This window comes from Pholis gunnellus, assembly GCF_910591455.1.
Source record: "Pholis gunnellus genome assembly, chromosome: 24".
Lineage (NCBI taxonomy): Eukaryota > Metazoa > Chordata > Actinopteri > Perciformes > Pholidae > Pholis > Pholis gunnellus.
Genome location: NC_136551.1, coordinates 9,027,049 through 9,141,830, shown reverse-complemented (window position 1 = coordinate 9,141,830; position 114,782 = coordinate 9,027,049). Strand labels below are relative to the sequence as shown.

At 43.6% G+C, this 114,782-nt stretch overlaps 3 protein-coding genes across 3 annotated transcripts in view; 2 read left to right on the top strand and 1 right to left on the bottom strand.

Annotated features, from left to right (window-relative positions):
* Positions 1-18,619: 18,619 nt before the first annotated feature.
* On the bottom strand, positions 18,620-73,666 carry LOC306715118 (rho GTPase-activating protein 6-like). The gene is made up of 14 exons (XM_079185361.1): positions 73,189-73,666; positions 30,835-30,994; positions 27,808-27,879; positions 25,134-25,282; positions 24,855-24,983; positions 24,554-24,749; positions 24,376-24,431; positions 23,668-23,818; positions 23,392-23,540; positions 21,763-21,942; positions 20,662-20,753; positions 20,356-20,573; positions 20,152-20,235; positions 18,620-19,537 (listed from the first exon to the last, which is right to left on the bottom strand). Exons 1-14 carry the CDS (start codon positions 73,657-73,659, stop codon positions 18,951-18,953), a joined length of 2,694 nt encoding a protein of 897 aa, XP_079041487.1. The 5' UTR covers positions 73,660-73,666; the 3' UTR covers positions 18,620-18,950.
* A 3,344-nt stretch (positions 73,667-77,010) lies between these two features.
* Positions 77,011-86,168, top strand: LOC306715546 (MSL complex subunit 3-like). The gene is made up of 14 exons (XM_079185944.1): positions 77,011-77,169; positions 78,240-78,322; positions 78,498-78,593; positions 78,948-79,042; positions 79,128-79,225; positions 79,585-79,713; positions 79,836-79,993; positions 80,248-80,406; positions 80,525-80,760; positions 80,942-81,031; positions 81,310-81,419; positions 81,624-81,723; positions 81,863-81,947; positions 84,669-86,168. The coding sequence occupies exons 1-14, from the start codon at positions 77,071-77,073 to the stop codon at positions 84,766-84,768; spliced, it is 1,638 nt and encodes a 545-aa protein (XP_079042070.1). The 5' UTR covers positions 77,011-77,070; the 3' UTR covers positions 84,769-86,168.
* Positions 86,169-107,607: 21,439 nt separating this feature from the next.
* The window catches only part of LOC306715596 (FERM and PDZ domain-containing protein 4-like), a gene marked incomplete at its 5' end in the record, with an annotated part of 34,510 nt that continues 27,335 nt past the window's right edge, over positions 107,608-114,782 (top strand). The window contains one exon of the mRNA XM_079186017.1: positions 107,608-107,648. Coding sequence (XP_079042143.1) covers positions 107,608-107,648 — 41 coding nt within the window. The remainder of the gene's footprint in view (positions 107,649-114,782) is intronic.

The window sequence follows — 114,782 nt, the reverse complement described above, 5'->3', positions numbered from 1 at the left end:
ATTGTTGCTCTCTACTCGTGTTCCACTGCATTTTGCTTCCCTAGCACTGCAATGCAACACCACAACAGGATCTGGCATTTGCACTGTGTGCGTCCATGCCCGGACCTCTGTGGCTTCACCACATGCCGGTTTACTCTGCATGCATCTGCCTCCTCCCTGAGCCTTCAGGACTGCGGGCGATGCCTCGGGGCTTTGGAACATGTGTAGGGGGGCGGGGACGGGCAAACATGTCATGACCGCTTAGTCCACTGTGCCAGCTTCTCGTGTGCCCAACTCCCTTTACCCATGGGCCGTCTGCAATCATCCTATATGTGCCAAGCTAACAGGCAGCGAGACTCAGCTGTGAGAGGCAAACAAGCGAGCTGACCTGGAAAAAGAATGCCTTTACTCTGAAGGGCCCAGAGGGTTTAAAGGACACTATATAGCAGGGCGGCTGGCGGGGCTGAAAGCATCGGCAGTATCTCTCCCATCAGCCCCGGTTGTGTTTGTTCACCATGTACTGCTGTTTTGACTCCGATGTGCAGGAACACAGATGCTAGCCCTCACAATATAACACAGTAGCTGTGCTGCGGTTTTGCAAAAGGACTTTGCTTTCCTCTATTCTAAATCCAGATATTATAATAGTAAGTGAAGGACTCGGTGGACACTTAAAGACCTATGAGCGTCCCCATGGCTCTCATTCTCATTAGATAAGGGATTGAACGCTTGCAAGGCTCTGTTTTAAAGGGCTGTATCCTACTGCTTCCTCCTCAGAGCGTGCGTGGTAATTTAATTAAGTCCACTGGCTTTTCTAAAGGGCAACTGCTAGAACCAACACAATTAATAAAAAGGGTGACTCCTCTGCTCTCTGTTGCTCTTTGTTCCCCTTTCCTCATTTGAGTGGCTCGGCACAGTACCCTCACGGCCCCCGACTGGATTTGCATTTAGAAAAGTCAAATCTGGCTTCCCTCCTGTAATTATTCATAAACTTTAAGAACAAAGTGAACAGAACAAGAAGAATGGCGAAAAGTGGAGTTCTGACAAAACGTCTCTTTTAGGAATTTAGTGCAAGAATAATTTGTATGCAGGAGGCGGCACATGTACACAATTCTTTTACCATGCAACACAAGTCATTATTTGCTCGTGTGTGGCTCTACAGCACGATCTAGATTTTCTGGCTCAATGACAAGGGATGGTGTAAATGCCGATGTGTCTGAATGTGTCTCCAGCACAGCCACGTTCCTCCGGGAGTCTACTTATCCTTCTCAAATGTCAGTGTTTGACTGATGATGTCGCTTCCAAAATGGTCGCCCCTCTTTGGGATTTCTCTCAAACTGAGGGTTATTAGCAGGCTGGCTGTGGATCATAGATGGCTCGGGGGTCCCATAGGACAGTTCAAAGTGTAACGAGGTTAATTAGCAAGAACACGACCTAGACTAAAGAAAACCGCTCATAATATACAGTCTAAAATGTGTGGGTAAGTCATGACTTGTTAATTTATGAGCATGACTGAGATTACAAGCCATTCTCTCTGACAAATGTGTCGTTTTTGATATAAATATGCATTTAGTCTCTTTGTAATCCATCATATTGGACATGAATTATTGCACTTTTCTTTCTTTACACTGAAAAACCAGAGGTTGATGCAAAAAAGGGCAACAAATTATGAGTGAGGAAAATCTGGATCTCCATGAAAAAGCAAAGCAGACGGTCAGACAGATACATCAGCAAGGGTATACAATCTAGGCTGTTCATTTATACAACAAAATCCAGCGCCACACACACACACACAGGGTGTTTTGAGGCTACACTGGTCATGCAGTCACCAGTAGAAGGTCAGTGTATAGAGGACTGTTCCCCACGGCGGTAGAGAGAGAGGTTCTAAGGTCAAACAGAACAAGCACCCACACAGAGACAGGAACAGAAAATACGCTGTGTGTGTGTGTGTGGTCAGTTATTAATACAAACACACATTATTTTATTTGTGGTCTTGTGGTTTGTTGCTGTACATTTCATCATCTTGCTTTTCCTGCCTGCCTGAGTTCATACGCGGCACATGTGTGGCACTGTTGACACCCACGCCGAGAGGATTACTGGTCTCCCAACCTCGCAGTATACCGACATCTGTTTTCCGTTTTGTACCTCCTCTCACCTGCTTTTAGCGTGCAGTCAGTCGGAGCGCTTTGCAAGCATGTACAGTCCATATGCCTGTGTGTGTGTGTGTGTGTGTGTGTGTGTGTGTCTGTGTGTGTGTGTCTCTCTCTGCAGGTCAGTGAATCTTTTATGTTGTAGTGCATGAGTTCGCTTGTGTACTTCATTTGAATTGAAATTCATTATTTAAAATGACTGCAGTCCTTTTTATTTGAAGCTCGTTAATCAGTCCTTGAGAGGTTTATAAATCTGAGCTGCAGGATTAGTTCAGACATTTCTGTTTAATAAACAATCGCTGCCACCTTCGCTTCGTGCCTGGCAGCCGCTTCTCTTCCTACGGCCATGAGCAGAGCTTTGCCGGTGCATGCTGGGAGCCAACATCGACACCACGCTGCTGGAGGCCCAGGCCGTAATGCTGGACCCACTGGAGGGAAGGGAGGCACTGGAGAACCAGAACCAGGATAAACCGGGTAGACTGTCAGACATTGCTGCAGTAAAATGAGAGGTTTTGTAAAGGGACTCTGGTTCTCATAAACACTACCGCTTTTGTCCACAGGGACAGCCAAAGTCAACACAACTACAGTAGTAGCTTTAATACTCCTCATAATATACATAATATACATCGTATGATTTCAACTGCATCCAACATTCATCCCTTTGTTTCTGTAGAAAGTCAAAAAAACATGAAGCTGTTCTGTTGCCACAGTATAAAATAGCATTTCTATATTTGCTTTATCGTCCACCTCTAAATTCCCAAATGAGATCATGTTGAGAGCTTCTCAAATAAAAAGCCAACCACAGCATCCACTTCCCTCCATGTATATTTCATGTTCTCTGATTCTTGTACTGTATTTCTACATCTGTATAAGTCTATATTTTTACCTTCACCAAGCAGGTCCTCCGAACAATGCAGCCTCTGGCTCTTAGGAAGCATTAAGGTCTGTCAGATGAATCGGAAAAATCACGCTTGGAGAGGGAATGAAAAGCTCTCAAAAGCCACATGAAATCTTAAACACTTTTTCAGACCTTTTCTTTTTTTTCTCTATTCATTCTGCGAGCGGTGCTAGCATTGAACAAACGTGAAGGTCACGCTCGGTGTACAACACTCGAGTTCTGTTTGTTGCTTGTTTGACTTCACATCGGTGAGAAGCGTTGGGTGTCGCCCTGTTGACAGTGAAAAGTGTAAACACAGTTTAGAAGTTAGTGTTGGATGAAAGTGTGTGTTTTGTCGCTTAGAAAGTGTGAAACCAGTGAATGTGCATGTTTTTATGAATAACTTAGACAACTGTTTTTTTCCCCTTTTTAGAAGGCACTTCAACAAAATTTTGGTCCAAATCTACTCATGTGCAAACCTTGCACTTATACAGAGATGAATAATGAGCGTCACTGTCACATTATTCTCTACCTAGATGTTCCTCCAGTGCTTGAAACTATAACGTTAGTTTGGATGGTGTCTTACCTACTTTGTTCTGACTCAGTGGACGTTTATGATGTGGTTAATCTTCTTCGGCCCTGTGCGGTTTAGGTTCTTTAATTTGGTATTTGACCTGTTAAAGTTAGTGCTGCCCAATTCTGAGTAAACCACAACTTGTAAAAAGTAACGTGAGCACAGTTGGAAGAGAAAACAAGGTAATTTACAGACTCTGATACTTATAGTAGTAGAACACATGAGACTGAAGAAAGTATACAATGAAACTGATCCAAACATGACTTTCTTGAAGTCAACCTTCACACCATCAGCTGTAAGATGTTGGATTCTAAAGCCTTTGAAATACTGAAATTATCCTAAACTTGTCTGGCAGGTCATTCAAAGTGCAATTTATTCAAACCTGTCCTAAAATTAGTTCCACCACTAAGTTTTCTGGAAATCCTCTTGCGAGTGTTGATTTAATGAGCTTATATTTTGTGCTGTTGCCTCCGTTATGGAAATGTTTTTGGCAGATGGTAAACCCAAGCGTGCTACACTTTCTTCAGGCATGCAGGTCCTGTACAACGGTGCAATATGCTGATCCCCAAGCTAATGAGGGTGACACACACATGCAAGGGCACTTTTGCATGTGTACATGCCACAGGACGGAGAGGCGGCCTGTTTGAAGTAAATGCACAACTTAAGTAAATGTGGAACTGATGTTCAGATCTGTTTGTAAAGAGGCAAAACATCTGTTTGTTCCGCTATTGGCCTTCTGCTCCTCTGAAGCATGTGGACCCACGGCGTGGAGGATGTCATGCGAAGCTTTATCCCTCAAACACTTCCGATCTGTGAAACATGAAGGAACAAAAACATTACAAAACAATTACAAAACAAAGTTAAAATCTTTGAATGAAACCTTCCATCAGTGATTAGACACACTTTTATGCTCATAAAGACAGAGGCTAATCCTTTTGATTGAGGATTGAGATCTTTGGTTCTTCGGGCAAGACTCAAACACACACACACACACACCATGTTAGTCACTTTTTCCACTGGATTTCCAGGAGCCTCTGGCTTTGTCGGTAAACTCTTTAAGATAGCCAAACAATCTGCATGTGCTCCAACTTTCCTGGAGTCATCTTCTGTCTTAAGCATGAGGGGAATATCCAACCCGTCACATACGAACACTTGGTCAGGACCCCTTGGCATCACTTCTTAATGCAGTAGTCACTGGCAGCAGTTAGGTTAGACACAACACAAGTCAACGCTAAATGTTACGACAGGCTTTAGGGCAATGTTGCATTGGTGAATGGTTAGTCGTGAAATTTGTGAAAAAACAAAAAGCAAAGTACATAAATAAGGGCAAATTACATAAATTATAAAATAATAACGTCCGTAAACAAAGTCAGGGGCAGTATCGCCCCGACCACTGGCAGCAAACCACGACCCAAAAATCAATAATAATAATACTAAATACATGAAAATATATATATACACATTTTATATTAATAGGATAGGTGGTGTCACGTTTGTAAAAACGTAGTGATGGATGACCAGATGGAGTGGTGTTCTGTTGTATTGTATATGATGGAGGAGGTTAGATTTTCCATTGAGATATACTATCATTACATTTCTCCAGTGTGTGTGTGTGTGTGTGTACGCACAGTGAAGGGGACAGTGGGACGAGGCAGCCCAGGAAGACAGACAGTGACTCACTTATTTCCTTCCAAAAGTGATTAACTGGTGTGCAGTGCCAGGTGGCGTGAACATCGCTATCCGGGGTATTTTGAGTGCAATGTGGACAGATGTCTGACGTGAATCCCATTTTAAACATGTTTTGCCCAGTGTAATGAATTCTGTGAAGTATTTTGTACTGTATTAATTGTAAATTGGCATTTTTAGTCATGAAGGAAATATTATTGCAAATGTGGTTCCAGAAGTCTGCATCAGGAGTGATGGACAGGTCTGATTCACATGTTCCTGATGGTATGGATGATGTTTTGTCAGACTGTGATATTACTCTACATATTGTAGAGATTAACTTTTTTGAAGAGGGTATATTAATTCATTCTGAAGTTGAGGGGGGTCGTTCTAGGTTAGTGGCCTTAGTGTTAATTTTGGATTGAACGGATGATTTGAGTTGCAGATATTCCAAAAATGGATTGCTCCTGATGCCGTACTTCTGAACCAGGTGGGGGAACGAAACCATGGTGTTATTATTGAAGATGTGTTTCAGATGAGTGATGCCTTTGGCGGACCATGTGTGGAGATTTAGAGGTGTCTTGTGACTTAGAAAATCAGGATTGTTCCATATGGGAGTACAATTTGAAGGTGGTCTGATGTATTCTATCAGAACTCAAAGTAAGCAGAAAAATAAGTCAGCTTCATGACCTGGAAAATAGGAAAACTTTCACGGTAATTCTATCCAACAACGTTTTTCTCAGCACGTATAATTTAGAAAAGCTTGAACTATCACAGGAAAAATACAAATTTGCATGAAATTGCAGCCTGTGTGGGAGCCCACAAAGACTGTATCCCATTCATTGTTCGCACTTCAAAGAGATGCAGAATGACACAGCAAACTGAGGTCCTGGGAAAAAGCACGTCAGACACAAATTGTTGGCAGATGTGACTTGAAATCGGCCGGTTCACCCTCTTAAACTCTGACCAAATGATCACCTTGGATTTCCATCAGCAATTGACAGACTGATTGTTTGACATATTCAGAGCTACAGCAACATATGATCGCGGCCGTGGTAAACAATAAGACGTTTGAGCTCTGTCAGGGAAATGGAAAGGTCTGGATGCTGATGCAGTCGTTTCTGACTTGGTGAAAGACCACAGATGTGGACCGACACACCCTGTTCAAACCACACACTGGATATTTCCACTCACTGAGGACATGAAGATTTTCAACTGGACCACTTTAGGTGAAACTGAAAAAGTAAAGGAGCAGGATTTTATCTAACATTGATCGTACATCTTTTGCTTTGATGCCTGAGGGGAATAAATAATGCAGTAGTGTTCTTGTAATGCTCTTAAGGTATTACAAGCTAGGTTTTTCTAAAAGCAACCTGGTGCAAAGAGAAAAGTATCTCGGCTGAATGTGCCTTTTGCAAGCAGGGTTTTTATACAGGAGCACAACATTCATAAATCGGATCTGCTTTACTGTCATTCATCATCCGGGGACCAAACGCTTTCCTCAGGAACGTGGCAACAAATATTTAAAAAGTGTGACTATAAACACTGTCTCCCTCCATCAGCCATGAACACTAATTCCTTTTAAGCTGCATAACTCAGGTATGACTGCAGACTTTACCCTGCACCCTGAAGAAGGCTGTGCCGGTTTGAGTGGGTTATTACCCAGCTATCTTATCTGTATATTAACATATACAGACATTATTCATGTTTTTTGGAATTCCACCATGAAATAGCCATCTGATGAAAGGCGTAACTATTTGCAGGAAGAGAGCCTTGGACCTTTCGTATTTATTGAACTTTTGTGCTCTCTACCAAGGACCACCTCCTTCACACTTGTTGGAATTTCCGAGCATTTGTACTTATCCTGCAGGTTCTTTGAGCGCTATCTATCCAAGGACAGACGGGTCTTTTTTATAAAGCTGTAAAAGAGAATACAAGAAGAGGTGTGAGGTTAGCTTCTTTTTGAAGATATAAAAAAGGTGAGATCAAGAAACAGGATGTATTTGATGATGACTTTAAAATGATTTTATCTGAATTTACACTGTATGATGCTTCCGTGCTGTTGGAGTCCTCAGCTCCTGCTGCTCACTCCTGCTACAAGCTTGTCTCGTTAACACAGAAGAGATGTCCATGAGAGCTGTAACTTGTCATTTATATGGTGCTGTGCAGATCATTTTAATGTCGAGACATTAATTCTGAGACATTTGTAAAATAGCGGTCAACAAATAACGCTAACAACGCAAATAACTGGCAGAGAAGATCAGCATACATTAGTCATCCAGCTGAAATCTGCCTGGTTTATTGACTGCTTAAATGAACATTGCTTGCTCTAGCTGCAGAGTTTCAGCCTTGCATTAGCTGACCTTGTCGTTGCAAATCTACTGCCAAAGGCTCTTGTCATTTATAGACCTTGTTCTTGCTCCTTGACCATAAAGCAGGGTATGGATATCTCAATCTTTGTGCATGAGAAGAGCATTAATGGAAATTGCGGTTTTATTTTCAGAGAGAAACATAAAACAAAAACCTTTTTGTCTTGATAGCTTGATTATTTAAAGAGGATCTGCATTCCAGTATGGTACGTCTGCTTACCAGAGACAACTGAAAGTGGTTAGTAATGTGCACTGAATGTTGTTATTGGACATAAATCATGCCCTGCAGGTTCATCCAATAGGTTTCACCTGCTGATTGTGCAATATGCAGAGTCATAGGATCACCAAAGTGTTTAGGGTTCATCTTCTGGTGACAATGAATGCCTGCAGCAAATTCCATGCGAATGCATCCAATAGTTATTGAACTATTCCACCCTTGGCCAAAGTGTTGGACTGACCGACTTCGCTGCCTCTGCCAGCCTCACCACTATCTGGCTAAAAATAGCAGCAAAGGATCGTATAAGAGATCATGTCTCGGAGGGGAAAAGCCCACGTAAAGCGAGACGTGCCATAACCAAAAGAGCTCTACTGTAGATTACAAGCTGCTATGCCTTACAGTTAAGTAATTCATGAGGAATCCTTTTCTTCTCTTCAGTGAGGACCTGGAGGAAGACACAAATTAAAAGGAAAAGTGGAGGTTGAGAAAGAAGGAAAAAGTGGAGAACAGACGACACACAGTTCGACAATGAAATATTAATATGCCCACTGTGTATGGCATGGGCATTTCTTCACTTTTCTTTTGGACTCATTTCCTGTTGTAAAAAATGGAAGCATGCTTATATTGCCCTCTATATGAATCCGTTAAATACATTGTCACAAACGCAATTTATTTTACTGCAGGCGCGTACATTTTTGTGCAATTTCCTCAGGCTTCATAAACACAAGGCCGGCAGGCTGTGGGACAATGAAAATGTCAGTAAGTTTCCCCTTCCAAAGAAAAGCAAAGGCAGACACTTCCCCCTGGAAACCGCCAGTGAATTCAGCAGCCATGTGCTGGAATGTCTTGTGATGCTTGATTTTTCTGATATGCTCGGCACAGAGAGCGGGAGGAATGGGAAGATATGGAGGAGGAAGGTATTGAGTAGCAGATGATAAGCACAAGCCATATGCATTATGAAATTACTATTTCGGAACAGCTTTACAGTCTGATAACAGCAGAATATGTTAAAGTTCCATCACTCTGAAACCAAGAAAATGAAGGGGTAAGAGAGGAGAGGCAACTAAGTGTATCCTTAAAAATGACAGAGGTGGCTCTGGAGGAGGAGGAGGAGGAGGAGGTGTGGAGGAGCGAGGTAGCACTGTACTCAAAGAGCATCAGAAGTGACAGCCAGGTTCTCATATCCTATAATTATAGCTCTCCCCTCACACCGTTTCTCTCCCTTTCCCTCCACTCGTGCATTGTCATCTGTAATTTCCATACCACTCTTCCCCTCGCCTTCCCATGCGCCTCCTGGAGGGATCTGGGCCGCTTGACGTTTGTGCTCACCCATGGGGAAGGCTCGGCGGGTCAAGTCTATCTCCAGACTGCAGGAGGGCCGCTGTTTTGTCACACACAACCGCTCTTGCAACTGAATTCAGGCTGAGAGACGTTGGTTGGTCAGGGATTGTAAGCGCTCTGTTGGGACATCTTATTTTGTAGTTTTTAAGATGCTGTGTGGCACATTTTGATGCAGATGTACAACATTTTATTGCAGAGAATGAAAAGTCAAGCTCGTCTTTTGTTTACCCAAGTACATATGTACACGCATTATGTACAATCATCATCATTGCCCCATTTACTGTCGAAGCCTAATATCTTTCCCCTCTTTCTTGACTGTTCGTATAAAGCTATACTGCCAAGTTCTGAAAACCAGTCTTGACACTAAGGACCCCTTGTGACTTGACTACGTCCAATAATATCACCATGTGCCATAATATTGCAACAAATCAAATCTGATGCACCAGTCTGGGTTACCTCCTTAGAGTCTTCCAAGTATGTGCAACTTGATACACAAACCAAACAGTGGGTCTGTAGTGGTGGTGAAAATGAATGTCAACATTGAAAACCGAATAACGCACGATTATCCGGGTCTAGCCCTGAATTCCAGGCTTTTGTGCCATTTCACGTTTCCAATGTGTCAGCGCTGGTTTATCTTCTTTTGAAATGTTTTGGAACCAGAATCCCACCTGAAGCTTTCTCACCTAACCTGAGGTGTGTCAGTCTATCCAGGAAACAAAGAGTGAAATCTCTATTCACATCCTACAAGCCAGCCAACATCCACACAACATCTTTTAAGTGGTGAATCAATATTTCACAAAGTCTCCTGTGCTGCGCCCTGGGCTTCAGAGGGCCTTCACCAAACAATAGGATCCTGACCTGCATTATTTATCCCTCACTCATTCACTCCTCTCTGACTCTGACTCACCGGGGAATTCAACTTCCCCAAACTAAACTTCAGAAAAGAAAACCTTTCGATGCCCCTCCATCCTCCGATCTCTGTGGTATTTTGAGTCTCCTCGGACCGTCCCTAATAATGTTAACCACGTTGAATAATGCATCGCTGATTCATTTCTCACAGTCGGGCCATGACCGAAGCCCCTCGGTTCAACCAAAGTCGACGTGTAAAGCAAACCAAATTGAATGTGAATTTTTACAATCTATTGTGATTCATTTACAATTGGTGATAAAAACAAACACATCAGTAAGAGATACAGATCTATATGTAGAGGTACTCCAATCATCATGAAATCTAACTTTGGGGATCCAATCAGTGTAACTCGGTTATTACAAAACGGCTGAAATTCTGGCAGCAGATTTTTAATGAACTTGACATTAAATGCTTCATGGCTTTTAGTTGGTTTCCTCTAATGTCTTTTCATAACGTGTAATTAGGCACAGACTTTAAATAATGTGCACGTGCAAAGGTTCCTAACAGGAGATGAGGATAACAGCCTCAATCAGTGTGTTATCTCTGCTCCAGACCATTACCAAAGCTGGCGATCTAATAGCCTCTGAATTAGATGTGGAGCTGATTGCACATTGATTATAAGTGAATGAGGGCAATGGGATGTCGATCGCAAACATCCAAAGTGACTTTAGAGAGCACAGGGAGAGACGGCAGAAGATTTTGTTAGAATGCAAAGATTCCCCCTTCAACTCTGTTTCGTTAACTTAACCTAATCGTTCAAAGTTTATTGTAAAAGTGAGGTCCTTTGTGTACGGACATTCATGGTCCCCAGAGGATCCTACTGACTTTGGTGATCCACTGACTTTTCATCCAGCACCATCAGCATACCAAAAGTTACACTTATCCAGGGAAATATCTCAACATCAACTAAATGGATTAGCACCAAAAGTGTCCATTCATGGTTTCCAGACATTGGACCCTGATGATCCCTTAACTTCCCTCTATTGCCACGATGAGGTTGACATTTGTAGTTTCAACATTTTTCCTCTTTCTCTGTCCTGACCTCAATGCAAACCCACTACAGCATGAGCAACACCTGCTGGTGAAAGTTCAACACAGCTGCCGTGAGAACTCCTCCAGTGCCACACAACCACGGGGAGGCCGAGAGGAAACAGTGATACTGTTCCATCAACACAGAATACGTCCCTGCTTCCTGCTTTAGAAGCCAGCAGCTGGAAGAGAGGGGACGGGACCCCAGCGGAGCTCTCTTTGGACGGCGGTATCGCAGGACTCGGCACGAATCGGAAACCCAAATTGTCAGCTGTGATGATGTGCCAGAGACGAACTACAGACAGGATCTTCTCACTATCACAGCTCTGCACACAGCACAGCGGAGGATTCAACAGAAACCAGCTGGCAACCACGCTCGGAGGCTCATCCGTTAAAAGCTCCACTTGGATGCTCAGTTCATCGAGATTTTCAAAAGGCCCTTTCGGAGACTCCAAAAAAAACCTGCCTGGCAACGTTTCTGCGACAGAGCTAAAAGAAATGTTTGTAGAAATTCACCCCTTGCAAACATTCACACGGCAGCTGGAGATCCGTTAAAAGTGCAATTTAATGTTCATAAATGATGATGCTCCTGTTCATTTACACCACTACACATTTTAAGCTGTGCTGAATTGGCTGACTAATTTAAAAGCCCCAAAAGTGAACTCCTCATCTGCAATTTATAATCCAAATGTTTTATTCAGCTACTATAATTTATTCAAGTAGATTTATGAATGACTAACAACGATCTCCCAGTTTCTCTCTCCCACACGCATAGCTACAGTGTGAATCACCAAGCACACAGATTTTACAGGATAAGGAGTGAAATTACAGTCTTCATGGACAGCAGTGTGATGTCCTTAACATCTGGCTTTAAGTATGCTCTGCATGCATCCGTATGCTATGTATGGAGGTACTACACGTATGTCTAAAAGCAGCTTGCACTGTGCAGTTTCGAATGGTGGTCTAAGATCTCACAGTGAGGCACAGCCACTGACGGACGATTAATATCTTTGACAACCAAAGAAGGCCCGTATCACAGTTGTGATTGCACCTGGGCCTGGTATATTTAAATCCTCTTGAATCACGAGTCTGTAAGCACGGAGGGAGGTTTGTCCGCCTGCCGTACTGGAATGTTTTGCAACATGTTTGCGTTGCACAAAAGCGAGCTCAGAATCAACGGCAAAGAAATCCGTTGCATGACGAGATCAACACGGGAAACGTTGAGGCATGACCTCGTTCGGAATCCAGTTGAGTGGAACTAACAAATTGACTGTGGATATGTCCGTATTTCTTTTTATAGAACGGGCCCATGTGGGTAATTGATTGGTCAATTACTTTCTATAAGTCTGAGCTGCTGGGTGTTGGTGTGTATGTGAACATGTGTACAGCATGCCGGAATGCTCCTGAGGACAGATCAACCATGGTTGGTCGGACAGTGTCCTCCAGTCACATGGCTGCAGTAACATACATGAATATACAAACACTGGGGATAATAAAGCCTCTTCTAGCTGCTTGCACTCATTACCTCCACCAATGAGCTTGTAGGGTAGGTCCTATTTGCTATTTTGGTTTGTTTTAGTTATTGTGTTAGCTACAGTAGATCAGATTTTCATGAAATCTAGTTAAAAATGAGGCTGCAGGCCAAGGACAAGGTGTTGAGTATTGAAGTGGTTTAAAGGGATTCTTCAGGTTTGGTAACATATCTCTTTAGGAGAGATGCCCCAAGTGAATGAGGAAGTACCCAATGCTAACATTTGGTGAATTTAGGAAAAATCTACAGACGCAAATAGACAAAGTAGTAAAATAAACACCTAAATGTTTATTGTGGATGTTTTCTATCCACTAGTCTAAATGAGGACATGTAATGGAAACAAAACAACCCAAATTCTCAAAATTGAATGGTGCAGAACAACGCTTTTGCCTAAAATGTCTCGCCCATTAACAAATGACATGAAAAGACCATAACCAACAATGAATTTAACCTTCTAGCATGTATTCTGGGATGGGATTGGGGCTGAGTGTTGAAGACAGTGTGTGGAAGTAAAAGTTTTGCGAGATGGTTTTGGTTTTTGTTGGCATTAAGAACATTTCAGAACAATGTGATGGGGCATTCTTTAACATTTGTGTTACTTTCTCATGAACTACACTTGATTGAATGACAGTAAACTGTCATATTTCCCACAGTGTTCTATCACTAAGAGCAGACCACATTTTGTTTCCTGTCATGCGTGGGTTCTTAGCCCTCCAGGAGTGGGGCTGAACTATTGTGCTGGCAATTACAAGTGTCTCTCTGTGGATGAGTTCATGCATACCTATTTGTGCATCTGCCTTTTTCTGGCAAATTGTCTTTTTAGCTCGGCCAACTGGATTACGTTACTCCGGGCCAAGTCATTAGCCGCTGAAATAAGGAGGCTTTGTTTTGTTGTCATGGTCCACAAAATTCTATTTAAAATCCAGGCTCCCGTCCAGAAACCGACAAAAGGAAACAGAAGAAGCGCACTCAGAGTACAGTATCTTAAACAAAGTGCCTCTACGCTTTCACTGATCACAATTAATCAGAACCTCCTTGAGCAGAACATGACATGCTGGTTTCAAACATCACTGGCACACAGTGCACAGCAAAAGTTTTAATTGGTGTTGTGAGGGACGGACCCGGGAACGAAAAGGGAAGAAAAATGCAACTAATACAAAAGTCCTGGGTTTTCTGTGTGCTGCCTGTATCTCATTGTGAGATCCAAGAAAAGATTCTAATTACTTTCCAAAGTTTCCAGACCAGATCAGAACTCTGATAAGCTGCTCGGAGAGGACTAAATTGACTTTATTCTCATTATTCCCCCGAGTCCATCACGAGAAACGAGAGAAAGCAAGTGTTCATACTGCGCACCGTCTCTATTTCAATTATTAGCTCGCTCCCGTCTGCCACTCTCACACTCTCAGTCCGTGTCCCCTTACCGTCAGAGTTAAACGGCCAAATGCTCATCCATTACCTTTCCCAGTGTGTCTAATGGTCCACTAATTCCACTTCTCTGGGGGGTCTGTAAGGTGATTTGAATATGCTATCAGGCAGGGCTGAGGAGAATTGAAACCAAAAGCCATGACATCTTTTTAATCTTCCTTGTTTTATCCCCCCCCCCTTTCCCGTTTCCTTTCATCTCTCCTTCACCAAACCATCACCGAACATATTGCTTTGTTTTGGACTCACCTGTATTTGTCGCTCCCATAACTAGTTTTGTTTAATTCATTCTTCGTAAGTTGTGGTTTTGGTGATATGAAAGGCAAAAGATGAGGCCTTGATCTCAAGCTTTGTATCTGCTTCTAAAAGCTATCCAAGGCTCTCGACTGACCTCTAGTGGTATAACTGGGAAGTCACAACCAACCCATCACACGTTATCTGAGCTGTAAAATATTCCTGCATTTTTTTTTTCAGCACTACAGACACATTTGATTAAGGTTATAGGCTCATGGACTGAAAAAGATTCTCCATTTAGCTGCCAAAAAATCAACACATCCTGTTCAGGACCGCCTCAACAGCTACAGGAGGCCTCGGCTTAGCAGTTTTCTTGAGTATCCCCTGCAGGACTGTGACATCATTTTTCCACGGGAAGCTCTATTATTAGGTTTTGTAATTCTGAGCTGGCTTGAAATCTGTTAACTTATGGCCGGATTAGGTGGAGAGTGGCGTCTCCATCCTGGGCGATGCCCACATCAAATGATCCACATGTGTACAACATATTACAGTGTTGTTTATTTGCATGGTAAGGAGTTAAGAAGAACAGTCCGAGACTTGTTGACTTGCTTTGGCCCGAGACCCGCATGTACTTTTGTGACTCATCTGACAATCTTGATATTTTCGCAGTGCTCACTAGACCACCGCCTCTGTCCTTTGCACCACTTCCCTCGCACGCGTCTATTTTTCAGGTATAATAAAGGGCTTTGTGCAGTCTGCCAGATTTCTGAAGGTGAGACTCTGAAACTGTCTGCTCACGCCTCACTTTGACATTTCCAGTCGAGTGACTCAGATATTTCTTGTTCCGTTTGTCCTTGCAGCTGAAGCTGGAGGCACCGCCGGCAGGGCTTAGGGCTGAGACTGACATCCGTCTCTCACACACCCATCAGGCTTACGTTGCTTTTGTCACTGATCCTAAGTAGCCTTCTATCTCCTCTTCTATCTCCTACCTCCTAACTATCAGCAGTCTCTATACACCGCTTTGATCTCGTCTTAAAGCCAGACGCTGCCAAAATAATGGAGCCAAGACACACACGCACAGAAGCAAATAATGAGCAGCTCTTTGAAATTCATGAGGTTGCAAATTGAATTGCACGCAAAATATATGAATTTTTCAAAATGAAAGAAATACCTCTTTATTTCATAATGTAAACGAAAAGTAGTCTTCCATTTATCTTTTATGAGAGCAAACTCTGATTAGTCAGTGCGGTGTGTGTGAGTAACGGAGTAGGCGAGGGAGCTCTGTGATTCCTCGGGTGGACGACTGAGGGAAAGATCACACGACTGTAACCACACACCACATAAACAATAATGGTATGCCACCCACCAGCGAAGAAATCTCCCAGCTATCCCCAAACCCACTCACGACTGCAGGCAGACACACTCAGGACTCATGGTCGTTATGGATCCTAAAATGTACTTAAGGACAAGACTCATAGAACCAGAAAGCTCAGCTCCAGGACAAATAATGATGCATACGTGTAACATACTGTGTATAAGAAAAGAAACCGTACTATAATACTATGGCATATTACCAGCCATGTGTCCGAAAAACACGTTCCCATACACCAAACAGTTCTGAGGGAAACGTGTTTTATTGGTGATTACGTTTGCTTTTGATGGATCACAAATACGTTAGAAAGGAGTCTACGGAAGTCTGCATTGGGACGAGGTCTAGCTTGTGGCTTTAAACCCAGAAGACTGCTGTTTGTGCCCCCTGTCAAACAAGTATTTCTCCCCCAAAAATGATGAATTATTATCAGTATGTAATATTTGACTGTATTGTTTTGCTTCTGTATGCCTTTAACTAATATCTGGTCCTAGTATTATAGCTCTGCTTATGTTCTTTGTGTGTTACTGCGTTCACGTAGCTGTTTTGTGTTAACTACTCTACGTATTATTTTGTTAACAACGTATTTAATTAGTTTAAAACTGCCACCGTTGTCAGGTGGAAACAAATTTCCCTTCAATCGTAATTGAGAGCGTAGTTTAGTTGTTGGGCAACGTGATTTTGGAGACAGGGTTGCATATTACATACTGCACAATAACAATATAATAGGATGTAGTATTATGCAATAGTTTTCACAAAGCATTGACTTCAACAGCTCGTGTAAACTTTATCATATTTAATTCCATTGTAGCATATTGATGATGACACGCAGTACAAAAGCAATTACCAGACATTCCATTACAACTTGGACCCAATAAATCCCACCGGAAATCTCCACAAAAAGCCCCACTGCACTAAGGTTCTCTTAGCTTCATAGTGAAGTCAACGAGACACACATGGGCTTGGTTTGGGGAGACGTAGCTCGGACCATTAGGATTATTCCCCCCTCTTTTTTTACTCCTTGAATATAAATTGTTATACTGTATTATATTACAACACTCAACTGCAAAAACAAAGTAATACAAAAAAATTCACAAAATATGAACCTTGAGCAATGCATGGAGGAACAACTTTTAAGAGCAAGACCTGTAGCACGTTTAATTCCTCACACGGATTTACAGATTTTCACAAAACAAAAGGTGCTTATAATGTGGAGCTAATCGTTTCTAAACCGGGTTTAGATGGATCCCATGGAAACAGTGAACTGTGGGACGCAGCAACACGCTAGTACACATGGTCTGACAATAGATGGCGCCGCAAGTCTTACCACAATCCTTCCACTTCTCTCACTTGTGAAGCTCTCACACATTACAAGGACAAAGAAGACGTCAAATTCTACATAATGCTGACGTGGCTTCAAATATTACACCATAACTTGAGAAAATGTGAAATATTTGCCAGCAAATACCCACTTGACTGACATTTTGAGAGGATTTGGACTGGTCGGTTGTGGGTCGATTAAAAAAAGTGTTTTTTTTCCCCCCAATCTCATTTTGCAACAATACTGGAATTGAAATGAGAAAATATGTGAGCACACTTTATTTTCTTTAGTAGCACCACAGTTGGACCACAGAATCAATACTTCTTTTTGAAATGTATTGATTCCTAGAAAATAACTCAAACCTTGTATACAGGCTCAAGTGGAACATTCAGTCTACCATGAGCGGTATAATAACACGGGTCAGTCAGAATGTAGTATTGTTGATATCATCATAGTGTATTGGGTTGGTAACAACCACAGTCAGGCTTTTTTTTTATCTTTGACAATTCATAGCGGTGAACTCTGAACTTGTTAAATGTAGTTCCAGACTGTCGTTCATATACTTTGCTCTGATGTAACCAGATGTAGGTCAAATAATACATTTGCTATATAGAATTGTTGCAATGTGAAGAAACATTTTATAAATCGAAAGAAGGTACATTTACCAGATTCTCTAAATTCTTCACCTCTGTCCTTTCAGAAAGGATTTCTACAGGCTGAGAGTTGTTTAAAAGAACTATTTGGCATATATCCAACCCTAACATTGGTTCTTATTTATACACTACATTGTAGTATTTGTATGCACATGCTGACGTTTACAGAATATTTTAGATGTGTATCACGTGGACTATTAAGGCTTCATCTTGTTGGAAATATGATCCCGATGATGAAGTCATGTTTGTGTCTTTAAAATGAGTCTTGTGACTCTTGTACTTTGAAATTCCATACAAACATTCTGCAAATGTCACCAGCTCTTGAGCCTTTTTTTTTTTCCCCAAAATGAATGACTGGATGAAATGACCACAACTGTACGATAAATATCCTGAAGTAACAAAAGAAACTTTGGCACATTGTTCCTGCCGTGCAGCAGGTGGCTCGAGCACATATCAGCAAACTTACAGCCAAGTGCTTTATAATTAGGTCGAAGCATTTTTTGCTAAAAGCGAAATATTCTACATTCAATATTAAAGACAATTCAGCAGTCTGACAAACACCAACATTTAGACTGGCAGTTAAAGGGCTGACTGACTTTTAGCAGATTGGCAATTTATATATTTTACACGTCAAAATACATATATATATATATATTGTTGAGTATGTTTGTATATATACATCAAACGTAATCTGACGGTAAAGTAATCCAACATTTGATCTTTTTAGACTGGAGTGGCTGAACTGCAATACCAGTACGAACACAGAAATTCTACACTTAGCAGCAATTACTAATGGGTACATGTTGGTGTCTGTACGGTGAAAAAGAGTTTTTAAAAAAAATCTATGTATGTAAAAGTATGAATTGAAAATATAACAAACTAAAGAAACAAATGGTTTCCTATTGTTCTCCATTGAGATATGAAGACTGAAGTCAATGTGAATAGAAAATAAGAGCGTGGGAACATTCTGAGTTGGGAAAGGATAGTTTCATGAGGTATTTCTGGTGGGCATCAAATCAAAACATAATGGGCAAAGAACAGAAGCAACATCCATTTAAAACAAGAAATACTAGTGGCTCTTGGATGTAAAAGTCTGTATAAGGCAGCAGCTGCACACGTAAACAACAACTCCATGGCGCTGGGATGCAGGAGAAGCACAGGGGGGTTCATGGAAAGGATGACATCCATGGATGGATGAAAAGGCGAGCTGACAGGAAACATGAAATGGAGGGAGGGGTGAGGAGCGATTGTCATTGGAGGGGTTTGATCATGCAATCAGAATCTCCACAGAGATTAAGTCCATGGTCTCGGATCACACCAGCGTTTCAGGCAGTGCGTCGGCGCTGTCCGAGGACAGCAGCTGCCAGATCTGCCACCGGTCCCTCTGCCAGTCCTGCCACTCTGGGCTCTCCGGCACCATTTGGCTCTCTGTCGTTGAGGCCGAGTTCCTCGACGCCGTACTCTGCCTCCCGTGCTGCAGAGCGGGCCGCTGAGCCGTCGCGAGCTGAGGTGAACTGTGCGAACTAGCCAGTCGCAGATGGCGGCCGCTGTAAGGGGGTGGGGTGCGTCTGTCGTTGAGCACAGCAGGGCCGGTGCTCAACCCACCTTGAGGTCTGGAGGTCGGGTTAAGCGCGTGTCCACTGGCTCGATGGGGCCCTTGCGTGCTGTTGAGGTGGGACATCACCGAGGGTTTGGCGTTGAGCTGCAGGCGTGGTGGTCCCGGCTCCACGTGGGGGCTGGTACACACTCTGGTGACCGGGGGGTGGGGCCTGCACTCGCCGATGCCAGGCGCCGTCTGAGTCCGTTGCAGCATTGCTTGCTGCCTGCCGTCGCCATGGAGTCCGTCGAGGCCTTCCTGTGAGCTGCGGGAGCTTCCCTCTGACATGTTGCCATGGGAACCTAGAAACAGAACATCAACTACATCAGCGGATTTAATTATAGTTTGGTGAATAACGAGGGATACACGCGGCACTAGTTTGTGCTTGACATAAAAAAATGTGCAAAGAAATGCTTTGATTGACGGAGCTTTCCGCAGGCCTTATTGAATGGAAGATAAAACCAAAATTCCTAATTTGTTCTTTTGTTTTTACTGTTGTTAAAAGGTCAATTTAGCTACAAACTCTTTGGAATTATTTGGGCTGAATAGAATACTTTTTCTGCAGAATTTTGCATATAATCTAACACTAGGTTTTAATTCAGACAGTGTTGCACGATGACTGAACAATTGCAACTGTATCAAAATACTGATTTAGTTTCTACTCTTTCAGCGAGGTAATCGGTTGAACGCATTCACCCGGCATCACATGTGGGAATAAAAAAAAAGCTGCTTTTTGTTCCCCCCTGATAGTTAAAGTTGTGATGAAATGGAAAATGTCTTGTTTTTTATTCTAAAAATACGTCTCAGTAGAGAAGCTAAAGAAGCTCTAACTTCCGTTTCACTGGGACTTTAACAACCAGCACCCGGTGTCGGGCACTCACTGCTCTGGCTCTTCAACCCCGTTGAAGCGGTTTACCTGTGTATGCGTGGTCCTTGAGTGCTGGTTTCAGCGTAGTGTGCCACGTCCCCCAAATGTTAGCGTGCTCCTCTGATAAAGCGTCTGAGGACAGAAAAAAGAGGTCAAATTCCTCTTGCATGTCAGGCAAAAAACTTGACAATTTTAAAGAAACGTGAGATCAGATATGAAAAATCCAATCATCCACGACTGGGAGTCATTCACCTTTGCTGCCCCAAGTGTCGGCCCCGTGCCCCACCAGAGTGTACTGTTCCGGGACACAGAAGAGCGTCTCGCTCCCCGGTTCCCCTCTCCGCTCACTCAGGATCGGGGAGTTGTTGTCGTACGGGGACACCTCACCGCTGGACACCTTGTTGGAGTCGCTGGAGGAATGGCGCTCGCTCAGGGAGAAGGACTCCTCTGACTGCAACAGGTCGGGACTCCTGCGGTTAATTACAGACGGTTGAAAGGAGGCGAACAGCAGACCGCATGCATGTGAACACCTCGTGTGTTTATGGGTGTGGAACTCACTGTGAGGCTTTTCTTCTCAGAAGGTAGTCAACTACATCTGGATCCGTCTCCAACAGATTCATCAAAACCTCGTTCTGCAGATCAGGAGGCACCTAAAAAGACGTTAACTATTAACAAAACAATTTGAGTGAAATGAATGAATCAAAAGGCTGTTTTTCTGTTCTACTCCTATGCCTGTTTTAGATCATACACACAGTTCATCTGCTGAAGACAACTTTACAGTTACAACACCAATTTCTTTTTTCCCCAATAACATAAATTGCATTAGCCTGTACTTGATTTCTAGTCAATACAACTCCACCTGTTCCATGTACTAAAATGCAAATCCAGCCTCATCGAACATGAATCTCTTTTGCCTTCATTTCCAGTGCACTTCTTAATCTGACCCTTAGGTAATAACCTTTGTTTCATGCTCATTAAAGACGTGAATTATAATGAAGAACGCGGCCCAAAGCACACAATGTCTACGAACGATTCTCATCCTCAAACGCTTTGAAAATATGACATAAGCGAGTTACGAAACAACATTCAGATGCCATTCACAGAACTCGAGCTGCCTGCAAATCTGTTTTTACTCACCAACACTGAGCAAGTCGGTTCCAATTCACTATAGGCGATTATTAGCTCTTCATCGGTTTACTGCAGGAATGTAAGCCTCGGGGGGGAACGGCAGTGTTACAAAACATTACGGTTTCAGGTTTCGGACCTGAAATAACCTGCAGTGTTTGAGAAAACTGTCACCTCTTCAAGCCAGAATGTTCTGCTTTTATTTTGGAAAGAATAAGTTCAAGTATCACAATGAAAAGTTCTCGGTTATTGTCGGCTGACTGGCACGAGTTTACTTTCTTCTTACGTTTACTCACAAGAATTCAGGTATGACTTGGACCAAAAACACACCTCATCCATCTGTCATCTTGCACTCTATTTGTATTTTCTTGCTTCCTTTATTGTCTTCTTTCTCTCCACTAAGATGTTTTCATAACCAAAGACACACATGCATTGTTGCTTAGCCAGGAGGGATTGTGTGTGTGTTCAGCGGAGGAGCAGAAGAATGAAATCAGGAAGTGAGGATGGGTGTCAGAAACCTGCTCAATGACTGACCATGAAGAGGGTGTGGTAGCTGGCGATCATCCTCTGCAGCACGGCGATGACGGCCGTGCTCTCCTCGGCCCTGGCCGAGCTCTGGACGCTGAACTCCTTGTCCGAGCTCTTTTGCTTGTGGAGCAGGTTAGGGCCAAAGATGGTGGCCAGGTTCAGAGATGTCATCTTGTTCCCGGTGATCTGTCATCGGAGATACAAACAGTTTGTGCAGCCATGTGAATGCTGGATCAGGTACTTTCTGTAAACCATTGAGGAGACCTTAAATACTTAATCCCCCTAGCAAAGAAGAAAAAAGAAAGAAGAGGGGGCATTTTGAGGTGAATCTTCCTGGTAATACTTCTGACCAATGACAGAACAGCTTGCTCGTGTACAGCATTCGCGTAGAACTTTTACAGCTTTTGAATGAACCAAGGGACAAATGCAACGATTGTATCAAATAAGTCCCTGCGGAACAAAGCAAACAAGCTATAGGTCTGAAAACGCTCTGAGGCTGTAGAACCTGAGAAGTGCTGCAGAAATGCAATCACGCGGTCCTTTGAGACATTCCATCTCCTCCCTCCTGACTCTTCTTCTCGCCCTTTCCTCCTCCTCCAGTTCCCACTTACATCTCCAGCCTCCATCCACCCGTTCATGTTAATTTTCTCATCTCTCCCTCCAACGTTCTGTCTCTCTTGGCACATTCCCCCCTCTCTTTTTTTGTCACTTTGAGCAAAAGATGGATGAAGAGTGGCACATGGGGATTGTTAACACTAAAAGTGATGAGTGCATGACAGCTGAATCTGTTTGTACCAGGGTTGGGTGATGGTGCGCATCCTGTGACACAATTAGCATCTAAAGTTACAAGCCCTTCGAAGCTTAAACAACTTTTTTTAGAGAGATAAATTCATAATTCTGCATCTCTCCCCGGTTTCCTCCCTTTCTCCCCCGGGGCTGGGAGTGGAGACGGGAGCCACAAGCGGCTAAAAAGTCTAGAAGTGTTGTTCCAGGGCCCCGAGTGTGAAACGCTCCGACTTCCTGTCACGATCTCAGATACAGAGGAGCCGTGGAGTTGTGAAGGGAAAAAACACACGCGTCAATGTTCGAGTCAGTTCTCCTGCATACACACAGAGAAAAAACACACTTCCATCTGCGCACAAACATGCCGAAACAGACTTCTACCTCACACTTGAACAACACACACACACAAAGTGGTGAGATTGATAGGGACACATGCATGAGTCCATGGTGTGGGAATTAAAGACTGCTAAAGGGAGTGCGGGTGAGGGGATTATCATTAAAACAATCACAGGTCATGATGTCACTTCCTGTATCCTGACCTCTATTCCCCTCATGTTTACTATCACAGGTTCAAAAACAGTTTCATATTCTAACTCGTAGTCTCCAGCCATCATCCGGCGCCGATATGTGGACATACGAGCCACACAAATGGATTCCTATCACTTCTCTGGTAATTTAGCTGTCCATAACCTGTTTGCACTTGTGTGAATGTGACTAAAGGCAACTGCATTTGGATGCTTCGAACATGATCTTTTTCCCCGTCTTTTTTATTTTCTGCGTCTTAGTTCATGGATTTAATGAATGATCTTTTTTAGTCATATTCCCTCTTCTGATACAAAAACTGGCGCTTACCTCCTGTCTGTCTTTGTCCTGCCGGTCGTGGGCGTTGTCGGTAACGGTGGACAGAAACTCCAGGAGGCGGTGGAGGGTATCGCTGTTGCATGCTGGGAGCAGGTAGACCAGCAGCTGAGTAACATTCTGCTGCTCATCTGAATCCAACACTGCAACACGGATTAAGATGGACAGGTTAAAAAAGTGAGAAAAGAGGAACAGAAGGAAGGAAGAAAACAAAAGGAGAGCGGAGGTCATGTGGAGGCGGGAGGGGGGGGGGGGGGGGGTGAAGCTCACATGTGGTGTTGATGAAGGCCGTGTAGAGCTCCTTGGTGAGCAGCGGGTCGGGCATGTCCCTGAGGAACTCCTTCAGCAGAGCAGCCACGTCGTGAACGCTGTACTCCTCGTCCAGCTGGACGTCAATGCCGCGGTCAAACTCCTCACGTAGCTGCAGTTGAAGAAAAGAGAGGAAGAGGGGGATTCAGAAACATCCTCCACACACAACAATGCACATTATAATTCTCGGTAGTGCACACAGCCACACGCACTCACTTCCCGTTGGTCCTCCAAGTGACCTGGTAGCCTCAAACTAGTTCTACCAGTACGCATCTTAATCTTGGATCTGACCTTTAGGTGACTTCCAGGGAATTAGTTTTGACCATGATGATGGTTATATAGGGGTCATCTGCTCAGCACTTATACACCTGCTTTCATTAATTCTAATTTCACAATAAGCTGACGATGGCGGCTAATGCATACATGATGACATTGGATTGTATCAACACAGACTAAATGGCCATTTTATTTAATGAGTTTATAATAAAGACGAGGTGTTATATACATGCAGTAGAATAACTCATTACAATCTTATTTGTATGGAGCTTAAATGATAGATACATTAGGATCAAATCTGTTGTATTGGTAGATTTCACACAGAACAGTAATTTCACTTTCCACAAAATCAGCCGATGTGGGATCCATCACCAAAACACCAAATGACCTCACCTGTCGGACTCTCTTCTTGGAGCTTCCAACTCTAAAGATCCCCACAGTCTGCAAACCTGGAGTGGAGAAGCAGAGAAAAAAACCTCAAAACCGGAAAGCAATAGCTGTCTCGAGCACCTGTCGTAGTCGCACCAGGAGGTGATACATGTTGGCGACAGTGGGGAAAGTGGCTGCTCACCGTATTTCTCGATGTGCTGACAGCAGCTGTCGACCACCCGGGGCACCTGACGGTAGATGGGATTGAGGCTCAGCCTTTTGTCCCGGTGCTTCTCCTTTTTATTCAGCGTTTCGGTGGGCAGAGAGAGCTGCAGGGCCTCCAGCAGGCGGGACTGGTTGTCGTCCAGGTCCGTGATCGAGTCCACTGACATGCCTCCCTGGAGGTTAATCGTGCATTTTCATTCAGACGGGTTCAACTGAATAAAACACCTGATCCTAGGTCTGTAGCTGACACCGGGGTTAATTCTGTTATTTGGTCTCACCCTCCTGCGTGCTCGGGGTGCAGCCTCGGGCGTGTTGGGTGACGTTGACTCATTGGCCGTCTCCGATGTGGAACTCAAAGAGGAGTTGCTGCTGGATAACTCCTTATTGGACGGCCGCTTGGTGGCAAACTGCAGGACAGATGATCCAAGAGTTAGATTTGGCTTTTCCTTCAGACAGTATAATATGTCTTATTCTATATAGTTTTAGATATTTGTCCTGAAAATGCCTTAAACAAATCTAAATATGGAACCCAGGGAGAGTAAGATAAACTGATAGACCTGTAAAATGGACGAGACGAGGTCAGAGGAGTCCTTGTGCTCCTCGCGCTGCGGCGGGTCCTGACGATGGCCGTCCTGACGCTGCCTGTGAGTTCTGTCATTTGCGATGACCTGGGAGAGCACTATACTGAAGGCTTGGGGTATGCATTCTGGGATTTAAAAAAAAAAGGGTCGAGAAATAAAGGCAGGAAGGAAAGGGGATGAGAGCAAGAAGACAGGAAATAAAACTGCATTAGTTCGAAGAACAAAAAAGAAAAAAGCTCTGTTAGAAACGTCCAAAAATAGCTCTTAGAACTTGCAACATAAACATCCAATTAAACATATTACTTCAGTCGGAGCTCCCCTTTTTCATGCGATAAAAGCCTCACAACAAATGATCACTATGTCAGTTAATACTCGTACAGCACTACTACAGTACATCTGTTTTCCAAAATAAGACATCACAGAAGGAAAGTTGGAAAATGCGACTATGACAGACCACTAATTCCAGTGCCTTTGACCAAAATAACACAACCCTGATCACTCGCACCCACAAGCAACGCCATGCTCTCCATGCAGGCCATTTTTAGAAGCTGCTCCGCGCTGACACATATGTATGCAAATCCTATTCCTTTGTTCCATTCCCACTCATTTTTGGGCATGACGAGAGGCAGAATGCCGTTTGTTTTGGCAAGGAGTAGCGACAGACGCACTTTCAATTGAGTTTAAACAAAGATTTGGCCACGCAATTGCAATTAACTTGGGACTTGTGCAAATGTGTGTTTGTACTGCTGAGGGACACAAGCACTTGGAAGATATGCTTCAGAGAGGAATGACGTCATGCTGGGCCATCGCAGGCTATATATTCAATTATACAGAATCCCAGCAGCTGAGAAAAAACAGTCCAGCTGTTCTGTGTGTGTGTGTGTGTGTGTGTGTGTGTGTGTGTGTGTGTGTGTGTGTGTGTGTGTGTGTGTGTGTGTGTGTGTGTGTGTGTGTGTGTGTGTGTGTGTGTGTGTGTGTGTGTGTGTGTGTGTGTGTGTGTGTGTGTGTGTTCAGAGGAAAACGGAGGGAGAGAAAGCGAGATGCATTCCACAACCACAAGCGGAGGGCTGTGTTCATGAACAACATGACCACTAACGCTGTGACACAACGAATTTGCTCTGCAGCCTCAAAGCGCTAACAGGGCTTATGTAACCCACACACACACCATCACACACACCATCACACACAGACGTGCAAATACACACAATCTGGATCGCATAACGTACAGTACTTTTCCAGTGTAATGCAAAGCTCTTCACGGTGCGTCCACAGCCAGACCACATGTCAGATTTTCATAAATCTACATTTTCCAGGCCTACAGCGTCAGTCCTGGTTTTCAGTACTCTTTATTTCAATAATGACTTCTTATTTATGTCCATGCAGTGTGTTTGGATGTGTTCTAAGTCCATGCAGAACGTCAGGAAAGTTGTAAATAACATGTTAGTTTACCACACAGGACAATACAAGCGCCAAAAAGTATTTTAGAGACCAAATTGTAAATCTCAACTTTCACAAACAATTGCTTACTATCTGAGGCACAAAAACAAAAGTATCCAAAGCAGATTATGTATTAAATCTTATTTGCAAATATAGTTTGACTGAGGTCTGATCACACCAGCTCAGATTACTGTGGCTGCATCAAAGGAGCCAGCATGCTTCTCTCTGTGTGTCTCTTGCAGAGAAAAGGCTCAGCCTGCTTCAAAGTGAAATGCAGGGCCTTGTATTCAGAGACCATGGGAGAATTTTAAACTTAGAATCCCTTTGGCAGGTTAGACCACAGGTACGTCTGAGCCATCTGCTCCGGAGGGCTAGAGCCAGGCGACCCACCTACAGCCAGACTCGATCAGTTTGCCTCGTCATTATCACCAGCCGGAGCAATATAGAATCAAAGTTGCAAAATACAATAGCAGGTTCTGATTGGCCGATGCATGTGCACAGCTGTGACATACTGGAGCAGCCTTGTCATCTTTCCAATATAAAACTGGACAGCTGTTTCTCATACTTTTACAAGTACATTGTGTCCAATGCTGACACAAACTTTAATAACTCCAAAGATATATATATAAACAAAGTTTTTCTTTTTTTTGTATCACTGATTATGACAAATAATGCAAATTGCTTGAGTTACTTGGTTTCTGGATACTGTTTGCCTACTTGCTATGTTTATGAACTGTTAATGAACACTTAGCTTGGCTCAGTGGCCTCACTGATTCTATGTAACTTACCAGAGTGAACTAGTCAGCAGTATTCACTCATTTGTACCACGTTCATGAGAAAAGCAACAACCGCCACTGCTGTGTGTATTATTTGTTGTAAACCTGACCTGGGATCAGCACTCATTTGATGAGAACAGCCCCATTTTTGCCTCCTGCTCCTCTCTGCAGCTGGGCTCTCTTTTTGACTGAGATTCTCTCTCCTGCCAAATATGCTTTTGCTTAGTGCAGCAGAGTGGCCGCTTCTCAGAGCCGGTCCCCTTACATGGAGTCACTCCACTTAAGCTAAATATAAACTGTCAAAGCCCAGTAAACAGAGAGTGTTTTTATAACCTCGCTGTTCACCTGCCTGAGGGGCGGAGACCACCGTCCACACGGCAGAGATGGAGAGAGAAAAACCCTGCGAACTGGCAAAGTGTGAAAAGAACTTGGCGTACCTTTGTCTTTACTCTTCTCTTTTGCTAGCGAGTCCAACTTCCTCCTCAGCGACTTTTTCCTCTTCTGTCCATCTGCGGCGGAAAAAAAACAAGAAAATAAATCATGTGAAATAAATGGTTTCCATATCGGCTGTATCTTATCTCGCTCATTATATCTAATAAGCTTATGTCAGGAATGCAGACATAAATTAGCCACGGGGGGAAAGCTGTCTATGAACTCAAATCCATTGAACTGAAATGTCAGACAGGTTCAGCTACGGTATTAGCCAGCAGGAACAACACATTAAATCACTCACATTGTTTATTTACGCCGGCTAATATGGGTGAGGACTTTCCCACTTTTGGAAATAATGAACCGCAATGCCATGCGCGTTTCATATTTGTCTACGTGAATGCTTTACATCCGTCCTCTGAAAGGAGGGAAGCCGCTTGTCAGCTGTCAACATGATGAATGACTCCTGAACTTGCTGATTAATGACCAGGGAAATCTGGAAATCGTGGCACATGCAGCTGTAAAGTCTCAGAGTGCTCGTCTCGGGCCAGGATGTCAGTTTGTGAAACCTCAGCAGCTTTTAGTGCCGTCATTCGGTCACTCTGACTGTTTTTTTGTTTTTTCTGATATCCCAGAACCAACTCTTTTACACATCAGATCATGATGAACCCGTTGAGTTGCTTTGGTCTGCTAGTTTAGCAACCTCAGTTTGAACCCCCCAGATGTTCCTTTCAGCTGTATCAAATGAGTCACTTGTGGGGTTCAGGACATTTCATCCAGCCCCAACAACACGCGCGGTGGTAGCCCGCTACGTCAGGGAGCAGCTTCAGTTTCTCAATGTGTCCAACCGTCTGTGACAAATCTGAACGAGTTCTGCAAGGCTGCTGTTCTTTGATAATCAATTTATTGCCCCCCGTGGTGATATATGAGAAACTTACGTGTCCTTTTAAGACTCTCAGCTTGGAGTCAGAGTCTTGGAGTGTATGTATGAGGGAAAAATAGGTGGGAAACGGTGAGGAGGGGGGTGTGAGATGGGAGCAAGAAAGCAGATGTTGTGATGGAGAGTGAAGACAGCGAGAGAGAGAGAGAGTGAGACGTGAGAAGCAGAGATAGGAAATGGTTTGGATTTTTGACAGATGGCTCCCAAAGCCGTACGGAAATCCCCCGAACCTCCAAACCTTCCCAGTCTAACTCCCAACCGTCTGATGGACCTCTGCTTCTTTTTCCCCGTGTCAGTGCTCCATCGCCCTATCCCTCTTTGTGTCTCTTTCGGTTCTGTCAATCTGTTTTTCGGTCTTGAAGAAACACTAGAAACATGACCCCATGGCGCTGGGATGAATATGAGAAACAGCAGGTCCGAAAAGCCCACATTAGCGGTGCTGAAGTAGCACACGCACAAGAAACTCATACACACGAGTTGAAATATTTCCCCAGCTAGCACATGGCGGCTGTTAGGGGCTCTGGAATTCATAAGCAACACAGACAAGTACGCATTAAATCATGGGAGGGAGAGGTTTAACCTTCAGCTGGAATGCAAGTCCCTGGTTAATCCAGCACTATACCGCTGCTACGGCAGCCACGCCACTCGTATACAGTGCAGGGAAAAGAAGCTGCACACTTGCATGACGTGCATCTGTGTGCACGGACTTCTGAGCTGAAAGAATTATTCTGGTTTAATACAAATTTGGGTCTCATTTCTGTCGATTATGACGACAAACACAGCTGAATGACTATAACAAAGTCTTGTGGGGCAAGAAACAAGTGTTGGTTGTAAACAAACCAACGGTTTCGCCAGATCTTTTGACATCATTGGATCCAAACCTGGGGGTCAAGACCCCCCAAGGGGTCTGAGAGAGATCTGGAGGGTCATGAGATTGAGAGGAATGTACAGCATGCTTTTTTTCCTTGACTTTCATCTACTAATTGGATAATTGTACCTTCTCAGGCCTCTAAAAAATTATATAAATTAATCGGAGAGAGGAAAAAATACTTTTTGACATAAGTTCAGTCTGTGGGGCCAAAAGCCAAAAAGGTTGGGAACCAATGAAACAAATACTTTAATTTGGAGCTAAAACCACAAGTGAGCACATAAAAAGTGTTTGCACGGGAAAAAATGTGGTCACAAACACCTACAGTACCACAAGTACAGCAGGTTCAGTTCCAAATAAGTCTGGCTCACCTGAGGGTTTCATCATTTGACATGAAGTTGAGTTTACTTAACTACAGTAACACAGTTGAATAATGTTTTCTGTGTCTCTGGAGGGAGCTCTCTGAAGTCTGAGAAAACACGGCTGATGAGGTCATCTCAGTTTTGGCTTGAGACCTTAATGTTGTTTAACAGGAGGCCTGTTACATACCGGGAGCAAAGATATGGGCAGTTACAGGAAAGGGAAACCTAACAAAAGATGCTATTGAGTTGCATTTTGGGAAATAGAGGATCCATAGTATTTGGGGTGTAGTAGGGAGTAGAAGTTGGAATATACGGGTCTCTGTTGATTCCAACACTACTCATCCGATACCAAATAAATAATAATTAACCAGACTCTGATCCTTTTCTATAAACTGTGATTCATGGAGACGTTTTTAGCATGGGCGGGCCCAGTGGGAAACAAACCACTGACTCAACCAGTTTCAGAGCAGTGCCCATGCCTGCTGTATCTGCACTAATTTGTCCAATTTTGCCATTTTCCTAACCCTTATTCGCTTAATGATACACTGTGACATGGTGACAAGCGGGGTGACAGCACTCAGCCTCAACTGCAGTGGAAAGGGAGTCGCGTGTGGGGTGGGGGGTGTAACAGGAAGCACGCGATCTCTACGGTTTACATCTAAATCCATGTGTTGTCACAACTTCCCCAAACATAGACCCTACATGACTTCCCTTAAATATACTTGACGGGATGACGAGCGGATGTGGTCAGTGGCTCGAGCTTTGGCTTTACTTTATGGGACACTTGGAAGTAGCTTACTACTTTGGAACCAACCATTATACAAATTATGTTGGCGCTTAACTTCCGACACACACATTCTCCCACCTTTCGGCATGGTAATCTGACATCCCAGATCATAGTCCTGGTGTAATCGGGTGTAGGCTACTTCCTGCAGCCTGGCCCTCTCCAGCTCCGACAGGCTCTGGATGGCAACCGGCGCCAGACGCACACTCCGTCCCGACAGGCTGCTCCAGGTGAAATCACCCTGAGGGAGGCAAAAGTTAACACAAAGATTAGCCTCTCAGAACATAAAACATACAAATAGAATGGATCTCCTGTTTTTTTTTAATCTTGAAAAATGTTTCTTTGCCAAAGAAGCACATTAAGGTTCCCTGGACTTGATGCATGTGAAACCGAGTAAACCCTTGGCCTCTGCATTCTTTGAGTCATGAAAAAAGGATTTAAAAAAAACATTTTTTGATGTGATTCTCATAGATGATGAGTTTGAGAGATTATATTTGACAACATGTAGTACAACAAACGGTCCAAAAAGATAAAGAGCATATGTGAAAAGTCTGCAAAATACAACGCGTGTGCAGGATGGTCCTTTTACAACAGCGGAACATGAGCCGAACTGAATGTATAAAGTTGAAGTACACGGGCATAGATGGAAAGAAGAAAAGAAAGAGCAGGTGAGGACATGAAGTGCACTGATGGATTTGCAATATGCTTTCCACACACGTAACCGGCGTTGAGAATGCATATGTGGAGGAGGAGGTGAGGTTACTATGAGGCCAGAGCGTATAGGAAGCCGCGCTCATTTTTCATCCTTGGACAGGTTTACGTTGCAACTTTGGCTTTAATCCGCGATCAAGGTGGAGTCGAATCAAAGTGAATTGTAATGAATTGCCGCAGACCCAGAGAGCACTTTGGCTTTGATGAACATTTGAGTCATCTGAATCTCTGGTCATGCATTCCTCTGTGTCTACTGAGAAGAGAGGTCAGGAGGAGGGAGAGGTTAAGAAAGAGGGGAAAGAGACAGAGAGGACAGACTGCTGCAATTTATCTAATGCCTTATCCAGACAGAGGGCTTACAAGTGCACTCTAATGTGTCTGTGTTTATGGTCTTCATTTTGTGCTGCCGCAAGCAGAGATAAACCATTTCACATCAGTTTATATCTTTAAAAAAATAGAATTTCATCACGTTGCCCTCTGGAGTGATGTTTATTCTTCACGTCTTTGAGAAAAAATGGGCTTCTCTGAGACACACTGAAGACTCTATGTCACTTTTCCTTTCACGATTTAGCCTCCATCAACAATATTTTCTTGAAGTCATTCCTCCCGCTGTCAGCTCTCTTGTTATTTGACCCCACTCAGCGCAGCGAAGCAACAGAGCCATCATTCAGCCGTGGCAGCAAAAACAGAATGTGGACACAAGGCAACCTGGAGAGCCACCTGAGTGAGTGAGTGTGTGAATGAGTCTCGTCACAAGTCCGGCAAAAAACAAGTTGCGTGTTGCCCCCCACCTTTTTGATAGAGCATGTCATCAGCACAACTGTTTGTGAAACCGAGGAAACCCTTTTCCCTGCCGCTTGACCTCACACGCAGCTTGAGGGGGCGCACACACACGCCTGCACTCACACACGCCGCAAAGACAAACAGTTGGAAAAGTTAAATAAGAGGCCTCTCCGCGGTCGAGCTGGTTCTGCCCAGCAGGATTTCTGAAGGGGATGGATGAGCTTCGGTTCTTGAGTGTCAGCCTATGAAACCCATGGAATGCTGACAGCAGGGCGAAGAGGCCCGACTAGATGCTGGTATCACTGCTGGATTCTGGCAACAATGAGCTTGAGAGCCTGCGTGACCCGCAGGGACGCCCATTCAAACGCCCATACAAACCGAGACGTTCCAAAACACAGTTTGGCTTTTGACAAAGTAGATTCTTGAAGGATGATGTTGTATCACTTGTCTCCGTCCAAGAGGACGTGTGTCCATATATTTTTGAAGGGGTCAAAAAGGCACACCACATCTGCAACCACTGTGTTATCACATGTTATATTTCTTTACTAGATGTTGGTTTTAGAATTAACATTCTTGACCTGTAATTTGGATGCATGGTCAAGTGCAATTACATGATAAGATAACGTTTATCGTGGTCTGACTTGTTGTCTTTATGCACCACAATTCTGTCTCATTACTGTGGTTAGTGGCTAACAATGCAGATCATAGGTGAGGGACGGACTGCAGACGATCTAGTAAACAAAGAGCTTTGTCTTTGATGGTCCGGTAAAACGCCTGCATCACTGCTGACGCCACATCGAACCGCCTGTCCATCTCCCGCTCTGTTTTAGCCTCACTCATGAACAAGAAAGAAACAAAAGAAAAAGCCTCTGTCAAAAGGGAGTGACATAAAAACATTCAAACATGATGTAGAGTGCTTGGAAAGCTACTAGATTTCAGCTTTAAAGAAATCCCTTTTCCACATTATCACTCACCTAAATGGAGCAAAAATCAGGCATTTGGGATTTATTTTGGCCTTCAAGCTTTTCGAGCCGACGGCCAAGTTTACCTCGTCAGACATCCGAGCCTGGCCTTAACAGCAGCAGGCACAAACACAGCAGCTGATTGCCATGGTGAAAAGTCCTTTTGAGGTTCTGATTTCATTTTAAACAGTAGATATTCATTTTTCTTATCATCCCCTGTAAGAAAACTGCTCACATCTAATCGGGAGGTCGTTTTCTCACTCTTGAGATAATGATAGTCGGCTACTATTATACACCGTAGAAAATGCTCGTTTGTTTGGCTCCATCAGCGGAGTTAATGAGCTACAGCATACATGGATAACGGTCCCGTGACCAATCTCCGAATATTATTCTCACCCCGTAGAGTTTAATGAGATCACATGTTACTGGACCACAAATCGCATTGAAAACACACATTGCGCCGCAGCACTGAGCCTAGCTGTAGCCTGTAGAACATACAACCAAAGCATTCATTATCTGGGACCTCATGACGTGGACGTTTAGTGAGACGTAACACTGTTTGAATAGCCTCTATAGAGACAAATCTGCCATGCAGCGACTGTCACAATCCTTTAACTCCTGTTTGTCTCCAAAATACAGTCAGTTGCTATGCCTTTACATAACTGCCATCATTTGTTTGCCTCTGTATTTATTAGAACTGTCGAACCCCCCACAGATCACAGATGTTGTTTGCTGGACTGGCTGAGCAGATCTAATCAGATAATCCCAACCTCAACTAATGGTATTTTCTGCCAGTTTGCCACACTATAAATAAATAAACCACATTAAATCATGAATTTGCTTTGCAGGAAAGTGGGAAAGACAAACGGTTAGACATGTGGAGGAGAAGAATGCAAAAAGATTTAGGTGTGGAGTTCATCAACGCCAAACAACAGCTCGGTGAGAGTGCACCGGTGTTGTAAACCAGTTATTTAATGTCCAACCTTACCGTTAATATTACCAGTGCCATGGTGTGTATGTGAAACGGTATGTGAGGCTTCTATTATGGGATTCAACACTTGAACTGGAAAGATTAATGACTCTGCTGACTGGACGCGCACCGTGCAGTTAGATGACTAATGCCATCTGGACATACAGTGCACTGCAGCATGTGGTTTCTGTTCTATTTCAGACAAAGGGACAATGGCGCAAAAAAGCCACGGACAAAGGAATATGTCAGTTTCCGTGGCAACGCATACACAGCAAATCAAAAGGGCCAGGAAGTGAGAGAAATATCACTATGGTAACGCACCTGGGGGACACACACAAGCAGTGGGGCACTTGTTGCTGTGCTGCACTGCGTGAATCAATCTCAATTGGATGTGAAGAGAAAAAAGCCTCGTCGGGGTTTTTACGCCGTACTGATTTGGGAACAGTTGTCACATGATTGTCCTCTCTGGATCATCAGTGTCCTTTGTGAAGTGACAGCACCACGTGATAATGTAACCATCAACAAGCACAGCTTCCTCTTTCCCGCTCAATATTCCATATCGACGTCGGTGTGACCATTATTGGCCTGAAACGTTTCTATTATTAGTCACCATCTGATGATTCGTGACTTTACAAGTGTGTGTGTGTGTGTGTGTGTGTGTGTGTGTGTGTGTGTGTGTGTGTGTGTGTGTGTGTGTGTGTGTGTGTGTGTGTGTGTGTGTGTGTGTGATGGGAGAGAAAGCAATCCTCAAATTAATATATGCACCCACACGCTGCCTTCAAGTGCTGTTCGAAATATCCCCTCTACAACCATGTACAGCAGTAAATTGAGACAATGTAGCAAATCCTCTTTTAAGAAAGAAGACTCTGCTACAAAGCCTTTAATCCACTGGCTTGAGCAGTGCAGGGTGGAAATCCTGCAAGGCAGATGAGTTTTGACCCTAAAGAAAGCACGTATGACAAATGTCATCCAAGTCATTTTCAATTTCTTTCATGTAAGCCTTGTTTTTTTTTTGATTTTTAGTGATACACTAACAGCTTTTTACATAAAGCAATCCATTGCTGTAGGACTGTACGTTGAAAGTGAGAGATGCATCAATCTAGCTTTTAGTACTTACACTGCGGATGTCTGTTCACCACTTTACAAATTAAAATATCTCAACGGCTTTCTTATGGATTGCCATGGAATTTTGCACAAACATCCATGCATGGTTCCTCGATGATGCTTACTGCTTACTGTGGTGATCCCCTGACTTTTTATTTCTTGCCACCAGAAGGTCAAATAGTTCACATATTCAGTAAAATGTTCCAACATGTCATTGATGGTTTGCCATAGTGTTGTGCAGACATTCGCGGATCCTTATGACTGTGGTGATTTTATGACTTTTCCTCTACTGCTACCATGAAGTACACATTCTGGTTCTGAGTGAAATGTCTCAACTATGGGATGCAGATAACAAATCTGCCAGTGGGAGGAAAACACAGGTATTCACTTAAGGCGCGGACACGACAGCGTCTCTGATTTACTGATGTGTTCTCTACAACCCTATGCATACACACACATCTGTAATGGTTAAATCATGCTGGCTGGCTTTGTATAAACTACGTGACGTGTGTAGTGATATTCGAGGAAAGGTACCAGAGGCCCAGGAAGAGGTCCCTTTTGGTGAATGCAGACACTGAAGGAACTTTGCAAAATTCTTCACGTCCTACTTTTTGGTTTGTTTTCTTTCCCTTTTGCATTTCAGCTGGCTTTAAATGACCCTTGAGCAGAGTTTCTGTGCCACAACACTGATCCAGAGGAATGCACTTGTATTTTTCAACACTTTTTCTTTTACAGGTTGGCTTCATGCATGCATGTAATAGATTGCTTTCGCTGACCTGGAACCTCCTCAAGGTTCCCACCTGCTTGTAATTAGTGACCACCCTTACTTTGTCAGTGTGTGTGTGCGTGTTTGTACATCTGTGTATCTGTATCTGCCACACAGCAACGATTAATAGTCTCCCCCACCTGTTTTGGGTTGTCCCTGACGCCGCCTGAGGGGGAAATAACCGCCGCATTGTATGGATCCCACGCACAGGTTGCATAACCTGATACGAAAGCAGTTCAGCGGTATCGGGCTTATCGTTGGTTGTAAAATGTGAGGTTATCAGCCTCCAGTATGAGAGGGCTTGCAGATGGAGTATTATGTGAGGAAAATAAGATGTTGTGGTTGTAAATGCAATTATCATACCATCCATTCCAATGCAAAGAAAAGTGCAGATTCAGACACATCTGGTTGTGTCTACATGCAGCTGTAACACAAATAATGTGTCAGTTAGTGCTGAAATGATTAATCCTTGCAGTCAAACAAAACATTGTGCTAATATATTAACTACATTAACTCATTTGTAAAGTAAAATGTGTTGTTTCCACCTTCTCAAACTTGAAGAAGTCTGGTTACAATAAGTCATTTTGATGGTTTTGAGTTATGGTACACACTGTATGGGAATAATTAAAACAAGTATTTACATTATGGTTACATAAGTTACATTTGATCTGGTCAAGATTAAGATAATAAAGCACATAAAATCAGTACAGAAAGTCTTGTCCTTCCCGGCATGCAGCAGAGGACTGTCCAATGTTTCCATCTGAGAATGACATTCTGACAAACAAAAGTGAGGATTGGACTTGGGTTTTGTTATTTTAATTAGCAGTAAATGTATGAACAGTAAAATGTTTCTAGCTGTGGGGTGCCACCACATGTTAGTGAGGAAATCCAGAATATGCGGGTGTCATCTCTCACTGCACATTGTTTTTCGTCTGCCTTTGCATTTAATGAGGGCTTCCTGGCTCGGTCGCAATAATGAGCAACTTGGAGTATGTGCTCCAAATATTCCCCTCTAATCATTGGCAGGCACATCTAAAGCATCGGGCCAACTTCAAACATTTTAAAGACAGATTAATATGAAGGGCCTGCAGCAGTAATGAGGTCCGACCTGGGAGCTCGCATAATGGTTACGTAAGCTGCAAAAGCGAAGAAAATCAGGTATTGTATCAACACCACAGTTGATAGAAGGAGAAGTTGAGCTAATGTGTGTGTGGTATTGTTTCAAAGCAATGTGTAGATGGCAGTCTGACCACAGATTACATTCAAAAATCAGTCAGCTGTTATTGGCAGACCAGGTTTATGTCAGAGACATAATACTCCTGTTTGCAACACTGAACTTTATACATACAAACCTCAAGTATGAGGATTGTGTGTGTGCGTGCGCTCGAGAGCAAACTTGAGACATCTGAAGTCTGTGAACAGGCCTTACTAACCTTTTCCCCCAATTCTGGCCAAAATTGCAAGTGCTATTTCTGTCTGGCAGAAGTTGTCATAACCTTCCATGACATATTTGTCTCTATGTTGGAACTCTTCTTTCTACGCCGTGTTGCTACACAATAGTTTTTTCTGTATTCGTGTGAATTGTGGGAAGTGCAACATCGCAGCTCAACTGTGAAGATCCACATTTAAATCCCCCTTAAAAATCCTGCTTCACATGAGCAAGTCATTTGTCAGTGAGGAACGTCTTAAAAGGAACTTTGCATCATATAGACCTGCGACATATCTCCCATAGTGACGGAGTACAAACATGCTGATTCTTGTGTTCAAAATGAGGTTAACTTGTCCATCAAGAAAAGCCAGTGTGAGGTAGAGTACATCTGTGTTTAACATGCTAGTAATTGGTCCTCAGCACTACTTTGCCTTGCAAACCATTGATGTGCTTACATGGCCTGTAGGGAAACCTTCAGATTGCTAACTTCACTTTTCTCTCTACATACTGCTTTGCCTCTTCTCTGCACTTTCCTCCATATCCACGGATGTAATTTGAGTAAAGGGGGTTTCAAAATTCCCATTTTCGTCCCTCAATTTGATGAGCTCACTAAAACATAAAAGGAAAAGAGTCCTCTTTACGACCCCATAATGAAGATGAGGCAAGCGTTTTACGGTGCACACACAGCCGTTAGTCAGCCTGATAGGAAGGCAGACACTACTTATTAGTGAAGATGTAAATTCATCATCATATGACATAAAGCATCAGGTTTCAAGCCGTTCAACTAAATATTGTTTTAGATTACTTTTTGGTTCAATGAATTAGCAATTCATATATAATATATAATTCTTCTCTAAAAAATCACAAGACCTAATTCCATCACAATGTGTTCTTTGTTAGCTTAATAAACTTTATAGAAATAAAGTAAACCCATTGTTCTTACTACTGGGCCAATATGTCCTCCAGCATTTTATCTCCCCAGAGTTGTGTTACACACACACACACACACACACACACACACACACACACACACACACACACACACACACACACACACACACACACACACACACACACACACACACACACACACACACACACACACACACACACACACACACACACACACACACACACACACACACACACACAATCAAGTCTAATTCAACTGTATACAACTCTATAAATCCTCCTCCTGTCTCTCTCTTACCAGACTACCCAGCTGAGCTAATGAAGCTGGTTAATCATCACTTATCCTGTATGGAGAGTCGGGCACTTTTACCAAATGTTGTGCGTGTGCAGAGGGGGGTTGGTGTGGGGATCATGTGCGCTTCAGCATAAATAAGTGGAAAAATGCGTGGCTCGCTACACTTGAACTGAGTCAAACTGATTGTGGCCTGATGGCAGCAGCGGAGACGGTCTGAGCAATCAGTGCTCAGTCCTGGACCAGCATGCATGTGTGTGTTTATGTGAGTTCCTCTAGGCCTCCATCTGTGTTCTGGAGTGATTTGAAACTCAAATTAAGGTCACAACTCAGCGGTAGCCTAACCACTGCCAAACAGAACTGAGCAGATGACAAATGCCGGCTTTCAACCCTCAGCGGTGAGCATGATTTTAGACATCCGACACTTATAGCTGAGGAAATGGAGGAAAAACAAGTGCCTAGGGGTGTTTTTTTTTTTTTTTCAGTCATAGTGATGGTGGATATCGGTGGGTTTATTCATCTCTTCATCAATCAGCGTTTAATTCAGATACTGACTTTAGTTGGAAAATTGCAGAATTATTTGGTATTCTGCATTTCAAGCAGCCTGAAAAATGGTTATCTGTGATAGTAATCAGCTCCAGCCAATCAGGGAACAACATCCCGAGAAACAGTAATGTAAGGACTGTGGATCAAGCACAATTGTTTCTCTTTGATTCCAATATCAAATTCCGAAACTGATCGGATAGGAAAGATTCATGCACCCTCCATGCAGGCAGCCTGCAGGAATCCACTGACAAAAACATAATCCCTCAATTGCTCCCCACCTGTGTATGTGTCTACTTATGGTCTTTTGGAGGGGGTTGCAGCACACTGGATGCATACAGTAAATGTTAACACAAACATGACCGTTTGGGACCATTGGTTGACACTCACAAGATTATTTTCATCATAAAGTAGTCTGCTTTTTTCTCAATTCATTGATGAATCATTTGGCAGAGCCCACATTAACATATTCAAGTCCAAAACCCATCATATACCACAACATATATATATATATATATATATATATATATATATATATATATATATATATATATATATATGTATTCAATTCATACGCAGTGCGTCGTGTGTTTGTGTGTGAGCACTTTATCTGTCAATCAGTCCAAAAAACTGCGGAAGTAGTCCCATGAGCATTACTTTCCCATCAAACCTTTTACAGTCTGAGCGCTCTACTAAGTCAGCACCGTGAGAACGGACACACACACACACACACAGGCACCCACACACACACACAGGCACACGCACACGCACAAGCTTCACAAAAAAACACTCCCAGAGAAATAATGTGCCACTCCATAGATCCTGGAATGTTAAATAGATTCAGAGATCAGAACTGGCCAAACGCATCGGGCCTCTGATGTAAAGAACGCGACTTATGATGCGTCTCGGCTTTTCTTGTTCACCTCAACCGTGAAGAGAAAAATCCAACATATATTTCCCCAAGTTTCCCCCGTCATACCAATACCACACGCCCCCTAAAACCCTGCTCAGTCAAAATACTTCAGTAACAAGCAGACATGTACATGGAGAGCCACGCCCATGTACCAAGAATCTCAGTACCGGTCACAACAACCATACATGACTTTGTCCTGCTACTTCCTGCAGTCCAGGCAGACACATGATCACTACGTCACTGGAAGAAAGAGGCCACGGTTGTTGTTTTTTATTAAGTGTGACTTCAGTACCAAACAACCAAAGTTAGAATGTGTCCCAAAGCTCTCAGAAGATGTCCCAAAGCAAATAATGAATTCAAGATTTTCTGGCAATTAATTTCTAATTCCAAACAACTCATTAGTCTGTCATTTCTGAAACAGCTGAACGTTTTCTTCTCTTGAAAGAGAATTTGTCTCTGCTTGTTGAATTTCACATGATTTCAAGCACTGTGGCTGTAGACGTTTCAGTTGAATGACGGTTTCGCAACCACAGACTGGGCCTCCTCCTCCTCCTCCTCCTCCTCCTCCTCCATGCCTAAGACGATTTCCTCGCTAAAAAACATCCATGCAAACAAACTTTGCATGTCGGATGAGGAAGCGAGTTATAACTGGCATTTAAGATAAGAGTTGTCGCTGAGCCATTTCAGAAGCATTCTCGAACTGGAGCTCCGGTTTCTTCTCGCAGTCCAAAGACATGTAGCTTAGATTAATAGCCAACTCCACAATAAAGGAGTTTAACTGTTTCACATTAGCTGATTGTCATCAACACCTATTATACCAGATCAGAGTGCGTTGACTTAACACATTGTTCATGGATGTAAGCGTGGGCAAGATAAGACGTTGATCCTATTAGGGAATAGTAGGTTTATTTTTCACCCCAGTGGCAAGAACATGAGCCGACACAAGTGCAGCACATTCCCTTGGTTTCTCTCTCTCTCTCTGTGCTTCTTCCACCGTATCCATTTAACACAGCGGGATCAGAGCAAATTCTCCCTAAGACTCTTTATTTTCCACATGGGTGCAAGACCCCCCCCCCCCTCCCCTTCCCGAGTTAATCCTGTGCGGTAGTTAAAGAGCGGGGATTAGAACCTGCTGGTCCGCTCCTCAGAGTCCACATGATGTTGATGATGAAGATGACAGAGTGGAGGCAGAGCCCTGGTCACTTTATGAGGCACATGGCAGCGTTTAAGCACAACTTCAATGCAAGGCAATGGGACAACTACAGACTGTTGACTTGTAAATGCACATCATGGGCTTGCATCTGGATCACAGAGAAATCTAAAGCATTCACAAACAACGAAGCACCGCATATAAGAGAAAACACAAGTGATCCAATCGGACATACAAAACCATCAGCATCGTTTCAGTCCAGGAAGTTTTAGCCAAGTGTGACTTCCTGGAGACCCACGCCACACCCGTCACTGCCCCACAATGCTTTGTTCTCTCCGGACGGTGGATGTGACACTGCTTGTGTGTATGTGTGCATGCCTCCGTGCGCGTGTAGCGTAGGTCATCGTCGGGTCAGCCGGTCTATTATTGATTTCCTGGCAGAGAGAGAATGAACACAGCGCTCTAGTGCCGCCCAACACACCCAACTCTTCAGCCGATCAAAACGTGTGGGAATGCGTGCCAGAAAAGAACACTATATATATATATATATATATATATATATATATAAAATGTTAACAATACAGTAATGACTAGGTGTAGAACACTTTAAACACAGGCTGATTAACATGGCACACTACTTATCACCTTCCCACTGGCACTGCTCGGTGAGAGCAATCAAAACTCAAACAAAGTCCGTTTCTCCCCGGGCCTGTTAAGTGTAGCCCTGATTAGTTGTGAGTGTTGGGAAACTAGATCCACCAAGCCCGCACCACAAGGATTTAATAAGGTCCGGCACTGAAACATGATGACAGCAGTTCTGTGCTGACACTTTGACAAACCGGTGAGCGAGAGTAAATCCCTGGAACTATCCCTCAAAGGGAGAGCGTCCGTAACGGTGTCGGGACTGTACGACAATGATTGGGAGTAGATTTAGATTTACACAAAACATCTCAGTACTTTCCAGGAACTACTTTTCTCTGTTTTCATAAGCGGAGCACAGTGGATCAGTTATGGAAATAAACCCGAATACATCAGATATGCCGGGCTTAGTAAAACTAAAAAGTCCCACTTTGGACAATTCGTCTTGCAGATGCCGACTTTCAGTCAACACGGTGAGCTGTGTGCAAAGGACACAGATGCTTTTGTGGAAACATTCCCGCTCTTTTCCACCTGTTCTAAGGAATAAACAAATACTGCCTCATGATCACTGCAGCCACTTTGATAAAACTAGAAACACATTTTTTAAACAACAAAAAAAACTGACTTCCCTCATTCAGCATAACTTTGACTTTCAAACCTAATCCGTCCATATACCACCACACCGTTCAGGGGGACGGCTGTCTTTCATTGCTTTCAGTTCCCTTTAGTATTCAAGGAGGAAATAATGACATGTCTGCAAGTATCGCTATTTGGGAAATTCTAGTTGAAGCTTTTCTGCTAAAATGTGCAAATCACATTTAAGACAATAATGCGAGAATTATGCGTATGTAATGAGCGAGTGAAGATGCAGCCGTGCAGAAGTGGGACACTGCAAACGCAACAACCGCTTGATGGGAGGAGTTATTCATCCAGTCATCTGTCATTCTGCAGGTCCTCATCTTTCCTGTTTACATACTCATCAATGTACTACAAACCAGTGTATACCAGCGCACATGGCGATAACGCTCCCTGCAGATTTCCCTTAGATAACACTTTCATTCATTCTTTCTTTATCATTTTTTTTGCTTATTTCCTGTCTTTTTTTATTCATATTTTTGTGGTGTCAGAAGCAAAATGTAGGCAATGCCTCTCCCTTTCTTCTTCTTTTACATTTGTGAGGGTTTCACTGCACATATGAAGCTCTCTACAACTTCATGAACGGAATAGATGGCCTCAATTTCAACAATTCTGCGTTTCTACCCACACCGTGTAAATGATGAATAAAGCCACCAGTGCTGGTTTCATGAAAGCCAATTTGAACTACACTCCCAGTGAGAAAATGGTCAGAACGCGGGGAGAGAAGGAGTGGAGGAATAATAATAATAGAATGGAAGGTAAATATTGAGTGTGCCCCGAGGAAATGGGTGTGTGTGCATGTTTGCGCGTGCACTGCCACAACATCCTTGTTGATCCTCACATTCCAGTGGCTGCCTTGAGAGCTGCTAATCCAGTCTTAGTCAAAGGCCCCTTGAACCCAGGTCACACTTCATCTGCACACATACTCACAGGTTAAATGCATGGGCACACACATTAAACGGGTTTGTCCTGTGTGCAAATATGTGCATAGGGCACGTAGCCGCTGCAAGCATAAACGGTGTCTCCAATGAACCGTGTGTGTGTGTGTGTGTGTGTGTGTGTGTGTGTGTGTGTGTGTGTGTGTGTGTGTGTGTGTGTGTGTGTGTGTGTGTGTGTGTGTGTGTGTGTGTGTGTGTGTGTGTGTGTGTGTGTGTGTGTGTGTCACAGAAAGCAGTGTTTTTCCTGGCTTCATCTGTGTTATTCCTTGTCTGACTTTGGATATTTCCTTCATCCAGGTTCTCTGAGATGTAACCGAACTGGAAATCTGACTTCCACCTCTCCTTGTTGTCTGTCAGCTCATCTGTGTCTATCTGTCTGGGCTTGATTCCATCGGTGCAACTGTCTCCATGTCTGTCTTGAGTTTTTGTTCTGCTCTCCATGCAAACGAAATATGTAAGGATCAATGGCGCAAGCACCTGTCGGGCCGGTCACGTACGCGGCCGCTATCGGCTAATCTGTGACAGGCAGCGATCGCCGTCATGACCGAGAATGAGGCCGTTTATTTAAAGCCGCATGCTACTTTTAACCTTGAGGCTTCTTGTTCACACCAGCTTGTTGTAATAACTTGATGAGGTGCCTTGAAACCCTTGAAAGTGCATTCTATTCCGGCGCCGTGGTTAGCGTCTCAGTCGACTCCGCTGCATGCGACACGTTGCCTTGTCATGCTCTGAGACTCCTCTGTGAACTTTTAGACAAAAGTTGGTCAACATAATAACTTGTGTTCCAAATGGAAAAGGTTATTACGGTTTATGTTGTGTATTTTCAACCAATTCCATCCAATTAAATTCAAAAAATGAATCTTCACAGTCGCCCATCGCTGGACCACTTCACTAATCATGGGAGCCAAGCTTCTCAGTTTGGTCACAACAACTGTTCTTGGCTTTCTTCCGTGTTGTTATTGTTGTTTCGCGTGGAAAATGTGTGTGCATGCTTCTGAGCTTGTTTGCACTTCTTTCCAAAGCATAGGCATGTTTTTTATATTATGAGCCTCAAGTCTGCGAGCATCACTTGTCCTCTGCAGACTGCTGCGGGATGCAAACACACTGCTCTTGATACAAACATGTGCAGGGCCGTGAGGTGTATCCTGCTGAGCTTTAACGGCTTTGGCTAGTTTTGGCGTTGCTGTGTTGTTGAGGTCAACCGCTGAGCAACAGCTGGCTGAGGTGTTGACAATGAAAGAGATTTCTCCACCGGACGGCACAATCTGTCCTCACTATTTAGCATAGTTCTGCTTTTATGTGCATGACTCATGATGCATCCATGTGTGGCTGCGTGGGTTGAGTGCAAACATCAGCATGTGTGTGTGAAGTAATGGATTACAAAACTTTTAATATGGTAGACTTGATTAGTTCCGTCTTGATTCCAGTTCAGTGCGCCATTTTGCAGCAAATCAGGGCGAACGCGCTGTTGTGGTGCTTCAAAATTCCCAAACTATGATGCAACACGTCTGCACTTCACACGGCAACACGGTGCTTGACATCATGCCCTCATGGCTTTCACTCAAACAGCCTGGAAACATGTCTAACCTTTTCTTGAACCTGCTTGCCAACTCCGTTACAGAGACACCTGAATACATGAAGTAATGAGGAAACCAGGGCAAGAGCTTCAGCTGTAAATCAGACTCCTTAAAACATCACATATTTTGTCAGGCCCAGAGAAAGCCTCCTGCCTCTGGTAGCCCATCTCCCTTCGGCAAACAGTCAGATCTTGCCAGAACTTTCTCCGCTGCGCTTCCTCCGCTCTGCTTTCCCCTCAGCCTTCGACCATCTCCATAAAAAGACAAGTCACGGGGAGGGCGGACTTCTCTTTCGCTGTTGATAATAAAACAAGTGCCTTTCCCCCGTCAGTGTCTAGAAAGAAAAACTAGGGAAGGGCGGTGTTGTCATGACGGGCCAGAAGTGACTGCTGTGGAACGCCGTTTTCGACTTTCCCCACACATGCGATAGCCGACCCTTTTTCAAGTGTCACAAAAAATGACGGGCATAAGAGGTCAACAATCCCTGTGCACATTATGAAAGGACGGAGCAGAAGACCGATCTGAAGGAGACATTTGTAATGAAACCATACCGTATCTGTGCATTCCTAGTAATTGCACTCCTGCGAACAAAACGTCTACTCCTGTTAAGTTCTCCCTCTGGGTCAGGGTGTGCTTTGGAAATCTTGTGGTCAATGTAAATAAACTCACTGTGCCGATGACTGAGAAGCCGCATGGGTGGTTGATGCCATCCGCCTATATATATATGCACACACACACACACACACGCATGAGCACAGCTGTTCATTACAGACGGTAGAGCATCGAGCGTAGTTGTCAATACGCTTGTCTTTTGGATAAATCAATGATTTATTCATTCATCCATTCTGTCAAACCGCCTTTCGATTTGCCGCGTGACTAAAGGCTTTGTGGCATTTTCTGCCAGAGCTGTTTGTACTGGGAGTGGCAGGGGAGTAAAACAAACACACCTACTGCACAAGGTCACGCATCAGCAGGTAAGGAGAGCACAGAGAAGAGGAGAAATAAGAATTTGAAGTTAGTGAAAACAATGGAAGTCTAATGTGGAGAGAAACAGCAAAGAGAACAATTGGAGACTAAGGGGGGGGGGGGGGGGATTTGGTGCTTGACTAAACAGGTAGCTGCACTCGGGCTGAAGAGGGTCCCGGGATGGCTCGGGGAAGACGCAGACATTTCTGTTTGGTCAGTGATGAGAGACGGACTCAGACAAACCAAGACAGACGCAGACTTTTCGTCACTTCAGCAGTAAATGCACAGACTGCATAATGTAGCATTGGATTCACAAATGCATCCTTCATTTGAACGATAGCCTGCTATATACGAAGTGTACAAGTCGTAAGAGTTTGCACTTGTTTGCAGAAAACAAGGTAACCAGGACAGATGATCATTATATGAATATTGACGGAAGCCTCGGCGCCGGCTGGCTTCCCTCCAGGATTAGCTCACTTATATCAAACTCCTGTGTTCTAAAAACTTCCTCCTTCATTAATCTCTCTGTCCTCATCATGTGACACCCAGACGACATTTTATTTTACGACCTATGAATCAACCTCAGTCAAGAACAGTGAGAAAGAACCATTGTTGTAACGTGTCGGTACGGATCAACTGACTCCTGATGTGGCGAACATGACTTGTATTTCCTGCCTGAACTAACCTGATGATTCACAGTTTGCTCAGTAACTAAATAATTAAGTTAATGAGTTAATAGCTCATCTGCTGAAGCTTAATCTATCTACTGGGCTGAACAAACATTTACTTGTTCAACTGATTCAGACAGGATTGATTCATTTATTAAATTGGTGTAATTACATGTTTGGTGTGTGCACCTCTACAAAGAGTGCAAAAAACGATATAGTCGAAGACTGATTGGTTAAAGGAACAAGTTTGGCATTTCTGTCTGCAGATGCTCATTCCGACAGCTGGATCGATATGTTCTTTTTCTTTCTTTTTCTTTCTCTCTGATAAGCCATTATATTAGGAATGAATGGTTTGCTTCTCATTGCCTTTGCATGTGATGAATCTTGCTTACGTCGTCTAAAAAGGTTGTCTGTATATTATTCTCATGATTTACATAATACTGGAAAAACGAATTCCCTCTAAGACGAGAAACTGAGTGAATGTTACATGTTAACCCTGATGGTATTCCATTCGTACAATAAGCATTAGACGCAATAAGCAGAATACGTCACTGCAAGTGGAACAAATGCACGAGGAGGGGGGGGGGATTATATGTTTACGCACTGGCAACCGCTCCATCTCACCGTCTTCTCCATCCCTGTGTGCCTCCAGTCTGGTAACCGAGAATCTGAAATATTCAATCTGCTCCGGCAGGAACGAGGAAAAGCTCGCTGTTTTGCTTGTTTATCATCGCTTGGAGGGGATCAATCCTCCATTAACACAAATGCAGTTTTCTTTGGAGCTGCTTCTTCTTTGTCATATTTTAGCTGCATTCTTGTACCAAATTCAACTAAGTGTTGAGGACTGATGAGACGGCAATGAGCAGCCTGGCTGGAGGTCCACTAGTGTTTGTGGTGCACTGTCAGGACATTACTCTCATGCCTTAACCTGCTGCTTTTTGTTATAAAGTGCTAGTTAAAGGTTTCCTGAGGAAATATTTCATGTATTCATATCAATAGATGCTGTCTGAATGAATTTCTTACCTTATAAAGCCTCCAGGAAATACACTACCATCCTTGACTTCTTTGCTAAATGACCAGATCTTTGCTGCTTGCTCATGAAATGTAGAGCATCAACAGGAACTTTACAGAGGAGTTAATTTGCCTTCAGCACAACCACATTACTCATAATGTGCCTTCGTACACAGGCTGGGCTGGAAAACCACATAACAATCTGATCAAAGATTGATCAATAAATCAGCAAGGATTAGTTAATTGATAAGTCGTTTTAAGTCATTTTTCAAGCAAAATAGAAAATGTTTCTAAGCGCCAGCGTCTCTTTTAGAAAAACCTCATCTTACAGCAGAAGGGTCTGACAGTCTGCCCCACTCAGACCTGGTTCTGGTTCTCCCATGACTCCATTTCCTCCAGCGGGGCCAAGCAATATGGCTGGTGTTGGTGGTGTTAAGTTACTCACAGTAACTTTACGTCCAATCAGATCACCCACTCTGAAAGCCTACGTGATGATTTGCTCTTCCAACAAGTATTTATTGGGTTCACAAAAGAACACCAGAACGAACACAAACAAATAAGAGTCCAGATACATCAAAGTTCCTTTCACTAGAAAGTGGAGAAGTGCATCAAGAACAATTTGGCAGTGCACCGAAGCCTCATCAGCCTGTGTTGGATTTGTTTTAAACACCATTTCTGTGAGCCATGTGGCGACGGCTTTTGCACCACACAGTCACGCTGCAAAGCACAAATCCAGACCGCGCTGCCAGCCGAGCCAAAGACTATTGTATTGCTTTCCGATCAGTGCTCGTAGCTTTATGAGGGCTCCCAGCCACAGAAACATCGCTCATAACGAGGAGACAGACCGCTGGAACAGTCGGCCGAGGATTCCTCACCACCGGAGAGGAGTAGGAGGGGGGGGGATGGAAACAGAAGGGAGATCAAATACGAGCACGTGTGGATGATTACATCTGTGTCCACGACACAAACCAATCCGATTCCCACATCGGAATGAACCTGTTCTGCAATCCGCCAAATAGCCAAACATGAGCTCCCAAATAAGAAATGCTGAGGGTTTCGTTTTGAAGGTGCGTTTCTCATCGGTCCTCACGGCCTTGACCCACATCTGCGTGTTTTGCCCTCATGTGGCCACGGAGCTTTGGAGTGTAGAGTGTCAAACACAACAACATGCGGTCGGCACAAGTCTGCCGAAGGTTTCTGTGTCTTCTCAGAGTTGCTCTGCAGAGCAAAAGTCTCGCTCTTGGAACCAGGAAACGTGTGGTCTTGTGTGCCTGCATGCGTTCGCAGCTCTATACATCACATGTCACTGAAAACGTTCCATCACAGGAAGCATTTGCATGTTGAGGCTCAGTTTTCACAGTCACTGACATTTTACAGGGAAAGACTTTTAATTTAAAACTTTAAAGTTATTTTTACTTGTGTTGCTGCATCAAGTTTGTTGACTAATACAGACAATAATGTAATATTCTGCACCATATCAGCTATACAAGGAGACAGATATGCTTTAAATTCTACATGCAAAAAGTAATCTTCATGCAGAAAACAAACCGCTGTCTCTGTTCCTTACACAAGCACGTACACGCATGCACATTACACTTGCACGCGCGCACGCTCTCTGACAACAGCAGATGTAAGCCCTCAAGGCGCCTTATCGGCACACGTCCGAGTCTTTCTAATTAATTTATGGCCAATAAACCGAGTACTTACAAGATAGGAATTTTGCCTGTCGAGGAACACGGAGTCTCCCATGGTCCCGAATAGGTATCCACATATAGTAAAAACCCCCAAAAATGTAGATGCAGTAAATGATATCCCGTTAGAAAAGAAGTCCCCCCCCAAAGAAAAGTGTGTGCGCGCGTGGGAGCGGAGAAAACAAGAGTCTCCACGAAACACTCGCGTCTTCTCCCTCTTCTGCATTCAAGACAAACGGAGACCTTGTCTTCTTTTTCACTGCAAGTCTCCGGCGCTTTTAAGAGTTGATGTCTTTACGCCAGTCAGAAGCGCGTGTCAGAAAACCATCCGTGCCGGGAAGGACACCATAGTGCGTAATGCGTAACGGGTCCATACTGCGCGCTCTGTGCACTCTGGTGTAGACAGATGCTGAGCCGAGCCAGAGAGCGCGCTGTCGACAGTAAGAGTCCGGGCTTCCGGTAGGGATTTTCAAAATAGAATAAGCTTATGTTAGGGGTTGTGTTTTTACACAAGTATCAGAAAGTAGGATGGAAACTGCGCATTTATATTATTATTTGAGAAATTGTGTTGTCTTGAAAAACTATTTTACTGTGACAGTAGAATAGTTTATAGTAAGCTATTCTTTTATAGTAAAGAGCTGTTGCTGTTTTTACTATATATATATATATATATATATATATATATATATATATATATTAATGACAGAATCAATGAATTATATCACCTTTAATTCTGGACAGCTTCTTGTAGTATTGTAAATTCTTCAAGACAAAGATTGAATAACAATCTAATATTGCCATATGAATTATAGGGGTTTCAAGTCTTTGTTTTACTGCCGTCCTAACTGGAAATGCTTCATGCATCAAGCTAAAAACAAACCCATTTATCTCAGCGTGTGGAAAGTTGATATTTTGGAGATACAAAGTTTCTGCCAGCTGTGACAAATATCCTTCTGTGGGCCTTATTACTGGAGCAAATAAATCACAGCGGAGAGAATTTACTGGACAAACCACAGAACCCAAAATGTGATTGCTTGCTTCAATTGTAAAAAAATCTTTTATTTATGAGCATTCCCCTTTTGAAAAATGCTCTTAGGAGCGAGCATGAAAGGGCCAGTTCACCACTGGAAGATTCCAATCAGGAGGGGGAGGCTTGTCAGGGTTTGTGTATCACTTAATGTGGAACAGGCGTTTTGCAATCAGCGTCTTACGACTCCGCTTGCATCCTAGCTGGTAAAAAACAGCAGCATGCAAAACAAATGGGCACAGTGGCCGAAGAATATAAGCTGACCTCACACACACACACAGTGAGAGTTAATGAAAAGCATTTGCTTTGCTCGGCAGGAGTGGGTTTATTGAGAAGGACACAAACTGACCCCATTCTTTTCTATATTTAATAAACAGTACGTGTGAATGAGTTGAGTGAGAGAAAGGCGGTGAGTTCCTCCACGCTGATCTGATAGTGCCTTCGCCATTTAAAGAATGCGGATACGTCAAGAGGACCACTTTACTTTACTCTGAGACCTGGAGATAAGAGATAAGCTGCTGCCGACTGACTCGGCCATAAACCATGTGCCGTACTGTAAGTGTGTGTCTCCCACAGGCGTCATCACAGCCCGGCATGGTTACAGAAAACCTGTTCTGAACAGCTATTTTATAGGGCGGCTCCTTATCAGATCTTGTTTGAATGGGGTTGGTCAAAACAAAAAAGTCATAGGGTTAAATGAAATTGGGACAGAACGTCTCGTCCCTTGAGTATTTAAGCAGCTGTGTGTGTTGTCTGGGATGAGAATGAACTTCTGATGTGAGAATATAAAGACATACTTAAAAAATCCCACATATTTCTGCTGACTCAAACGTGCTGTTCACTGTGATATTGTGTTTAGTGTTGTGACAGTTTTCTGAATCAATTAACTCACATGGAACCTGAGAATCAGATTCCAAACCCATCATCTCCAGTTCAGTTCTATGCTTCGTTCATTTAAATGTCAATAATCACGCACATCTAATGTAACATCTGGAGCTTGAATTTACTGAATCAAAGTGAATCTTAGCCCAGTTTATATGTCTTTGACAAAAGAATCCCAACCTACGGTCCACTTAATAACACATTTCTGATTACATAGTCCTCATCATCAGATGGGGTTTTATCCGTTGTTATGGAATGCGTTCATTCAGTGGCAGTTATGATTGTATCCATATACAGTGGAAACTTCTTTGTGATCTCTTCTAACTCTGTCATATTGATATATGTAGATGATTTGTATAACTGTTTTTTTTTTCCTTTTTATTTATTTCTCATTACAGATTAGCATCTAACCGACATTTGTATATATAAAGATATCAAATAATGAAATGGACATCTTTGCTGTATACTGAAATGTATCAACTGTTTCAAAATACAGTATAGCTGCTTCAAGGGCGGCTTCAACCACACTGGTTTCCTGTCTCCATCACTGGACTGTTTCTCGTGGCTTCAGTAGACGACACAAGGGGTAGCCTGAGGAACACCGAGGTTCGCGGCTGCATCTCATTGGCTCGTTTTTCTACTTAATCACAATAAGCGAATAATATAAACAGCAGTTGTGTAGGACTGATTGTCACAAGCTTTTGATCCGTATGAGCAGTTGATCAATGTACTTCTATGACTCTTAATCAGTATTAGCAGCGTTCAGCGTGTGAAGGCGATGTGATAGAAAACAGCTCGGAAGTGGACAGTGAGTTGGGGTTGTTTTGTCAAACTGCTATTTCTAAGGTCAAGAATAAACTTTAATGCAATATGCTTTGGACCGGAACACAATAAGACCTTTAGAAATGGCAAAATTGGCCAATTCAAATAAAAAATATAAAAAAATTAAGTGAAAATGAATATTTCAATATTTCATTTAAAGTGTCTCGGTCAATGCTAAAAAAATATGCCTTAAAAATGAACATGTAAAAAGAAAGCTATATTCTTGGGGATGATGTGGATCACAGAAGGGGGGGAGAAAGACCTAAAGACTAACCCCCCCCCCCCCCCCACCCCTAAAAACACTGAAGTTCAGTCGTAAGGCTAGAAGCTGTGTTTTATGGATCTGTAGGAGGAGTCAAGTGTCTCCTAAAATGGAGTTTCAATTGTCCCAGTATGACTCACACACACACACACACACACACACACACACACACACACACACACACACACACACACACACACACACACACACACACACACACACCACACTGAGCCTGTGGGAGAGGGAAGGGCGGCTGGAGGAGAGGGAGGACAAGAAGGGAGGAGAGGAGGAACATGGCTGTGTGTTTTTACGCGCATGTTGCAATCGGCAGGAATCGGCTCCGACTGCCCGTTCATGAAGGCCACGCAAAGCCACGTCTGACACGTGCCTTCAGCTCGCCATCACTTCTCGTATCATCTTGAATTTGTTAAAAACATGAAGCTGAAACGAGGCCCTGTGTGATCGTATATCAGTTTCAAAGCACACTCGGGGATTTTCCGCTGTTGAATTTGGCTCGGCCCGTTTGTGTTGATGCATCACATCCCTGCTATTGAGTGTTGATTTGGAAGAGAAGCAGCTTGGAGTTCGGGCAACAAAAGAGACAGTGAGGAGTATTTACAGCGATTTAAATCTGCTTCATGATTTCTTTTTCAATCCTAAATAACCCCAAATAAACCTTTTCTAAAAAAGAGAATTCTTCGGACCCACACTGCTTAAATCACCTCCTTGAGATTTCCAATAATATTTTACAGGGAGCTCATGAGGCCAGCATAGAATTCCAGAGCTGTATGGTGGAGCGGGCTGCAAAACGCTCATGTTTACATCGCTCAGCCGGGAGGTGCAGCGCCCTCCCCTCCAAAGGCCGAATGCCTGAGTTGTGAAATCACTCCATCGAGTGGAAAGTATTCTGTTAAAGTGCTTAAAGACGATCCAGTGAATGACAGAGAAGAATCCTGCGTGGCCTTCGGTCTGTTTAACAAACACTCGCAAAATAGATGTGGCGAGGCCCCCATCGAAGTATGTGCGTGTGTTGCATCACGTGCACAAGCTCGCCTCGCTCCCAGAGGACGCTGGGTGAAAACACATCTCACTATAGTTGGAAAGGCTATTCTCAATATAGAATCGACATCTACTTCCATATATTGTTACAACAACAAATAAAGTGATTATTACTGTTTCAGATGTCAGCCACAGTAACTCAACAGCAAGTGCTCACTGCGTCACCGAGCTTCTAGAATCAAATATTTCACAAAGACGCGCTGATCATTTTTTGCTATGCACGTTTGGGCCTTCAGACTGGTTTCCACCGTATTCATGACTACATATTTCTGCCTATAGTCATCTTTTTGAGCACTCTAAAGATATTTTTTTATTTTTTTTGGTGTGTAATATGTGATCCTAATCAGACACAGAAAAAAAACAATCGCACGGCTGATTGAATCGGGCAAAAGAGCATCACTGTGAAGTGTTTCCCTTCTTATTAGCTTGTGGTCTCTTTTTATCTGGTGGTCTTCTTATCTTTCTTTTGATCATTCAATGAACTTTGACCTCGATTTCACAACACAGCCCGAAGAATGGGTGGAAGAGAAAGAAAATAAGAGAAGGGGAGCGAGTGTGGGGGGGGGGAATGGTAAAAACTGGGCACACATAAACGAATTTACAGCAGGAGCAGCACAAAGCAGCTCTGGGGGATGACCTCAGAACTGGGGAATGTGTGTGTGTGTGTGTGTGTGTGTGTGTGTGTGTGTGTGTGAGTGAGAGAAAGATGGTGCTTCACTCCTTCACTTGGGAGGTAAATACAGAAGACGCAAACAAATATATTAAGGAATTATGTCTTGTCAAGGGTCTTGGACCACAGCCTCCCTCCACAGACGGCCGTCGTGCAGCGGGGAAAATGTTTTCTTAGAGGAACTGATCACTCAACATCCACCAAACACAGGACACACACACACATAACGTGACGACAGCGTGGGTCTGGATTCAATCTGGACGCTTCTATCAACAGGCCAACCCAGTTGTCCTAAATCTCCGTACTCTGTCCTGAGGGCCAATCGACAGAGAGAACGGTGGGGTGGGGGGTGTAAGTCAAGAATTCTGGGTCCTAGCCGTTGCTATATGGCTTTCATCTCCATCCCACCAACATTACACCGCGCTCAATGCGGCAGGCGGGTCAGGACCGATCTTCAGTGGAAATGCTTGGCCCTGACCCGAGGCCACGACATTTTGAAACATATAAAGAAGTATGTTTTGCAAGAGGAAACGTTAATAATGTGAAAATATCAAAGCAGAGTGTAGAATTTCTGGTTGCAATTTGCATGAAAGCCATTTACTGAGAAGAGTTTTCATTTTAGGAAAATGGAGCCGATGACCTCTCTGAGAAAAAACAATATTGTGACGTTATTCCATGACATGGTTCGCAATGTTGTTTATATTATCTGGAGTCGCAGTATCTTGAAATCATTATGTCAAATCAACAACTAAAAGACCACCAAGGTGTAGTCACTAATATTGTGTTGCGTATCTTAAATCGACTGTGCCCCAAGAATCTATTCAAATCTGCTTTTGGAAATCTCCCCGTTTAAGGAACCAGATGAAGAAACAACAAAACGCCTCCAACAGCGAGGACAAGCAACTCACTTTGAACTCTTTGTCAGAAATCCATTTCATTATCTCACGACATCATTTATTTATGTAGCTGCGCAGGAATTATTGATTGAAATCAATTGGTGGGTCAGGAATTAGGTTTGGCAAAAAAAAAAAGAGAAACAACTGGCCAAGTCTCTTACATAGTTTCTTATTGTAGTCTGACTGTTGTTTGCTCGATCTGGTAAACTAAGCTCTCCTAACATGAGGAACCGTTTGCTATCACACGTCAACATTCATTCTCTCATACAAATGCGTTTGTTTCTGTTTTGGGTCATTTCCTACAGTTGGTTTGCCGTTTGTTTGCCTGGCACTAAATGAGACTTTCACGTTGACGCCGAGATGACGGTCTTCTCTATTAGAACATAGACAAATAAAAGTGTTTATTCTCCAAGCAAAAGCAGGCTGTGACTGTGTTCTTGGTCTCGTTCCAGTTGAAACATATTTCTATTTAAACCAGCATTGTTGACTCTATCACCTGATAAGTGGACTAAATGAATTTCTATCTGTAACAACCGCTTAAATCTTGATTATAAGGGCACAACAGAACACAACAGAATGTATTAAAAGTGCAGGTCCATCTGCGTTCTTCTCCGGGGTTTGGAAATGCCCGCTCAGCCATCAGCAAAGAGCAGTGACGTGGGTTACCAAAGAAACCCAGTCTGGTGACTTTGAAGAGAAAAAACCCAAATAATGTATCCGTCCTTTAGATACTATTCAGTGGTCTGTCACAACTTCCTAGCGCAACATAGAGACATACAAATAGTCTGCCTCTCGTCACTGCGCTGGTGTTATGGCCGTCAGCGTGCGTACCTCTCAGACCCTGCGTGTTTTCATCACCCCACTTTTAGTGACATTGACTCCGAGGAAGGCCTGTCGGTGAAGTCCGTCTCTCCACTCATCTGTGCAGGTGTTTGTCTGTATCTGGCCTCATCCGTCTGTCTCGCCGTCCGTGTACATGTGTGGTGATCTGACCTTCCGCCCTTCTACCCATCTATCCATCTTCCTGCCTGCCGCTCTGTCAGCTTGTTTGCATGACTGGTTGGCTGGCAGCTCTCCCCCCTTAGAATCCCTTAGTAAGGTAGGTTTTCCCACACGGGTCAGGTGCTTTAACGACTGAAATGGAGCGACAGTTTCTTTTGTTATCTTAAAACCTTCACCTTTTATCAGGTAGTACAACACAAGACAATTTCAATTCATGTGGAAGGAATAGATATTGAAAAACATATATATATTTAAGTTATTTGTACAATAAAGTTAAGTTAAAATATCTCGTCTTTCAGCTCCAGCCCGTCCCCCTTAATGCGCACACACACACACACACACACACACACACACACGCACACACACACATGTCCTCCACCTCCCACGCCTCCTTAATGTTTTCTGCCACAACAGTTGCCATGGTGTCTCGGCTCGCCAGCTGTGTGGGACAGCACAATAACAAGTACGTGTGTATTTCTGCGATAGTGTGCGTACGCATGTGTTTGTATACCCAAGTGTCTGCATACAACACGACGCGCTGATGTGGTTTACATTTAAACCCAGCGTTGTCCCCTCAGAGACCATCAAATACATATATATGTCACATTTGGTCAGATGTCAGTGTTACGTCAAGTCTGACAAATCTATTGTAGTAACATATAATAGAATAGAATTGCAGCCTCAATTCCTGCCAGTGAGAATTACTTTCAAATCAAGGCAAACTGTTGAGAAAACACTGCAAAAGGCCGTGGGAAAATAATTGCAGAGATTTCTTTATTTGTATGCTGTGTGATGCGTTCGCTGGCTGGAGGAAAGCAGAAAATAGCCGTGACTTGTTGCCATAGCACCACAGTGAAAGTGTCTGGATCATTATGGGAAAGGGAAGGAGCGATGTGAGATGATCACATGAGCTGACACAGAATTGTCTGGGGTGCTTTAATATTTCTTTGAAATGCCAAACTCCAAATTGACCATGAGACCACACATGTTCTAGAGAAACTACAGACCGGGAATAAACGTTTGGTCAAAATAAAAATGTGTACTCTTGAGGGCAGAAGTCATTTAATGCTATGCACTACAACACAGTCAAACAAACCCCAGCTCACTTATTTTCTCTCGCTTGTGAACCAAAAGCAACGTTGCTCTAATTAAAGGTGGCAGCGCTTAAGAAAACAGCAGCACCACACCTGTTATAATACATCAAGAGATCCACGCTTTGAAAAAACAACGGCAAAAACCTCCTTTTCACTTTGTCTTCTTTCATTTGTCGGCGACACAGTTCTGCCTGACGCAGAGGGTTTGGACCGACTCTCGAGTAAACTAAAGGAACAGCCGTTGAGCGAATCTCCAGAGAGGCTCTGGAATAGCTCGAATAACAGAATAAAATGTCCACAGAGTGATGTGACGTGCGCGTGTTGGCTCAGCCTCCTTCAGCTGAAGGGTAGCGTCTCTCTCTGCACGTTCATCCAAACACTTTGTGTGCCTGAGTGTGTGTGTGCTTGCACACCAGCTTTTTTGTGTGTATGAATCTGCCATCAAGTGTGTTTTTGGATCCATTAGCCACGACGGTGGGAATGAGGACTCCTTAGTTATGCTTATTGTTGAGCTCAGATTGTGAGTTTATGAGTGTGTATGAACTGGTTTTACATGAACTCACACAAACATGGCTTTGGGTTTCAGTATTCCAAGTCCAAGATGTTGGCCGAGGCACTACATCACATTACTTTAACAACTGTGCAAAGCGGGCATCTGTCCTAGACCCCCAGGGGTCCGAGAAGCTCACGATTGATTGTGTCAATTATTTTTTCACGATATGATTTACTGCAAATATCCACCACTAAAGTACATTAAGGCTGCATCTATATTATAGCCAACTTTTGAGGCCGAACAAAAGGGCGAATTGTGTTTTTACACTTCAGTTTACGGAGTAAAGAAACAAAATCTAACATGTTGAATATGGAGCTTTAGAGGTGTGGGTCAGCAGGTTTGCTTCCCTTTAGACAGAGCCAGGCTTGCTATTTGCCCATTTTTCTAGTGTTTGAGCTGTGCTAAGCTAACCATCTGCATTTTGCATTCTGAAATGGGGTAAAGGGCAGACAAGTTCAAGGATGAATGACAGTTTAGTCCATTTTTAATGGACAAAATAATTGGTGGTGTTTTTTACCAAATCAATCTGATGGTGGACTCTATTCAGTGAGCAATCAAAGCCAACAGGAATCAGTGAGTATTGTGGACAGTGACTGATCCATGGCCACCACATCCAATCACCTGCTTGCATGCAAATGAGTTTGCTTAGTGTTGCCGGCGCTTTGTCTCATCACATGTTGTTTTATGCAAATCCTTTTGAAATGAAATCACTCAAGCAACAGAGGTGAGGCCATGTAGACAATATGGAACTGCATGGATGAGTATTACACACTCAACTGTCTTCATTAGTCTGCTTGTTTTCTATGATAATCAGCTCAACCTGGCCAAGCTTTCACTTGTTTCACATGCAAATCTACTTGTCTGATTTTTTTTCTTTTTTTTTTTCCAGCATCAGGTGTTTCTCAAAGCTAATGAGGTTTTTTGTAGTTAAAAAGATGCAAAGAGGACACCATATGTCCCTCAACCTCTGCCCTTCTCCTCCTCTTGCTCTCTGGAGTTGCACCTCTTCTCTGCCACACCTTCCCTTTTCTTTCTCTGCATTTGAATCTCTGTTTTCTTTCTTTAGCAGTTTCTTTACCTCGTTTCACCCCATCTCGTCCGGCAATCACCTCTCGTATTTGCAGCAGATGCAGTGTATGTCAGTGTTGATCCGTCGCTGTGACTTTGGTCGGGCCTCCTATGGACTGCAAACTCATTTGAACTCTTCGGGCCATAACAAACGAGCACAAGTGACATTGCTTGGACATACCCTTCATCTGTGTTTATCAGTTTGTGTGTGTTTTGGATTCCCAAGATTCTTCCAACATATTCATATAAGTTCACATAAGTGCTCCTGTATGCATGCATACGTTGGGTACATGTGCTTGTGCATTCACAGATGCTCTGTTTGCATAGCTGTATACACATGCAGTGAATGCGGCTGTGTGTGATCTGTGCAGCATGTAAGTCACCTGGCCTAAAGCATATCAAAGCTTTATCAGAGTCGAACTGAGCGGCCTCAGTTCTTCTCAGTTCAGGGGATAAATATTTAGTGTGCCGTATAAACACAGCAGCCCTCTAGGAATGCTCTGTTCACAAATGACAGCCATGCTTTTATCCTTCTACTGATAATATGGGCGAGGGACAAAACTGGTGATTCATCCGAATATGCAACACGTACAGCCATGAAGTTCTGTCTCTCTGATAAACTGTCCAGTGTGAGGCACTCCTTTTGAAATGATCTTTTCATCAAAACTATATTTTTTACAATATTTAAACAATCTGCTCATTGGAAAGAGTCTGCAGTATATTCTGACATTAAAAAAGAGAATACACAAAGAAGCATCCATGCATCCTCACTATGATCATTTATGTGCTCCACACAGAAGTGGGCAGTGATGAGCCCTTTACTGCTAAATGTCATTGCAAAGTGCATTGTTTTTGTACTTGGCAATATTTTATGCCAAGTGTCAGCGTGATGTAAGGAGTTGATTACAAACAAACTGAAAAGCATAGCTTTTATATTCTGAGGAGTTCTATAATTTCCCACACAGTATTGTCATGTGATTGAACATGAGCTTCACCAGGCAGGCTCAGTGTTTAAGTATGTGTGTGCATGTGTGGGTGGAGGCATGGGGCGAGAAGAGGAAGAAAGAGCTGGAAGAAAGACAGGAGGTGGGGGTTGACAGATCCATCCCGTCCCTTTTTTTTCAATCTCTGGAATGCGGCTGGAATCCAAGCTCGACTCCCCTGTTGGCTCCACCCACACTCCCACCACCTCATATCATGCTACACACACACACACGCACAAGCTGGCTTTGCAAAAGTTATTCCCTCTGTTAGGTCATTTTAACCATGAAATAAGTGGTGCCTGTTCTAACCTGTCCAGCTGATGTGTAGCCTCATGCACACTTCTTTTAGTGTGTGTGTGTGTGTGTGCATACGTGCGTGCGTGCGTTAGAGAGGGAGTAGCTGTCCATCCCTATATGAAAGAAATGTACAAACTAGGACTTAAGTATTGAAGCATATATGTTTGTAGTTGGAGGTTAAGGTTAGATTCCTATTTTCTCTATGGAGTTCAACACTGAGCCTTGATATTTAAGACATTTGCTGCACTTGTTGCATTTACCCAACCATTCTCCACAGCCAGTCACACAGTGGTAAAAAAAAGAGGGGGGAAAGTTATGATTTTAAGATGATTTAGGCTTTTTGTACCGTAGAACGTGACTTACTTTCCACAGTGTGTATTGAGCAACAACATGTGCTGAGACCTACAGATGTCACACATTTTGCACAGGAATAATTGCTAAACGTGTGCAGCTAAGTTATTCAAAAAGATCTGCCCTGTACATGATATTATGCAGCCATAATATCAGGAAAGGTATGAGTGATGGTGAAGGTCGATGGCGTTTTGCGTCTCTCAACATCTTTGCCATATTCTATTTATAATTTCCGTCCACGTTCCCCATGTCTAATTTTTCCATTGCCGAGAAACTTGCAGTAGCTGCGTCAGAGCCTTTGAACATATAAACCATCTCCGAATGCTTACGTTGGAGGAGGATGCTCTCTTTGTTCTCGCTCGTACGGCCAGGGTCAGCGGCGTGTTTACATCACCGAGCTGTCGCCACGGCAACAGACTGAACCTCGCGGGCACAAAGAGTCGAGTCTGCAGAGTTGGATTCGGAAATCCTTGAAAGTAGCACGATAACAAAGTGCAGTTGCATTATGCTACACAGGACCTGTTGATTTCAGTGTGATCCACCGCTCCTCTCGGGTGCTCTCTTATCTTCTGTGAAGATGTGAGCTCGTGAGTAAAGCAGCCTTTCAGATCTGGTCTCAAACCAGCCAAATCTATACCACATTGTCAATCATAGATGATGGTATCGACCTCAAAAGTCACTTGGGCACTAAAAAGCTTCCCAACTAAATCCTGTAAACGCACTCAATGAACCAAATCCAAACATCTCTTTTGTTCTGTTATGATTGCCCAGCGAGTTGGCAGAAAGCCACGTGGAAAGATTTAATAACTTCATAAAACCAAAAGGCATGAGTACATGTAGGTAAACATTCAGAAATACTAATTTGAGCACACACACTGCACACACACACCAACACTGTATGACTGCGGTAGTCATTTCAGAGCCTATTAAAACTCCATTAACACGGAGCCTCCCTGCTAGCCCGAGCTAATCCAACCCAGGTGTGTATGTTTTTACCCCATCTCTCCACTGCTCCCTCCTTTTCTCTCCCCCTCCACTTTCTCTCTGTCTCTTACTCTCTTCACAGCCCCCCCCCCCCCCCCCCCTTTTCATATCTCTGTTTCAACGAAGGTCTCCATTTCCCACGCTCTGCCCTAAAGCTGGCAGCTCTTCAACCTCCTCCAATTAGGTCAAATCAAGGCAAATTACAGCTCTCAGCGGGAAAGCAGACTGACACACCTCATTGTTGATCTCCTTAAGCACAGGCATCTCTATAGTCACCTAAAGTCTGGAAAAGACAGCCGTAGCTTTCTCCTCTTTGAGTCGATTCGTCTCTCTTCACCGTCCGCCCGGGTAAAGCGCTTTCACTGATTCTTTAAGTGCGTATCCCACATGCTAATCGACACCTGGGCTGCTACATCCATCTGTGAGCTTCTTTTTTTAACCCCTTTGTGTTCATTGAAAGTGTCTTGAGAGTGGAAGACCGATAGAATGAGATGATGAATCCAAAAAGACAAAGCCTTTGCTTTGGGTTCAGCCTGAAGAATGACGCAGAAAGATGATGCACAGCGACATCAGGGTTCTAAAACACATAATAAACATGAATGATGCCTTTATGGGAACAGTACAAGTGAGACACTCTCTTTAGAGGGTTTTGTCTTTAGTCATGGTGGCCATCGCCGCTAATGCCAGCCACCCGCTTCTTTTTCTGTTTATTGCAAACAAACCGCTGCTGGAAATGTAAAAAACGCATCACTTCCTGCACTGGTGGACTTTTTCCAGGGAAAGATCGACATGACGCCAGGTGTCCAGAAAGGTAAAACCCTTCCTGAGCTGGCATCAGGCTGATATGCTCTTGTGTTTGAGCAATCATCCATAGAGAACATGGCAAAATGAGCATTTATTCATTAGAAAAAGTATCTTTTAGCCTCTTAAGTGCGTGCTTCAACATTTGACTAGAAGCCCGAACGTTTTCTTTAAACTTCAAAAAAAGAAAACATCTTTAGTACAAAACAGTAGGCCAACAATTCTGTTTTTTTAGTGTGGGAGACTACTGGTTCTTAAAAACTAATATCTTATGTACACACTCTCTCTTTCTAACACACACACACACTAATGTTCTGGGAAGGTACTCTGCAGGAGAGAATATGATCTTTGCTTGGAAGTGACGCTGTTCCTTACTAAAGCAGTACAAACACACATTGTTATGTTTGTGTGTGTGTGTGGGTGTGTGGGTGTTGGTGACAGTACAAACACTTCCACTCCACAGGAGATGTCTTATGAGAATTCTTTGCAAATGTGTAATAATAACAACACAAGCCCACATTTACCAGAAGGTTTTATTGGTTAAATTGCTTGAACAGTAAGGAGGGAGGGCAATTTATAGGGAATCGATGCATGCATTGATTGTGTGAGCGCCCTGCAGACGACAACAGTTCCAGTCAGGTTTATATGTATAAATGTTTGCGGTGTGCAACACATTGTCAGTCTGTTAAAATATCCTTTTAAAGCGAACACATTCCAGGGCCTAGGATCAAATTGTTTGGGTTTCTCCTCCCTGTCCAATGCATTTTAAACAGTTTTATTTGGCCACAGCGCTGTGAAATACGCTCTGCCTGCAGCTGGTATCAGCTTTTGTAATGTTTTTGTAAGATACTTATGACATAGAGAGGCCAAGGAGACAGATGTGCGCAGCTGTGACGGGCCATAATGCAGCCCACCCACATTTTTATTGTAATTGATCGTGTGTGTGTGTGTGTGTGTGTGTGTGTGTGTGTGTGTGTGTGTGTGTGTGTGTGTGTGTGTGTGTGTGTGTGTGTGTGTGTGTGTGTGTGTGTGTGTGTGTGTGTGTGTGTGTGTGTGTGTGTGTGTGTGTGTGTGTGTGCGCAGATAGTGCTGAATGTTCTCAACTCAAGGGAGATTTATTGGAAGCTGACTGGCACCCTCTACTGGCAAAAACAACTCGTTACATTTACTTTGAATCTGTACTTTCACATGCATTTTACTGAATTTTTGCTCCACTAAATTCAATAAAATACAGTACTATATAGTGTTTTCGTACATTGTATACAACAGTAACATTAAGACAAAAAACAATAGTAATGTACTGGGAAACCTTCTGCCAGTAGTCTACAGTCAAATCAAAACATTATATTATTACAGTAACATATTGTAAAGTAGAACACAGTCGGACTACTTTAAAATTATCAGTAAACAACGGATAACCTTTCTGCCAGTGTTTTACTGTTAATCCACATGACAATATGTTACAGTGAAATAACATCTTGTTAGCAATAGCAGCGTGCATACAATCAGTAAAGATAAGTAAAGACGGTGTATTGATATGACATTTGTATGGGATTAGAAAAGAAATGGCAAACTGAAACTATACAATAGAAACGTGGTTGTGTTTTAATAAAAAAGTACCATTACAACCCTTTTAATTTGAATATTTATAAATAATTTATTTGGCTAATTCATTTCTTGTTTTGGGGTAATATAGCTAAGGCAAAGATGTGTGATGGAAGGTGGCATGTATGAACAGTATAATGTCCACAAGATGGCATTAAAACCTTTTGATACTAACTCTCATTCAGCGTTCTCATTATCTTTCTGCGATGCAGTGGATGCAAATGATCACAAACTTTGCACTTTGAAGGTACCTCTGACTTAAATACAAAAACACATGTAAAAACACGCATCATATATTTCAACTGCAGGTATACGCATAAGCTGCACAGTCCTCAACACTCACACACCTGCAACCGATATGACTCTCCCCGCCTCGCCTCTGGAACTTGAGTGTTCCTCCGCTGAGCTGTTTTTCTATTTATAGCCACAGAGCTCCGGCTGTGTCTAAAATGCCTGCTGTCTCATTCTGTTTTGCTCCTTCGCTGGAGCAGGGCGAGAGAGGTCCTCTGCTCTAAATCACTTTGCTGTTCAGGGGCCTGGAGTCATGTATATCTGACAAGGATTTGCTTTCATAAGAGCGTGTCTGTCATTTGTCTGTTTCTATGCTAAACAGATGTTCATATGGCGGTAGATCCGTGAGACAGTACAGTACATGTGCGCCCATATCACTTGAGGAACTTTCCTCAACATGACCCGACTTCTAATCCTTACCCCCTACTGACCTCCTGACCTTTTAAAGAAACTTACAGCAGATGTATGCAGCTGACCGACTCCTCGGTTTGCTTCGTTGTGGAGCGATGGGAGGAAGATGGCTGAAGTGAGTTTGTGTGTGTCATTGTGGGGAAATCTAAGGGGTCCAGTTGTCTTCCTAGTAGTAGTCTGCCTTCCTCCTCCTCCTCTCTTATCGAAAATCATTTTCAGAACAGCAAAGGTTCTTCGGGAGAATACAGTTTGAAGCCATACGAGTGCAACTTTAGGCTGCAATGTTAGTTACACTCCCCGGTATGAATGTGTTGCAATGCAGGAAGCTTACTCATGACTTCATATTATACTTTCAGCGTCTGCAGAGACAGAAAGGTTTTACGCAAACTGCACACGTGTGAACACGCCTCATCCAACACGATCTCCCTTCCCAACTCGTCACATCCGGTCAGGACCGCTTTGGGGTCACTTTATAACGGACAGGTTGGCTCTTCAGCATCCATTTTCATCTTGCAGGGTAGTCCCATAGACTTCAACACGTGGTTAGCATTGTGAATTCAAACTAAACTACTTTTCAGGCATCACAATGACTGAGTTAATTTTCGGAAAAGATCAAGGTTTGGGTTAAAATAAGTGTTTTTTACGCATGTAAATGTATTTGACAAGAAGGGAGTGAGAACAGGTGTGCTGATGCAAACACCCAGTGTAGAATAAACCGAATCACGTGTGCGACCGCTGTCCAGATTACATTTTAGAATATATCAAGGCCAGATGTTAAACGATTCATCAATTCATCTATAAGTTGATAAACACAAAATAAATCTGCAACTGTTTTGACAATTAATAAAAGATTCCATCAAAGCAAACATTGTGCATCTTCTCAAATCTGATCATCAGCTGCTTTTCCACATTCCACACCCTGTGATGGCGTTTCTTTCACTAATTGTTGGGTGAGAAATGGAAATGATTAATCCTGGATATCTTGAACATGCTCAGTAAGTTTTAATGGCAAAATGCCCTTTGGAGTCTGATGTTGTGTATTGTCTACAAGAGGAACTTTGGTCTGAGAAGTCATCAAAACATGAAGATTCGTCCTCTGGGCTAATTTTTGAGATGGAAATGGAGTTTGGTGAAAGAAAACAAGTGGAAACTGCACACACATGTCTGTAAAAAGGGAGTTTTACGCAGCCGTTTGAAAGATGACACTGATTTGGCCCTCAGGAGCCTCCATGCCAGAGAACAAATTGCTGCATGCTTTCAGTGCAGTCTTTGGAAGGGCAAAGCTGGACCTGTCCAACAAACTTGGGCTGCGATCCCAGCTTGGTTCTTGTTTCCGTAAAAGTCAAATCAATCTGGTGTCATCATGTTTTTTGCTCCGGTTGCTGCATTCAGCGTAAACATGGGATTAGAAAGAATGGGGGAGTATTAAAAGGACGTCTAAAGTGAGGCAATAAAAGTCAAGAACGGAAAGGAGCAAGCTTCTGTGATGAAAACAAAACCAGGCAGAGAAAGGGATGGGTGGGTGAAGAGGACAGGAAGTTGGGGGGGTCACTCAGTCAGTAGCCACCTCTTTTTCAATAGGAGCCCTGGGGCCTCGGCATGAAGCTCTGACCTGGAATTCCAAATAAATAATTCCTTAAACCCCCCGACTGAAGGAGACCCCCACACACACATGAAGGGGGTGCACCGAGCAAAATGCAACTCCAAAACAACGGCTTATTTAGACTAGTTTTCCCAATATGTGAGGGTACATTTGATCCAGACATAATTCTGTGAGGTAAAATCACACACACAAGCATGCACCAAAGTGTACACACTCACAGGTATTAATTCTCGAAGCTTAGCTTAGCTCGTAGCCTAAATCCTGCATGTGTGAGCAGGAACATTCAGTTAATCCTTACTAAATACAGCATGAAACCGTTTTTCAGTAATAAATGGGCAAAGGGAGGCATGACACTGAGGTCAAATGCTCTTTAGTATATGCAAGTAATTAACGTACGCAGACAACAAAACAACACAGAGTTTACAGTGAAGCAGTAAGCAAGATGTCCTCTGCTGCACTCTGTAGCGTGACAAAATCAAAACCAGAATTTGATTTTGTTTCTCAGGGCTCATTGTTCCGCTTCGGGACAGGATATGAACATGCAGTGTCCTCTTGATATTCCTTATGAAGATCGTTGCACTCACTGAAACACAGACCCAGAGTATGAGCAAAATGTCAGGATGGAAAAACTCAAAACTCAGTGTGAGCCGTTCATTAGAGCACCAAAGATAATCAGATCATTTCTAATCTGATTATGCTAAAAAAACATTTCTCATTGCATGTTTCTTACAAAATGTATGTGAGTGAGGGAATTTAAATACATTTTAAAAAGCCACTTCATGTACTTTTTCAGTTTCTATCTCCGTGTTACAGTTCCAAGATCAGACAAAGAGCGGGTGTGTTGGGGACGTTACGAAACGTTTTCACCCAGTGCGAGTATCGTATCACCAGAGTTTACACTGATTGAGACAAATGCATAAATGGGAAGTTGTAAACTTAACACACAATGACAGATGTGAGAGGGATTTTGTCCATGCGTTCCCCCCCCGTAGCCCATGACAAACCACATTAGAGAGGACATTAGTGGACACAGGGGTCACTGTAACACACACAAATACACAAGGGGAAGGCCATTAGATCATCCACCCAGTGCCTTTGGATTCTCTCCCACACACACACGAAAACATGCGCACACACACACACACTGAACGTAACTCAACACCGCTGCTTTCTCACTGGAGTGCTTTAATCTGCACCAGACAGAGAGATTCTGGCTGCGGAAATTAATGTTTACTTTTCAGCCATCTCTATTTCCAACTGCTCTCGTTTTCCTCCGTTGTTGAGAAAACATCCCAAAGGAGATGTGAGATTGCGAAAACCAAAACGCCGCCAAACAAACCCCGATGTTTCATATGGTTTTTTTCAGCAGAATATCACACAAACTTGTCAAAAAATTACCCCGCAAGGTATCACGTTTCTGAGAAGACATTATACAGTATGGTGGAGTCCCTAGTGCTAGTTACAAGCACATGTTGATGTCATATCTTATTGGCCACTGAACTGCATTTCATGCTAGTTTTCCTGATTGCTTTATGGCACAAATTGGGATTACTTTACAGCACAAAACTAAAAAAGGGTGCTGTTCTGTGCTCAGAACAAACTAAGGGTGTAGTTTACAGACATTGTGAAATCTGTGATTCGTGAAAAGCCAAGAGAATATTTGCCAAAAAGACCAGAATTGCGTGGTGAAATCACACAAATATTCCCCGAGGTTCTGGTGGAGTATTGAGCGAGAATCGTCAATTTACGTCCACTAAAAAGTGCTTGTTTTTGACTGACAGGCTCTGGTTGTTGATATAAGTGTATGACAAAATAATGACAACGGTGAATACACCACCGGGAAGAGTTTTACGTGACAGAAAGTGTACAATCTCACAGATTTCCAATGCCATGGCTGAATATTTAGATGATTTCATACATAGGAGGCCTTGCAGTAGGCTGTACATGTTAACAACCAGGCCCGTTAAACTTAATAAGGACCGTAATCCAACTACAGCCCCATGCAGACCCACAAGCATAAATCCCAGGAGGGGAACTGTACTAGAACATGCTGCAGAGGTCATCTATACCATAACTAGGCATGTTAAGCAGCAAGAAACAACAGGTTCAGTGGTTGCTTTTTGAACACAGTGTCATCATTTCAACATGTGACTCATTCTGATGTAGTGAACAACACATGCAAAGAGGAAATCCACCCTAAAATCAGGCCTTTTGTATCAGACGTATCAAGAACTGGATGAATCTTTGCTCCAGAAATGATGTGTACAGATAAGAACAGCTGTCCTTTGACTCCCGTCGGATAAGACTGACTTTAAGACTACGGTGAACAGATCCACATCAGAAACTCACTGCTGTAAGCCAAGAAAGTCAACCTGCACTCCATCACAGTTTCAGTGTTTTGACAAAAGCTCTTGCAACAGCGTGATGACATCCTACTCCTTGATTTATATTGTAATCCACTCGCTCTGCACTCTGTGATACTTTCATTAAACCGAGAAAGAAAATTCTTCCTAGATTAGTGAGTGGATTTGTTTTTAAGTTGTATTTTTGGTACGAGCATTCCAAAGATGTCGAAACCGTCAAGGTCTCGTTCCTCCAACGTAGCCTCCTCACTTTGAGGGAACTTAGGGAGGAAATCAGGGAGGAAAAGCAAAATGTATGGCTGTGAGGTTCACAAGTTCAGGCCTCTCTGTTTCCTAGAGCAAGAGAGAATGTATTGAAACAGGGAATGACCAGAATTTCAAATATACAGTATAAACTGCAAAGATCGCTTTTCTTTTTGTATGCACCGTTGCATTGCTTTAGTTGTTTCGTGTTGTAGGTTTGATTTTCATTGGAGTCGTTGAACAAATACCATAGTGAGAGTTGCCTCATTCCTGAGTGTTTTTGATTGATGATGCATGTTTTCCTAGAACACTGGGAAACATTTTGAAGAGATCTGCACATCGGAGAGAAGGACACAGGAGAGGGAGAGCAATGAACTAGGAATAGTCGAGTAAAAGACTTTTCCTAGTTTATGACTGAGGGTTGGTGCATAGAGGTGGAGACGGGGTGTTCTTTTCGCCATAAAGCATGAAATTGCCATTGTCCATGAGTGTCGAAATGACCTGTGTCAACGCCCTGGCTTATATGGTTCAAAGCATCAGCAATGGCAAACATGTGCAGCAGTTCATACTGAAATGTTGGAGAAAACACGGAGGCAGAATGAGAACGCATGATGCCTGATAAATGAAGCGAAACAATTGCTTTTACGAGATGAGTAAGCTTGGAACACAAATGTAATTTGTATTAGATATGACACATAGCATGTGGGGGATTCTATCACAAATGGATCTCAGTAATGTTACACAGATATTTCTACCAAATAGCCAACAAACTGTCAAAAGACAATTTGTGAGCGTAGTGATAGTTGTGTTGAGATAACAGTGCAGAATGTAGTAAATGTTACCTTTTTAAAGGAACGATCACTTGCGTTTTACTGGACGTGCAGATGAACGTAGTTCAGCGTCTTTGAGGTGAGTGTTAATTGAACCCTCTCCCTCATTATTGGTCTCATGGTGGCGCTGCTGAGGAAAACGCAGCAGATCACCAAAGTAATTTGGGTTCATCTTCTGGGCAACATGAATGTACCAAACGTTGCACCAATCCAACGTAGTGGACTGACCCATCGACATTGCTATATAGATCTGTGGCTACGGCATGGTTTAAAAACTACACAGACGTTTAGTGATCCTATAAGCAAACAGTCGACCGATCGCAACGTGTGTTCGTCTACTTCTTCTCCGAGTTCTGAGGGCTCTGACGTAGTTCAGCATGAACATAAATCAACACGGGGGCATCTAGAGAATTTTAAGAATGGCAACAACATGTCAGCGACTGTCATTGTAAATGTTCCACACGAGGACACCGGTCATATACTGACACTTCAATAAACACTCAAATTATGCCTTCTCTCTCTCTCCTCCACACGCTTTAACGAAAGCGATTCTAAAGTTAGAGCTGCCATCTCACATTCATTTCATCTCTAGAAGGCAACAGAAGAGTGGGATCTGCTCTGTGTGAACACACTAAACCAATCAAAACAGATAAAGTTCCGGATCAACCTTTTTGCACGCTAATAGGCAGCTCTCTAGCCTTTACAAATAGCATTACCTTACTTGATAGGCCAGAGTAAGCAGACACATTTTCCTTTCCTTCACTTTCCCTCCAACCCCACTCTGTGTTACTCCAACACGTTGGTTGCACTCTGACCTCAACGAACCGCCGTTACACATCAGCCATTTACAAGCGATGGTTGTTTGAAGGGTGGAGATGTCATTTTGAGAGGATTTTCTTCGCTTGGCCCCCTCTTCTTAAGCATTAGGGTAAGTAGCTCTAAAAATAGATTGTACAATATCAACATTCTGGCGCCCTAAACAACCAGGATTAAATTAGCCGACCGCTGCTTCCTCTCTGAGCTCGTGTGCATCTGTGTGAAGTGTACGTGAGCGCGGTATCGCCACAAAGGCTGTGGGTGTATGTTTAACACGCTAAAGTTCCACATTCCAGCGCGCTGCTGTAAAAACCATCCACTGTTTTTATACGTGTGCCGTTCTGCAAGAACATGTTGATAAGACGGCCAACTCTAGAGTCCAATCACTCCACAAGAAGAGCCACTTCCAGTCACCGGCCCTTCTGCTGTAATAACACAGAGGGTGCTTTGACTTTACGAAGATTTTCTCCTTTGCGTCATTCTTCTTTCAACATCAACAACCTGACCGTGGAAAAATAGCTATTAAGCAATCACGGGCAATATATCTGTCAGACGTTTGCTTTTTGTGTAAACCATCTCCACTTTGTCTCTGCCGCCCCCTTCTTTTCTCCCTCTGCCTCACTGTCCGGGTCTCCCTCCTTAAAAAGGCATATAGCACGAGACGCATCTGCACAGGTTGCCCTACACACACACACACACACACACACTCTCAGTGGCACACATGCAAATAATTTAAAGTGGGGTCTCAGCCAGAGCAGAAGTTAGACATAGATTGCGATACATGACCTTGCACCTACATGTAAAACCTGTCTATCTACATATATTGATACAATACAGACGTCTTTAGTCGTCTATTCCTGCTTTTTTTTCTTTGTTCAGTGAAATTGAGAAAGAACGATATTCTGGTTATAGCCAAAACAATTTCAGAAGCTGCTCTCATAAATAATAAATTGTATACATATCGGCCACCACGCAGCTATTGGCTGCCATTTACGTAAGGACGACATGAAAATGAACTTGCAGAAACTTAATTGATCATTTCACCACCTCCAGTTATTTCATCCTCGCGTGGTAATTGAGCGGAAAGCTTGCTTGGGTGTTTCGTAAAGTAGCCAATTAAATCGCCGACTGGAATGTTAAGTGTCACCTGCAATTTCAACATGGAGACACACACTTCCAGTGGGTCAGCCATGTTTAAACCTTTCTTAACTTAACCACGCTCCTGTCTATTATGGGAAATGCTTGCTTGCGTTTGGAAAGAAAGGTGCATTGCAACTAAATAAAATTCTGCTACATTCAGTACTTTCCCAAAATATATTCTTTGTTTACGCTTCATGTCAGGATTTCACCTCACAGCAAACATGTGAAACCTCCCAGCGGACCATCAACACGTCTCAGCTCTGTATTTTTACAAACACTCTGAGGTGCAATAACTTCAAGGTCCAGATCGTACTAATGACTCCAAACCGATGGCCTCATGTTATCCCCGGTGGAGCGTAGCAGGCGAGGGGGGGCGGCATGGAAAACAGAGCTCCAGCGGTGGGAAACTGCTGAGTGAGAGCTTCTCCACATCTCAGAGAGGAAGAGAGAGTGTGTGTGCGTGTGTGTGTATATGTGTGTGTGTATATGTGTGTGCAAGAACGTGAAACAGAGAGAGTGAAGCATGGAGCAGCTCTTTGTAATAGGAAATGATGGGAGAGCCGTTTGAGGGGCCGCATGGGTTTTGACCCGGAGACCACTCGCAGTCGTGAGAACCGACTCCCGGGCCATGTGTCCTTAAGTCCCTCACATCAGCACACGCAGGCACTGCTGCACGTACACCCGGTGTGGAAGGACAAGCGAAATACGAGGCAGAGTCCACACAAGAGCCGGGGAAATTATCATACCTTCTCACCAGTGCATGTGGACTCGTGCCAACTATGCAGCCTATAAAGCCCCCTCCCTCGCTAAAAGTAAGTCTCCCAAGTATGTTTTGGTAAGGATTTCATACGCTGCCCTCCCCCCATTCACTCTCAATTTGAAGCCTATATGAAGACAAAAGCCCAACCAGCCCACTGTTGACAACAGTAGGAGGGGAAAAAAGATTTTGTCGGATTTATTTAATCCTCAGCTCTCCATAAGAGTTTCTTCAGCTTTCCCAGAAGTAGCTTTGGTGTAAGGTGACTCTCACAAGGACTGAAAACACTGAGAAACAAATTCAGGTAAGAGAAGCTCCCTTCCCCCTGTTAATTACCCATGTGCCCTTGGGCAAGACAGAGACAACTGCTCCAGTTGTGGTGGTTTGATACTGGACATCTTCCAGGTGCAGATGTCAGTGCGGGGTCAACGCTCCCTCTTGAAAACCCATAAATCATGCAGTTATCGTCTCCACACAGAAACACCCTGAGTCCTGATGTCACGATTTGATACACGGTGGAATTCCAGAGTTCTGGGTCCAAAAATAAAACATGCATTTTTCAGAGTCTAGCTGTTCTGAGAAGAGATTTTCAGCAGATGTGTGCTGGCATACAGTGGGGCTTGACTTGCTTCTAGCAGAAATAAACAAAGTCTGCTGAGAGCTTTTCTAACTGGTCCAGGAGCTGTCATAGACTTCTTGGTATGTAGTTCATATCGAGGGATGGAGATAGACCTAAATTCTGTTTTACCACATGTTTTACCGACACAGCATTTTAGTATGGATGCATAATAACGAGGAATTTACTGAATAAATAGGAAAAGGTGCTCGTTTAACTTGTTGGTTGCCTGATGTCTATATATTTAGCACAGCACTGAACCTGTAAAAGCTGTGCCACCCTGAATAAAACCACAGAAGAAACGCATGCACTGCGCTGGAATCCAAGTTTAAAAAAAAAAAAGTTTACCTCTGATTTCCACACAACGTAAGCGTGAGAGCTGGACGGCTGTGCTTTCCTCTGAAGCCACCTCCGCGGGGAGAACAGAGTGCCGGTGCTCCCGGATTGCGTTGCCCCGGGCCCCCTCACCAGAAACGGTAAATCCCCGGCGGTATTCCTTTTGGCACGCTTCACGATGTCATAGTCGAAGTGGAAGTTGGAGGACGGCGAAACATCCAGAGGAATGGAAGGAGAGGAGATGGACGGTGTTATGGGCTCCTTAAGTGTCGGGATTTTGGTGCGTAAAGTCGGTTTCACAGCCGAGCGCTCCGGAGACGCACCTGCGTCTGCAGCCGCCGCTCCAGAAAACGGTGTGTCACAGTATCTTATGATAGCGGGGTCCAGGCTCCGGGTTTGGCGTAGCCTCCGTTTGGTTATGGCTTTGGAGGCCGGAGAGGAGCAGGAGAAGACGCTGTTGAGGAGTCCTTGAGCGGCAGACATGTCTCCTTATCTCACACCAGCGCTGCGCAATGCGTCCCTCAAAAGCTCCCCGACAACTACAAGACGCGAGTTTAGCGTTTCCCCACCAAAAGGAAGGTCCGAGCACGAGCTGGCGGAGAGCTGGAATGTGTCCTGCATCTGGCTTCGGACGCTGCGTAAAGTGGAGAAAGAGCGAGTCTTCTTTTCCTCTGACGTTGGTCATTCCCAAACTAGAGTGGAGTGAGAGTGAGAACACAGTTTAATTGTGTGTGTGTGTGTGTGTGTGTGGGAGGGGGTTCAGACAACTTGAGATCAGTTCTTGCATTTTTTGCTTATTAACCATTTGATGTCAACATAGTATATTATTAACCACTTTGATTTAATTTGGTCAACTCTCCAGGCAAGTTTGCATTTAAAGAGTCAACTCCAAGACCCCCATGGCTCCTCTTTTACTTTGTTGATAAAATGGAAATGCCCTCCAGATGATCCATCAGTGGGAGTTCCCTAAACTCATCCACCAAATTCCATTCAGAAAAGCTTGAACTTTAACTCCATTTAGTTTCCTGCTGCCTTTGTAATTAAAAAAAAAAGTATAGTATGATATATTTGTATGATTAATAAGCTAATTTTCATAATTAGGCGAGTAGACAGACACGATAATCAGACGGGCAGAAGGTCACACAGACAGACATGATTTAGCCATGGGATGAAAATAGGCATATTAATCCTTGTCTCTCATTAATCCACCTCGCCGTCTGGGAATAATGGGTCTATCAGAGAAGCCCGCTGTGTGCTATTATTAGCCAAACAATAAGTGAGCCATAGAATTAATAGCCAATGCCTTTCTTTATACACCTGTGCAAGAGGCTGTATTCCAGTCATTTGTTTACACAGATGCTCGTGGAGGAGCTCAGTGATCCCAGCATGTTAGGATGGCTGAGTGAGTGTGTTTTTTAAAGGAGTGTGTGCGAGAGACAGAGAGACTCTGGCGAGAGAGAGAGAGACTCTGTCAGAGGGAGAGAGAGAGACGGATCATGTGTGGCCCAGTGTGTGAAAGTATGGGGAAAATGAAAAGGGACAGCAGGAGCCCTGAGAGGAGGGTGCCGCACGGCTGATAAAGGAGCTTATGAAGCTGCTCCGCATGACCCGCTCACACACATACACACAACACAGCGTGACATGACACCGATAACAGCTGAGATAGATTTGACCCTTCTAAAAACAGTCTGCGGGGGGGGGGGACGAGACACAGGCTGAGTGAAAACACAGAAGCGGGATATTATAGAAAGAAAACATGGTGTTTCGCATTAGGACAGTTCATGGAAAGAAGCCAGGACCCGAGGGAGGCAGTATTGCCCTGAACTATGCCCGTACAACTCCTCCATTTGGGGGGGAAGCCAAGAACAACAGTCATATGGAACAATAGAGCTTAATTGAGAAGATGATGTTCCACAGATTTAGAAAGCATATTCAAGCTCTTCGTCAAAGACAAGCTGGGCATTGCAGGAGACTGTATACGCAGCGTAACCGTGGAAAAGATTTAATGTGAAACAGTGATCATTTGACAAGACTGTCAAAATATATCAGTCGGGGTTAAAGAGAAGGAGAATATATCAGCAGGGCTGCACTTCAGCTAGTCACGTTCAGTGTTAAGTACACGCTGTCCATATTTGGTGGACAATAGTGGAGCAGCACTGCCTGAAACTATTTTAAGCAAAAATGAGCCTCCATTCAGCTACAGCAGTAGAGACATGGTTTCCTGTGCTGATCAGTGCATATTTTACTGTGAATGAGGTCACAAGGTCAGCAATCAAAGGAAATCAAATTACTTGTAGAGATATGAAACAATAAATCAGTGATGCAAGTTCTATTTTGATCCGTTAAAGACAATTAACTTCAGCATTATTCCATATTTTACCACTACAAAAGAAAATCAGATTTCTTAAAGTGATTAAACTCTGTGATTAGAGAAAGAATTGAATCTGTTTGCAAACTAGCAGGATGATATCAAACTAAAGACAAACACAGTACACACACAGAAAGAGAGGGCTTGTACCTAGAGCAATGTATCCAACCAAAGGTTTCACGTGTTACTGGCTGCACATCTAAACACCTCTGTGTATTATAGAGCCACCATATTGTCCCAATAGAGGAAGATTAAATTATTGAGACTTGCTGGATTTTCTTTTACTGTATTGTGCCTCAAGGAAAAGGATCCTTCCCTAAACTGTGTTTACTGAATACCAAAACATGTGTATGATACCCGGGTGTGCTTAATTTGTATAGGGTGGTTTAATACACATATTTAATCTGAGTATCTGAGAGTTGTAATTGAGGTAATTTGCGATCGTCCAATAAATTACCCGCAGGTTCTCAATACTTTTCATGTCATGAACCCCTAAATGCACACAGATGGCTTGACCCTTGTAGGACCTACTTTTTCATATGAAAGTGGAGATTATGAAGATAATGGTAAAAGGGGTTATTAGAATTGGGATAAACACCGGTGAATTACAGTAAAAATCTGTTTCACATGTGTGTTAGGCAATACATGGAGACCTGTAAAGGATTGGGGATTTTGGGGATTTTGGGACTGGGAACCTATATTCATGATGTAAATCATACACATGGCCCATACAGACAAAGGCTTCCCCTAGTCAAGGCATGTGTTGCTTTATTGTGGAAATGTTATGCATGCTAGAAAGTACTACATATATGTATTACATCTAATTTACCAAATGGAACAAAAGCAGTTTGGTGGTAACTGCACAATGAAGGCAAATTAGTTTAATGTATACTGACATCTGCTGACCAGTTTCTGAAATTACACTACTAGTACGGCATCCGTGAGAGACCATTTCAACTCATTGAATTGCATTTTCCATGCTGCCTTCAGTGCTCTGTGAAATGTCGGATAGGTGTTTTGCCTAAATACATTATCAAACAAAGCAAAACAATGCTACACAGTGGATGAAGATAGAATGCATTTATGTATTTCTTTGACTAAATTTAGCATTGCACTCACTCATAAATGTCATAATAATATGAGGAATTTTTAAAATCGTGTTGGTTTTAAATGAATTAAAAGTGTTGATATTGTGATAATTCACATACAAAAAATTACATTCGTGATGTTCAGCTTCAAGTTTGATTTTGTAGTGAATTTGTATTGCAAAATAAAAGTTTTCTGTTCTGTCGAGGCAATCACTACCATATTCAACGAACCAGTGCTGTTCCCACAAAGCTCGATAGGGGAAATTACGAGCAGTCTATGAAGGCATCAAGTAGATGTTGCATTTATCCCGCAATAGCGCCACCCCTCCAAAGTGTGTTTCTGTGAGACATCCCTCGCAGAAATTTTGGAGAGGAAAGGGTTAAGGAGTTTATAGGGTCCAGATTGATGCCCCCTTTCCCACACGTCGCCATGAACAAATGAATTCGCGGGGCATTAAGTACTCATTTCGCAAAGGAGAACGAGTCCTGTGCTTTGAACCAGACCCCACCAAGGCTAAAGTGTTGTACGACGCTAAGGTAATATATCGTATGCGTAATTTAGCTCTTCGGTGTTTCGTCTTTTGCCAAACGAATACTTTATATTGGAGAAGCAGGGCAGTTTGTGTAAAGTGTGGGGTATATGAATACGACGACCACGTAGGCCTCAGATAAACAACGTTAGCTGTGATATAACGTCAACCGTTTCTCCATTTTTTCCGGGTACGTTCGATTACACATGTTTCTTCTTTAAGCGCAAGATTATAATCTTAGTAGGAGAGACAACTGTGATATGTTGTTGCGTGATAAAGCGTTGCAGCCACAACTATCACCAAGGCATGTAATAAGTAGTTATAGCTGGCTGGCTATCATTCAAAGTAGTTTAACGGAAACACCTAATAAACAAACGCACCAACACTGACCGTTACTGTAGCATTTACTTGTCTTGCTGTTTCACTCCATTCCACGGTAGCAACAAAAACATTGTAAACGTGTTTAATGCAGGCAATGGTGTTGCAGCTTAATTCGAGTTTAATTTTCGTTAACGTTATGTGCGCAACGTCGTTTTTAGTAGCCTGCTAGTTAGCAAGCTAACGCTAATAGAGGGTTTGTTTACATCAACGCATAGCCTGGCTATTGCTAAGCGAGGCAAGCTAACAGTTAACATTAGCTGAGTTGCATTGGTGTAATAAGCTTCAAATGTTTCATTTAAGTAACGTTGGCAAAACTACCGTTACAAGGTAAACTGCCGAATTATCACATCATAGTTCATGAGGTTATAGGTTATGATAATGACAGAATAGACCCTTTTTGGAACAGTGATGCATTATGTAAAATCGTGATTTGAACAATACGTCTGAGATTGTATTAATGTGCAAGAAAAACCTATAATATATAATTTGCAAGAAAAACTGATATTACTATATACTATAAGGAACTGAAAGTATAAGTCTCAAAGCATGGAACTACTCAAAGAGCATGCTCAAGAAAAGTAGTGAGTAAATGCCTCTGCTGACACTACCTGAGTTTTGAGTAAAGGCACTGTCCTTCAAACCACAGGAGCCTTGAGCAAGCAAGACTCTTCTCATTGTTTTCTGTTCCCATCACAGGTCCTTGATGTGTTGATTGGTACAGATGAGCATGGAAGAAGAATCCCAAAGTACCTGATTCACTTCAACGGTTGGAACAGAAGGTAAGATGAGTCCCTGTCACCTCCCTACTTACATATATCATACTCATTGTAGTGTTTATCATTGCAAAATGTCACGTTCATCAACTTGTGTAATGAAATCGATATGAAACACTGCCTTCAACCCATGCAGGTCTGTGTGATGTTTTTTATTTTCTAAATGTGTGTGTTTGGGTAGCTGGGATCGTTGGGCTGCAGAGGATCATGTCCTAAGGGACTCTGAGGAAAACCGTAATTTGCAACATAAACTGGCACGCAAAGCTCTAGGTCGCATGTAAGTTCATATTATGTTCATTCATTCAACCATGCAGGTAAATGCCATCAAAAATGTTTAACCATTGAGAATACTTTCTTGCATGTGTATCACTTGGGTCTCTCTAAGTAGAGAGAGTAGCGTGAAAAGTTTTACTGTTGATTTCCGACATGCGCAGCGCTGTCCGTGAACATACTGTACATGACACCTGTAACTCAAACCACAAGTCCAGTGCATGTCAATGTCTGCTCTGTGTCCACATGCTTTGGATTCGACCTTTCTATTAGTTTGGTCTATCTTTAGACGAGACTGATACAGATGGTGTGTGTGTGTGTGTGTGTGTGTGTGTGTTTTTTTTTTTTTTCCTGGTGGTAGGAAGAGAAAGGGATGGGCCAAGAGGCGGCGACGTCAGTCTGGTACTAAATCTTCACTGAAGACTCTCCCTAAGGAGGACGACAGTGATGACGCATGTGAGAAATCCTCCTCTGCCTTTTGTTGTTTTGCTCCCAGTCTCCCACAGCAATCAAATTAATCCTTCCGAATTTATCCTTCTAGGTTTGATTTCGTCTTCAGGGAGCAGTGACGGGGACGACTCTGACCCTGAATCTTCAAATAGCGGGGAAAGCACCTTCTCTGAGGACATTAACAAAATGGTGAATTGAACCAGCTCAGTTTCCATCTAAGACAATGGCACATTTAGACCGAGATTTACATTTTAGGCCTTTAGCTGATGCTGTTATCTCGACCAACTTGCAATGCAGTGAGTGCCACCGGAAAATTCCCTGTATTTCCCTCGTAATGTCGTAGCAGACCTGTGGTCTTGCAGGTCAAACATGTTCTCGATTATTATTCTTATTAGTTTGTTGAACCAGTATTTTTCTGTAAATTGATTTATCCAACACTTGATAAACCAAACAGAACTTTTAAGGCCTTGACTTCTGTCCTTAGCAAAGCACATCCTCTTAGTTTCTACATACCGTTGACCTGAAGGTTCATATCGTGTGTGTTTCAGAGGGTTGAGCCCGACATTAATGTTAAAAGGGAATGTGAAGAGAAGATCGTCCATGTGGACCTCAACATCCCCGATGTCCTGAAGAAGAAACTGGAGGACGACTGCTTTTACATCAACAAGAGGAAGAAGGTACATGCAGCAGATGCTAAGCAGTGTTACACATTTTGTTAAGATACCGACACTGGTACTTCTGGTAGGCATGGGAAGATATTGAACTGACTCGAGTCTTGTCCATGTTTTTCTCTCCCCAGCTGGTCATGGTTCCCTGTCAGATGAATGTCGTGCACATCCTCGAGTCCTACGTCAAGCACTTTGCCATCAACAAAGCGTTCATGGCCAACGAGCGGTACCGGCGTCAGCAGAACACCACACAGAACAGCAGCCCGCTGCCGGTCCCTCCAGAGAAGAGGTGAGCCTGCGCACGCTTTGAACAGAGTGCGATGGAAACGGATGCGCTTTGTCCAGCGTAGACCATCTGTTTAGGCAACAAAGTTTGTCATCGTTTCTCCCCATATTCATATATATTATGGTTCCCAGTCATATGTCTACCAAATCGTTGATGTTATCTTTTTAATTGTAGGATTAATTTCTTCGTCTGGCCCAGCTGAGACGGCATACATGATTATGGACTTTAACTAATCCTTACATTTCCTTTGTGTAAAGTGAGGAGTTGTGTAAGGAGATGGTCGACGGCCTGAGGATCACGTTTGACTTCACCTTACCCATGATCCTCCTCTACCCCTGTGAACAAGCCCAGTTCAAAAAGGTCAGCTCCTCCAGGCTTTTCCTGGCCGTCAATGAAAGCTCCCCCTGCTCCAGCAAGTAAGTGTGCTATGATGAATCAAGTGTCTGTTGTTTCAGAAGCCACTGCTTGGCTGTGATAGACTGTTGAGCTCCTCCATCAAGCTGTACGCCTTTTTCTCTCCCGTTGTGTCTGAAGCGCCCAACGAGAGCGCAGCCCGAGCCCGTTGAGCCTCAACCCGCCCACCCCCCAGTCCACAGACAGCCAACCAGCACTGAGCGACATCTCTGCCACCACGCCCACCGCCACAGTCCCCACCCCGAAGCGCCGGCGTCACCCTGACATGGACTGTATCTCATTCCAGTCCCAGTCACTGAGACGCTCCACCAGGAACACATCTGGAGGCGACCGGCCAGCTGAAGGAAGCAGTGGAGGTAATCACTTTTACTGGATTTGGTGGGAAATGATCCAACAGGGTCTTTCATCTAAAGAAACTTCATCTATTCTTGTGTGCTTCAGTAGTAATATATGTTTTTTTTGTAAAGCATGTTGTAATAATAATTTCACTTGTGAGCTATTTAGGCATGTATTGATAGAACGTATGTAATGATTCAGGTGGAGGCAGTGCTACAGCATCCCCGCAGCTCAAACGCCGTTTGGTCGACACCTCATCCCAGCCCAAGTTCTTCCTCAACCTCGAGAGAAGTAAGACGACAGTCTGTTAAAGAAATAGGACAGAAATATTACAACCTTTTTGTATTTGTAGTAACCAGTTTTGCCCAGTAGATGGTGTCCTACTTCTTTCCTCTCACATTTATCCCCTTTCAAGTACCTAAGAACTAGACTTTCCTGAGAAGAAGTTTGTGCCCTCAAAACTTTGTGTTGCTTGCATTCATTTTTGCTGTCGTTGGTATATTTTGTCAGCGATAAGCGACACAGCTTGAAATGTATCTGTAAACATGTTGTTGTTTCCCGTTACCCAGAAACCCCAGTGCACAGCGGCTCATCTTCCCCGTTACCCTTGACGCCAAGCAAAGAGCGAAGTGGGCCTTTCTATGGCCTTGAGAGCCGGAGAAACAATGAGCTTAACGAGGTGATGAAATTGTGTGTGAACTGTTATCTGGATAGGAAACAATTTCATGCTCAAGGGCGCTAGGGTAGTTACATAAATGGCCTCCTTCATTGAAGGGAGAGAAGTTAAGCAACCGTTTGATCCTTTTTTCATTAGTTATCAGGAGTCAGCTCACGTGGTACCTCAAAGTGTCTGTTCAATGCTTCCTTTTACTCCGTCAACCAGGTCCTAAGCTGGAAGCTGACTCCTGATAACTACCCTCTGCATGACCAGCCTCCTCCACCCTCCTACCTGTACGGATCACAGCACCTCCTGCGGCTTTTTGGTTGGTGTCTCTTATCATTTAGCTCACACTGGTTCACTTGTCTTTGGTGATTTCAGTGGTTTGATTGTGGTGAAGCATTCTTGTCCCTTTTGTGCAACTTCTTCATAATCCCATGGTCGCTGTCTTGCTTTGTTTCCAGTGAAGCTTCCTGAGATCCTGGGGAAAATGCAGATCCCAGAGAGGAACCTCCGAGCCCTGGTCAAGCATTTGGACCTCTTTCTCAGGTATGTGATTATTGTGTTCAAATCAAGTGTATCCGTATTTTCAGCTTTACGTGTACGAGGTCTCAGAGGTAAGTGCTTTAGTAAGCAAGAGAGGGACAGCAACGATTTCATTAAAATGGGTTAAAGAGGTTTCAAGTTCCTTTGCGCTGTGCAGATGGGAAAGTACCAATCTTTGGGTCACTCAGGCCTAAAGGCTAACAGCTCCTTCACTGAAACATTCAGGCATAATGTTGATATCTCATCCCCTTCTGTAAAAGTGGATTGTGCCGTCAGGTGGAAAGAAACAGTGTTAAATCATGTATAATTTCCATGGAGGATGAATCATTAGAAAGACGAGGGGCTGCATTCAATTAACGGGACATAAAGTAGGAAGCACTTTGACTTAAAATGCTTCTTGGTAATAACCTGCACGGTCCATTAACCACGGTTCGACCTAGCTAAGCATTAAAGCTCAATAGTTACTGCCAGCGTTGAGCTGCAAGAAGTTCTCATTTCACAAAGATCCTGGAAGCTATCAATCTCTAGAACACCCTTGACAAATAGTTTACTCCGGTAGCCTGCTAAAAAACAAAAGCAAGAAAGAGTAAGTAAACGAGAACATGGTGGGACGGAGGGGAGGGAGAGATGGAGTGAGAAAGAGCATGTGTTAGAGGGAGGGAGATGAGTGGGCGTTACACAAGCGCGGGAGTCTAATCTTTAAATCCTCCCCAGCGATCTTCAGTTCAGCCGGTCCCAAACCTGGGGGATTTAGGTCCTCTCATTCTCTAATCAAACACACGCAGTACCGTCTTCCTGCCACCGAGCAGTGCTGTGGAGCAACACCTGAACTCACCACGGAGTGGGAACGGGGACAGACCCGAGTCTGAGAGCCAAAATTACCTCTGTTCCACTACTCAACCCCAAAAATGTATATAAATAAATAAACTGCAGCTCAGCACTCAGTGCCATTAAAATCACGAGGTGGTCCTCTGAAAATAGCCACGGCTGGCGTTCATGTCGGTTTGTGGGAAGAGAGTGGTGTGCAGTGTGATTACAGCATTCAACTACATATGTGATGCACTGATTTTTAGTTTTCTCGCGGCGGGACAGAAGGGCTGTAAAGCGGCATTGTCAACACAGGACTGTAACACTCCACACTAAATAGAATACCAATACCTCATTCTTTTCAGCAGCATGAGCAGTTTCTCTTGCCAAAGCACATATTGCAGTGTCATCAGGAGTTGGAGGAGAAAGTCTTTTAATCCACTCCAGTGGCACTGGACTGCAAATCACTGGTGCATCTCTTTGCACAGAATATTATTCTGTCAAATGGCACAGACAATAACTTGCACGAGGAGTGAAGTGCTTCAAAGTAAATTACTTTTGCGGCTTCAATCTCCTCTACAGCTCTGTGATGAACTATAAGTCGCTAAGACGGGCATCGATGGTGTTCAATACAGAAAACACAGTTTCTCTCAGGAACTACTTCATATTTTCGCCGTGTTGGAGACTCTGCAGGACACTGGACACAAACTAAAACACCGATGTCTTTTGGGAAAAGCCTTGATGCCTTTTACTCTGAAATCAGCCCCGTGGCAGATTGTGCAGAGCGGGGCGAAAAACTGATTGATGTCGCAGAGACTGAAGTGCAGTGCATTCTGGGCTTTGGCCACAGTTGATCTCTCACTCTCCCCTTTCTCCGCAAGAATGATTATGATTAAGTGTGTGTGTGTGTGTGTGTGTGTGTGTGTGTGTGTGTGTGTGTGTGTGTGTGTGTGTGTGTGTGTGTGTGTGTGTGTGTGTGTGTGTGTGTGTGTGTGTGTGTGTGTGTGTGTGTGTGTGTGTGTGTGCACACGTTATGCTGATTTACAATGTGTGTGCTGAAGCAGCTCGCCTTGTGTTATTACTGATCTAACAGCAATAAAGATTAGTACAAGCCTACATCTCTGGAATCAAAAGAACCCAAAAAATAAAATAAAATCAGATCAATAAATATACATTAAAACCTGTTCGTTGCTTCTCAATGAATGTCATTGAATCAACTTTTTTTATTTGGAGAATTGGGCTTAAATCAACTTAATTTCTATGCTCCCCTTTGATTCACTCACCGTGTGGTGCTGGCATGTTCCCTTTACGGTCCCATTGGGTTGTCTTGTTTGTTATTCGTAGTCAAAGCGTTCTTAAGTTCTCCCCTGATGAGGATAATTTGTTTGCATTGAGATTAGGAAGGCCGGTGGAACTAAGATGAGATGGCAAGATTTAGAGGATTTGGCTGAGTAGCGGATACTAAGAAGATTCCGGATTAGTTTTCCCCGCTACTGATTAGATGAGGGGGGGGGGGGGGGGATCTTTCACTCTTCCCTCTCTGACTGCTGGTCGGTCATTCTCATGTTCTCTGTCTGTCCGTCAGAGCGATTGGTTCTCTGGTGGCGATGGTATAGGATGGATGAGGGGGCTTTGTGTCTGACATATATACCCCCAGGCAGAGGGCAAGGGGTCCAGGGTTTATGTGGAATGAGCCAGGGATTTCTAGGAAAACCAGAAGTCGTGACAGTCGGACGTGACATTTGAGATGCTTTCCTTCTTATAGCGTTTTTTTGCTTTGTGTAAGCAAATCGTGTCGGATGACAAACTTATTTTGAGTGTTTCTTGTGAACACTGAGGGCTTCCGAACGTTGTCGGAGTCAAAACCATCTCACCCGATTTCTCCCTCTTGTACTTCCTTTTCCCGTCCTCTCTTAGGTTTCTGGCAGAGTTCCATGAGGATTTCTTTCCAGAGTCCGCATACGTGTCGGCATCGGAGGCCCACTACAACATGAAACAACCGAGGCCGATTTATTGAATGAGACGTCGGCCATTGTGCTTTCTCTCCCATGCTTGTCTCTACCCTGACCTTCCCTCCAGCTCGTCTAGACCGACCTGTCTGGGCTCGTGTGCTGAGGAATAAATAGCAGCTGTCTCCGGAGTTCACCCTGTCCTGGACCAACCTGCCTTCTCCTCTGGCCTAACATTAGTTTTTCCTGCCGCTGGCTTGTGGCACTAGTTGCTTCTGCCATGCCACTAACCCACGCCCATGCTTTGTCTGTGGGACCGTCCTGCATGTAAAGGCACCCTGCTCTGCTTTCCTCATTGTCATCTGCTTATTTGTTAGCTGGCCTACACGTTTTAGGAGCAGGCTAAGGTTCGGAAGTTCTCTAGCCTCTCAGCTTTTAGAGGCTAACCAAATACAAACGGCTTTGAATCACTCAGCTGTGGAAGCAGACACACACACACACAGTGTGTGTGTCCCTTTGTCACCTGCTCAGACTTTACCGCTCTTCACAGCCTCAGTGTTTTGGGACCTGTTCATAGAAGGGACACGGACACGGATTGATAATCTTCCTGTTCTAAGTTTGGATAGTCTTTAGGGCACCGCTGGTTTGCCTGTTTGGTAGCTTGGCTCCTCTTTAGTACTGACTTTCTGTCAGCGCTCCCCAGCAGCTCCGCCAGTGATCCTCATCTGGACTTGGTCCTCCCGTCCCAGAGGTGCTTCGCTGCGCAATTCTAAAGTACTGACTCTTAAAACACTTTGAATCAGGAATGTTGTTTTTCCTGTGGACTTCTCTCTGTAGTAGTACACCTTCCAGTGTCCCTGAGAGATTGTCTTAGTTCTTGGTTTGTCCTGCTTCTCATGTTGTCCTGTCTGATAAATGTCGAGCTGATTATTATTTTTGCCTGTTCCTCTGACGGTGGCTGCCTTCCAGCAAACCGGATGATGAGAAAGTGAAGACAATAGTCTGTGTACAACATAACTGAGACATTTCATCTTATTACACAGTTAAAGACCTGATGCTGTTCAGATTGTTGTCTACAAGCTTAGTTCATTGAGCACCAGAGAGATTAGACAATCACTTGAACGGGTCAGAACACATTGAGCATACATTTATGTGCAGCGTAACAACTGATGCCATTTGCTCAACAGTTTCTTTTGTAATAATCATTTATTAAACAAATGCTAGGAATGACTTAAGAATGCAACAAAAGCGCTTGTTATGGTTTCTCGTCATGACATTGTGGAAATGTAAATACCTGTTGGTCAGTATGTTATTTATTTGTCTTTGCACACCACTGGATCACCCTGTTCATGTTCGTTGAATTGGTTTTACAATATGTGACATTACTATGTGTAATACAATGGTTCTATGTTTCCCGTATTGTTTCTTTGAACTCTGTTTTCTTCAGTTTAAATAAAGACTTCATCCTCTTCACATATACTTGAAGCACCATGATTGTGTATGATTATTCCACCGCAGCTGATTTCAGGGATGTCACTTGTACGATCTTGATTGATGTGCGCTCATTTCTGCGTCTTATCCTGCTTTTGTTCTTTTCCCTGTGAGATGAAAACCTCACAAAGCGCTCCTTCATTAAAAGTTCCATGTCGACAGAGTTTTATCAGCTACCTTGACCTTCCATGTCCTCGCACTGTAGCCGATTTCAAACTTGCACCCTGGACATGTTTTTGCCACAGCGTGACCTTTTGAGTCTGCTGTCCTTGTTAACACAGCTCCTCTGTTTGTCTTTGAGCTGCTTGAGACCAAACCTTATTGAATGTAGTGGTTCTCTTTTAAACAAACTTTGCACACTATTTAATGAAATCTGATTCCAAAAAGAAAGAGAGGCGACGTGGCAGGACAGATCTGTTGCGGTGTGATACGGCTGCGGTTCCCCCGGTGAGCGTTAGTGATGAAGGTGGAATTTTGACCTAATCAATGTACCCTTGTCTGCTGAAGATGGATGGGAGTCTTCTAGTGCGTGTTGTTCTAAGAAGAGGGGGACAAGTCTGGCAGAGAAATGGGGCACGATTGGAACTGGTTGTCTTTGTGCTCTCCCTGAAGACAAATTGTCAAACTATAAAGCTACAGAGTGTAAGAGCGAGCTTTGGGAGGCATGCTGTGCGATCAATAATATATCTCCTGGTTTTATGTCTACCAGTGTAACTGTTGTAGCTCTGCCACTTGGAGAATTTCATTGACATTCATCATAAAACTCTTTGGAGTGCATTAGTTTAACTTGGCATGAAGGCTGGATGTACGGGGAAACCAGCGAGCCTGGCTCTGTCCTAAAGCTCAAAAATCAACCTAGCAGCACCTTTTATGGCTCACTATAAATACATAAGTGTTCATTAATTAGTTCCAGCACATGACTCTGTAAAACTGTTTTACATTTCTGTTTGTGTACACATTAAACAAATGGGATCTAGCTTGTTAATTCATTAGCGTTAGTGGTGCTGCCAGGTTTTTGAGGTGCACCACGGAAGCCGTTTCACCCTGCTAACAGTCTTTATGCTAAGCTAAGCTAATCATCGCCTGGCTCGAGCCTCATAGGTAACTTACAAACGTGGGTGTGCCATCAAACTTCTCGTCTAACTAAAAAATCTCTAAATCAAAAACATTGAAGAAGTCTTTTCCAAAACCTAACCTAAGTAGTTTTGTTGCCTAAACCATATTGACAGCAGGCCAGACTTTTACAAATTATGTGATTTGTTGGCCTCGCTTCTGGTGCAGTTGACCTATAGGTGCACACTTGGATACCCTAAATAACGGTGTTACATACCTGTATACTGTATCTTTACAGTCTGCAGAACAATGCTCTGAATCTATTCCCAGTGTTCCGTCGGGAGGCTGGCTAACCTGGCTTCCCCATTTCAGGGTCCTAATAGGCTTTAGTGGTGAGCCATAATTGTATTTGGACTGGGTCAGACTTCTGGTAATGAACTGCTCATCACTGCAACTCGAGACGGCACTCTCCTTCCTGCTGCTATCATGTAGCCACAGAAGCCACCAGTACAATCCGCCCCATGCATCTCCAATCGATTTCCCGCCGCGATCCGCTTACCACATGATTCAATTGTTGTTGGGGGGTTGGGGGGGCGGGGATGTAATGAGATGCGAGCCATCACCTCGTAAGTGCTGCTGCCTGCACCTTTCACCTGATTCCTCTTCTCTCGTCTGTGCTCACCTCCCCTTCCATCTGCAGCCGTTGGGTGCTATCTTTCCATCGCACTCTATGGTTTAGTGTCTGGCTTCCTCTTCAGTCCCTGAGTGGTTTTCTTTTCCTGCCCTCACATCCATATCGCCGTCTCTTTTGTCTAGTGTTTCCCCCCCTGATTGGTCTTTTTGTCTCTCCGTTCCTCTCGTCACTCTGTTCAGAACTCTTTTTGAGGCAGAAGAGAAGAGAGTGAAAAGCCAGACGTATCTCCTTCCATTGCATCATCTCATTTTGAAGTGTTTTCTGCTTCCCATTCCGAGCTTTTGCTTAATCCAGACATCGTTTGACGCATTGATCTCCTTACCCGTCCTCATCCAAGTCCTCCGTCAGTTTTCCTCTTGTGTCATTCATCTTCCTTCTCCAGCTTTTCGCCCCCTCCGTTTTCATTCCTGCGCCATGGACCTAGGAGATGGATTGCAAGAGGAGAAGGTGGACACCAGCTCCTTTGCCTCCTCTGACTCTTCTTGGACATCATTTGACCTGAGCACTGACCTCACGTCAGTCAGCTCTGACCACGTCTCGACCCCCCCGGCAGCTCCCGGCGGCTGCAAACCGTTCGAGGACCGGCACCCGAAGAAGCCCTGTTCGGTCAACTTCTCTTCCGAGGCGCGAAACAGGCAGGTTGCATGGAGGGAGACGTCTTTTCTCGGAAGCGATGAGTAAGCCCATTATTGTAATAACTAGAGAATTCATCAGCGACGAGGTGAAAACACTCATTGTATCTACATGTTGGATTACAGACAGATGGCTGCATGTCAAGTGTCCTTGTAAACAAGACACTTTATTCCTGTCACTGTCATGTGACTCCGGCGGTAAAATGCATGCATACCATTCAAACTGCATCTTAGTCTTTTCATTGGATTGACTGCTCTTAAATATCACCTCTGCGTCATGTATTACAGCTGTAGACTACAAAGTCGTGTAATGAGTCCCTTGATACAAACACGAGGAGTGATCAATATGTTTTCATTAAACCCGCCAATATCGATATGCAGTTCTGCATATATTTTGAGCAGGCAACTGATCCCCCGAGTCATTAAAAAGAGTGACGTTCGGGTCAGGCGTGTTTTGCTCTTCCCCCATCTGGTTGAGAATTTAGCAGCAAGAAAAATAACAGTAACCTCTCGAGAAATGACAGAAGAGAAGGGGATTAAAGATCTCTTCCAATGGTACGTGAATGCTCGCGCTCTCACTGAGACTTAGCTTTCAGCCCACAGTGGCGATGATTATCTGTTTCATCTGGTTTTAATCACCAGTGGTTCCGTAATGGGAGTCTGATTCCCAGTGGCAGGACAGCGAGGAGTGGATAAAACAAGCGCTGCATTAGTTTAGATAGAGACCATAAATCACCTCTGCTTGAACCCTTCAGGGAATCTCGGTCTCCGGGCAGGTGGGAGAACTCTGGGTGTTGTTCATCAAGCCTTTCTTTCTTTCACCCACCATGGCCTGATGCATAGAATTACTCTGCCACCAACAGAAAAAAGAACCGTCTGAGCATGCTCACTGGCTGACACTCTCGCCGTGTCTTTAAATCACCCCTAGCTCCCTGTGGAGGGTTCACTATCTTTACACAGGCTGATTCAACTTTGGTTGAGGAATATTTCACAGCTAGCTGAGGAATATAAATGCATTTTGCTCTTATTATCCGTCTCTGTCAGTAGCTGCGTTTCCAACTTTAAAATGGAATTTCTCACATTTCTCACATTTCTCACATTCAGGTGTGGAGAAAGACGTATTGGAATGTAAATCTCTCTAACAATGCAACCATTTTTGCAGAGCACTGTTACATAAGGGCTCCTCACATTGTGATAACACTCTCTATAACGCCCGTGTCTATAAAGCATATGACTTTGTTTTATTTTGAAACATAAACTTCATACTACAATGTTGTTTAGCCAAGCTAGCTGTTTGCACCTGCTTTCAGTGTCTCTGCTAAGCTAAGCTAATTGCTTTGAGGCTCCTGCGTCGCCGGTGACCCTCCACTCTTTCTCTTGCCTCCTTCACGTCTCCTCCTCATATTCCTCCACTCTCCTGTCCTTGTGCCGATGTCTGACTCAGCGACGCGCGGGGAAACAGTTAATGTTCTTCTGCCGTATTTAAAGTCTAAAAAGGTTACAGCGGTCAGCGCGCTAAAACCCTATTGGCTGGCGCATTTAGGGAAGCTTAGCGATGATTGGACCATCTGGAACAAGATGGGCTGCCTCACGTGAGAATAATAACAAAGATGATGATCATAACCATCTCTGAACATGCATTGCTGTTTCATTGATTTTCAGTTTTTGCCATTGCTGTGCTGTATTTTTCAGAACTAAACTTGACAAAAAGTAGAGTCAGCTCCTGGGAATCACAGCACAGAATGAGCTACAAAGATGGGGAAGAGGAAGACAACTAGCATGAAGGACTTTGAGGACTTGACCTCATCCCCACTCTTTCGGATTCACACCTTTCATCATTCCTCTTCTCATTTTGTTTTTATACCCCCCACTTTATTTTAACAGCTTCACAACTGCAATTTTGTTTTTCATCACCCCACCCCCACTGACCCAAACATAAAGTCATTTTGCAGCAATTGTGGTTATTGTTTTAGTTGGAGCAGAGAGGCGCAGCGCGATGGCACACTGAGTCATGAGCTAGGTAAAGATGTCTCACATCTCATCCTCCGTGTCTATATCATGTAATTATTTCATTCATTCATTTCAGACTATTTCTAGATTGAACTTCAGATTTGTATCCATTTTACCTCCTGATGGTACAGCACAGATCACGTATTGCACCGTCTCCATATTCCAGCGCCTTCTGTGTCTCATTTCATCTGATGCAGAGGCTGCAAACGGTTGGATCGTCTGGAGAGTTTTGGACGAAGTTGTTTCCATCTTGCCGGGCAAGCGCAGAGTGTGGCAGACAGACATTTTCACAGTTGGGTGGAGGCCCCCTGATCCGAACCCTCCCACTTATCTTACTGCAGTAACTGCATTTTCTACTTTTCCCAAGCTCTGTGGTTTTGACATAACATTCGAGAGGATTTAAAGTCATGCTTTAGTTTGATGCTGTGCAGCCTGTAGGACGGCCGCCGCCTAAACCCACATACAGCGTCTTTCCCAGCCTAGATAGATACAAATCAACATGATTGACACTTGTTCATATTTCATTTGAGGGCATTAAGATGTCAGTGTTTCATGAGCTCTGTAGCCTGTAGAGAATATTCACAGCTGGTATAGAAAACGTTCTCTACTCCATCATGGTAGAAATGATGGCCGTCAGGGCGGAGGCTTCATGTTTTTGCACAAACTGGACTGATTTGATTTCGGTCGTGATGACGTAATGGACAGACATGTACACTGCCCAGTGTCAAACCACCAACAGACAAGGTTAGCGACTGTGGAGCGTTTAGCAGCTAAAGAGAGAGGGAGATTTCCCTCAGGAGTTGGTCTGCAGCAAATCAGGGCTTCAAGGAGAATAAATACTGGACACACACATAACTGTGTAAATAGACGGCTGCATGCAAACACACTTTATATCAACTTTATAAAATGTAGATGTTGTGTTTCCCGGTTCAAAGAATAGAGATTGAGCATTTCAAGGCTTTGATCAGAGCTATGTGAACCCTTTGAAGCAGATTGCCTCCTTTTGGGAATTAGTGTACGGTTACACCATCGCCATGGCTGCACAGTAACATGGTTAAACCATGTATGGACTTGGCAGAAATTGATATATTGGTTGATTGGTCGGACTGGAAGCAGCCCAGCCACAACACAAAGGAGAAGTAATGAGATTAATGAGCATGTACTTTACTAAATCCCAGTGCCAATATGTCTGAATCACTCCAGTGTTGTCTGCACCACATTTGAGTGTAAACTGTCGACCTTTAATTGGCTCTCAATGGACCACCAGTTGGATTTGTGAGGATGGCTGGATGTGTGTGGAATACAGCGGCGTATCAATGAGCAAATGAAAAAGTATAATACATGCAAGATTCATTAAAAACTAGAGCAGTGCTAGTTCAGATGGCACATTTTGTCTTTTTGACAAAACTTTGACCTTTTAAGCAGTAATAAGACGGGGAGAAACGTCGACTCGCCGGTAATTGAGCGACTGCATTAGTACAAACAACAATATAGAAAAAGTGAAGCACACTTTTCCGAGGCAACTGATTTCCTGTACCGGTCAGCCGGTGGCTGGGTCAGTTAATTCATGGTCTATTGTTACTGATAGGAGAGGGTGTAATTAACGAGAGGATCCATCTCTATTCTCTTTTTAATGAAACAGTAAGGACTCTTGGCGTTCGGGAGTGAGCCGTCTGTTCCATCAAATCCACCAGCTGTGAATGAGATGTGAGCGATACAGATTATAAGAATTGATGACAGGTTATTGCTTTTGTTCTGAATAGGGATGACGTTGCATTTTGCAAATGAACAGTCCCGGCACCTCAAATGTATTATCCGTCATCTTTTTATTGTACACAATGAGTCATAACTGAGATCTTCCTCCCTCCCTTCATCTCTCCATTCCCCCCTTCTTCCCTTGATATCGCGCTCACCTTTGTCTCCTACATTCCTTGTGTCCTCCCTTTTATCCCCCCCACCAGTCTCTCCCACCACCCTCCCTCCCTCTGCCCTCCCACGACAATCCACATATTAATACATAAAATAGAGCTCATGGTAGTAAGTGGATAACAAAAATAAATTGCCTTTACTTAGGAGACTCTTTTGCTTGCTTTTCCCAGTAAACAAACACGGTTACATAAAGTCTACAAAGCCTCCAGATGGACATGATGGAGGTGCAGCTATTTGGCCAGGAGTCTTTCCCAGCATAACATGCGCACACGACACATACACACATTTATGTGTGTCTTTAGAGCAGTTCGGAGCTTGTTCCCATTTCTTAATCCCATATTTGTTCCCAACATGTTCACCTTTGCCACGGCCTCGCATTAACCGTCATAGTCACCTTAACCTCACTTTAATTCTAAATCCTAAACCTTTGAGGCGGGGCGAGCCAACGCGTGTATTTATGATCAGGGGAATATGTAAGAACAATTCTACTTCAAAAAGTAGAATTCATCAGTGAAACTCATGAATAAACTAGGGAGTTAAACTAGGAAAGAAATAGGATTTTATTTTCAGTTTTTCAGGCTGTGTGATGTAGCTGTGGTCAGGGAGGAGCACTAGCATCTGGCATTTAATGTTGACACAATATATCGTAACAGCAGATAGACAGATTCAGTCTAACATGATTTTTTTTTATTGTGCTGTATATAAAATTAGACACACAGGGGGTCAAGAGCGTGTTCAAATCTGTACTCACGTCCCTGTAGACATGACTATAGATAGCCACTTGGCCAAGAGTCAGTGCCAGGTGGCATCTCAGTAGCAAATGGAGCTGGCCTCAACTGAACTGGAATTTGCAGGGCTTGCATTATACCACCATGTCACTGTAAAACCTTCATCCTGTTGCCTTTTGTAATACAAATAAACAACCGTATAGAGAGAGAATTCAGCTGTCAAAAGGATGATGTACTCGCCCACAACGGGTGACAGTAGAGGACATGCGGTCATAAATCTGAGGGTAATCAGACAGGCAGCACTTCTCACCAGCTGCCTAGATGTTAAAGAGTTGAGTGTCTGAGATTGTGTCTACTGTATATCGTTGTGGTTATCTAAATAGCGCTTCCTATCGCAGATGTTTTATTTAATTAGGACGGTGATTCCTGGCATCTCTGAACCTTTCACCTTAATAGCATATGCAGCTAAAATCACCTCCGTATATATTATATTATTCGCTTTCTACGAATAAGTAAATTAGATGTGGAACATTTTAAACTGTTTCCTGTCCTTTCTTTAAACATGTTTTACCATGTGCATTTTTTTATGTCCCTCTAAGATGTGCCCCGGAATTCATATTTGTCCACATGTAAAGGAGGTTCATTTTATCAGCGATGACCCCCCTACTCCGCCTCTGTTATAAGGCCAGTGCCCCGCACCCCCCTCACAGACCCCCAGTGTTGATTTTACAGTTTGTGCTCCCCCCCCCCCCCCCCCCTCTCTTCCCTGAGAGAGCGCGAGAGAAAAGGGAGGGTTGAAGTAGTTTATGTAATGGTGTGTGAATACATTTTCTTTCTCACTCTACACAATCTGATTTTTATTGTCACCAGTCCTTGTTTACCTCCTCTGAGTCAGCAAGGACGACTACACTCTTCTGTTGCGTCCTCCTCCTGTTGTGTACGTATTATTGTTGTGATAATCTCTCTCTGCCCGCAGCTGACCTCTGGCTGCTCTGACAGGAGGGCATCATGTCACAGCCATTGATTCCCATCCGTTCACATACGTATACACACACACACACACACACACACACGCATGTATACGAGAAATGTCTGCTGTATGTCCCGCACACACACTCCCTCGCTGTGTGGCGTCGTCGGGGTTTTAGAATGGCTTCAGACATCTTTGTGTCTGAGGGAACACACTCGCACACACGCCCGTTGTAAGTACAGCTGCTGATGTCTGCGCTTAGTAGCAGCTCTAAAGTTGGCACACATCTGTTCATGCATTGATCCGCCCGCTCTGCGAGCAAGCCGTGTGCGAGGACGTGTGTGTGTGCGTTTTGTGGGAGTGTGCCGGACACACTGTATATCACACATCTTGTCATCTCTCGGATGATGTCGTGTGGGGGAAGGTTTTTCCCAACATTGTCCCCTGCAATCTCACACCGCATGACACTCTCTGCATGCATACGTGTGTGTGTGTGTGTGTGTGTGTGTGTGCCGGTGTCTGTGCATTTATGTGTGTGTGTGTGTGTGTGTGTGTGTGTTTGTGTGAGTGAATGGAGTTTATCCCCGCTGGCCCAGATGCCCCGGCTAAATCCATCACCAGCGGTGCTGCACAGCAGTGCTAAGCTGGAACATTTGGCACCAAGCTAGGAATGAAAAAAAAAGAAAATCAGGAGCACACACACATATGCACATGCACACATAGAGAATTGAGTTTGGGGATTTTTTTTTTTTTAAAGAGATTCAGAGGAAGTGGATATTTTTTTCTCCAGTGGAGTTGGAGTCAGGGACCGGGACAGGAGCTGTTTCTCCGACGCTCTGAGCCTTTTGGTGGTGGTGGGGCCGGGGGCGTCCATCCCACTCTCTCCACCCGTTCATTCCTTCATCTGTCCGGGGCCGGCTGACAGGATGGAGCCGTGTGACGACGATGACGAACTGGGGATGTTAACCGCTTTCCAGTAAGTTCTGGTGTCGCCTTGTCTCTTCTTTGTGGTTCGCTCGCCGTGGTCGTTGGCCATGTTGGACTTATTTTGCAAAGTAGAATCTCTTTGAGATCCATTTCCAGCCTTTGCCACCTCTTTCAGTACTTCCTGATCAGAGTGATAAAGCTCTTTAGTGAGGGCTTTGTTGATTAAGCTCCATGGGAGGTTTACATGGAGGTTGCCGCTGGTGGTTGGAGCCTCTTATGGGCCTATGTCTCGGGGTCGCAGGTTCGTTATGAATAGCTGTGCTGCCTCAGGCCCATTGTTGGTGATTGATCTTCCGACGCCTTCGCAAATGGCTTTGTTGTTTGTTTGTTTTCATCTGAAACGTGTTGTGTGCATGGAATGTTTTGTGGATTAAGTATTACGCATTTTTTTGTACTGTTTTTCTCAGCCAAAGTCAGCTCTGCAATGTGTCTAATAATATCACTGAAAAAAAAAAAAAGAGGTAGAAACACTGTAAATATGAAACCTGCTCAAGCTGAAATCAGAAGGTAGTTTTTAATCAGTGGTGGAAGAAGTATTCAAATAATTTACTTCAGTAAAAGTAGCATTATCACACCCAAAGTACTCCACTGAGAGTAAAGTTCCTACATTCAAAATTGCATTGAAGTATTAAAGTGTTGGCAACAGGATATAAAGTATCCAAAGTACTTTCCTGTCAGTGTTATATCATCCCATAAATGATCATCATTGTTATTGCCATATTAATGTAAGCGCTACTCTGACGATGCGTTTGGTCAAGGTGTAATTTTCTCCATCTCTTTAATCTGGTTTATTAATTATAATTGCACAACTCATTACTCATGTATTGCTTGAGTTCACTGAAGAAAACTGCTGCCACAAGCATAATTTACATTCCACAACTATTTCTTTCTGGAGAGTTCTTCTGTGTGTTTTCCTTCTCCGTGGATGCGTATGTGTTACATGGTGCTCAACTGTGCAATTTTGCATCCTTCAATCAAATTGAAGTGAACGGGATGTAACTTGGCAGCCACGTATTGACGGGCCTCTCTGTGCTGATCTTTAGTGTTTTAGTAAGATAATTGTTTATCGATGTGTTAAATACTAGATGAACCGGACTGACTCTGATTGCCCGTGACCTCCTTGAGGTCAAAGCGTCGTCGCATGTTTTTTTTCTTCATCATCTCTTGACTATCACCAGAGCTGATCTGAGCAAGTCGGTGGATTTAATGGCCGACTCTGTCGCCGCAGGCTTTAAAGCAGCCATATTGTAATCTTGCTCGGTGAATTGACGGCACGTGAGCCGCCGGTTACATAAGGCCGAGGTTACTCCAAGCAGCGGAGGAATCTAGGACCTTGTAATTACTGAACACACTTAGAGATTACATCATGGATTGAGGGGGTTTAGCTAGCTGGCTGCTGGGAAGAGTGTGTGTGTGTGTGTGTGTGTGTGTGTGGTCTCATAAAATGTTATTATTTTTCCCATATATTATGCGTGTTGCTTCCTACACTGCATGTTCAGAAATAGTTTTTTTAGTATTGTCCCTTCTACAGCATGATGATGTGTTTACTGATTGTCATTTGGAGTGATAATCCACATATAAACCCACACACATACACACACATTCGAATCATGTCAAATTATTAAAACACAATAAAACACAACTTCATGGTATGTTTTTCTAACCCACAAAATAAGTGTTTCCCCTCCGGGTTTTTTTCTTTCTTTCTACTTAAACACAATAAAGCCATGCAGCTGCTGGTCAGCAGTGGACTGTGTGATTGAGGAGGCGCCAGAACGCGGCATCATTGTCGAAGGATTACACCAACGAGGTGATAGGTCATTGGCCAGGAAACATGTGGCCCAGAAAGCAGACAAATGAAATTTGATTCAGATTCAGACTCTGCTGTGTCAGTCAGTCAGTCAGTCAGGCAGACGGGCAGACGGGCAGACGGGCAGACGGGCAGACGGGCAGACGGGCAGACGTGGACTGATTTATCCTTTTTTCAATCTCTCCACCTGCTGTTCCTGGTTTTCAAACCACTGATATTCCAAACATTTGAATGTTGACTCAGCAGCTGTAGAATGAGTGACACACATCGTGTCACAACAGTCACTTGATACCCAGCATCCTCACACATTGAAAATATACTTGTTTTGACCATATACATGCTGTCATGAAAAACATATTTTTAGGATACACAGAATCAAATTTCAGATTCATTATAATCTGTCAGTTTCATAACAGAAACGGTTTCATCGTCTTTCGCTATTGTGAACGCTAATGTTCAAGGAAGAGTCTTCTATTACGTTAAAATGTACCAAAACACAATACAAGACAAAGGTTTCATGTCAAGAGCCAATAAATAATTTCCCCCTCCAAAAAACTCCATTTCATTTTCTTAGGTTGAAGCATGTCCATCCCCCCTAAAAACCCCTGGGGATCTCTTTTTTATTCACCGTGGCTGCTTTGTTAGAGACTTAATACAATTCTCTCACTGCAAAAGTGCAGAGAATTTGTGTCTATTGAAAGTGCTCTTCCTTTGATTATAATCTGCTGCCGCTCCACCTCTGTGCTCCGCTGCACCGCAGGATGTTTGTGCCCGGATCGGTCGGGTTAGGCTGGAAGGGCCATGAGGCCAAATCGGTTATAGACCGATTAGTTTGCTGGCATTTGCTCAAAGTCTAGTCCTCGTCGTCTTCTCCTTCTGCCTGTCAGACGCAAATTCATATAAATTCCTGTTTGCCGCATACAGCGAACAGAAGTGATTTAGGATGCATCATGAAAAACATCACAATGACCTACTCGGCTCTTCCAATTGAGATTGTCAAAGATCCAGCGTCTCTAGAAGGAAATGTACAAAACACACACAATATCAAAGTTTCCCAAAACGTTTTGACTTTTATATATTTCTGCTTACTGAAAAATAGACTGCAGGGGAGCAAATCTGCCCACTGAAATGTGGCGTCAGCTGCAGCGCTGTCGCTTTGATCTGGTAGAAAATGTCTAGGAAACTACGTGCTGCTGTACGCATCCATACAGAATGTGACTCACTAAACTGTCTGCTTTTGTAAATGCTCAGGAAATTGTTGACAACATGCCAAAGTCATGCCCAGCATACCCATTAGTTCATTTCTTTTGTTGTTTTTAGGGATTTTGCCAGTACATTTGTGATATTTCCTGTTATTTATAAAGTCCATCATCAATGCTTTCACAACCAACCTAACCTCATGTGAGAGGAACATATTGCAAGTTCTCTCCGTTCCTTTCCTCCCCTGACACAGGAATTCACTTTTAGTTCTGACAACGTGTCGTCCTGCCATGCACCACGCAGTGTATTTATACCGTGAACCTCGCTGCAGTTGTGCTGACATGTGTGTACGTGTATTAACAAGGCACTCTGTTACCAGAACAGCTGACCACACCATTGACCAACAAGGCTGAACCATCAATACCACATTACTGTGTGCAGCTACGCTGGCAGGTATCGACAGGGTGTTTGCTTGTTATTCTCGGTTGGTTGTTGTTGGGTATTTATCGTGCCTCATTGTTGTTCACGCACTGGAAGCAGATGATGATAATCTGGCTCGGAGTACCACTTATCGCACAAACACAATATCCGCGGTCTGAGTGAGTGAGTGTGAGTATCTGGACGGGTGGCTCTAGTGTCGCGCTAAGTGGGGATTTGTGGTGCAAATCCGTCGTCTGTTTCCAAACAGTCCGAGATCTTCCATAAATGTCAGATGAGCTAATGTGCAAAGCCACAATCCTTTAATGACTGAATGCAGATACGTGTCCATTCAACCGGCGTTATCACGTGATGTTTATCTCTGCATGTCTACCGGAGGAGCTGTGAGCTTTAAAGCCCATATGCCACTTAGCGTCCCGTTGCATGTTCAATTAATACAAGAGATGGAGGAGATTTGGAATAATAATGTTAGTAACTACATTAACTTTGATGTCAAACTGACTTCAAAATGGGCATTTATTAACAGGCGATGTGATTCACTGACACCTACCTCCAGCAATAAAGTGTGGCTGAGGTTGACAAGTTGATCTTATTACTAAAAGCTAAATTCGGTGGTATTAAGTCAGCCAGGGAGGGCAGTTGTTTTGCTTTATAGATCCAGAAGATCAGTTACTGTGGGCTCAGTGATTAGAAGAGTAACCTGTCAAGGTCTCTTTCTCAATCCTGATTAAGGTGGTCTTCCTCCTTCCACCTCAGGTGATTTAGAGATTCTAATTGGCTGTCAACAAGAGCCCAGGTGTAATTATCTAGGTCTATTTGCTAGTTGCTCAAATACGCTTCAATTCCCTTCATCCTCAATTAGAATGGCGTGGAGTAGAAAACAAATGAATGTAATATCAGTGTTATCAGCACCGGCGCAGGGTCTTGACGGCGGTGCTTTTCACCGTTCTCCAGTTTCTGATGTGACCCTTATCAGAAGTTTCCATCATTTAAACCGTCACAGTGTAACATCCGGTCCAAACACAGAAAACATCCTAATAAGGCCTCTCGGCTTCCGTTCCAGGGGGAAAAAAGCATGTAATTTATTACTGCTACACCTGCCCAGAACACTTCCGCCATTACTGTGACTCTCACTTTGTTTCTCTCATCACTGGGAATGCTGCCCAGTGATGTCCAGCATCATTGGGACTGGTAATCACACTTCGTCTCGACATCCACTGAGCAGTAGTTTTTCCTCAAATAAGCTATTTCTACTCTGTTGAAAGTCACTGAAACCGGTTGTTAAAAATGACTATTTTCTAATTCCTGTTTGATTAATGTTCTTTTGCGTTTGCTGTTTTGCTCATTTTCTGCCACAGGTTATTCATTATCATTTTCTTTTTATAATAAATAAATAAATGTCCCCTTATAATGAGCACCTTAATGAAATGTGAGTTGCTGTTTTGCTGAGACATTGCGTGCACACGTTTGAATGTAAATGCTTGTTTGTCTGTGTGTGTGTGTGTGTGTGTGTGTGTGTGTTTGGCAGTCAGACTGTCAGACTGCCGCCTCTAGAGATGTGGCGCAAGAAAAAAAACACATCTCTCGTCAGCATTCAGGCTTAGCGAGCGTGCGCGTAATTAAATGTCACGCTGGACTCGACGAATAGCTGATAGTGTTTGATCAATTCTACATATAAGCCACAAAAAAAAGCTGAGGGGCGGGGCAGCCAGCATCTTACTAACGCGCAGTGAGGTGACAGATAGCTCCCGTCATTTCCTACTCTTCCTTATCTCCCAAGTGTCTCCGACAAGCTCTATTTATCTACAAGCATTATTGATGAGGGACATTTAACAGGCTGACGGCGGGAGGCACGAGGAAAGAGAGACCAAAAAACAACAAGCCGAGCCAAATGCATTGTTTGTTTAAACCCACATGGAGCACTCAACAGGTTCAGTGCGTCACAAACAATGTGGTTGCTGCCGGGTACGGCAGGTGTGCCAGGCAGATAAAAAGCTCTGTGAGAATATTAGAGAAACAAAACTACGCCCTGAAACTCTCAACCTGTGTGCCAATAATGTTTTAAAGCAAGTGAAGGTTTTCACAATCTTACTTGATCCATGTCTGCTACAGTGGATTAGATATTATCCAGCAAGCAATCTGGACTCCAGTCTTGAATAGCATAATGTTGTTTACAAAGTATCCGCCTCCTCTCCTTGTTTCTCTCGTCCCCTCCTCTCGACATATAATCCCTTCCCCTCTGCGTCTCCTCTTGCCCTTTCCCATCTCTTTCGCTCATTCCATCCTTCAGTCTCCTTCTCTCCCAATCCATCATCAACTCCCACATCACGCCTTCATTTTACAGCCCCTCACTTTTGAATATCCGTCTTCTCCCTCCATCCATTTATCCTCCCTGACCTTTCTCCCCTTTCCACCCCCCAAAAACCCTCATCACCTCTCCCTACATACACCTCCCTTACTCCCCCTTGTTTTATCAATCTAGTCCTCTTCTCCTCTTTCTCACACCCTCCCCTCCACCTCCCCTCCCCTCCCTTGCTTTAGGGTAGTCTGCCCTATCAGATTAAGCCTGTCTCATAAGGAAAAGAGAGAAAGGGAGAGATTGCCGTTTGGATTAAAGGCGGACGGGAATGAAATTCTATGATCTCGTTGTTTAGACGAGTCGCATAAAGTTGCTGCATGTGTGTGCACGTGCGCACGCGTGTGTGTGCGTGTGAAGGGTGGCGTCCGCTTTATCCCCTGTAATGACTGGGAGCTGGCCGGGAACGCCTGGCCCCACGCTGTTGCATGCTGGGAAGTCATGCATGTGACCGTGTAAAATTACTGTTTGATGGATTGGGCTGCCGAGCAATCGCGTCTACACTTAGATAATAATCAGGTAATATTATGATTGAACGCCCCACCTGTGCTGTGACAAAGGAAAGCAGAGTATGACTTGATTTATGTATTTATTTAAAACATGACACCAGCTGTAAAATTGACATTATGGTACCTGGTGAAGTAAACAAACAGTCACACAATAAATGTTAAGTGCATAAACCATTCACAAAGCAATTCTAATGTTTTTAAACTTGCATTCTTTGCACGCCTGGTCGTCTTGTATTTTAATTGTAGCTTTGTTGAAACGTTGCTCTACAGCACTACTAGTGGTTGAAACTCCATGAGGAAGCTTTAAAAGAAATATATTAATTGGGGACATGAACTGTTTTTGTCTTGTAACTTGTTTTTATTGTATAGCATGGGTCAAAATGCTGATTAGTAATGTCTCACCACGTTCGGATAAAATGCTCTATTATTTGTCACAGTCACTAAAGTTGCTAAATTAAGCTGCATTTTTGATGAGTTATTCAAATGAGACACAAGAGCTTTTTCCAACCAAGTGTTGTAGACTTTGTCCCCGTGTCCTCCCTGTGACACTATAGAGATTGCCGCTCCTCATGGATTGAAACAAAAGCGTTGCGAGTGAACGTAATCCAGGCGGCGACAGCGTTTCCATCAAACCACAATTTGCAAAGGTTGTGCACAACCACGTCTTGTAGCAGATAGGGCCGGCTCTGTATATATGCCTCAGTGGCCTGCAGAATACAGAACAACTAGAGAGATGTGAGTGGCTGTTGCAAAGGTGATCGTGATTTATGTATGAGACTCAAGGGAATGTCAAAGTCATCAAAGTCCAGTTCCTACAAAATAGAGACATCAGCTGATCAGCCGCACGTTGAACTGCATGATGAACTTTATTGTTCCCGAGGCAGCCTCGAGTGGAAACCCCATTACAGGCTACTGTTATGATGGGTATTGACATGCAACATCCTGCTCTTTGAAAGGAGGCAACAGAGATACAGATACACCCCGCACACAGGCAGGTTAATGACTAGCTGTGCGTGCGTGTCAACCACCACAGAGAGGTGAAGGAGTGCTGAATGCCAATGTGATGTGTAGTAATGCGTGGCACGCATGTTTTCTCTCTCTCTCTCGCACAGCCACTCACACTTGAATGGCGACCTTGGGCGATATTGTTATTCATTAGTGGACAGAGGCTTATCTCTATGGGACACAAACCGGCAGTGGGATGCGAGTGACGTTCCTATCTATCCTCACTGTAATAAGAAGAGTGGAGAGATCAGGCAGCAGCCGCGACAGATAAAAAACAAAAAGAAAGTCCTGCTGTTCTGTTCGTCAGGTGCTCAACACGTTCACGGACTGTAAAGATTATAACATTTTGATTCAGAATTTGGGGAAAGGAAAGCTGTGGGTGGGCTGACTTTATATATCGCCCATAGAGGAAGGAAATGACCGGCAGGCAGAAGAATTGGCAGACTGGCAGTTTGAAAACAGTATTCTCTAGTAGTTGAGATAATAATCAGTGCGATGCATTGTTGTGGACTTTTCTCCAAATACCATTTTGTGGATTGTTGCTTCACAATCTGCGACACCCTAATCCCTCCTGCACCCAGTCCAACACCAACAGACTAGTATGCTATGTCATCAAAGCATGCCTGTACGGAGATAGATACAAGACGAAGACTAAAACTTCTTCGGTGATGATATGCGGAACATAATACTACTTTTACATCATTATTATCTCCATCAGGAGAACTATGCGCTCTCGTGTGAGTGAGTGAGCACCTCTGTTTGTCCACCGCTCGCATTCTGCTGCAGCAAACTGCATAATATTTTGGGTGGCGAGTTACAGCCGCATGCTCAAGGACCTCTTGTGATTGCGGTGACTCCCGCGCTCTCAGGAAAAATACTTTTATCGCCTGCTTTATAGTGCCGTTGGCTGCCTGCCGACTCCTCGGTCCCTACTCGTACGCTACACTGTATGTCAACGGGGAAAACAGTTTGCCCACCGTTGTTGTTTCGGACAGCGCTTTGGCAAACAGCTAACACAACTACACACAGCGGACACACAAAGTTCATAATATAGGATAAGTTGAAATAGAAAATGTACAGAAATAATGAATGCTTTTAGTTTTGGTATGCATTACTGTCAAATGAAAACTCGAACAGTTAGAATCAATATGATTAGGTTCCTGTATTTGTCACTTCTGAGCTGCCGGCAGTCTTTCCATCCGAATGTGACGATCTGAGGAACCATCTGGTGTCTGTCGACTGGTCTGAACCTTTCCCTTCTGCTCACGGCAGTGAGTGAGTGCTGTTGGATTGATTCATCAGCTGACACTTTTTAGGCTGTGAAAGTCATTTCAAATCAAAAGGCTAAAGGCCAAGTGAAGTCACAGGTCATTGGTGTGAAAGTCGAGTTGCAAGTCAAACAACATAAGAAAGCAGAAGCTGTAGAAAGAAAATACTTTTCACATTTTGCTTGTATGTTGTTGTTAAGCTTATGTTCCATCTCGCGATGTACAAAGTTGGCTCTGTTCGAGTCCTTCTGGGACGGGAACCAGTTCGTAACATTTTCAGTCCAATGGCCGGGCAAGTCACTGCAGGAGGAATCAGTGAGGTGAGGAAGTAAATGAGCAGTTTAGGAGTAACAGGTCCAGCATGTCCTACTCACTCTTTGTTTCTTCCTTTACATCCCTTAATGAAACAAGTCATAAATATAAAATGGGACTTTGTGGACCCTGGCAAAAAAGGTCATTCAGTGTCGCTCACTTCTTCATCCGTTCCCCGCTCTCAGCCCTTATGCCTCTTGGCCCCGATCCATTCTCATGGATCCCTGCCTCCCTTTATTATCCTGTCAGATTCAAATTAGGCAACTCCTTCCTCAATCACTTTATCCAATCTCTTAAACCTAAAGGTAGCACTCCGCTCACTTACTCACACGGGGACCAATCGTTAGACACCGCTTCCTTCGCCAATCCAATCAGCTCCTCCTCAACTGCTTCCAGCTTCTCCAGCCACCAACTCCATTATTCGTCCTTGTGTTCTGAGGCTTTCTCTTCCCAATCTGAGGATAAAGGCTGACTTTTACATTTGATATTTCAAATGAGAATTGAAGTCAATCGGTATGGGAGGTCCACTAAAGCACAGCCATTAGCATACTAAGACCTATGCATTCAGTACAGGAAGTGTGTGTGTTAGCAAGGAGCTGGTACCACGCAGCCGTCACACTGCTTTATCATCATGTTGCAGAGCTTATGCATCGCACAAGATGCTTGTTGTTCTTTGCTCTTCTGTCAATGTGTCAGGTCAAATGTACTGATGGAGGATAAATTTGGTCGGGGCAGAGGAACTACGTTGCTGCAGAGATGGCTCATTATTTCCAGTCAATTTGGTTTGTTTCTGTTGTCGCCCTCACTTAAAGATGTCCACTCATCGAAGAACCTCCCATATCACCATTCTTACACAAACCTGATTTATTAAAAGGAAAGTTGCCACAATAAGGATTCCTGGAAACAATCATCCATAAGCCTCCAGTGATGCACACAACTAGATATCCCAAAATAGCTTTGAACTGTAATAAGTTCTGACAGGAAATTGAATACGAACAGATAAAATGAGTCTTCATTCTTTTGTCTCGCCCCGAGATGGGATGTGAGCAAACCAGTATGGAAGAGGGCAACAAAGCCTTTCATATGTTGCCACTCACAAAGTGTGTTTGATGTATTGCATGTATGCATGTGGATGCATGCGCTTCAGTGTGTGCCTGAGGGAAGACGAGGGTCATCAAAGAGTCTTTGCATCAAAGCTGCCTGACATTAAGTCTTTCTGCTGTTACTGCTTTGAGAGCAAGAGGAGACGGACGTGATGCCTTTTATTTACAGACGTACACTGAACAAAATTAAATGAATCATTTCCTTAAAAAAGCGTTTTTTCTGATTGCAATTTTTGAAATTCTCTTTACATCCCGACAGAAATCCATGAATCAAATTCTCTGACGAAAAACTAAACAAATTTGGTATCTGAAGCTGTCGCACGAAATGATTGGATGGCCGACCTGTCTGTCTCGATCTACCTATCCGACTACCAACGCGCCACCAAGCTATCTGACTATCTGAAAAACAATTCTTACAGTGTACACTGTCCTCTTAACCCTGAAAAGAGACAATAAGCAAATCCGGACGTCATGATAGGATAAGATCCAGTGACTCTTACAGCGTCTTGATTTAAATGAGTTACTCAACTGTGATTAATGATAACCCAAAGCTTGTTGGAATTTAGGAAAAGCACAAATCTCTGACGCTGTAGCACTGAGAGTAATGTAACAGAAGCCAGATTATGGCCCTGTATACTTATTTGAGATGGAACATTATGTTACGTGTCCTGGGACAGTCTGAGCAATATTCTTGAAAACTTTTCTCTGAAAAAGAGAGTCTGAAACTTTTAATGTGATCAAGTGCGCAGTCTTTTCATCGCTCCCCGGAGAAACACCCGTGCTCATAAATAGTGATTAGACTGTCCTTAACCATCAGAGTAACTTTTTTTATGAATCCTTAAATCTTGTGGCATTCAACTTGCTGCTTCCATTTCTCTCATTCCACATGCCGCTTGACATTACGTCTCCCCTCCGCTGTCCTGATCTGACAGCGCTGTAACCACACATTTAAGGAAAGGCCCGGATCCAAATTAGTGACTCTTGTCACGTAAGACGGTCTGATGCCATCGGTGACAGCAGGCTCAGTTGATAAAACAACCCTGTAGCTGTCTTGGATCGGGATTCCCGTTAGCCTGTGCTGTTAGTTGTAGCAGCCGATAGAAGAAGAAAAATGTACTCCCTTCATTCATAAGATAAATGAAAAGCGTCCTTTCATTACACGCCCAGTTGAGTTGGATTACATGCTAAACATAATTTATGCTCTTTTGCGTTAAATTAAAGTATATCATCGCCACTGAGGTCCATTTGTGGTTCGTCCTTGTCACCTTGTGGCACAGGGCCTCGCTAAGGCTGAGCCATCTGTGTACACACACACACACACACACACACACCAGGCCCTGACTTGTTGACAGGGTTTGACAGGCTGTGAAGGAATGTGTGTGTATGTGTGAACATGCACAACAACAAAAATAACAAAATAATGATGAACGTTCTTAAAAGGCAGACCGTCTAAAGTCAATTTTCTTCTGTTCGGTGTGTTAAAAGGACATTTGTTTTCAGTCTAAATGAGGTTTGAAAACAACAGATGAAGATTTTATGTAAAGAGATTTCTCAACATTTTGTTGCATCAGTGTTACAAGCTCACTTGGTAAAACCAAGCAGTGGGGAAAAACAGAAAAAAAAACCTGAGAGAAGGGGTCTTGCGCCCATCAGCGCCTCATTCTGCCGAGTCAGCTTTCCTCTGCCCATCACCGCTCCCCCCCATCCCCTCTCCTTCTCTGTCTCTCTCAGTTGCTTCCTCTTTACAGCCAAAGCACTTTTACCCTCCTTTTATGTCCCTCCTCCATCTTTTATCTTGATATCCTCGTACCCCTCCTTTTTTCTGCATCCTCTCCTCTGCCCTGCAAAGGGACTCGCAGCCCAGATGAACGGAGGGCAAAGCCGGAGACAGAGAGCATCCGTCATCCATTCGCTTTGCCCTCCCTCTCTCCCTCTCCATCCCATCCCTCTTCCATTCACTGTCCCTCCCCCCTCCCCCCTCCTCTCCTCTACCCTGCTTGCCGCGGCTAGGATCACTGCACTACTCCATGCGCCGAGATGGAGAGAGCACACACGGGGGGCGTATTGCAGCTCCACTAAGCCAGGTGGAGAGCAGCAGAATGGGCTGACTCGTCCCAGAGAGAGCAGAGAGGAAGGGGGTGACCCGCGCGGTCTATGTCATCACTTAAGGGATGCAACATTCTGGACAGACAAGGAATTGGACTGTCTGCACACCGGACAAGGGCGATACTTTCACCACACCATTCAAGTGTTTTCTCACAAACTGTGAGGAATTCAGAATCCTGCCTTCGAAAGGCTTTTGTTGACTCTTGATATGGATCCGGGTTGAAACTGGATTGTCTGGGCTTTGGATGTGGATTAGAATACTGATGTGGAGCAGCTTTGGGATATAGAGCGCTGTAGCAGGACCACATGGACATGTTTGGTTTCTCCAAGATGCCAAAGCTGTCTGGGTGAGTGTGTGTGTGTGTGTGTGTGTGTGTGTGTGTGTGTGTGTGTGTGTGTGTGTGTGTGTGTGTTCTTTTACTTCTAGGCTCTGAGGGCACCATCATGTGTTTTCTAACTTTTTATTCCAATTTCTTAACAAATACCACTTCCTCGGGAAGAAAGACAAGATAATCCATCCAAGATGTTTCCAGGTGAAGGTAAAAAAGATGTTGTGAAGGCGGATCATTTTTTTGCCAGGTATACAAGTCAAGAGTCTCCTTGTAAGAGCCAGTAATTGCCCTCTACAGTCACTTTATCAGCTGGTGTGTGTTTCACCCAAAAAGTTTCATGACTCTCACAATGAATGAGATGAACGTGTTTCAGTTGAGACACTTCAGTGGCAGATTTATATGTGACCTGTTGTCAGTGGTGGAGGAAGTATTCAGATCCTTTACTTCAGTAAAAGTAACAATACCACACTGTAACCAATCGCCTGTGTTACAAGTTAAAGTCCTGTTCAACATTCTGCTTAAAATGGACCTAAAGCAGCAAAGTAAAAGGCCCATTTCAGTGTTTAATTATCCATAAAGATGCAAATATATAATAATAATATAATATCTACAACGATACATCATATTTGATAAGTTTATCGTATATTTTGTTTGTAAAGATCCGAGTAACTACTGTAAAATCAATGCAGTGAAGTACAAAGTAAAAGTCTTTCCCTCTGAATTGCAGTGCAGAAGATGTCTAACACAGCATGGAATGGAAGTGAGTTGTCTAGTTTTTGGAGACGTCTGCCTTCTCTTCATTATAATGGGACTATATGGCCCTCGGCTTGTGGTGCTCAAAAACGATTACATTTGAAAAACTCCACAGCGACGTCTCTTCAAAAACCACGACCCGGTTACTAAAGACGGTCCACAGACTTTGTTGTGAGCAAATGTTTGAGTCAATGTTCTTAGTTACATTATAAGTACGCAGGTAGAGTCACACAGAGTCCAAGGAGCAACCAGAGAGTGCTGGTGATTAAGGGAAAGATAAAGAAACAAGAGAGGACGGACAATGGTTACTGAAAAGGATGGGAACACAAAGTGAGCCAGTGGAGAGCACAGAGCCAGAGGAAGAGTCGTAACAAGACTACCAAGTACTTCAAGAGACAGAGAAGCAGGTTAACCCTGAGCAACACTATCCAGCCTCACTATTACAATTACACAATAAAGCACACAAGCTCAGCACACAGCAATCCCCCGCTCACCGTGCGTTTTATACACCACACATACGTATGTAGACACATGTTTGCATGATCCCTGACTCTCGCATCTCTAAGCCCTCTAAACGTGGCTCATGACAAATCTCTTAAACCTACACATCCAGAGGTTAGCATCTGGAGTAGGTCCTCCACTCCTCTGAGGAAAGACAGAGAGAAGTGTGTCCACAGTGGCTCCGACTTACCGGCAATCATTTCACATTTCTATAATTTATAACCGTATCTCGTGGTTTAATTCGGAGGACTTGTCATGGATCTGTGGTTTAGTAACACCACGACATCCTTCTGTCCTGGTCTCGCTTTGCTGCGCTTTCTTTAAAGAAGCAAAGCCTTTTTTTAAATACCTATTCAAAAAGCAAAGGCTGCTGGTATATTACCAAATTATGCAAATATATGAGGAAACCAATGCAGCACGTTGTGTTCTGCAATGCTTTGGATGCCTGTGAAGCACAGTGTTAATCTTTTACAACTACCCCTGCACATCATGAGGTGAGAGATAAACTGTTATTGTTCTTTAAATGAGATTTTCCTGGACTTCATTTCAATGTATTTAAAAAAACCACACAAAATTCATATTCCTCTCAAGTATGTCGATGAATAAGTCACACAGCGCAGAGGCTTGGTGTGCATGTTTTGCATATATTCACACTTTTGTCTTTATTTGACTTCAGATTTGAATAAATAGCCTCCATTTGTCATAGGAAGTGCTTCCCCGCCCCTTGTTCTCCAGGAGTGTTTTTTTACCCTCCTGGCTGCCACTAGCACTTTCCCTTACGCTCTACCGTTTTGTCAGCCGGTCAAAATATCCGCCACACCCACTTATACACATTTGGCTCCAATCTCATTGTTGACAGACTGTAAAATGCCAAAAATTAATAATGGCGTCGCGCTAACAGGCACCAAGAGAGTGTTTGCCTCACTGGCAAGTTAGCCGCGCTTTGCCTGTTCCCAGATGGCCGTTGTGTATCCATGAGCTGCCATAATACAGTTTCAGAGCCTTCTGTTTGCACATGCTGCGCAAGCCAAGTTTGCTTCATAAACTGTAATGAGAAGTTGTGGTTAATTCATCACCGCCTAATGAATCATTCATCATTGGATGGGAAATAAAACAGCAGCAGCAGGTGAGAGGGATATGTGATCCTTCTCGTTGTGTTTGTTGGTTTTATTCTGACTCTGGACTCATGGGAGTTTTGTTACCACACATCTGGCTTTATTCCGGGAGGCCAGTCTCTCTTATCCATTGCATACCAAAGACAAAGACAAAGACGGGGACCTGTATCAGCGTTTGTACTGTGGGAAAATCTTGGCTTTTTAGTGTGTCGGAATTTGGCAGTGAAACTAGCCAGCAGGCCTTGTTTGTGTTGTGAATATCAAATTACAGCAACGCATGCCAAATTACCTTCTGCTTTTTGCCAAATGCATGCTGCTACTTCAGAGGGCAAAGTTCCATTGTACCGAGAGCCATCTGACAAGTCGTGGCAACCTAAACAAATATAATCTGCGAAATGTTAGTCAGGGCACTCGTTACTTAACGTCACCTGTAATACTGATGATGTACGGAACCTTTTTGGAAGCAGTTTGGGCCACGCAATGAACCTTTCTAAAAGAGCCCAAGGAGGGGAGGGGAATCCAATTATTCACTCTCCTGCCGAGAGTGAGATGAGAAGTTCAATACGACCCACGTGTCTGTATGCTAAGTGTGAAGCTACAGCCAGGACACAGTTAGCTTAGCTTAGCATAATGACTAGAATCAGGGGGGGGGGCAGCGAGCCTGGCTCTCCCTAAAGGTTAAAAAAATCGGCACCACTAAGGCTCATAAATGAACGCATTACATTTCTTTACCATATTTTGCGTAGTTGTACGTGTCGCTGCATGGAGCACGTGTGTCGAAACACAAATCTGAGGCAAGAGTGGAAGAACCCCCCCCCCCCACACACACACACACACACTTTCTCACTCCCTGCCCGTAACCCTTAAAGTTGGACATTTTTCTTGATTTGCGTCTGGATAATCCTCCTAAGGGATTTGGTCGATGATCACTGCAGCAGGGGCTGGCAGGGGGAACACACTGCCGGCTGTTTCAGTCAGTATCTGAAATCACATCACAACATGTCTCCTTCTCTCTCTCTCGCTCTCTCCCCCTCACCTATCCGTCTGCTTTATATGGCAGCCCATCCATCCACTTCCATGTGTATTTACTCCTGCCTGTCTGCTTCATAGAGGCGATTCATCTCTCAATCTGAGACTGATATGGCTTTTGATTGTTTCAGGATGTTGGATTTATTTTCAGTATTTTTTTTGTTTGTTAATACATGTTTAAAAATGTGTACTGAAGCCACAGGAGCCACTTTATATTCAGTGGAACACGTTTGTTATATCTTGATGCTTATTTGATACACGATAGCAGCTCTGAAATGGAATACTTTAATCAGTCCTTCCTTCTTACTGCAGGGATTCATTTCCTGGTGAACGCTAATATTCTCTATGTTATGATTGCCACATTTTCCTTCCCATAATTCCAGTCATCTCTCACACAAGACTGGAGCGACGCGCCTTATGCTTCCGCTCCCCCTTTTTGACAAGAGACCAAATCCCATCAATTATGCAAATAGGGCAAAAAAACCATTTTGTTCCTCACTGCGTTCACATCTGAACTTCCTTCCCTCGCCTCGGCTTTGCGAGAAACAAATAACTGCCAGAACAAGCATCATCTCCCAATTACGCTTTAATTGTCAGCCAGCGGGCGAGGTGGAATTCAGACACAATTTGCCAGCTGATCGGTGACGCAGGAAGTGACGCTCTTTTTTTGGGTTCTGGCCCACGAGGGTGCGTCACGTGTTCTGTAAGTTTTTTAAGAGAGCTCGACGTACAGCATGTGTTTTCTCTGTCAGCGCTTTTATGTCTCATGCATTCTGCATGGAGCCTGCTCAGTGCATTATTTAATGACACACGGATGCATTGGCTTTTCGCTTCATAAATGGATAACCGCCTCGTTGTGACCAAACTAGGGAGTTCAACTGGAATTGTTCTTCTTTTTTTTGGGGTGAGACAACCCTCTCTTCTCCCTAACGCCCATCATAACAAGCATGTAATGGTGTTCGCCCCGAGGTTGAACCCCATAGCAATCCCAGAGAACAAAGGCATCAAAAAAACCACCCATGTGTCCCAAGATGACTCACTCAAGTGACTGATCTTCTTTCTGAAGTTTTAACTGCATTCAAACACTTTGTCGAGTTAGCAGCTTTTTAACTGAGTATCCTGTGATGTGTTCAGGGTCATTTTGAGAATGACTTTGGGGTACAGACTGTGAGGTAGAGGAACAGCCTGGAGATTTGTCCCTTTAGGTTTGCATCACGTCCATATTGACTCTGTTGGCCGGATCAGTGCTCATGTGATGAGGTGATTCACAGACCTTCCTCCCTCAGCACAGCGGTGGAGCCCTGCTGTGAGTAATGATTTCAAAACATCAAGGGAATAATATAAAACTTATTTGAACCCGTTGACTGTGTCTCATCGCTTGATTGCCAGCCCGATACAGTCTATACATCTCGCTCCCTCCCGTTAATCCTCTCATGGATTCATCACTTTTTAGATCTACCGTGTAGAATTCTGCTGCTGGTTATGACGCCGTACTTCGGTTTGGGGCTCTAATTTGTTCCCTTTGCGTTTGAAATAATACAAAGGTAGTCTTATGGTCATCATGGGGGTGCCAGGCAACCAGCAGAGACTCAAGGGAGTTACTGAATGCTCCTGGCCATCAAGTAGTCCAGCACATAACTTCCCCCCTGATTCCAAGTGCAACATTGACAGAAAGAACGACTCTTTTTAAACACGATGCCGACACGTAACGCTTCCAGGACTTTCAGTCTCAATGTACCGTTTACCCTTACAGCTGTTCCCTTTGCAGATAAATGCTCACAGACGCATTCACTTGCATAGTGTAGCCTATGCTGAAGTGTGTCCGAGGACACATGGGTGATTTTAGCATCTGTGTTCTCATTATATAACAAGCATGTGGCTATTCTTGAAGTGATCACGATGCTTAAAATGCCTACAAGTCTCCACAGATTTGACCAGTGTGTGAGGATGTTTCACAAACGCTGTCATACTCTTAGGGGGAAGTGCATACTCAATAATTGATCACTTTGGCTGGTTTTACTATATACAGTGGGCAATTCTGTCTTTGTAGGACAGAAGGAAAGTTAAAAATATCTTGCATTATCTCGCATTCCATATTCTCTCGCTCACTCACTCTCTCTCTCACACACACACACACACACACACACACACACACACACACACACTGGTATTCTGGGTGGAAGGATACAGCACTGTGGAACACATGAATGAAACATGACAGAAAGAAAGTCATTTATCTTAAATGGCAGTTGTTGAAGTGGTGAAATTGTATTTAGTTGCACACATTTGCTTTGGGTTTTGTATCGAGGAGGTGGTTTCTTATGAGTTGGTATTTCCCACATAGACATAAGATTGAACTAAACACAATCAACACGCTGTGGAAGGATTACTGAGTGACGAGGCACGTGATGGATGAGCTCCCACTGACACCCAGTTGTCCGTTCACTGATACATGTGTTCACTAAAGAGGCTAGTTGAGTGATTAGTTCTGCTCCAAATACTATGGCATCATACTGAAGTGCTACCGTGTATTCTCAGAGCCACGTGGTCACACACACACAATGTACTGTAAAGCCACATATGCATGTTCAAGCCTGGCATGTAAATATAAATATATATATATATATATATATATATATATATATATATATTCCTCCACTGATTGAGCGTGGCACTTCCACTAATTGTGAGTGCATCATTTCTCAAAGTGCTTCATAAAACACTTGTTTATCTGCTGCATATCGCTCCCTGCTGCACTCTTTATGCTCTCTCTTTCATTCCGTTGCGATGGAAGAATCCAGACGTGAGTGTTTCTTATTCACTGAATGATCACCATCCTCATGTGTAATCTTATTCAGCGGGGCGTTCAGCGTGGTATTTTTAACCCGCGGCTTTGTGGCTCGATGTTTCGGTGCAGATGTTCCGGCCGTGCTGTAGTGTTTTCAGCCTGTACGCGTTTTGACATGGACCGAGTGCAGCCAGTGACAAATGAAGCGACTCGAGTGTATTTGCTGTATATACACACACTGAATTATTTTTCATGCTGCAAGCAGATATGCATACACACACACACACTGTGTTCTTTCTCTAACCTTTAAAATTGACTCGGTCCGAATAGACGGAGGTAGTCGATGCTTTGTCGTCATTGCATCACGCGAGTACAGTCAACCAACCAGAAACTAACATGAAACTCCCCACAGGCATGACCTCAGATAAAGTACTACCCCCCCAGTCCACATACAACAACATTAAAAGGCTATGACACAGAAAGCTAAATTCATTTTTAAGAGGTATAGAACAAGTTTTTTAAAACACGACTTCTTAGGAAGGACCGCAAAAGGCCCCACTTGACTTTGCCTTCATCATGATGCCTTTACTGAATCCACTGGATCACCACAGTATATACTTAAAATAAAATAAAATATAGTTTTTCTGTAAAAATAGGGAACATGTAAGCCTTGACGTTTTGTTTTCTTCATGACGGACTGTGACAGTAAGGTGACTGGTGAGTAATTGCCTTCAGGTGTCCCTGGGGATCCATCGGTTTCATCCTGGTCTTTAAGTGGAATCTCAGAGCTTACTCTTAGATCTGTTAATGGACAGCCCAAAGGTGCGGGCTGCAATGAAATTCTCTGTCTTAGTATTAGTTTATACTCTAGCTGAAGCTGAACAGTGAGTTCCTGTGGAACTTTAGGCCACAAAAATCATTGATTCAACAACAGCATAAACCTAATTCAAACAGGCAATTGTC

Bases quoted from the DNA above. Each gene is read 5' to 3' on its own strand.
- LOC306715118 (XM_079185361.1), bottom strand. From the start codon at position 73,659: ATGTCTGCCGCTCAAGGACTCCTCAACAGCGTCTTCTCCTGCTCCTCT. The intron at 24,432-24,553 runs GTGAGCAGCCAC...TCTCCACTCCAG, and splicing joins TCAGCACATCGAGAAATACG to GTTTGCAGACTGTGGGGATC. The intron at 23,541-23,667 runs GTGAGCTTCACC...TCCGTGTTGCAG, and splicing joins GGCCTTCATCAACACCACAT to TGTTGGATTCAGATGAGCAG.
- LOC306715546 (XM_079185944.1), top strand. From the start codon at position 77,071: ATGAATTCGCGGGGCATTAAGTACTCATTTCGCAAAGGAGAACGAGTC. The intron at 78,594-78,947 runs GTAAGTTCATAT...TCCTGGTGGTAG, and splicing joins CGCAAAGCTCTAGGTCGCAT to GAAGAGAAAGGGATGGGCCA. The intron at 81,032-81,309 runs GTAAGACGACAG...CCCGTTACCCAG, and splicing joins CTTCCTCAACCTCGAGAGAA to AAACCCCAGTGCACAGCGGC.